Source organism: Engystomops pustulosus, chromosome 6, assembly GCF_040894005.1.
Source record: "Engystomops pustulosus chromosome 6, aEngPut4.maternal, whole genome shotgun sequence".
Taxonomy (NCBI): Eukaryota; Metazoa; Chordata; class Amphibia; order Anura; family Leptodactylidae; genus Engystomops; species Engystomops pustulosus.
In genome coordinates, this window is record NC_092416.1 from 131249951 (window position 1) to 131394129 (window position 144179).

The window sequence follows — 144179 nt, forward strand, 5'->3', positions numbered from 1 at the left end:
CTCCTCTGTTGGGGTTTTTGTGAGGGTAATTCCAATCGTAGTCATTTTTCTTATAATCTGAATGCCATGACAACCTTTGCTCTGACATATGCATATCACTTCCTTTAATTTACAGATGTGTTCTCCCTCGAGAGGGTTGTTGACTCAGGTAATGGGTTGTAAGATATCTGGGCCTTTGATCTTGTGCGCTGCAACTCTAGTAATTAATATCTTCCTCTGGAAATCCAGCGTTATGAGTGCTCAGCCATTATATGTAGTGTACCTGATCTGTAACTTAATTAGTATGACATGTAAAATTACCTTAGGCAAAAATGTGACTCCTCTCCCCCATAGGTATAAATAATAAAAAATAAAAGTTGTGCTAATGTTTTGAAGCTTGACTTTCTTATACTCTGGATATGTTTTCACTCATTTCATCCTAATGTCCACATGGCTATGGTACAGTAAAAAAAAGCAATGATCTATATATTGGGGAAATTACTAATGTATCTAGAACATGCCTGCCATACTTGTACTCACACTGCTTTATTACTGAGAACATCCTGTAAACCATATGCACTTGTGCTTTCTTGTGCGGCTGGCCGGTGGCTCCTGGGCACATTAAAAGGGTCATTGCACCACATAGGTAAGGAATACTTGGTTCTCTGACGCTATGACTGCTGAGGGTTGTCTCACACGTTAGAAGAATAGTTAGTGACTACTGTGCTTCCGTGGGTTTCCTCTGGGTCCTCCGGTTTCCTCCCCCACTTCAAAACATACATAAGAAATTGCATGTTCTCTTCGTGTTCGCGTGGGTTTCCTCCGGGTCCTCCGGTTTCCTCCCACACTTCAACACATACATATAGGTTGATTAGATTGTGAGCCCCATTGGAACTGCATACCTAAAAATACTACAGTGACTTACAGTGGTGCCTCCTTTATTCATTTTCATACTCACAGCTCCCCACAATTTATTACATAACATACCCTCAAATTCTATTATGTTTATACTATCTCCTTGAATTCCATTATAAATAGCACCTCCTATAATTAATTAATTTATAAACAGCACACCAGTTATGCAGAATGCCCTAGTAAGTCGTCTACAGCTTTGCTCTTCCCTGTATTTGTGGCGGTGATCATGGACAGAAATAGACCAAGTCTATCGCAATTTATACTAGTATATACTAGCCCTCTAGTATATAGCCAGCCAGCCCCTGCTCCCAGTATATAGCCAGCCTATGATCCCAATTATATAGCCAACTAGCCCCCTGCCATCAGTATATAGCCAGCCAGCACATGACCCCTAGTATATAGACAGCCAGCCCATATCCCCTAGTATATAGACAGATCCCAGTATATAACCAGCCCATGCCCTCCCTGTATATAGCCACCCAGCTTATGCCCCTTATTATATAGTCAGCAAGCCCGTGCCTCCCAGTATATAGGCAGCCAGCCCCCTGCCCCCCAGTATATACCTAGCCAGCCCATGCCCCCAGTATATAGCCAGACTTCCCATGCCCCCCAGTATATAGCCATCCCTGTTCCCTAGTATATAGCCTGCAACTCATGCCCCCTAATATAAAGCCAGCAGCCCATGCCCCTTAGTATATAGCCAGCAGCCTATTCCCCAGTTTGTAGCCAGCCACCTATCCGAGGTATGCCCAGCCTATAAACAAAAAACAAACTCCGTCTCCAGGTCCCTGCGTGCTGCCATCACACACACCTTGATGTCAGCCACTCGCTGACATCAAATTGCGTGCGCAATTGTGGCGTACACACTATGACAGTGATGGCTAACCTATGGCACTGGTGCCAGAGGTGGCACTCAGAGCCCTTTCTGTGGGCACTCAGGCCATCACCAGAGAGGACTCCAGGTATCTTCCTACAGTCCCAGACAGCCCGGGACTTGCTGTGCACAGAGCTATTTTAAAGTGACAGCTCTACCTGGGACTATTTTCTGCTGTATTGGTGCCTCAGGTGCTGGTATCAATGAAAGCTGTGACAGAGAAGGGAGTATAAATCACAAATTATATTTCTATGTTGGCACTTTGCGATAAATAAGTGGGACTTTGTTGTAGTTTGGGCACTCGGTCTCTAAAAGGTTTGCCATCACTGCACTATGATGTCAGCAAGCCGCTGATGTCATGTGATTGCATTGCGCAGGAACTCATATAAACCACGTTAGGTTTTTTCATCACATTTTTTGTGCTAAAAAACTGAGCTTATGACTGCACACTGTATATGGTAGTTTTTCTTTACCCATAATTAAATCAGTTATATACAGCACCCAATCAAAAAAAATAAAAGCTACTTTCCTTAATGTTCTATCTTTTTTTGATTGATACAGTAGCTGGCTATGTATCATACCAAACTAATTGCTATGAATTCTCCCTATAATGGGTAAGTACCTATTGTAAGGTATAGAGATGAGCGAACATACTCGTCCGAGCTTGATGCTCGTTCGAGCATTAGCGTACTCGAAACTGCTCGTTGCTCGGACGAATACTTCGCCCGCTCGAGAAAATGGCAGCTCCCGCCGTTTTGCTTTTTGGCGGCCAGAAACAGAGCCAATCACAAGCCAGGAGACTCTGCACTCCACCCAGCATGACGTGGTACCCTTACACGTCGATAGCAGTGGTTGGCTGGCCAGATCAGGTGACCCTGGGATAGACTAGCCGCTGCCCGCGCTGCTCGGATCATTCTGTGTCTGGATGCCGCTAGGGAGAGAGATGCTGCTGGTCAGGGAAAGCGTTAGGGTGTTCTATTAGAATAGTGTTAGACAGGAGTGATTCAACAAGAACCCAACAGCCCTTCTTAGGGCTACAATAACGTTATACTTTTTTTTTTTTGTTTGCTTGTGGCTGGGCTTGCTGGCACTAGTAGTGCAGCTAGTACCATATTGTGAGGAATTTGCAGGGGGACTTGCTACCGTTGTGTTTAGCTCTTAGTGACACACATATCCACCTCAAACACCAAAGTGGGAAAATTTATTAGGGGTTTGATTTCAATTAGGCACAGTCTGGCAGTTTCTTTTTATTTTACGTTTATTTTTTCATAACTCAGCGTCATCTCATCAGTGTGCTTTCATACTTGGCTAGAAAATAGCCAAAGGAGAATCCAAACGGCTTACTTACGCCTACAATAGCGTTATATATATTTTATTTCTGGTTGATCTGCTGGTGGCTGTACTTGCTGCAGTGCATATACTAGCCAAATGTCAGGAATTTGGAGTGAGACTTGCGACCGCTGTGTTTAGCGCTTAGTGACGCACATATCCATCGCAAAGACCGAAGTGGGAAAATTTATTAGGGGTTGGATTTCAATTAGGCACAGTCTGGCAGTTTCTTTTTATTTTACGTTTATTTTTTCATAACTCAGCGTCATCTCATCAGTGTGCTTTCATACTTGGCTAGAAAATAGCCAAAGGAGAATCCAAACGGCTTACTTACGCCTACAATAGCGTTATATATATTTTATTTCTGGTTGATCTGCTGGTGGCTGTCCTTGCTGCAGTGCATATACTAGCCAATTGTCAGGAATTTGGAGTGAGACTTGCGACCGCTGTGTTTAGCGCTTAGTGACGCACATATCCATCGCAAAGACCGAAGTGGGAAAATTTATTAGGGGTTGGATTTCAATTAGGCACAGTCTGGCAGTTTCTTTTTATTTTACGTTTATTTTTTCATAACTCAGCGTCATCTCATCAGTGTGCTTTCATACTTGGCTAGAAAATAGCCAAAGGAGAATCCAAACGGCTTACTTACGCCTACAATAGCGTTATATATATTTTATTTCTGGTTGATCTGCTGGTGGCTGTCCTTGCTGCAGTGCATATACTAGCCAATTGTCAGGAATTTGGAGTGAGACTTGCGACCGCTGTGTTTAGCGCTTAGTGACGCACATATCCATCGCAAAGACCGAAGTGGGAAAATTTATTAGGGGTTGGATTTCAATTAGGCACAGTCTGGCAGTTTCTTTTTATTTTACGTTTATTTTTTCATAACTCAGCGTCATCTCATCAGTGTGCTTTCATACTTGGCTAGAAAATAGCCAAAGGAGAATCCAAACGGCTTACTTACGCCTACAATAGCGTTATATATATTTTATTTCTGGTTGATCTGCTGGTGGCTGTCCTTGCTGCAGTGCATATACTAGCCAATTGTCAGGAATTTGGAGTGAGACTTGCGACCGCTGTGTTTAGCGCTTAGTGACGCACATATCCATCGCAAAGACCGAAGTGGGAAAATTTATTAGGGGTTGGATTTCAATTAGGCACAGTCTGGCAGTTTCTTTTTATTTTACGTTTATTTTTTCATAACTCAGCGTCATCTCATCAGTGTGCTTTCATACTTGGCTAGAAAATAGCCAAAGGAGAATCCAAACGGCTTACTTACGCCTACAATAGCGTTATATATATTTTATTTCTGGTTGATCTGCTGGTGGCTGTCCTTGCTGCAGTGCATATACTAGCCAATTGTCAGGAATTTGGAGTGAGACTTGCGACCGCTGTGTTTAGCGCTTAGTGACGCACATATCCATCGCAAAGACCGAAGTGGGAAAATTTATTAGGGGTTGGATTTCAATTAGGCACAGTCTGGCAGTTTCTTTTTATTTTACGTTTATTTTTTCATAACTCAGCGTCATCTCATCAGTGTGCTTTCATACTTGGCTAGAAAATAGCCAAAGGAGAATCCAAACGGCTTACTTACGCCTACAATAGCGTTATATATATTTTATTTCTGGTTGATCTGCTGGTGGCTGTCCTTGCTGCAGTGCATATACTAGCCAATTGTCAGGAATTTGGAGTGAGACTTGCGACCGCTGTGTTTAGCGCTTAGTGACGCACATATCCATCGCAAAGACCGAAGTGGGAAAATTTATTAGGGGTTGGATTTCAATTAGGCACAGTCTGGCAGTTTCTTTTTATTTTACGTTTATTTTTTCATAACTCAGCGTCATCTCATCAGTGTGCTTTCATACTTGGCTAGAAAATAGCCAAAGGAGAATCCAAACGGCTTACTTACGCCTACAATAGCGTTATATATATTTTATTTCTGGTTGATCTGCTGGTGGCTGTCCTTGCTGCAGTGCATATACTAGCCAATTGTCAGGAATTTGGAGTGAGACTTGCGACCGCTGTGTTTAGCGCTTAGTGACGCACATATCCATCGCAAAGACCGAAGTGGGAAAATTTATTAGGGGTTGGATTTCAATTAGGCACAGTCTGGCAGTTTCTTTTTATTTTACGTTTATTTTTTCATAACTCAGCGTCATCTCATCAGTGTGCTTTCATACTTGGCTAGAAAATAGCCAAAGGAGAATCCAAACGGCTTACTTACGCCTACAATAGCGTTATATATATTTTATTTCTGGTTGATCTGCTGGTGGCTGTCCTTGCTGCAGTGCATATACTAGCCAATTGTCAGGAATTTGGAGTGAGACTTGCGACCGCTGTGTTTAGCGCTTAGTGACGCACATATCCATCGCAAAGACCGAAGTGGGAAAATTTATTAGGGGTTGGATTTCAATTAGGCACAGTCTGGCAGTTTCTTTTTATTTTACGTTTATTTTTTCATAACTCAGCGTCATCTCATCAGTGTGCTTTCATACTTGGCTAGAAAATAGCCAAAGGAGAATCCAAATGGCTTACTTACGCCTACAATAGCGTTATATATATTATATTTCTGGTTGATCTGCTGGTGGCTGTCCTTGCTGCAGTGCATATGCTAGCCAATTATCAGGAATTTGGAGTGAGACTTGCGACCGCTGTGTTTAGCGCTTAGTGACGCACATATCCATCGCAAAGACCGAAGTGGGAAAATTTATTAGGGGTTGGATTTCAATTAGGCACAGTCTGGCAGTTTCTTTTTATTTTACGTTTATTTTTTCATAACTCAGCGTCATCTCATCAGTGTGCTTTCATACTTGGCTAGAAAATAGCCAAAGGAGAATCCAAACGGCTTACTTACGCCTACAATAGCGTTATATATATTTTATTTCTGGTTGATCTGCTGGTGGCTGTCCTTGCTGCAGTGCATATACTAGCCAATTGTCAGGAATTTGGAGTGAGACTTGCGACCGCTGTGTTTAGCGCTTAGTGACGCTAGCATAGCAGTGTGCTTTCATACTTGGCTAGAAAATAGCCATAGCAAAAGGGTAGCATTGTTTGGTTTTAAAAACTAAAAAACAGAAAAAAAAACTAAAAAACACAAAAAAACACAAAAAAAAGTTAAAAAAAATTAAAGTTATAACTTTCATTTTCAAAATGTTTAACCAGAGGGCTAGGGGTAGAGGACGAGGGCGGGGACGTGGGCGTCCAACTACTGCAGGGATCAGAGGCCGTGGTCCTGGGCGGGGTGAGACACCACCTGCTGATGAGGGAGCAGGGGAACGCCGCAGAGCTACACTCCCTAGGTTCATGTCTGAAGTTACTGGGACTCGTGGTAGAGCACTGTTGAGGCCAGAACAGTGCGAACAGGTGATGTCGTGGATTGCTGACAATGCTTCGAGCAATTTGTCCACCAGTCAGTCTTCCACGCAGTCCACCCATGTCACCGAAATCGCCACTCCTCCAGCTCCTGCACCTCAGCCTCCTCCCCCCCAGTCTGCCCCCTCCCAGGAAAATTTGGCATTTGAACCGGCATACTCTGAGGAACTGTTTTCTGGACCCTTCCCACAGTCACAAACCACTTGTCCGGTTGCTGCTGAGCAATTTTCCGATGCCCAGGTTTTCCACCAGTCGCAGTCTATGGGTGATGATGACCTTCTTGACGTAGTGGAAGAAGTGTGTAAAGAGGTGTCCGACGATGAGGAGACACGGTTGTCAGACAGTGGTGAAGTTGTTGTCAGGGCAGGAAGTCCGAGGGGGGAGCAGACTGAGGGATCGGAGGATGATGAGGTGACAGACCCAAGCTGGGTTGAGAGGCCGGGTGAACACAGTGCTTCTGAGACGGAGGAGAGTCCTCGACCAGAACAGGTTGGAAGAGGCAGTGGTGGGGCCAGACGGAGAGGCAGGGCCAGAGCAGGTGCATCAGCGCCAAATGTGTCACATAGTGAAGCTCCCGTGGCGAGGGCTCCCGCGGCGAGGGCTAGATTTTCAGAAGTCTGGAGGTTCTTTAAGGAAACACCGGATGACCGACGGACTGTGGTGTGCAACATTTGTCAAACCAGGATCAGCAGGGGTTCCACCACTACTAGCTTAACTACCACCAGTATGCGCAGGCATATGAATGCTAAACACCCCACTCAGTGGCACCAAGCCCGTTCACCTCCGGCCGTGCACACCACTGCTCCTTCCCCTGTTTCAGCTGATAGTCAGCCCCCTGCCCAGGACCCTGGCACAAAAACCCCATCGTCACCTCCACGATCCTCCACAGCATCCACCAGCGTTCAGCTCTCCATACCCCAGACGCTGGAGCGGAAACGGAAATATAGTGCAACCCACCCGCACGCCCAAGCCCTTAATGTCCACATCTCCAGATTGCTTAGCCTGGAGATGCTGCCCTATAGGCTAGTAGAGACCGAGGCCTTTCGCAACCTCATGGCGGCGGCCGTCCCTCGGTATTCGGTCCCCAGCCGCCACTACTTTTCCCGATGTGCCGTCCCAGCCCTGCACCAGCACGTGTCAGACAACATCATCCGTGCCCTGACCAACGCCGTTTCTGACAAGGTCCACCTGACCACGACACGTGGACGAGTGCTGCCGGGCAGGGCCACTATATATCGCTGACGGCACATTGGGTTAACTTGGTGGAGGCTGGGACCGAGTCTGACCCTGCGGTTGGTCATATACTGCCGACGCCGAGGATTGCGGGGCCTACCTCGGTCCAGGTCTTTCAGGCCTACTATGCCTCCTCCTCCTCCCACCCCTCCTCCACCTCCTCCTCCGAACTACCATCCGTGGGCATGCCGCCATCAGTCGGTAGCTCTAGGCACAGCAGCAGTGCCGTCGCTAAGCGACAGCAGGCGGTGCTCAAACTGCTGAGCCTAGGCGATAAAAGGCACACCGCCCAAGAGCTATTACAGGGCATCACGGCGCAGACTGATCTGTGGCTGGCACCGCTGAACCTGAAGCCAGGCATGGTTGTGTGTGACAACGGCCGTAACCTGGTGGCGGCTCTGCAACTCGGCAGACTGACACATGTGCCATGCCTGGCCCATGTGTTAAATCTGATAGTTCAGCGTTTCCTCAAGACATACCCCAATCTGTCTGATTTGCTCACGAAGGTGCGCCGCATCTGTGCGCATTTCAGGAAGTCCAGCACAGATGCTGCCACTCTCAGGGCAGCGCAGCGCCGCCTCCAACTGCCCGCTCACCGACTGTTGTGCGACGTGCCCACGAGGTGGAATTCAACATTAACCATGTTATCCAGAGTTTACCAGCAGCGCAGAGCGATTGTAGACTGCCAGATGTCAACTTCCACCAGAACTGGTAGTCAGGTCAGTCAGCTTCCTCAAGTCTACAATGAGGAGTTGACGTGGATGTCTGATATCTGTCAGGTGCTGAGTAACTTTGAGGAGTCAACACAGATGGTCAGTGGCGATGCCGCCATCATCAGCCTCACCATCCCGCTGCTTGGCCTGTTGAAAAACTCTCTGATCAGCATGAAGTCGGAAGCTTTGAGCTTCCGACGGGGGAAGAAGGGGGAAGAAGATTCCCTTGTTGATAGCCAAAGCACCCTTAGGTCTGTTTCTCAGCGCATATCGGAGGAGGTGGAGGTGGAGGAGGATGAGGAGGAAGAGGAGGAGAATGTTGGCGAGACACAAGAGGGGACCATTGTTGAGTCCTTCACTGTTCAGCGTGTATGGGCAGAAGAAGAGGAGTTGGAGGAGTTGGAGGAGGAGGAAATGGACAGTCATGCCAGTGAGGGGAGTGAATTCTCTGGCGCATATGGCAGATTTCATGCTAGGCTGCCTATCCCGTGACCCTCGCGTTCAAAGAATTTATTCCAGCACCGATTACTGGGTATTCACTCTCCTGGACCCACGGTACAAGCAAAATCTTTCCACTCTCATCCCTGGAGAGGAAAGGAGTGTGAGAATGCATGAATACCAGCAGGCCCTGGTGCACAAGCTGAAACACTATTTCCCTTCTGACAGCGCTAGCGGCAGAGTGCGTAGTTCTGCGGGACAAGTAGCGAGGGAGAGTAGGCGAGCAGGCAGCTTGTCCAGCACTGGCAAGGGTACGCTTTACAAGGCTTTTGCCAGCTTTATGTCACCCCAGCAAGACACTGTCACCTGTCCCCAGTCTCGGCAGAGTAGGGCTGATCTTTACAGAAAGATGGTGAGGGAGTACGTAGCTGACCATACCATCGTCCTAAACGATCACACAGCTCCCTACAACTACTGGGTTTCAAAGCTGGACATGTGGCACGAACTGGCGCTGTACGCCTTGGAGGTTCTTGCCTGCCCTGCCGCTAGCGTCTTGTCCGAGCGGGTTTTCAGTGCAGCTGGTGGCATCATCACCGATAAGCGTACACGCCTGTCGACTGACAGCGCTGACAGGCTGACGCTTATTAAGATGAATAAAGCCTGGATTTCTCATAATTTCCAATCTCCACCAGGTGAAGGAAGCTCAACCTGAATAATTTATCCACTCCTCCTCCTCCTCCTCTTTGTACACTAAAGCAGAGGAAACTGGCTATTTTTTGACAGGGCCCACTGGCTCTAGCTATAGCACTTTATGCATTTAATTTTTCTGGAGGGCCACCTACCCGGTCCTCTGTTTTAAACAATTTTTGGGAGTGCCACATACAGGCACTCAATCTATTTCATTTTTCTGGAGGGCCACCTACCTGCTCCTCTGGTTTGAAAACTTTTTTGGACTGCCACATACAGGCACTCAATCTATTTCATTTTTTTGGAGGGCCACCTACCTGCTCCTCTGGTTTGAAAACTTTTTTGGACTGCCACATACAGGCACTCAATCTATTTCATTTTTCTGGAGGGCCACCTACCTGCTCCTCTGGTTTGAAAACTTTTTTGGACTGCCACATACAGGCACTCAATCTATTTCATTTTTCTGGAGGGCCACCTACCTGCTCCTCTGGTTTGAAAACTTTTTTGGACTGCCACATACAGGCACTATCCAAATTAAATTGTCTCCATAGCAGCCTCCACACGTTGTCTCCATTGCTACCTCCAAAAGTCGTCCATATAGCTGCCTCCACACATCGTCCCCTTATCAAACGAGGTGTGTCAGGCAGAAATTTGGGTTGTTTTCATGGATTCCACATCAAAGTTGTTAACTTTGTCGCCACCCTGCTGTGTTATCCACAAAATATACTGGCAAACTTTTATCATTTACCAATATTATTTCAGCGCTTCTTGCGCATCTGTTTACATTCCCCTCACCTGCCATATCCTAAACTTATAAGAACGCTACTACACTTGATCTTATACAAAAGGTTCTCTTAGAAGTGCTGTTTGGGGAGTAGCCTAGAGACAGGGGCTTGGATTGGCGAAAGCTCGCCTGGCAGCGGAGCGCCAGCTCCATGCGCATCATGCGCTTCTTGCGCATCTGTTTACATTCCCCTCACCCACCATATCCCAAACTTATAAGAACGCTACTACACTTAACTTGGTGCAGTCTGGGACCGAGTCTGACCCTGGGGCTGGTCATATACTGCCGATGCAGAGGATTGCGGGGCCTACCTCGGTCCAGGTCTCAAAGGCCTAGTATACCTCCTCCTTCTTCCACCCCTCCTCCACCTCCTCCTCCTCCAAATTACCATCCGTGGCCATGGCGCCATCAGTCGGTAGCTCTAGGCACAGCAGCAGTGCCATCGCTAAGCGACAGCAGGCGGTGCTCAAACTGCTGAGCCTAGGCGATAAAAGGCACACCGCCCAAGAGCTATTACAGGGCATTCCACATCAAACTTGTTAACTTTGTCGCCACCCTGCTGTGTAATCCACAAAATATACTGGCAAACTTATAAGAACGCTACTACACTTGATCTTATACAAAAGGTTCTTAGAAGTGCTGTTTGGGGAGTAGCCTAGAGACAGGGGCTTGGATTGGCGAAAGCTCGCCTGGCAGCGGAGCGCCAGCTCCATGCCAAGATCCAACTAACATAGTTTTAACTGCAGCACCTTTAATCTACTACTAGTTCACTGCCTCCATACATGGTCCCCTTATCAAACGAGCTGTGTCAGGCAGAATTTTGGGTTGTTTTCATGGCTTCCATGTTAACTTTGTCGCCACCCTGCTGTGTAATTCACAAAATATACTGGCAAACTTTTATCATGTGCCGATATTATTTGAGCGCTTCTTGCTCACCTCCTTTGGTTCCTCTCTGCCACCCATTGGTTTGAAGCCTGAGTCCATTTAGGGTATGTCGCCATGCCACTCTCTAGCCTGCCGCTGCTGCCGCTGCCTCTGCATGCCGTCCCCTATAGTGTCAGGGTCAATTATTGGATGTTTTAGATGCTATCTTGCTTCATTCTGTCACTCTGTCATGGCCATGCTGTTGCCCATAATTTTGGCATAATGGTGCATTTAAGCAGCCTCAGAGGCATCCATGCATGCTGCCCCTGCTGTTTCCTGTCCATTTCCGTGGTGTTTCCATCCTTTTCTGAGGTTCCCAGGTGTTTGGCCAAACTTCCCTGTGCAGAGCCTTGGTCCCCTTGAAAAATGCTCGAGTCTCCCATTGACTTCAATGGGGCTCGTTATTCGAGACGAGCACTCGAGCATCGGGAAAAGTTCGTCTCGAATAACGAGTACCCGAGCATTTTAGTGCTCGCTCATCTCTAGTAAGGTATTATTCTGTTTTCGTTCAATGAAATTTTGTTGGAACTAAAAGCTACTTACCTTCCAGTGATCTACCGGCTGCTTCTTTTAATGGACACATCTCTTTAGGTTCCTTTAAAAGGACACATTTGATGCGATTACAAAATTTAATCCCATGCGTCATAGAAAGGGCTGTTTCCCGATTCTTGATGATGATGACCACTCTACTTGTCCTCTGTCGTTACTTAAGCAGTCACAGGCAGTAGTAGTTGTTACTGGATAGAATTGAAGTTCCTGATTACAGAATGTCAGTAAATGGTATTTGAGATTGTACACACATGTAGGCTAAGTGCAGATTTACTTACCCGGTCCATTCGCGGTCCAGCGGCGCGTTCTCTGCGGTGGATTCGGGTCCGGCCGGGATTCACTAAGGCAGTTCCTCGGAGGTCCACTAGATGTCGCTGCTGCGCTGAAGTCCGCCGAGGCCCACTGGAATGCACTGAAGTTCAGCGGCCTATTCCTGGTGAACGTAAGCGCGAGTCCCGCAACACTTTTTTTAAAAAAATTCCGGTTTTTCCGAATCCGTCGGGTTTTCGTTCGGCCACGCCCCTTGATTTCCGTCGCATGCATGCCAGCACCGATGCGCCACAATCCGATCGCGCGCGCAATACATGGAAAATCGTCGCAAACCGGAAATATTCGGGTAACACGTCGGGAAAATGCGAATCGGGCCCTTAGTAAATGACCCCCCATGTGTGCTTAAAACAGGCCGCAACCAGAGATAAGTTTGTGGATCATTGGAGATGGGTACGCTCTCCTCACCCCTCCCATCCTCTTAGGAGCTGAGCAACCCACTATGACTGTGTACAATGGAAGTCAATAATGCCCAGCTCATGGCCAATTAAAATGGTCGTGAGCACTTATTTCCAAATACAGTGCTTTTTTTCTGTTTGTGTTGATTTATTGTTGCTTATTCTAAATCAAATGAATGCTGCAATAATACAGAGAGCCTTAGGGCACAAATGGCATAAAACTTAGTCCCTTTTTGACTAACATAAAGTAATATTTTTAATCTTCTTTCTAGAGAATAGCTCTTCATATTTCCTCTACTGCTCCAAGTTTTCTTGCTCGATTTTACTGTTTTATTTAGGTTTCAACTGTGTTTAGGATAAAATTTATCTTTAAAAAAATCTACCATCCACATCAAGCATCATAAACCTTATTTATAGATACCACAGAGACTCTGGTAACCTGCTTATATTTATTATCCATGGCCTATTTCCTTTTAAAATCAACAGTTAATTATACTAATGAGGGGGGCAGAGTTACTCTTTACTTGTTACAATGAGCAGAGTAGGTCTTCCCTCACCCTCCCCTTCAGGGGGAAGGTGAGACATGTTCTGCTCATTACCCCCAAATCCCTTCAGGTCATTATCATAATTTTAAAGGTTGATTATAGAAGGAATGGAAAACAAACATAATAAGATTACCACAGTCATGGTGCCTGTAAATACAAGTAGGCGCCCTTTGTTTATCATGCTGGATTTTAAAGGTAGATTTTCTTTAAATTTGCAAAAATGATAACTGTTTGAAAATATATTACTGTTTGCCATAAGCAATGACAATAACAAGTTATCTTTCTGAATGCTCTAGCAATTTCTTTACAGTTATTTCCCTCAACAATATTTTATGGATATTCAGATAATAGGAGCTAATTTAGAGCAATTTCATTTAGAGAGTTCGATGATACCCTGAATTAATTAGTCTTATTATCTTAATTTAATTATAGTAAAATATCTTCCAAAACTGAAAATATGCTAACACATAGGCAAAGAATAGAAAACATCCAGCACTAGTTTTCCATTTGCTCTAAACCTGTAAGATGGTGTTACTTGAAGCATTAAACTAATGGATGCATTTCTAGGATAAGATGTTTATTTACGTGAGGAATACGCCTCCTTTTGGCTAACATATACCTTGTAATCTGCATTTTTTAAGTCCGTTTTTCTTTGGAAAGCTCGTAATTGTCCCTTCGTTAGAAATCTCCTCCTTTATTGCCCCCCCTTGTTCTATAGACTGCTATTCTGAGGTAAATCTTTACAGGCAGCCCCCAGGTTAATTACATGCTAGGTTCTGTAATAATAATAATAATAATAATAATAACAATAATCTTTATTTATCATATCACATCATATACTGTAAGATCTTTACAAATCATAGGGGACATATACAAATAAAATATTATATTGCAGAGTACAAACAGTCATAAGGAACAATAGGAGTGAGAGCTTACAGTCTATGAGGATGAAGGGGGTGACACAAGAGCTTACAGTCTATGAGGATGAGAGGGAAGACACAAGAGCTTACAGTCTATGAGGATGAGAGGGAAGACACAAGAGCTTACAGTCTATGAGGATGAGGGGGAAGACACAAGAGCTTACAGTGTATGAGGATGAGGGGGTGACAGAAAAGTTTACAGTTTATGAGGATGAGGGGGTGACACAAGAGCTTAAAGTCTATGAGGGTGAGAGGGTGACACAAGAGTTTACAGTCTATGAGGATGAAGGGGTGACACAAGAGCTTACAGTCTATGAGGGTGAGGGGGTGACACAAGAGCTTACAGTCTATGAGGGTGAAAGGGGTGACACAAGAGCTTACAGTCTATCAGGATAAAGGGTGACACAAGAGCTTACAGTTTATGAGGATGAAGGGGTGACACAAGAGCTTACAGTCTATCAGGATGAAGGGTGACACAAGAGCTTACAGTCTATGAGGATGAGGGGGTGACACAAGCGCTTACAGTGTATGAGGATGAAGGTGGTGACACAAGAGCTTACAGTCTATGATGATGAAGGGGTGACACATGAGCTTACAGTCTCTAAGGATGAGTGAGTGACACAAGAGCTTACAGTTTATGAGGATGAAGGGGGTGACACAAGAGTTTACAGTCTATGAGGATGAAAGGGGTGACACAAGAGTTTACAGTCTATGAGGATGAAGGGGGTGACACAAGAGCTTACAGTTTATGAGGATGAGGGGGTGATACAAGAGCTTAAAGTCTATGAGGGTGAGAGGGTGACACAAGAGCTTACAGTCTATGAGGATGAGAGGGTGACACAAGAGTTTACAGTCTATGAGGGTGAAGGGGGTGACACGAGAGCTTACAGTTTATGAGGATGAGGGGGTGACACAAGAGCTTACAGTCTATGAGGATGAAGGTGGTGACACAAGAGCTTACAGTCTATGAGGATGAAGGGTGACACAAGAGCTTACAGTCTATGAGGATGAGGGGGTGACACAAGAGCTTACAGTGTATGAAGATGAAGGGGGTGACACAAGAGCTTACAGTCTCTAAGGATGGGGGAGTGACACAAGAGCTTGCAGTCTATGAGGATGAAGGGGGTGACACAAGGGCTTAGAGTCTATGAGGATGAAGGGGGTGACACAAGAGCTTACAGTCTCTGAGGATGAAGGGGGTTACACAAGAGCTTACAGTATATGAGGATGAAGGGGGTGACACAAGAGGTTACAGTCTATGAGGATGAGGAGGTGACACAAGAGCTTACAGTCTATGAGGATGGGGGGGCACCAGAGCTTACTGTCTATGAGGATGAAGGGGGTGACACGAGAGCTTACAGTCTATGAGGATGAAGGGGGTGACACAAGAGGTACGAGAGCCTTTATAATGGTCCAACTTCTACTTTAGAAGGGCATGGAATAAAATAATTTAATAAATAAAATTTCTGCTTGGATAACCGACAGGATGGGTTAATAAAAAGAGATGGTTTGCCTAAAATGATGGGTTTTATAAGCACGTTTGAAACTTTGCAGGTTAAGTATTAGTCTAATATTCCCTCAAAAGCTAGAGCACAATAGATAAAACTCCTTCTTTTATTGATCACATATTAAAATATGAAGAAGTTGATGTCACCATGTATACCGTAGTAGCTGACGTGTTTCTGGCAACATGAAAAATTTTAAGTGCCCTTCAATATAGCATCAACGCGTAAAATAAAAGAAGAAGTTTTTATCTATGGTGCTGGAATTCGCATCTGGCTGTTTTGTGTAAGTTCCTGTGGCTGCAGTCCGGGCAGAATTCATTCTGTGCATCGGAGAAGATCATTATTGGAGGTCAGCTGTTGTCCATGTGTGGAGCCTTTCTGGTGAGCTGTTTTTACTGTACATTTATAGGTCTTATATGTGGTGCAAAGGAAAGGTCAGGCCTGCTGCCTCGGGGTAATTGTGGTCCCACAGACAGAGATCAAGAGGACAGGGTTGGGTCGGTTAATAAATGGTGGAAAGACAAGAAGTTCACCCTTAGAAAGATTAAGTTTCAAGAAGAGAGATGACATGATGGTAGAGACGTGGAAGATGGCACTCAATCCAATTTTGAAAATAAATGCTTTTATTCTTGTACCAATCCACTTTAATACATGTACATGATGTTTCGGTCAAAATGACCTTCCTCAGATGCAGTAGGAAACGGATTGTACTATATAGCGATTCTAAGCCCGGAAGATAGAAGCGGTATCCGCTGCTTCAGACCTTGGCTGTGTGTCAGCCTTGTTCTGGTCTCAGTGTGACCAGAACAAGGCTGACACACAACCAAGGTCTGAAGCGGCGTATACCACTTCTATCTTCCAGGCTTAGGATCCCTATAAACAGGGCTGGCACTATCGGTAGACAAAGGGGGCAATTGCCCAGGGCCACCTGAGAGGGGAAAATCTCTTCTTTCAAATGAATCTTGAATTTTGTTTCTAGGTGCCAGGGATCCAAAGATATTCAGGTTTACACTGAGAATATCAGATGCCATTTTTATATATAAAAATCACTCCAGACGGCAGTTTAACAGTTATTATCTCCTTTTTCCTAACACTTAGAAACACAAATTCATATAGAGATTCATATAAAAGAGGAGACTCTCTTCCTTCATAGGAAAACAAAAGTGAGGTTCTATGTGTCACAGAGCCAGAGATACAGCCCTCTGAAGTGTAGCCCCCTCCATATTCTTAGCCATCAGGCTACAGGGAGAATTTGCAGCACACAGGAGCTGCTGCACCTCACAGATAATGGAAATATTCACTTTATATATTACTACATTTTTTATTTCACACCATCCTCCATTATTTTCACCTATGTTATGATGTTCTCACTCAAATTCTTATGAAGCGCGGAGGGTTCTGTTATTGTGCAGCTAATACAATGGAGCAGATCTAATAGTGACTTTTATTATCTCATTAGCTTGGTTTATGGATATATAGTTATTTATTTGGGTGACCATTGTGTAAGGGAGCAAACAATGATACATCTGTGTGAAGTGCAGTGCAATTTTCTGCAGTTGCCTTTGCTGCATATTTTGGTGAATATATTGGTGTGTGGTATGTATGATCTCCTTACTGTTTTAGGAAAGTATATTTTCTTTATATTAGTATTCTGGATTAGTACATATTTTAGAGGAAATTTTGAATGTTAATTGCCAAATGCATCGCCTGGTTGTCTGCTTTCAAAATGATATAGGTTTTATGGCACCTTTACTGTTTTATTCTGCTTTATTGCTATATTTTGCAGGTTACTGTCTTAAAATTTCTAGTTCAAAAGCAGATATCTAGTTATTACAGTTTTTTGAACTCTACAAATGTCCATCTATTGCATATAGGAAATGTGAAGGTAAATATTTTCTTTTTGGAACAAATTTTTGCCCATCAAAGTCAATTTTTAAGTATTTTTTCTAAAATGTTTCAGTTTGAAACAAAATTGCATGAAGGCGCCTATGTCTATAAACTCTTTGATTTTGAAAATGGAGCAAGTGTCTGCTTTCAAAAAATATCGGTCCCTGTCCCCAATTAGCCTCACAGTCTAATCAACCTACCAGTAATTTTTTGGAGTTTGGGAGGAAACCCACGCAGACACAGAGAGAACATACAAACTCTTTGCAGATGTTGATCAGCGCTGCAAGGCTGTAGTGCTAAACACTGAGCCACCATGCTGCCCATCAATCTCCCTATGATCTATCTCCTATAAAATTCTCCAAAATTACAGTTTGTTTTACCATATTAAAGGGAGCCTCTTTCTGACTGTGACTGGTCATAAAATAGTTTTATTTTGGGGCCACACTTTTAGTTTTGCCCAGTTCCCCACTTTGTCTAGAACCGGCCCAGGCTATATAGTACAATCCATTTCCTACAGCATCTGAGGAAGGTCTTTTTGACTGAAACATCATGTATATGTATTAAAGTGGATTGGTACAAGAATAAAAGTATTTATTTTCAAAATTGGATTGAGTGCCATCTTCCAAATAATTACTTGCATACGGGGTTGGGACCCTATTTTGGCACCATCAAATACTGAAACAGGAGTGCAGTGGAATTTCTACAAGTAATGATGGTAGAGACAATAGAGAGACACTGATATATTGAAGTAAGGCAGGGGTGATATTATTTCCAGAAGTATATAGTTGGGTATCATCAGCATAAACATGATACTAGAAACCAAATTTGCTGATGGTTTGTACTGTAAGTTTGCTTTTAAAGGGGTTGGCCACAAATAAGAAAGTTTACCGGAATAAGTACAATCAGGAGGAACTGATGAGAAGCAGAAGTGTAGTGAATGAACTATGGGGATGTGCACTGACAGGAGGAACGAAGGAAGATTGCATTTGTTTTTGGATTACATCAGTGCTGGAGGAGAGACACTGTTAGGAGATATAGTATATTATCCGTGTATGGGTGAAAGGGTAGAGTGTATTCAGACGACAGACAATCTAGACTTTGAACTAGGAGGGAAGGAGGCATTTGGAGGATTGGACCTAGTTTGGAAAGAGCAGGTATTATGCATTACACTAGGAGAACTGTAGCCTTGAACTCTATGGAGCTTGAGAAGTAGTTGAGAGGAGAAGGACAGGTAGCAGAGCTGGAGCTGTGCATTTTGTTTATACAGTGGATTTTGTACACCAGGAAGACCAGGAAGAGCACCGGAATAAATTGTATGAGGAATGTATTGTAGTTTCTGCAATGATTAATATATTTCGAAATTTGATGGGTACAGTGGAAAACCAATTTAAGTTCAATTTGTATGTAATTCTGAACAGTAACTCCAGCCTAATTTTTATCCTAGTGACAATTGATTTTTTATATTTGAATTGAATTTCAATAAGGCTGAATTTACACTGAGGTATACTCACCCAGCCTAGTGGGCGAGCATATGGGAACGCTCCTCACTCTTCCCCTCTTCATAGGAAATAGTGCCACATGGACGTTCTTCCTGCCAAAGATACAGCATCCTCTACCTCTTTTTGCAGGCACGGAATGGTGAGCAGACATTGTGCTCACCGGCCATAGCGGTCTATGGGGACATGTATATGTTCTCAAATTTGCGGTCAGATACACTGTACATCCCTCTTTCGGTCATGTGAATGCGGCCTAACAATTGATCATTGCAGCCTAGGGCCAATGGTCAGGAATTGACAAGGATCCGGAGAGCTTCCCTGGAGGTCACAGTGCACAGTTTTGTAACTAGTAGTCATTGGTCAGTTTTTCCTTTGTTTTTTAAGTATTGTATTTCAATTATTTTTTAATTGTTTTTCACTGTTAGTCTTAGACTAAAAGAACTTTAACTTTGGACAACCTGACTGCTGAAGCAATAGATTATGATCCTTATGTAGAGGCAGGGTTTATCAGGAATATTGGCAGAGGAGACCTGGAATGCGTGCTTCCACAACAACACATCACCTTATCACTCAGCTGTGTCCCACACAAAAATGTTTTTACCTGTGGGGTGAATTTGGAACTTGTAGGCTCTCTTAAAGGATAACCAAGCATACTGCAGGTCACCAAAACCCTCCTTGGTGTCTATTAGTTTATTAGTGTTGAACTGGGTTTACTTGGAATGACCAGATGATTTTGGGAACCTCCCTTCATGCATATGGGGAAAAAATGGCTAGAAGGTTGGAGGAGTGTTTAAACTGGGGACCCTATGAGGGGGAACTGCTACACTTGTACAGAGCAAGACAGTGTAGTTAAGGAACTGGGAAGAATTATGGTAAATGGGACAGGAAATAGGACGCTGATGCCAGAAGTCTCACTAACAATATGGAAGTTCTTGAACTCTTAACGTTGGAAAGCAAATATAATATTTTGGGTGTTGGTGAGATATGGCTGGACAATAGCTATGACTGGGCTATTAATATAGATGGTTATAATCCCTTTATTTATGATCGTCTGAATAGAAAGCCTCAAGCCCGTCATGCGTATTGACATTGGTGAGTAAAATTAGAATGTGGAGTCCCTATGGGTGGAGATAAGGGGATGAAAAAACTTTTACTAAGGTTTGTTATACGGTACCAATGTATGCCACAGAAAAACTATTGATAAGTCAAAAAGATGCGGTGTGAGGTACTTATTATGGGGACTACCTCAGACTGGGAGGCAGAAACCTGCAGGAACTACATAGGTAGCAGGTTTTTGGCAGTAACGAGACAATTACCTGTCACAACTAGACCGGGACCCAACAAGAGGGGGCACCCCTGGACCTTGTCTTAACCAGCAAACCTGACAGATGTCAAAAGTACAGCTGGAAGGTTACTTTGGTAATAGTGACCACAACATCATTCATTTAGAATTTTCCTTTACTAAAGGGACAACTAGTAGAGGGGCAACTAATACTCTAGACTTCAGGAGGGCACTTCAGCATCTAAGGGAGGACCTTAATGTCCTCAAAAATAAAGCACCCAAAATAAATGTGATATGTTCTGAAATATTCTAAAAAGGTCAAGTGAAAAACACATATCATATAGGAAGAAACATATTTGAAATAGGAATAAAACCAAATGTGGTTAAATTAAGCGGCAAAATAAAATTAATTCTGTAAAAAAACGAATAAAGGCAGCAAAAAGTGAGAAATATTACCAAGGAAAGTAAAATAATCCCAAATTATTTTTCAAATGCATAAATGACAAGAAAATAAAAGCTGAAAGTAGAGTTTTTCCAGCTTCCCAGTACTTGCCATGGAATATTTAATACAGTCAATAGGATGTACAATTTGTAGAAACCAGACCCTTATAGAGCTCTGTACATGGATACATTAAGGGAGGGAGCAAAAAATTGAAAAAAATCTCAAAAATGAAAAAGGGTATCAGCAGGAAGGGGTTAATAAAGTGCTGGTGCTGCAGTCCAGCTGTGGAAACATCAAAATACTTAAATCACAACTCCCTGAAGGCTTGTTCAGTCTTCTAAATGTTTTCAATATTTTAGTTAGTTCTTGTCTTGTTAGAAAATGCTCAGGGCTTTGTATATGAACAAATAATCATTATGAGGTTGGTGCCAGCAGAAAAAGCACAGTAATTGAAAAATTGCTTGAAATGGCCACAGACCAAGGCTTACATATGAGGGAACTGATTGATGACATATTTGGAATGAACACACTGTATTATGATATAGCAATAGTATTATCCTGGTCCCTAAGCCCATTATACTTTGACCATGTCTACAGTATTCAGTGCTGAAGGTCAGAGAGCTATAACAACATCTCATTTAATGCATTTTTACTAGAGATGAGCGAACACTAAAATGCTCGGGTACTCGTTATTCGAGACGAACTTTTCCCGATGCTCGAGTGCTCGTCTCGAATAACGAACCCCATTGAAGTCAATGGGAGACTCGAGCATTTTTCAAGGGGACCAAGGCTCTGCACAGGGAAGCTTGGCCAAACACCTGGGAACCTCAGAAAAGGATGGAAACACCACGGAAATGGACAGGAAACAGCAGGGGCAGCATGCATGGATGCCTCTGAGGCTGCATAATCGCACCATTATGCCAAAATTATGGGCAACAGCATGGCCATGACAGAGTGACAGAATGAAGCTAGATAGCATCTAAAACATCCAATAATTGACCCTGACACTATAGGGGACGGCATGCAGAGGCAGCGGCAGCAGGCTAGAGAGTGTCATGGCGACATACCCTAAATGGACTCAGGCTTCAAACCAATGGGTGGCAGAGAGGAACCAAAGGAGGTGAGCAAGAAGCGCTCAAATAATATCGGTACATGATAAAAGTTTGCCAGTATATTTTGTGGATTACACAGCAGGGTGGCGACAAAGTTAACATGGAAGCCATGAAAACAACCCAAAATTCTGCCTGACACAGCTCGTTTGATAAGGGGACCATGTATGGAGGCAGTGAACTAGTAGTAGATTAAAGGTGCTGCAGTTAAAACTATGTTAGTTGGATCTTGGCATGGAGCTGGCGCTCCGCTGCCAGGCGAGCTTTCGCCAATCCAAGCCCCTGTCTATAGGCTACTCCCCAAACAGCACTTCTAAGAACCTTTTGTATAAGATCAAGTGTAGTAGCGTTCTTATAAGTTTAGGATATGGCGGGTGAGGGGAATGTAAACAGATGCGCAAGAAGCGCTGAAATAATATCCCTAAATGGTAAAAGTTTGCAAGTATATTTTGGGGATTACACAGCAGGGTGGCGACAAAGTTAACAACTTTGATGTGGAATGCCCTGTAATAGCTCTTGGGCGGTGTGCCTTTTATCGCCTAGGCTCAGCAGTTTCAGCACCGCCTGCTGTCGCTTAGCGACGGCACTGCTGCTGTGCCTAGAGCTACCGACTGATGGCGCCATGCCCACGGATGGTAATTCGGAGGAGGAGGAGGTGGAGGAGGGGTGGGAGGAGGTATAGTAGGCCTTTGAGACCTGGACCGAGGTAGGCCCCGCAATTCTCTGCGTCGGCAGTATATGACCAGCCCCAGGGTCAGACTCGGTCCCAGCCTGCACCAAGTTAAGTGTAGTAGCGTTCTTATAAGTTTGGGATATGGCGGGTGAGGGGAATGTAAACAGATGCGCAAGAAGCGCATGATGCGCATGGAGCTGGCGTTCCGCTGCCAGGCGAGCTTTCGCCAATCCAAGCCCCTGTCTCTAGGCTACTCCCCAAACAGCACTTCTAAGAACCTTTTGTATAAGATCAAGTGTAGTAGCGTTCTTATAAGTTTAGGATATGCCGGGTGAGGGGAATGTAAACAGATGCGCAAGAAGCGCTGAAATAATATCCCTAAATGGTAAAAGTTTGCCAGTATATTTTGTGGATAACACAGCAGGGTGGCGACAAAGTTAACAACTTTGATGTGGAATCCATGAAAACAACCCAAATTTCTGCCTGACACACCTCGTTTGATAAAGGGACGATGTATGGAGGCAGCTATATGGACGACTTTTGGAGGTAGCAATGGAGACAACGTGTGGAGGCTGCTATGGAGACAATTTAATTTGGATAGTGCCTGTATGTGGCAGTCCCAAACATTTTTCAAACCAGAGGAGCAGGTAGGTGGCCCTCCAGTAAAATGGGATAGATTGAGTGCCTGTATGTGGCAGTCCCAAAAATGTTTCAAACCAGAGGAGCAGGTAGGTGGCCCTCCAGTAAAATTGAATAGATTGAGTGCCTGTATGTGGCAGTCCCAAAAATTGTTCAAACCAGAGGAGCAGGTAGGTGGCCCTGCAGTAAAATGGAATAGATTGAGTGCCTGTATGTGGCAGTCCCAAAAATTGTTCAAACCAGAGGAGCAGGTAGGTGGCCCTACAGTAAAATGGAATAGATTGAGTGCCTGTATGTGGCAGTCCCAAAAATGTTTCAAACCAGAGGAGCAGGTAGGTGGCCCTCCAGTAAAATGGAATAGATTGAGTGCCTGTATGTGGCAGTCCCAAAAATTGTTCAAACCAGAGGAGCAGGTAGGTGGCCCTGCAGTAAAATGGAATAGATTGAGTGCCTGTATGTGGCAGTCCCAAAAATTGTTCAAACCAGAGGAGCAGGTAGGTGGCCCTCCAGTAAAATGGAATAGATTGAGTGCCTGTATGTGGCAGTCCCAAAAATTTTTTAAAACAGAGGACCGGGTAGGTGGCCCTCCAGAAAAATGGAATAGATTGAGTGCCTGTATGTGGCACTCACAAAAATTGTTTCAAACAGAGGACCGGGTAGGTGGCCCTCCAGAAAAATTAAATGCATGAAGTACTATAGCAAGAGCCAGTGGGCCCTGTCAAAAAATAGCCATTTTCCTCTGCTTTACTGTACAAAGAGGAGGAGAAGGAGGAAAATGAGGAGGAGGAGGAGGAGTGGATCAATTATTCAGGTTGAGCTTCCTTCACCTGGTGGAGATTGGAAATTCTGAGAAATCCAGCCTTTATTCATTTTAATAAGCGTCAGCCTGTCAGCGCTGTCAGTCGACAGGCGTGTACGCTTATCGGTGATGATGCCACCAGCTGCACTGAAAACCCGCTCGGACAAGACGCTAGCGGCAGGGCAGGCAAGAACCTCCAAGGCGTACAGCGCCAGTTCGTGCCACATGTCCAGCTTTGAAACCCAGTAGTTGTAGGGAGCTGTGTGATCATTTAGGACGATGGTATGGTCAGCTACGTACTCCCTCACCATCTTTCTGTAAAGATCAGCCCTACTCTGCCGAGACTGGGGACAGGTGACAGTGTCTTGCTGGGGTGACATAAAGCTGGCAAAAGCCTTGTAAAGCGTACCCTTGCCAGTGCTGGACAAGCTGCCTGCTCGCCTACTCTCCCTCGCTACTTGTCCCGCAGAACTACGCACTCTGCCGCTAGCGCTGTCAGAAGGGAAATACTGTTTCAGCTTGTGCACCAGGGCCTGCTGGTATTCATGCATTCTCACACTCCTTTCCTCTCCAGGGATGAGAGTGGGAAGATTTTGCTTGTACCGTGGGTCCAGGAGAGTGAACACCCAGTAATCGGTGCTGGAATAAATTCTTTGAACGCGAGGGTCACGGGATAGGCAGCCTAGCATGAAATCTGCCATATGCGCCAGAGTACCAACGCGTAAGAATTCACTCCCCTCACTGGCCTGACTGTCCATTTCCTCCTCCTCCAACTCCTCCAACTCCTCTTCTTCTGCCCATACACGCTGAACAGTGAAGGACTCAACAATGGTCCCCTCTTGTGTCTCGCCAACATTCTCCTCCTCTTCCTCCTCATCCTCCTCCACCTCCACCTCCTCCGATATGCGCTGAGAAACAGACCTCAGGGTGCTTTGGCTATCAACAAGGGAATATTCTTCCCCCGTCTCTTGTGACGAGCGCAAAGCTTCCGACTTCATGCTGACCAGAGAGTTTTTCAACAGGCCAAGCAGCGGGATGGTGAGGCTGATGATGGCGGCATCGCCACTGACCATCTGTGTTGACTCCTCAAAGTTACTCAGCACCTGACAGATATCAGACATCCACGTCCACTCCTCATTGTAGACTTGAGGAAGCTGACTGACCTGACTACCAGTTCTGGTGGAAGTTGACATCTGGCAGTCTACAATCGCTCTGCGCTGCTGGTAAACTCTGGATAACATGGTCAGTGTTGAATTCCACCTCGTGGGCACGTCGCACAACAGTCGGTGAGCGGGCAGTTGGAGGCGGCGCTGCGCTGCCCTGAGAGTGGCAGCATCTGGGCTGGACTTCCTGAAATGCGCACAGATGCGGCGCACCTTCGTGAGCAAATCAGACAGATTGGGGTATGTCTTGAGGAAACGCTGCACTATCAGATTTAACACATGGGCCAGGCATGGCACATGTGTCAGTCTGCCGAGTTGCAGAGCCGCCACCAGGTTACGGCCGTTGTCACACACAACCATTCCCGGCTTGAGGTTCAGCGGTGCCAGCCACAGATCAGTCTGCGCCGTGATGCCCTGTAATAGCTCTTGGGCGGTGTGCCTTTTGTCGCCTAGGCTCAGCAGTTTGAGCACCGCCTGCTGTCGCTTAGCGACGGCACTGCTGCTGTGCCTAGAGCTACCGACTGATGGCGCCGTGCCCACGGATGGTAGTTCGGAGGAGGAGGTGGAGGAGGGGTGGGAGGAGGAGGAGGCATAGTAGGCCTGAAACACCTGGACCGAGGTAGGCCCCGCAATCCTCGGCGTCGGCAGTATATGAGCAGCCCCAGGGTCAGACTCGGTCCCAGCCTCCACCAAGTTAACCCAATGTGCCGTCAGCGATATATAGTGGCCCTGCCCGGCAGCACTCGTCCACGTGTCCGTGGTCAGGTGGACCTTGTCAGAAACGGCGTTGGTCAGGGCACGGATGATGTTGTCTGACACGTGCTGGTGCAGGGCTGGGACGGCACATCGGGAAAAGTAGTGGCGGCTGGGGACCGAATACCGAGGGGCGGCCGCCGCCATGAGGTTGCGAAAGGCCTCGGTCTCTACTAGCCTATAGGGCAGCATCTCCAGGCTAAGCAATCTGGAGATGTGCACATTAAGGGCTTGGGCGTGCGGGTGGGTTGCACTATATTTGCGTTTCCGCTCCAGCGTCTGGGGTATGGAGAGCTGAACGCTGGTGGATGCTGTGGAGGATCGTGGAGGCGACGATGGGGTTTTTGTGCCAGGGTCCTGGGCAGGGGGCTGACTAGCAGCTGACACAGGGGAAGGAGCAGTGGTGTGCACGGCCGGAGGTGAACGGGCTTGTTGCCACTGAGTGGGGTGCTTAGCATTCATATGCCTGCGCATACTGGTGGTAGTTAAGCTAGTAGTGGTGGAACCCCTGCTGAGCCTGGTTTGGCAAATGTTGCACACCACAGTCCGTCGGTCATCCGGTGTTTCCTTAAAGAACCTCCACACTTCTGAAGATCTAGCCCTCGCCGCAAGAGCCCTCACCACGGGAGCTTCACTAGTTGACAGTGGCGCTGATGCACCAGCTCTGGCCCTGCCTCTCCGTCTGGCCCCACCACTGCCTCTTCCAACCTGTTCAGGTCGAGGACTCTCCTCCGTCTCAGAAGCACTGTGTTCACCCGGCCTCTCAACCCAGCTTGGGTCTGTCACCTCATCATCCTCCGATCCCTCAGTCTGCTCCCCCCTCGGACTTCCTGCCCTGACAACAACTTCCCCACTGTCTGACAACCGTGTCTCCTCATCGTCGGACACCTCTTTACACACTTCCACTACGTCAAGAAGGTCATCATCACCCACAGACTGTGACTGGTGGAAAACCTGGGCATCGGAAAATTGCTCAGCAGCAACCGGACAAGTGGTTTGTGACTGTGGGAAGGGTCCAGAAAACAGTTCCTCAGAGTATGCCGGTTCAAATGCCAAATTTTCCTGGGAGGGGGCAGACTGGGGGGGAGGAGGCTGAGGTGCAGGAGCTGGAGGAGTGGGGATTTCGGTGACATGGGTGGACTGCGTGGAAGACTGACTGGTGGTGGACAAATTGCTCGAAGCATTGTCAGCAATCCACGACATCACCTGTTCGCACTGTTCTGGCCTCAACAGTGCTCTACCACGAGTCCCAGTAACTTCAGACATGAACCTAGGGAGTGTAGCTCTGCGGCGTTCCCCTGCTCCCTCATCAGCAGGGGGTGTCTCACCCCGCCCAGGACCACGGCCTCTGACCCCTGCAGTAGTTGGACGCCCACGTCCCCGCCCTCGTCCTCTACCCCTAGCCCTCGGGTTAAACATTTTTAAAATGAGAGTTATAACTTTTTTTTTTTTTTTACTTCTTTTTGTTTTTTTTGGTGTTTTTTTGTGTTTTTTTTTTTTTTTGTGTTTTTTGTTTTTTTTGAGTTTTTAAAACCAAACAATCCTATCCTATTGCTATGGCTATTTTCTAGCCAAGTATCAAAGGAAGCACACTACTATGCCAGATGAGATGACACTGAGTTATTGCCTAATAGAAATCCAACCCCTACTGAATTTTGCCACTTCGGCCTTTGCTATGGATATGTGCGCCACTAAGCGCAGAACACAGCGGTCGCAAGTCTCACTACAAATTGCTCAGAATTGGCAAGTACATGCACTGCAGAAACTACAGCCACCAGCAGATCAACCAGAAATCAAATATATAGAACGCTACTGTAGGCTTCAAGAAGCTGTTTGTATTCTCCTATGGCTATTTTCTAGCCAAGTATCAAAGGAAGCACACTACTATGCCAGATGAGATGACACTGAGTTATTGCCTAATAGAAATCCAACCCCTACTGAATTTTGCCACTTCGGCCTTTGCTATGGATATGTGCGCCACTAAGCGCAGAACACAGCGGTCGCAAGTCTCACTACAAATTGCTCAGAATTGGCAAGTACATGCACTGCAGAAACTACAGCCACCAGCAGATCAACCAGAAATCAAATATATAGAACGCTACTGTAGGCTTCAAGAAGCTGTTTGTATTCTCCTATGGCTATTTTCTAGCCAAGTATCAAAGGAAGCACACTACTATGCCAGATGAGATGACACTGAGTTATTGCCTAATAGAAATCCAACCCCTACTGAATTTTGCCACTTCGGCCTTTGCTATGGATATGTGCGCCACTAAGCGCAGAACACAGCGGTCGCAAGTCTCACTACAAATTGCTCAGAATTGGCAAGTACATGCACTGCAGAAACTACAGCCACCAGCAGATCAACCAGAAATCAAATATATAGAACGCTACTGTAGGCTTCAAGAAGCTGTTTGTATTCTCCTATGGCTATTTTCTAGCCAAGTATCAAAGGAAGCACACTACTATGCCAGATGAGATGACACTGAGTTATTGCCTAATAGAAATCCAACCCCTACTGAATTTTGCCACTTCGGCCTTTGCTATGGATATGTGCGCCACTAAGCGCAGAACACAGCGGTCGCAAGTCTCACTACAAATTGCTCAGAATTGGCAAGTACATGCACTGCAGAAACTACAGCCACCAGCAGATCAACCAGAAATCAAATATATAGAACGCTACTGTAGGCTTCAAGAAGCTGTTTGTATTCTCCTATGGCTATTTTCTAGCCAAGTATCAAAGGAAGCACACTACTATGCCAGATGAGATGACACTGAGTTATTGCCTAATAGAAATCCAACCCCTACTGAATTTTGCCACTTCGGCCTTTGCTATGGATATGTGCGCCACTAAGCGCAGAACACAGCGGTCGCAAGTCTCACTACAAATTGCTCAGAATTGGCAAGTACATGCACTGCAGAAACTACAGCCACCAGCAGATCAACCAGAAATCAAATATATAGAACGCTACTGTAGGCTTCAAGAAGCTGTTTGTATTCTCCTATGGCTATTTTCTAGCCAAGTATCAAAGGAAGCACACTACTATGCCAGATGAGATGACACTGAGTTATTGCCTAATAGAAATCCAACCCCTACTGAATTTTCCCACTTCGGCCTTTGCTATGGATATGTGCGCCACTAAGCGCAGAACACAGCGGTCGCAAGTCTCACTACAAATTGCTCAGAATTGGCAAGTACATGCACTGCAGAAACTACAGCCACCAGCAGATCAACCAGAAATCAAATATATAGAACGCTACTGTAGGCTTCAAGAAGCTGTTTGTATTCTCCTATGGCTATTTTCTAGCCAAGTATCAAAGGAAGCACACTACTATGCCAGATGAGATGACACTGAGTTATTGCCTAATAGAAATCCAACCCCTACTGAATTTTCCCACTTCGGTCTTTGCTATGGATATGTGTGCCACTAAGAGCTAAACACAACGGTAGCAAGTCCCCCTGCTAATTCCTCACAAAATGGTAAAAGATGCAAATTAAAATAAAAAAAGTAGAACGTTATTGTAGCCCTAAGAAGGGCTGTTGGGTTCTTTGAGAATCACTCCTGCCTAACAGTAAGCTAATAGAACACCCTAACGCTTTCCCTGACCAGCAGCAGCTCTCTCCCTAGCGGCATCCAGAGACAGAATGATCCGAGCAGCGCGGCCAGCGGCTAGTCTATCCCAGGGTCACCTGATCTGGCCAGCCAACCACTGCTATCGACGTGTAAGGGTACCACGTCATGCTGGGTGGAGTGCAGAGTCTCCTGGCTTGTGATTGGCTCTGTTTCTGGCCGCCAAAAAGCAAAACGGCGGGAGCTGCCATTTTCTCGAGTGTGCGAAGTATTCGTCCGAGTAACGAGCAGTTTCGAGTACCCTAATGCTCGACCGAGCATCAAGCTCGGACGAGCATGTTCGCTCATCTCTAATTTTTACCCAAAGCTGCGGACAGACATCTTATTTTGTACAGGAGATTAAAATATAGGACAAACCCTTTAAATGTCCTTTAACCATTTTTTATGAAAGGGGCTCCCTAATATAAACTGATTACAGCGTGTCCCATTGCTAAAAACCTGGATCTGCTCAATATGTCCCTAAAATAAAAAGACACTGCTTATGGTCACTACAGGGACTTGATTGAGACCCACTCTACTAGTGCAACCACACACGTACTGTGAACTATAGCAAAAGAATTACACCTTTTAAGGTAAATTAATACAGGTGTACCTGGGGGTGTCACACTGCTTTGCTGTTAGATTTCTCCGATGAGCTGTTCCACAGTCCTGCCTCTCTGCTCTGATACAATTTACTTGTATCACTGTTAAGTAATCAGACCTACCTCTGCCATTTGCAGCGCGACCGATTACTGGTTACTCCTTCCAGAAAATTATCTGTTATTTTCAGGGTTTCCTCCCTGTTAACCAGAGGACGCAGCAGCTCTTGTCAAACTACACCTCTGAGATTCTCATCCACACAATCCAGAAAGGCCCTCATTCAAAAACATCACCTTCCCACACCCATGGAGCGCGGTGTTACCCGCTAAAAACTAGTTCTGCTCTGAGTGACTGCCATAGCGTAGACCCAGTATCTGATAAGAAGCTTAGTACAGATTTTCCTCAGAGCAGAGTGTAGGAGGTGGAGAGCTCTAACAACACAAAAGTATGAGGATTCATGCTCAGTATTTTAAGTCCAGTTACAATCCTGGAATAATGCATATATCAGAGTCCTGCTGCTTCCAACAACATACACACAAAGATAGAACTACACAGATTCCAAAGGCAAATACCTAACACTGTCTGTAGTTCTGTATAGTCAAGACCAATGACATATTGATCTGCATATTGTGAGCTTTCCTGGTGATAGGTGCACATCTTCCTCCATGATATGCCACCCGGAGGAAGAAGTTAGGTGGTTTTTAAAATCTAGGCTTGTCAATCTAGGCTTGTAATTCTTGTGTACACACATATTGCTTGAAATAATATTGTCTTATTATGTCCCCCTAAATATCTCTGACCTAAATTCCCAACAGAAAATACAGCAGTAAGAATTGCCAGATGCTATCAGGGACTGAATTCGTTTAGAGTAAGCAGCGTTTGGGGGAGGCACATGGCACATTAATCAAAGTCTAGTGCTGGTCTTTATAGGAAGGACACGGTGTATTTGGATATGTTAATCCCTGTGGTAGCAGGCATTTGATTCTACAGTGGAAATTACACATCAAGGGGGTGAATAATTTTGAAACAGTTTTATTTTATTCACATAAACTCACAATATAGACTCGATTTAAACATTCTTCATTTTTGTGAATATGCTCTTTTGCAGATTGATGTGACTCCATATAGAAAAAGTTAGCCTTTAGAACATAAATGATAAAGAGGCATAACACTATTAGTGATGGCATATTAGCAAACTGGCAATTACGGTGTCAGAGTGTCAGGCAGTGACGGCTGCAGATGATTCTGTGTCTGTTCCACTCCATGCTCAGCATATGCTTCCAGTCCATGATATTCCCAGAGGGGAAGCAATTGAGCTGACATACAGATGTAAATCCAGTAAAGCTCCATATGTTCTTCCACTATAGATCCATTGCTGTAGCGTGGCATTATCTACACAGGAACGTGGACTGACACAACAATGCCCCTCTCATCTTATTACACAGTCCATTCACATCCACACATATACTGTATACAGATAAGCTAGACAGTGAAAAGAATACATATTTATATTCAGTACAGTACAGCTCTGCAGATGTAGCTGAGCTCAAACTGCTCGTAGCTTAAGTGCCCTTATGGTTTTATGTAGAGTTTTCTTAAGTTCTTTCACAAGACTGCAGGGAAATTGACTATGTTGTGTTAAAGCATATAGATGCAGCAAAGTAGGAGAATTCCCATCACAATGTATTTTTGACATACACATAGGATATGTCATAATTACCTGTTAGGTACAGGTCCTGCCCTTGGGACCTGAACTTATACAGAGATCTATTGACCTTTGCCTCAGTCAATGAAAAAGTTCAAAATATTCTTTTCTGTGCATTCATTGATTTGAACCGACATGTGGACAGTCCAATCACCACTAAATTCAAGAAATAGGGTGAAACTGAGGTGTGGGTGCCATCTATGTCAGAAATACCAAAGATGGGATAAGCCGATATGGGATTATAAAAAAATTGGTTACCCATCTTAAGAACTAACGGGGACTGTGTAGATCTCAGTTTATTGTGGCTGATATGCAATACAAAGAACAGTCACTGTACTATATCCAGTATATGGTGGTGTTACATAAATACATTCTCCAGTATTACATAACAGAACTAGAGTGTTTGTTACCTTACCATTATTTAAAGAAATGGAAACACTCCTTAGAAACTAGCTATTCGGTCACAATGGAAAATACCTAAAGGGGTTTTCCCATGGAAGAAAAATCTCAAATCTCAATCCCCTAGTGATGTTAACAGAATAAAGATAATTTTTAACCCTTTACTTCACAATTAGTTCTGTGAGCTGACAATGTGGTTACATTACCAGGAAACAGTTTTATATACACTTTCATTTACCTTCTGAACATTCAACTAGTATCTGACACATAGAAAGAGAGATGAGACTGATCAGAGATGATGAGATCCATGAGATGCTTATTGCACACAATGACAAAACTCTCCTACTTCTCTGCTATTCTACAACACACTAGATCTACTGTACCTTCCTGCTGTGCCTTCCTCCCCCCATAAAGTACTTATCTGTCTGTAACTTGTAGATCTCCTCCTGCTGATGAAGGTAGGATGTCAGTGCCTGTGTATCAGTGAGTGAGCTCAGTCTTGGACAGCAGGGAGTGAGGATAGAGTGCAGGGAGCAGAGAGAGAGAAACTCAGCTCCATAGCTTACACACAAATCCAAGATGTCAGAAGTTACATGGTCGTGTCTAGGGGCAACTAAAATTGTGTACACAAGGACTGATAGAGACAGGTTGGACTTATATCTGTGAAATGCTGTATTTTTGTTAATAACAGTAAATTAGAGAATGCGTTATGTTGTTATCCTGAGTACATTTAAGAAACTTGTCTGCATGGGAATACCCCTTTAAAATGTATCTTATTAATCAATTCATTAAAACAATTTTTAACATAGGTATAAACACCTATATTGCTCTGAAGTGCAGTCCACATGCAGGTTGTATTGATACACTGCCAAAACAGATTACCAGCTAAAGTATAGCTTGTCAGTATATACATATCAGGTACATCTATACACCTTCATCATAAGCCAATACACCAATGCTATATAGTTTAATATGTAGATATTATGTTACATTGCTAAATAACCAGCACAAATGAACATATACATCAAGGAAGTGTTTTATCTGTTTCTGCCCCATAACCTCAGGCAAAGGACACCCTAATGCATGTTTTGCATTGAACATTTCATCAAAGGGTGTGTACATCTCTGTCCCATCCAGTTTAATGAGTCTAAATGACATTACCAAGCGTGGCCACGTTACTCTATATGGCGGTGTGATTGATAGGAAGTAAAGAGCGCAACATTGATCTGTACACTCTTTGTTTCATAATGCAGTACATTCCCTTTAATATGTTAATAATATTATTCTCTGGTACATCTCATTCCTATCCAGTTTAATGAGGCTAAATTACAATACCAAGCATAGCCACAGTGCTCTATATGGCGGTGTGATTGATAGGAAGTAAAGAGGGGGGCAATGATCTGAACACTCTTTTGTCATAATACAGGACATCCCTTTAATATGTTAATAATATTATTCTCTGATTAGATATCATACTGGAGAAAGATACCATGCTACAGAGCTTCACGTGACCTCTAACTGTCCATGACAATCTACCTTCCAGGACCTTAATATTGTATTCATGAATAGTATCATAAAGTTCTGGAAGGTCCAGGACAAGAGTGGCAACTGATATGGTAAAATACATTTTTGAATCAGGGGCTTTACCTTATATTTCAAAAAAGTGGTTCAGAACGTTTAATAGATGTATATTGGTAAGTTACCTAATATCCTGATATAAGTGACCCCTTAAAACATTGCTACGTCTGCAGGTATTATGATGCTGCATTAGTGTAAACATTGTATTTATCTGTCTATTGATCTTCTATTAATCTGTTTAGCATGTAATATTTTTTTCTATATATTTTATCACCAACTGCATCTAATAACTATCAATCAATTGATCTAACATGTATATCTGTTACCCCTAAAGAGGTTGTCTCGGGGGCACCTGAGCCTTGTATTACATTAGTTGGCATTAAACTGAATTGCTGCCAATGTAATGTTACGTTTACCTGCAGGATCTATTATCTAGCTGGCTATTGCTTCCTTACAGAAAATCCCTTGTTTTCCAGATTTGCAGTGATTTGCAGATTTGCGTTTTCTGAAATCCATTTTGTTAGAAAGGTCATCTGCTGTTGGGACCCCAGTCAACGGCTGTAATCTATGAGAAAATTTGGCAACAAATCCTTATTCCCCTGCAGAGTCATCACAGGCAAAATATATAATAATAATATATAATAATTAATATATAAAAAATGAGTAGTAATGCGTGAACACCTATGGCTCTCAAGAAGTCTAGGTGCTTTTTTATTACCATTCTCTCCTCCTAGGTCCAGAGCTGGCACTTCACTGTACCTTTTATTGTTTTAAAAATTGGGTTTTCTCATAGACATGACGCCTTTAGACATTTCAATTTCGAGTGACGAACACAGGTGTCCATTGCCTTCCAATCATCTATATGGCTGAACAAAGATGGTGCATAAGTCACTAATCAATGACTTTCTAGCATGCCAGTATGAAAATAAAGTATATAGCATATGAGTACAGATATAGCAGAGCTGAGTTTGTAATATGGCCAGTTGGGGTGTTAATTAAATGAACATGATGCTAAAATAATCACACATATTCACTACTGCTACATGCAGGACAAGGATGCCTTTACTGTCTTATGGTCTACCTGTAGAAAATGACAAACTCCCCTTTGTTCACTCATATCATGAGTAAGGCAGTAGCTGCTACACATAGACTGCCAGTGGTATATTTGATCCAGCTCCTAGCTGCCGGGTAAGTGGGATGTGTATGTGTGGTGTAGTGGAGGCTGTGGTGTGCAGCACAGTACTTTGCATGTCATTTGTCCCTCCATTCAGAGGCAGGGCTGAGGCACAGAGGAGGCTGAGGCTTGGTGCTGTCTGTGGTGCTGAATCTGCTCTCAGCTACTCCAGACCAGAGCTGCATCTGGAGGCAGCACACTACCTGAGCATCACTTCCCTACCTGAGCATCACTTGGAGCCAGCTCACTTTTCTGCTCCACAGCTCTGCAAGCAAACCAAGGAAATGGTAAAGACTTCTATTATATCCATGCAAAGAACCAATAGATGTAGCAGAGTAGAATGCTTATTCTCTACTTAAGATAAAGTTACACTTTTACCTCTATCTCTATGGAAAACCTGAGAAATGAGATTTTATCAGCTTTGCTCAATAATCAACTCATCTATGCTATAGTGCTACAAAAGCAGCTCTGCTACATCTTTTTAGCTTTTTTTACGACTTTTGCAGTTGCTTTAATACAGTTTGCTTCATTTTAGGACATTATATTAGGTATTATATTGAGATGAATATATTGGGAAACTGGTTATATACATTGCCAATTATGTTTGATGATTTTGTTCAGAAGATTATACAGCAATAACTTTGTGATAGATACAAAGATAGAAAGTGTAGATATTTATGAGCTACATCAATAGATAGACAAATGGATACTGTGAGATATACTAGTATATAGCATAAAGTACTGACAGATGGATTGGTGGATAGATGCACAGATAAAAGTTAATTACATTTCCATGTGTTTTTTTGCATTGAGCTTGTAGCATGTATAGTAGATCTTAGAGAACCACTATATTTCATATATCCATGGACATAAAGAGATGTTTGGGTTTGGCTCCCTGAAAAAAAACTAATCCTAGGTATTTAAAACTGAAAACACTCTAAATCCACAGTTATTACCCCACAGAATTGAAACAAAGGAAATGTATTGAATTTTGAGGGTTCTAAAAGAGGGTGGATAAAAAGGACAACCCCTCATACAATAGACTTTTTTCTAAATGCAATCAGTTCTTACTCCTATAAATAATAATCATCCAAACCAAAAATACCTGATAAAAGGTAATAATAGACTCCAGATTTAGTAATACATGAATAGAATGTTTGAGCTGTTTTACAATTGTAATACATCGATTGTATTTTTGCACAGGTTACCTGGATGTGATCAATGTTTCCTGCTGTTATCTTGCACATCTCCTAAACTCAACCTAATCTCTGTGAAGGACCTTGTACAGTACAGCTATGGATAATTATACTCTATCCCTAGATGAAATGAATGACACCAGGATCAACCAAACTCTGAACAATATGCCACAAAATGCCCTAGAAGTCCAGGTGGTCACCATCTTCCTTGTTCTTCTTATCTGTGGAGTTGGCATAGCTGGAAATATCATGGTAGTGTTGGTAGTCCTAAGAACCAAACACATGATGACTCCAACAAACTGTTACTTAGTCAGCTTGGCCATCGCGGACCTAATAGTCCTACTTGCCGCAGGACTACCCAATATATCAGAGGCAGTTGCCTCTTGGGTTTATGGCTATGTTGGTTGTCTGGTCATTACCTATCTACAGTACCTTGGCATCAACATCTCAGCTTGTTCCATCACTGCCTTTACTGTTGAGAGGTACATAGCTATCTGCCATTCCATTAAAGCTCAGTTTATTTGCACTGTATCCAGAGCTAAGAAGATAATCGGTTTTGTGTGGCTCTTCACCTCCATGTACTGTGTCATGTGGTTTTTTCTAGTGGACATAACAGAGGTCAAGTTCGCAGATGGTGTTCAAGTTAACTGTGGCTACAGGGTGTCCAGAAACTTGTATACCCCTATTTACTTTTTGGACTTTACTATATTCTATGTGATACCACTGGTTCTGGCTACAGTACTTTATGGTTTGATAGCACGGATCTTGTTTATGAACCCATTACCTTCTAACCCTCAGGATCTGAGCAGAATGAGTTCCAAGCATCATGGAAAACCATATAATTCAATTAAGCTTTCATGTAAAGGAAACAAAAATACAATGAGTTCCCGTAAGCAGGTGAGTAGAATATTAATATGCATATTCCATCAAGATGTCCATTTATGCTTTGTAAAATTGGTAGCAGGGAAACTATTGGGTTTGTGTATAAAAATACATTATTGTAGTAACTAATTAAAGTGCAGATGAGGACTATATCTGTTAGCCTGAGCAGTGAGAGTCTACTAAGAACATCTCACTCCAACATGACATTGACTCCAAAGCCCATTGACTCCAATGAGAGACGTGTCACTTTTTTTTTCTCGTGCAAGGAACATGTTGGGAAATTGAGCTCTGTCAATTGAGATAACAACTGATGACTGGAGGTCAAAGTTTGCTAAAAAAAAAGGGACCTTTAAAAGTGAAAAAGTCTTTAGGGTCTACCGCTATTTAGTAAGAGAAATGGAGAAGAACCTACAGACCAATTGTAAGAAAGGAAGACGCCCAGGCTGCTGAATGTGCAACCAGGGAGGAGGGGTACATACCCTCTATGCAGAGAGAACATCTGCCTTATACTATGTTTTCATTTCTGTTGGCAATTTATCTGGATATTTATAATTCATAATAACATTCACATGTGATGTCTCCATCCATTTACATCCGTTCAGAGGGGTATGACCTTATGTGTGTCCCGCACAACAGTATCCACAATGTAGAATAAACATGCGCTCTACCACAACAACAAAAATAATAACCATACAAGGAGCCAAACAAATGTAATCAGAACCAGGCAGGAGGACTGATTACATATTATAGTACAGTCACAGTGATCTATATTCAACAGGAGACAACATCTGCTAGAGACGCTGCACCAGAAACGGCTTTAATAAAAAATACTGAAAGAAATTGTTTTTGCTTTTCATGTCATATACATAAGGATTCTTAAAGGGGTGCAAATTACTTAAGAGGGAGTTGGATGGTCATGGAACATAATTCCCTCACCTACACTTTTTTCATTTGACAGTTTATATTCCCCTCCCCCAACTTCATCTGCCCTGCTCTACAGCTACATTTCTCAACTTTTGACAAATATATTTATCTTCTGGCATGCACTACATTATTTTGTCAGCTATCTCTGTGACCTTCACTTCTTATATCAACAGCTATCTTGCTCAGACTTACAAGGTCCCAGACCAAATGCCCTCCAGTTCCCTTGGATGAAGTGCAATTTTCTATGAACACCACTTATTTGGCCAAAAGCTATCTCAGCCATGATTCTTTACCTGCACCTATTAGGTGACAGCTATCTATCCACTTGTTCAGTTAAAGGGGTATTCTGGGATTGTGAACATCTGATGCAAAAACCCATAATTCTATAAATAAATGCATTCAACAAAGCTCAATGTCACTAGTCACAAAATGGATCTTAAATAGTTTGCTTTTATGATTTACAAAATTTTATTGGCTTTCTAAAGTAGGAGGAGTTAGCTCCAAGATGGCCGCCATTTACAACTAGTCCAAGCATCCCTTTATTTTCAGTAACATCTACTTTCTATTTTGCGCTCAGTGATGATCTAACAGATCGGGGCTCATTTACTAAGGGTTGCACTGCACACTTTTGTCGGACTGTGCACCTTTTTCGAGCAAAAACGGATTGCACAGGTATTTAAGAAGTATGTGCGCTGGGATTGTGGTGCACGCAACCCTTTTGTGACGCAGTTGCGATAGCTCCCTTGTGACACAAATCAGGGGGCGTGCCATTGGACAGTCCGACTGATTCGGAATGAGCGCAGGATTTAACTTTTAAATTGTGTCGCAAGCCCTAAGATGCACCACAAAAAAGATGGTGAACTCTGTCGGACCTGAGCGGCGAAGTGACACATTCATGATTTGAGGTGCACGATCTTAGTGAATCGCCACACCCAGCATTGTAGATGGACAATGCACTTTAAGTGAACTCCGGTGACCCTTGAAGTAACTGTGACCTATTGTCCTGCTTTGTTTGTAATTATAGGGGTTATTTATCATTGTTTATTCTTGAATTTTTTTACATCAAAAAGTCGCATTGAGGTTTTTTGGGAAAGTTTCACAGAGCTATTTCCACCTCTTCATTAATCTGGCGTTAACATAGAACTACTCCTAGGGCAATGCTGTGCAACACCCTGCAAATCCGGATTCATGACTTAATGTCCCATAAAAAGTCTTATATTTACAACAGTCCCCTGCTGCCAATTTAAGACTTTACTCAGCAATTAGAGTAAACGAACATTTATTAAAGGGCCAAAGCCACTTTATTAAGTCTCATGGGCAGCAGAGCTCCAAAACAGAAATAGAACTGTTGCAAGCAGCCCGCCTAATTGGCTACCTCCATAAACCTCTGTTGATAAGGGTTATTAAGTATCTTTTATTTCCACTCTTTTGCCAGGTCCCTAGCACCCATTTATATTTACATTTCTTGCTTCCTCTGTTACCTTTCATCAGTGGACAATATGGAAGTCCCTAACATATTGGACTGTTGGTGGATGGTTGTGTTGGCAAATATTTACCCACAGTAACTGGTCTTGATGCAAACATGAAAAATCTGTTGCTAAGGATGGATTAACTTCTTTCAACTGCAGCTTCCCAAAATTTCAGAGGACACAAATTATGGCATTTGTGGATTTCTTATTTTTAAGGTTTTTTTTAAATGTACTTGAATTAAAGCTTCTCAATGTTGTAGACAGTACAGCCTAATGAACATTTCAAAAGTTCACACCACAATCAAGTTGCAGCTATAAGTATCAGACAGGACTATTCTGAAGTTCTAATCTGTTTGCTAAATTACAATGATGGTAAAATTGGTATAAATTAATCAGCAGCAATGATCAATTTTCAGCATTATAAACTATGAGATAATTATTTGTCAAAACAAGTCTCATCAAAGAAAATTTCCCTAAGAAACAGGAGCTAATGTCCCTAACAGATGTTCACACTAGTGTGTATGTAAGAGAGTTAAACTCTCAGCATGTTAAAAAGATGACAACAAATATAGACCCCAGTTCTGTTCACGTAAGTGGATATCTTTAAAGGTAGCCTGACACCAAAGATCTACCTATTAAGGTAGATCCAGTGGCAGGTTCTTCTAATGTATAGTAGGATAGCCCTATTCAGGGGCGGACTGGGAAAAAAAAGTGGCCCTTGAAATTTTTTTAAAGTGGCCCTATATTTTAGGCGGGGCCAGCCTAGCTGGGCGTGGTCGACACAGGTGGGCGGGGTCAAAAAGTCATTGGTGGAAGATTAGCAAAAAAGCAGTAAGTAAAGATGATTGCCTTAATTAGATACAGGCAGTCCCCGGGTTACATACAAGATAGGTTCTTTAGGTTTGTTCTTAAATTGAATTTGTATGTAAGTCAAAACTGTATATTTTATAATTGTATATCTAGAAAATAAAATTTGGGCCCCAGTGACAATTGTAGTTTCAAAATTTTTTGCAGTAATGGGACAAAGGATTATCAATAAATCTTCATTACAGACACCTTATAGGTGAGCATTGCAGTCTGGGACTATAGTAACATCCAGAGAGCTTCACCAGAGGTCACAGGGGGCAGAGGGGTCCGTCTGTAACTAAGGGTTGTAACTCCCCCCCGCAATATTCTCATAATTTGTACAGTGCCCATCCGTCCCAATGCCCCCCCTGCAATATTCTCATAATTTGTACAGTGCCCATCCGCCCCAATCCCCCCTGCAGTATACTCATAATCTGTACAGTGCCAGTGCCCATCAGTCCCAAGCCCAGGGGCTTTGCTAGCTTTGTAAAAGATTCGGGGCACGGGCCCCAATGTATAACTATCAAATTCTCAGTATTGTACTCTAACCTACAAGCTCTACCCCCATTTTACCCATTTTAGTGCCCCAACAATTAATGGAGTATCCTCATGCACATGTAATCTTTCCACAGGACCAAAGGAAGGCCCTGTACCTATCATGAAATAGAGAGTCCCCACTTTTCCCCTTCTCGCTGTTGTGCAGAATGGAGAGTCTATGGGAGTGCCATAAATACAAGAGTATAGACTGTGATTTTTAGCACTTCCATAGACCCAAATAGGGAACAAATCCCACACCTTAAAGGGGTTTTCTCATGAACAAAAGGTAGTCCCTATCCACAGGTCTATCATGCAAATTTCATGCATAAATCTGTGAGAACATACAGGAAAGAACGCATCATCTACATTACTTTTTCAAAATTATATTCACTTTACTCCTACTGTATTACGCTGCAGATTTTCCACACCGAAATCTGTGTATAAAATCTGCAGGGAATCCGCAATTTGTGCAGATAGCCTTCCTACTGACCCATCTGATCACACCTCTAACACCTGCCGGCCCCACTGCTCGCCCCTTTGCTCACACCTGACCCCTCTCCTAACACCTCCTGAACCATCCCCTCACACCTGACCCATCTGATCACACCTCTAACACCTGCCAGCCCTACTGTTCACCCCTTTGCTCACACCTGACCCCTCCCCTAACATCTTCTGAACCATCCCCTTACACCTGACCCCTCTCCTAACACCACCTGAACACCTCCTGACTAGAGATGAGCGAACACTAAAATGCTCGGGTACTCGTTATTCGAGACGAACTTTTCCCGATGCTCGAGTGCTCGTCTCGAATAACGAACCCCATTGAAGTCAATGGGAGACTCGAGCATTTTTCAAGGGGACCAAGGCTCTGCACAGGGAAGCTTGGCCAAACACCTGGGAACCTCAGAAAAGGATGGAAACACCACGGAAATGGACAGGAAACAGCAGGGGCAGCATGCATGGATGCCTCTGAGGCTGCTTAAACGCACCATTATGCCAAAATTATGGGCAACAGCATGGCCATGACAGAGTGACAGAATGAAGCTAGATAGCATCTAAAACATGCAATAATTGACCCTGACACTATAGGGGACGGCATGCAGAGGCAGCGGCAGCAGGCTAGAGAGTGTCATGGCGACATACCCTAAATGGACTCAGGCTTCAAACCAATGGGTGGCAGAGAGGAACCAAAGGAGGTGAGCAAGAAGTGCTCAAATAATATCGGTACATGATAAAAGTTTGCCAGTATATTTTGTGGATTACACAGCAGGGTGGCGACAAAGTTAACATGGAAGCCATGAAAACAACCCAAAATTCTGCCTGACACAGCTCGTTTGATAAGGGGACCATGTATGGAGGCAGTGAACTAGTAGTAGATTAAAGGTGCTGCAGTTAAAACTATGTTAGTTGGATCTTGGCATGGAGCTGGCGCTCCGCTGCCAGGCGAGCTTTCGCCAATCCAAGCCCCTGTCTCTAGGCTACTCCCCAAACAGCACTTCTAAGAACCTTTTGTATAAGATCAAGTGTAGTAGCGTTCTTATAAGTTTAGGATATGCCGGGTGAGGGGAATGTAAACAGATGCGCAAGAAGCGCATGATGCGCATGGAGCTGGCGCTCCGCTGCCAGGCGAGCTTTCGCAAATCCAAGCCCCTGTCTCTAGGCTACTCCCCAAACAGCACTTTTGTATAAGATCAAGTGTAGTAGCGTTCTTATAAGTTTAGGATATGGCGGGTGAGGGGAATGTAAACAGATGCGCAAGAAGCGCTGAAATAATATCCCTAAATGGTAAAAGTTTGCAAGTATATTTTGTGGATTACACAGCAGGGTGGCGACAAAGTTAACAACTTTGATGTGGAATCCATGAAAACAACCCAAATTTCTGCCTGACACACCTCGTTTGATAAAGGGACGATGTATGGAGGCAGCTATATGGACGACTTTTGGAGGTAGGAATGGAGACAACGTGTGGAGGCTGCTATGGAGACAATTTAATTTGGATAGTGCCTGTATGTGGCAGTCCCAAACATTTTTCAAACCAGAGGAGCAGGTAGGTGGCCCTCCAGTAAAATGGGATAGATTGAGTGCCTGTATGTGGCAGTCCCAAAAATTGTTCAAACCAGAGGAGCAGGTAGGTGGCCCTCCAGTAAAATGGAATAGATTGAGTGCCTGTATGTGGCAGTCCCAAAAATTGTTCAAACCAGAGGAGCAGGTAGGTGGCCCTGCAGTAAAATGGAATAGATTGAGTGCCTGTATGTGGCAGTCCCAAAAATGTTTCAAACCAGAGGAGCAGGTAGGTGGCCCTCCAGTAAAATGGGATAGATTGAGTGCCTGTATGTGGCAGTCCCAAAAATGTTTCAAACCAGAGGAGCAGGTAGGTGGCCCTCCAGTAAAATGGGATAGATTGAGTGCCTGTATGTGGCAGTCCCAAAAATGTTTCAAACCAGAGGAGCAGGTAGGTGGCCCTCCAGTAAAATGGAATAGATTGAGTGCCTGTATGTGGCAGTCCCAAAAATTCTTCAAACCAGAGGAGCAGGTAGGTGGCCCTCCAGTAAAATGGGATAGATTGAGTGCCTGTATGTGGCAGTCCCAAAAATGTTTCAAACCAGAGGAGCAGGTAGGTGGCCCTCCAGTAAAATGGAATAGATTGAGTGCCTGTATGTGGCAGTCCCAAAAATTCTTCAAACCAGAGGAGCAGGTAGGTGGCCCTCCAGTAAAATGGAATAGATTGAGTGCCTGTATGTGGCAGTCCCAAAAATTGTTCAAACCAGAGGACCGGGTAGGTGGCCCTCCAGAAAAATGGAATAGATTGAGTGCCTGTATGTGGCACTCACAAAAATTGTTTCAAACAGAGGACCGGGTAGGTGGCCCTCCAGAAAAATTAAATGCATGAAGTATAGCAAGAGCCAGTGGGCCCTGTCAAAAAATAGCCATTTTCCTCTGCTTTACTGTACAAAGAGGAGGAGAAGGAGGAAAATGAGGAGGAGGAGGAGGAGTGGATCAATTATTCAGGTTGAGCTTCCTTCACCTGGTGGAGATTGGAAATTCTGAGAAATCCAGCCTTTATTCATTTTAATAAGCGTCAGCCTGTCAGCGCTGTCAGTCGACAGGCGTGTACGCTTATCGGTGATGATGCCACCAGCTGCACTGAAAACCCGCTCGGACAAGACGCTAGCGGCAGGGCAGGCAAGAACCTCCAAGGCGTACAGCGCCAGTTCGTGCCACATGTCCAGCTTTGAAACCCAGTAGTTGTAGGGAGCTGTGTGATCATTTAGGACGATGGTATGGTCAGCTACGTACTCCCTCACCATCTTTCTGTAAAGATCAGCCCTACTCTGCCGAGACTGGGGACAGGTGACAGTGTCTTGCTGGGGTGACATAAAGCTGGCAAAAGCCTTGTAAAGCGTACCCTTGCCAGTGCTGGACAAGCTGCCTGCTCGCCTACTCTCCCTCGCTACTTGTCCCGCAGAACTACGCACTCTGCCGCTAGCGCTGTCAGAAGGGAAATACTGTTTCAGCTTGTGCACCAGGGCCTGCTGGTATTCATGCATTCTCACACTCCTTTCCTCTGCAGGGATGAGAGTGGCAAGATTTTGCTTGTACCGTGGGTCCAGGAGAGTGAACACCCAGTAATCGGTGCTGGAATAAATTCTTTGAACGCGAGGGTCACGGGATAGGCAGCCTAGCATGAAATCTGCCATATGCGCCAGAGTACCAACGCGTAAGAATTCACTCCCCTCACTGGCCTGACTGTCCATTTCCTCCTCCTCCAACTCCTCCAACTCCTCTTCTTCTGCCCATACACGCTGAACAGTGAAGGACTCAACAATGGTCCCCTCTTGTGTCTCGCCAACATTCTCCTCCTCTTCCTCCTCATCCTCCTCCACCTCCACCTCCTCCGATATGCGCTGAGAAACAGACCTCAGGGTGCTTTGGCTATCAACAAGGGAATATTCTTCCCCCGTCTCTTGTGACGAGCGCAAAGCTTCCGACTTCATGCTGACCAGAGAGTTTTTCAACAGGCCAAGCAGCGGGATGGTGAGGCTGATGATGGCGGCATCGCCACTGACCATCTGTGTTGACTCCTCAAAGTTACTCAGCACCTGACAGATATCAGACATCCACGTCCACTCCTCATTGTAGACTTGAGGAAGCTGACTGACCTGACTACCAGTTCTGGTGGAAGTTGACATCTGGCAGTCTACAATCGCTCTGCGCTGCTGGTAAACTCTGGATAACATGGTCAGTGTTGAATTCCACCTCGTGGGCACGTCGCACAACAGTCGGTGAGCGGGCAGTTGGAGGCGGCGCTGCGCTGCCCTGAGAGTGGCAGCATCTGGGCTGGACTTCCTGAAATGCGCACAGATGCGGCGCACCTTCGTGAGCAAATCAGACAGATTGGGGTATGTCTTGAGGAAACGCTGCACTATCAGATTTAACACATGGGCCAGGCATGGCACATGTGTCAGTCTGCCGAGTTGCAGAGCCGCCACCAGGTTACGGCCGTTGTCACACACAACCATTCCCGGCTTGAGGTTCAGCGGTGCCAGCCACAGATCAGTCTGCGCCGTGATGCCCTGTAATAGCTCTTGGGCGGTGTGCCTTTTGTCGCCTAGGCTCAGCAGTTTGAGCACCGCCTGCTGTCGCTTAGCGACGGCACTGCTGCTGTGCCTAGAGCTACCGACTGATGGCGCCGTGCCCACGGATGGTAGTTCGGAGGAGGAGGTGGAGGAGGGGTGGGAGGAGGAGGAGGCATAGTAGGCCTGAAACACCTGGACCGAGGTAGGCCCCGCAATCCTCGGCGTCGGCAGTATATGAGCAGCCCCAGGGTCAGTCTCGGTCCCAGCCTCCACCAAGTTAACCCAATGTGCCGTCAGCGATATATAGTGGCCCTGCCCGGCAGCACTCGTCCACGTGTCCGTGGTCAGGTGGACCTTGTCAGAAACGGCGTTGGTCAGGGCACGGATGATGTTGTCTGACACGTGCTGGTGCAGGGCTGGGACGGCACATCGGGAAAAGTAGTGGCGGCTGGGGACCGAATACCGAGGGGCGGCCGCCGCCATGAGGTTGCGAAAGGCCTCGGTCTCTACTAGCCTATAGGGCAGCATCTCCAGGCTAAGCAATCTGGAGATGTGCACATTAAGGGCTTGGGCGTGCGGGTGGGTTGCACTATATTTGCGTTTCCGCTCCAGCGTCTGGGGTATGGAGAGCTGAACGCTGGTGGATGCTGTGGAGGATCGTGGAGGCGACGATGGGGTTTTTGGGCCAGGGTCCTGGGCAGGGGGCTGACTAGCAGCTGACACAGGGGAAGGAGCAGTGGTGTGCACGGCCGGAGGTGAACGGGCTTGTTGCCACTGAGTGGGGTGCTTAGCATTCATATGCCTGCGCATACTGGTGGTAGTTAAGCTAGTAGTGGTGGAACCCCTGCTGAGCCTGGTTTGGCAAATGTTGCACACCACAGTCCGTCGGTCATCCGGTGTTTCCTTAAAGAACCTCCACACTTCTGAAGATCTAGCCCTCGCCGCAAGAGCCCTCACCACGGGAGCTTCACTAGTTGACAGTGGCGCTGATGCACCAGCTCTGGCCCTGCCTCTCCGTCTGGCCCCACCACTGCCTCTTCCAACCTGTTCAGGTCGAGGACTCTCCTCCGTCTCAGAAGCACTGTGTTCACCCGGCCTCTCAACCCAGCTTGGGTCTGTCACCTCATCATCCTCCGATCCCTCAGTCTGCTCCCCCCTCGGACTTCCTGCCCTGACAACAACTTCCCCACTGTCTGACAACCGTGTCTCCTCATCGTCGGACACCTCTTTACACACTTCCACTACGTCAAGAAGGTCATCATCACCCACAGACTGTGACTGGTGGAAAACCTGGGCATCGGAAAATTGCTCAGCAGCAACCGGACAAGTGGTTTGTGACTGTGGGAAGGGTCCAGAAAACAGTTCCTCAGAGTATGCCGGTTCAAATGGCAAATTTTCCTGGGAGGGGGCAGACTGGGGGGGAGGAGGCTGAGGTGCAGGAGCTGGAGGAGTGGGGATTTCGGTGACATGGGTGGACTGCGTGGAAGACTGACTGGTGGTGGACAAATTGCTCGAAGCATTGTCAGCAATCCACGACATCACCTGTTCGCACTGTTCTGGCCTCAACAGTGCTCTACCACGAGTCCCAGTAACTTCAGACATGAACCTAGGGAGTGTAGCTCTGCGGCGTTCCCCTGCTCCCTCATCAGCAGGTGGTGTCTCACCCCGCCCAGGACCACGGCCTCTGACCCCTGCAGTAGTTGGACGCCCACGTCCCCGCCCTCGTCCTCTACCCCTAGCCCTGGGGTTAAACATTTTTAAAATGAGAGTTATAACTTTTTTTTTTTTTTACTTTTTTTTTTTTTTTTTGTGTGTTTTTTTTGTGTTTTTTGTTTTTTTTTGTGTTTTTTGTTTTTTTTTGAGTTTTTAGAACCAAACAATCCTATCCTATTGCTATGGCTATTTTCTAGCCAAGTATCAAAGGAAGCACACTACTATGCCAGATGAGATGACACTGAGTTATTGCCTAATAGAAATCCAACCCCTACTGAATTTTGCCACTTCAGCCTTTGCTATGGATATGTGCGCCACTAAGCGCAGAACACAGCGGTCGCAAGTCTCACTACAAATTGCTCAGAATTGGCAAGTACATGCACTGCAGAAACTACAGCCACCAGCAGATCAACCAGAAATCAAATATATAGAACGCTACTGTAGGCTTCAAGAAGCTATTTGTATTCTCCTATGGCTATTTTCTAGCCAAGTATCAAAGGAAGCACACTACTATGCCAGATGAGATGACACTGAGTTATTGCCTAATAGAAATCCAACCCCTACTGAATTTTCCCACTTCAGCCTTTGCTATGGATATGTGCGCCACTAAGCGCAGAACACAGCGGTCGCAAGTCTCACTACAAATTGCTCAGAATTGGCAAGTACATGCACTGCAGAAACTACAGCCACCAGCAGATCAACCAGAAATCAAATATATAGAACGCTACTGTAGGCTTCAAGAAGCTATTTGTATTCTCCTATGGCTATTTTCTAGCCAAGTATCAAAGGAAGCACACTACTATGCCAGATGAGATGACACTGAGTTATTGCCTAATAGAAATCCAACCCCTACTGAATTTTCCCACTTCAGCCTTTGCTATGGATATGTGCGCCACTAAGCGCAGAACACAGCGGTCGCAAGTCTCACTACAAATTGCTCAGAATTGGCAAGTACATGCACTGCAGAAACTACAGCCACCAGCAGATCAACCAGAAATCAAATATATAGAACGCTACTGTAGGCTTCAAGAAGCTATTTGTATTCTCCTATGGCTATTTTCTAGCCAAGTATCAAAGGAAGCACACTACTATGCCAGATGAGATGACACTGAGTTATTGCCTAATAGAAATCCAACCCCTACTGAATTTTCCCACTTCAGCCTTTGCTATGGATATGTGCGCCACTAAGCGCAGAACACAGCGGTCGCAAGTCTCACTACAAATTGCTCAGAATTGGCAAGTACATGCACTGCAGAAACTACAGCCACCAGCAGATCAACCAGAAATCAAATATATAGAACGCTACTGTAGGCTTCAAGAAGCTATTTGTATTCTCCTATGGCTATTTTCTAGCCAAGTATCAAAGGAAGCACACTACTATGCCAGATGAGATGACACTGAGTTATTGCCTAATAGAAATCCAACCCCTACTGAATTTTGCCACTTCAGCCTTTGCTATGGATATGTGCGCCACTAAGCGCAGAACACAGCGGTCGCAAGTCTCACTACAAATTGCTCAGAATTGGCAAGTACATGCACTGCAGAAACTACAGCCACCAGCAGATCAACCAGAAATCAAATATATAGAACGCTACTGTAGGCTTCAAGAAGCTATTTGTATTCTCCTATGGCTATTTTCTAGCCAAGTATCAAAGGAAGCACACTACTATGCCAGATGAGATGACACTGAGTTATTGCCTAATAGAAATCCAACCCCTACTGAATTTTCCCACTTCGGTCTTTGCTATGGATATGTGTGCCACTAAGAGCTAAACACAACGGTAGCAAGTCCCCCTGCTAATTCCTCACAAAATGGTAAAAGATGCAAATTAAAATAAAAAAAGTAGAACGTTATTGTAGCCCTAAGAAGGGCTGTTGGGTTCTTTGAGAATCACTCCTGCCTAACAGTAAGCTAATAGAACACCCTAACGCTTTCCCTGACCAGCAGCAGCTCTCTCCCTAGCGGCATCCAGAGACAGAATGATCCGAGCAGCGCGGCCAGCGGCTAGTCTATCCCAGGGTCACCTGATCTGGCCAGCCAACCACTGCTATCGACGTGTAAGGGTACCACGTCATGCTGGGTGGAGTGCAGAGTCTCCTGGCTTGTGATTGGCTCTGTTTCTGGCCGCCAAAAAGCAAAACGGCGGGAGCTGCCATTTTCTCGAGCGGGCAAAGTATTCGTCCGAGCAACGAGCAGTTTCGAGTACCCTAATGCTCGACCGAGCATCAAGCTCGGACGAGCATGTTCGCTCATCTCTACTCCTGACCCATTTGAACCCTCTTTGGTTTTACCTTTCCAGGTGTCACTCATGTGCTGGCCCTGGCGCTCCCCGGCACCATCCTTTACGCCAGTGTCCTACAGAGTGGTGCACACAGGCAACGCTCTGCCTATTTAAGGCACCAATGTAATTTATTTTTCAAGTAGCGAGGACCTCATGGCAGATACATTGCAAGACACTATAACTGTTACCACCCCAGTTAGCGGCAGAATATTACCATCAAGAGCTATTGATCCTATTTATTTTAAGGGGCACCCCAGCCCACCACATTCCACTCATTCCATGTGCTGCTATAATTTAATAAACTACACTGGGAAAAGTCACAGGGGTTCCATCTCAAAAGAGAAGACAATTTCATTTATTTAGGTATTATAGTGGGCAATCTTCACACCTTTTGGTGGATGTCCATGTTCTCCTTTTACATGTGTGTGATGCTGAACATGCATCTGACCCATCATGAATAGAATATGAGAGATGTGGAAATCAGTGTTTAGAATGCTGCCTAATTCTTTTATTCAAAAAACTTTTATAGAACAGGTCATATTAATGTTGTGCTAGTGCTCCATAGACATTTTCAACACATGGAGGACCACCACATAGAACAACCATTAAACTGTTAGTCACCCAGAGGTTTTATGGACAACATATACACTATCATTCAGTCTTTTTAGACTTATACACTTATTTCCAGATGCCCATCCAACCATTGATATGGGTTGATTGATAGTGGTTATGACAATAATAGGGCAGATTTACCTACCCAGGTTTTCGTTTGGTCATGCCCCCCAATTTCTGTTGCGTGCATGGTGGTGCCGATGCGCCACAATCCGATCACATGCGCCAAAAACCCGGGGCAATGCAGGAAAAATCGGCGCAAATTGGAAATATTCGGGTAAACGCGAATCGGGCCCTTAGTAAATGACCCCCAATGTCTGCATGACCCCCTCCATCTACCAGCAGGACAAGGTTGTCCTGTTGAAAGTTGTATTTGGCTGTACTGATGTCTTGTGTAAATTTGATTGGATATGTAGGGTAAAATACATTTTGTATTCTGGAATAACTGGCCCTATTTGAATCTGAATTTTTTTTGTGGTTCTCATATTTGGTGAACTGAAGTTTTAGGTTTTGAAATTGTTTAAAGGGCTGACAGTAGGGAATAGACAAGTGTTAAACGGGGATAATCCGAGAATGTTTCTACTATCTGTCATACTGTGAACGTAGGCTGAATGAAGTATAGGGTTTTGTTTCTGGGCAGACTGCCAGGCACAACACTTATTTGATATAGTGCACACATTAGAAGCTTATTCCTGGATCTCTTTGTGTACTACAGCCAGAGAATACAGTAACAGATAAAACAATCCTCTTCCAGAGTAAGATTCTCTTAAAAGAAAAATTTTTCAATCTTGGGCTCATATAGTCAAATAGTAGAATACATATATATGAATATGCTACACCCAGCGTGGTTTTGATAAAGCATATTCCGTCTGAGAATGTGGTCCCCTTTTGTTAATAAGATACTTTTCCAGTGTCAGTGACCCTTTTCTAAGGTACATTTTGCTGACTTACATTAAATATGGCAACATTATTATACTAAAAGGGAAATTACCATAAGTATAAAAACAAAATCCCCATTTAACACAATCAATTATCTGCTTACAAAACATTATAGAACTTACATTATATCCCTGCAGGTGATTCATTTGGGCACTGAAAAGTAAAAAAAAATCTTAGACATCCCCTTTAACAATTGTTTTTATTAACTAACCAAGAGATTTGAAAGATAATTTCAAATTTCAATCCCATAAGGGTATTTTTTAACCCCTTGCTTAATTTTACTTTACAGTTTTATTGCTATTTTATCTCCCATCACTCAGTGAAGGTAAGTGTAAGATTCCAGAATGTGGGCGGGGACTCTCTAACCAGACACATTGGGGCTCATTTACTTACCCACTCCTGTTGCGTTCCACCGGTTCATTCTCCGATGAGGATTTGGATTTTCCGGCGAGCTCGTGCGTCCAACTTCCTGCAGGCGACACACTTCGTCTTTAAATTCCGCGTTTTTTCCGATTCCTGTTGGGTGAAAGCCGGCGCTATTGCGTGCGCCAAAATTCGGTGCAAAACGGAAAAATTCGGGAAATCCGACAAAAGTGCGGACGTGGAGCCCTTAGTAAATGAACCCCATTATGATCACTGTAGTGCTATGAGATACAGTGTGCTGAAAATATGGTTATATTACCAGGGTAGATGTTTATATACACTTTCATTTACCTTCTGAACATTGTACCAGTATCTGACACATAGAAAGAGAGATGAGACAGATCAGAGATGAGATGATGAGATCCATGAGATGCATATAACACACGACACCCCCAGCTCCATCTCTGGTCTATCACAACACGCTATCAGATTTGATGTGCCTCGTTGCCTGCAGTTTGTAGCTCTCCTCAGCTGTGATGTGTTGTTTGCCGGCAGGAAGTCAGTGTGTGTATCAGCGTGAGCTCCTCCTGGAATGCAGGGGTGGGGGCTAGAGGCATGGAGCTTAACTCCCCAGCATCAGGCAAGATGTCTGCCGACCCTAAAGTCAGAAGATCCAGGGCAGCTGAAATTGTGTACAACAGGACTGATAGAGACAGGCTGCGAAATGCTGTAATTTTGTTAATAACAGTGATTTAGAGAATGCGCTATGTTGTTATATTTTGTTATTTCTTCATGAGGATACAACTTTAAGTGACATGAGTTACAATCAAAGCATTAAAGTTCTGCTTTGGAAAAACCACAACCCCAACAGGAATGTCCAATTCTGGTTTTGGTGTAAATTTATTTAGATCATTTGGGCTAAGATCTATATTTACTACTGGATCTGTATTTACTTAGGTAGTTTGGGTTGGTGTCTATATTTATTTATTTTGAGGGTCTGCTCATCTAGTCTGTTCTGGAATGGGTAATTTCAATGTATGGTCTGGGTTCACAATTAATTTAGGAGCTCGGTCTAGTGTCTAGTCACAAGAAACCTTGTGCCATAAGATTTTCTAGAGAGAAAGATTTTTTAATCATCCCTTACTTTAATTTCTCCTACAGAGGGCTGCAGGAAAAACACTCTACAAATTCTAGATGATCTGAACCTTCTGGACATGCCACATCTAGACCAATTGTAGTAAGGCAATGTCCTCAGTTCATGTCTTTTGCTGATAAAGATGTCTGTCCTAAGTGGCAGATAAGTGACTTTGTCATCATTTTCTTAGAAAACAGACCTGGTATTAGTGACTTGTGGTAAGCGCCTTCACAAACCTGATTATAGTAGAATAATCTATTCTTGTGCATTGATGGTTTCTGAGGAAATTATGATAACGCGTAATTTCCTGTGTCACTGGGTAATGCTCATGTCTGCCAAACTCTGCATGATAAATCTGTTTCTTAGAAAGCTGGGTGTCAAGCTATAAACTGTTTACCCTTAACTCTTGGGGGAATTTATTAAGACTCACTTTTTAAACATCAGTCATACAATTTTCCCCTGGAATGGCCTCCGGGATCTAAGGGGCTCCATCCTCTTAGTAGATCCGGAAGTAATCTCTGCCAGGTTGGACCTGTTTAGACCAGGTCTTACCTGGTGGAGATTTTAGTTAAATTCTTCACCAATTTTCCTGTAGAGACTATAATAAAAAAATCTTTATAAATATGCTGCTGTATTCCTTAGCGCTTTACAAATCATGGGGAAAATACACAAATAAAATAAAACCTTACAGAATAAAAACATAGTCAAATAAAACAATATGAGTGAGGACTCTGCTCACAAGAGCTTACAATCTATAAGAGCAAAGGGAAATTTATATAATAAATAGTATATAGCAGGCCAGAGCATTCAGACCCCTGCCCTTCCCTCACCCCATCACACACAAAGTGGCGCGCAGTGCGGAAAAAGACAGGAAACTGGCAGGCATTGGGCTTTAGGAATTTCTCCCACTATATTATTATACTACATAGAAAATATTTTTAGTACAGACCCTTTCTTACACACAAATACCCCAAGATTATAAAGACAACCTGAAAAAATTAACTGTTGGTTGGTTTACTTTACAACATAGTGTCACCCAGCATCTCTAATCTCCTGGTGGAAAAAAAACTATCTAATAAATAGGCAACATGCCCCCTCCCCCTTCCTCATAGCTGTTTGGAAAGAATAATTACAGCTGCATTTTGAAAGAATGGATTTTATATACAGTTATTATAACTTATCTGAAAAAACAGCAGGGTGGATATATGTTCATTCTTGCCAGTTTTTGGGTGGAGAAGACATGTGTATAGCCCAATTACCACCAGTTTTAGTGGATTCCCACTTGGGCGTAACGGGCAGCGAGGCAGACGGGGTGGCAGGCGGGGACATAAACGTTTTGGCTCGTTGTGTTTACTACAGTCTTCACCAAAAAAAAGCTGATAAAAACTATAGCTAATGATTAATCCCCCCCCCCCTCACATCCACATATACTAAGAGGCGGAGCCTTATTAAAATACCCATGCCAGGGGAGGTGGCATTCAGTCTAAATATATTCCCGCTAGTGTGTTTTTCAAGATGTAAATGACACATTTTACAGTAGCTCTGCTATATAGCAGTGATGGCAAACCTTTAAGAGACCAAGTGCCCAAATTACAACCAAGACCCACTTATTTATTGCAAGGTGCCAACACAGAAATTTAATTTGTGATTCAGCACGATAATCCCATATCCGCACCCTGAGGACAGAAAATTGAAGAAATGTGGATGATCATTGTAGTTTCCCTCCAGGGTCCCATAAGCAGGAAGAATTGTCAGGGCCGGAGCAGGAGCTACAATGATAATCCAGATCTGTCCACACCTTCCCACGCCTCCAGTAGTCCCAGGTAGCACTGTCACTTTAAAATAGCTCTGTGCACAGCAAGTCCTGGGCTGTCTGGGACTGCAGGAAGATACCTGGAGTACTCTCTGGTGATCGCCTGGGTGCCCACAGAAAGGGATTTTAGTGGCACCTCTGGCACCCGTGCCATAGGTTCGCCACCACTGCTCTTTAGTAACAAGACTAATACAGTCACTTATATAGAAGACTTGAATCAGAACTGCATTGTAATATTTGCCTCTCTGGACAAGCTGGATGACTGATATTTTACAAATGCACTTTAAATTCCTTCCTCCCACAATTTCTATATACAAGCAAAAGGTTTCATAGATTTGAGGAATTCTGTGCTTTTTCTATGGCAGCCGGCTATTATTTAGAAATGCCAGCACTGCAGGGGACACTAAAAGATCTATCTGCAATTTTTCAAGAAAAAACATAAATCATCTGACATTTTAAGAGCAGCTGGAAAGTGTAGCTGTCATCACAAAATAACATTTCTGTCCTTCAGCAGAATACACAAAGCGGATGTTGTGTTCCCTGCTTAACCCACCTTGCAGTGTTGTAACCAAACACTTCACTGTCACAGGGATTGAACTGAATGCACTGCATCCATTACACTGCGCAGAGACATTAGTCTTTGTCATGTAAGGGGAGTTATACTTTATATACTAAGGGGAGGTATCTTCACACTTGAACAACATCTATAGTTTACATATAGATATGATTTTCAAAAACATTTATACATTTTATTCTGGTTTGTATTAAAACATATTTACCAGATTGAAAAACATTTAAACTTTTTATTCTGGTCTGGATTAAAATATGACCAGATTAAAAAAAAAATTCAGCAAAAATTTGCATAAAAGTTGGAAACCATTCTTTACTTTTTCCTGTGCCTTCTTTGGATTTGAAAATTTACACTTCATGAATCTGTTTACTACAACTGGATTGACGTGATAAATCTGGAGTATGTTTTCTGAAATTGTGGGCTTGCTCGCTACGACAAAACGTTGCAAATTTGGTGCAATTGGAAGATGCAAACATTTTGAGACATTTTGAAGACGGGAAACTGATGTAGCTATAATGATAAACCCCGTTGACTTATTCACTCATCACTATTGGAACCAGTTAACTTCAGATTAGTAATAAGGACAAGTCAGATACAACATTATATAGATGAATGTCACGGCTTATCCTTTCTCTGCCATGTTAATGCCCTTATGCTCCTGTAACTGATTACACTGTTGGCAAATCGCTATGTACACATGCCAATAAGAGATAATAATGGCTATGCATTCTCATTGGTCACATGATGTCCTATATGCTGCAAGGAGCTTCCGGAGCACTATATTCTTTCATTGTGTACCATGTCTTCCTAACAGATAAGAGAGTTACTGATAGACAAGACATCTGTTTTACGACCTGTACATTTAATACTTGTAAACCACCTGTATGAAAGCTGCTATGGGTAATATATTAGCTTTAGAAACTGACTGATAGATCCTCGATGAGTGGAGGTCATTAAAAGAATATTCTAGGACTGGGCTGAATGGGACTGAGCTGCAATAAGGTTATGTGATGAATGAACATGATATCAATGGTCTGTGAAATGGAAACGACGTGCAATTTAATTAAATGGATGAAAATACATTATCTATTTTTCACAACTAGAATACCCCTTTTTTGTTGATTTACTAGTATGGTTAGTAAACCAGGATTTTCATATGAATGTGTTCTTATGGGGTAGTTATAGCAGGGGAGTACTAGGATGGCACTATGTTTGTAATTACATTGAGTGGCTCTGTCATTGAGAGTTTTATAACTTGAGTTATAAATAAAGGTGTACTATTTAGTCATTCTTAACAGGGATATTGGATTGACACTGGTAATCGTCAGGTCTGAGATGTATTTAACTGCAGTAGTTATTAATGCAACATCAACATGAACATCAGTCAATGACTATGAGCTATAAGCAGTGTGGAGGTAAGCAAGTATTCCTTCTAAGTGAACAGGTTTTGATAAAAGACCAGCAAAGGAATAAAAAGATAAACACGTGGCAACATCACAGTATCTATGGCCTAGGTATAAAAAGATCTTTGGAGAGATCCTTGTACTGCCCGTTCAGGTATTTGTACATTGTAATGAGGTTTTATACCACACTTAATAAAAAGTTCACTATTCTGTGTTAATAAAGACTTTAAAACCCCAGTGTGTGTAGAGACTTTTCAGCTGTTGCATCAAAGGTTTAAATGATATTTATATTTAGCTAGTGCAAAACCTGAATTTGATTTCATGCAGTATGTCAGGCTGGGTAGTGGACCCACTAGACCACTGTGGACGATGACGTAAGCCAAGACAAGCCAAGCTGGTGTCTGCCAAGGCGAAGTACGCAGACACAGAATCATAGTCAGGGACAGGCAGGAGGCCTTGTGACTTGCATTTATTAGGAAGTTATCTGCGATTGATTCACTTGAATGTGGGTGGACACAAATAATCTACCTTAAATGCCGTATCTTTCTCGCTTACTGCTCTCCTTACAAGACTAGTTAGCCACATTGGATTTTTCTTGTTTCTCTTATGCTTTTTCCAATATGTTATGTGTTTCTCACAGACCTTCTTTAGAATATTTATAAAAATGTCCCATTTTTTGGGGTGCTTTTGTTTTGGTGTAAGAGTCTTAGACATAGACCATCTATGGCATAAAGATCCTGTTAAACCATCTTACATCCCTGGTACCCCCATCGTATGCAGCAATAATGGTCACTGTCAGGAGGACGTCATGGCACTAGCCCATATTGTCTTTCCAAGATGATGGTGGCCATGTGGTTCAGGACAGGACTGATGGGTTGCATCTTCATGTTACAGTAGGAACCTTGCATTAAGAAGAGCAAACCGTTTAGGTGGGGAGCTTTCTGGAGAAAGCAACCCCAACTCTTTTTTTTCTCTTCTTCCAGGATTGCACAGCTGCTGATGAATCTTCTTTCTATTTGCACAATATTATGTAACCACAATTAAGAAGCTCCTAGCACAAACCACATCATGTGATTCGAGGCTTAGACTGAATCTCATGAATAAATTGTGTTTGTTTAGAGACAGCTGTTCTTACACTTTTATCACAGGTTCCTCAATGTTGTGCTGTAAAATAATAAGCAGATTGTATAATTTGAGCCTTTCTTGCCTTTGTTCTACTCTATGAAACTGATGTACAATTTTATACCTATAGGGACATCTCTTTTTGGTAAACAAAGGTAGGAATTCAATCCATGGTTTTCCCAGTACATGAAAGGTACTAAAAGGCACTTCTACTCTTTTGGAAATGCAGTGTCTGGTATTGCAGCTCCATATACATACATATTGATTTATGGGACTAATGTACAATGCATGCACAGCTCATTGTCAAGATTTCTTCTGTTCTGGAAACAATACTCCTAATATTCTTCATCGCTAGTCGTGTTTGTTTTACAATAGGCAATGTCCTTTGATAGGATGACAGACAAAATTGCCAGAAAAACCCTGCTTATTTGGTAACAGCCCCCTCCATCCACAAACCTGTATGTTGTTATTCACCTGCTGCTAGATTTACTACAAAGTGGATGGAGCCCAAAGCAAATGTCTCCATCCACGATGATGCTCCTCTACTGACGTACAATTCCAGTACCTCAGAATGACCACTACAGAGTAGTTGAAAATATCTACTTATAGCTCCATCCATTGGCAGCAGTTACCTATCTGATTGGTGTGAGCCTTCCCTGGTCAGGTATTAATGGCTGGAAGATGGGCAAACTAAATAAGGGTAGAGACTAGAGATGAGCGAGCACTAAAATGCTCGGGTGCTCGTTACTCGAGCCGAACATTTCCAGATGTTCGAGTGCTCGTTTCGAGTAACGAGCCCCATTGAAGTCAATGGGAGACTCGAGCATTTTTCAAAGGGACCATGGTTCGGGAATAAAATGTGTTAATTAATTTAAAAAGAATGTCTTCTGATAAGTTAGCAGATGTATGCAAACATCTGCAATCTATTCTTCACTGTTCCGCGCGTATATTATCTCCCGACAAGTTAGCAGATGTGAAGAACAGTGAAGAATAGAATAAAAACAGTGAACACAGGATCATTTAAGTGAAAAACACAGTGAAGAATAGATTGCAGATGTTCGGCACATCTGCTTACTTGTCGGGAGATACGCTGTCTCCGTGCCCCGCTGTCTCCATGCCCCGCTGTCTCCGTGCCCCGCTGTCTCCGTGCCCCACTGTCTCCGTGCCCCGCTGTCTCTGTGCCCCGCTGTCTCCGTGCCCAGCTGTTTCCGTGCCCAGCTGTTTCCGTGCCCCGCTCTCTCCGTGCCCCGCTCTCTCCGTGCCCCGCTCTCTCCGTGCCCCGCTGTCTCCGTGCCCAGCTGTTTCCGTGCCCCGCTGTCTTTGTGCCCAGCTGTTTCCGTGCCCAGCTCTCTCCGTGCCCCGCTCTCTCCGTGCCCCGCTCTCTCCGTGCCCCGCTCTCTCCGTGCCCCGCTGTCTCTGTGCCCCGCTGTCTCCGTGCCCAGCTGTTTCCGTGCCCCGCTGTCTCCGTGCCCAGCTGTTTCCGTGCCCAGCTCTCTCCGTGCCCCGCTCTCTCCGTGCCCCGCTCTCTCCGTGCCCCGCTCTCTCCGTGCCCCGCTGTCTCTGTGCCCCGCTGTCTCCGTGCCCAGCTGTTTCCGTGCCCCGCTGTCTCCGTGCCCAGCTGTTTCCGTGCCCAGCTCTCTCCGTGCCCCGCTCTCTCCGTGCCCCGCTCTCTCCGTGCCCCGCTCTCTCCGTGCCCCGCTCTCTCCGTGCCCAGCTGTCTCCGTGCCCCGCTCTCTCCGTGCCCCGCTCTCTCCGTGCCCCGCTGTCTCCGTGCCCCGATGTCTCCGTGCCCCGCTGTCTCTGTGCCCCGCTGTCTCCGTGCCCCGCTGTCTCTGTGCCCCGCTGTCTCTGTGCCCCGCTGTCTCCGTGCCCCGATGTCTCCGTGCCCCGATGTCTCCGTGCTGCTCCGTGCCGCTGCCTGATGTCTCCGTGCTGCCGCTGCCCCATGTCTTCGTGCTGCTCCCCGGTGTCTCTGTGCTGCTCCCCGGTGTCTCTGTGCTGCTCCTCGTTGTCTCTGTCCTGCTCACCGTGTTTTGCAATGTGTTCTTCACACATATATATTGTTCTTCACATACTATTTTGTTCGCACGGTTCCGCGCGTATCTTCCGACAAGTAAGCAGATGTGCCGAACATCTGTAATCTATTCTTCACTGTGTTCTTTACTGTGTTTTTCACTTAAATGATCCTGTGTTCACTGTGGTCACTGTTTTTATTCTATTCTTCATTGTTCTTCACTGTGTTTTTTTAATTAAATGCTCGATCTCGAGCAGGGGAAATACTCGTCCGAGCAACGAGCCGTCTCGAGTACCTTAATGCTCGAACGAGCATCAAGCTCGGACGAGCATGTTCGCTCATCTCTAGTAGAGACCCCTTTAAACCACTGTTATTATTGACAGGGCCTAGATGTGTACCCTCTCTGCAATCAGTCCATCAATGCTCGTAAGATGGAACCTCTAAAGACAAGACGATTGATTGTCCATAGTGGACAACTCTTCTAAAGTTTAACTCTTTTGCACCTCAGGTATATTAGTGTTCTTCGACTTTGAGTGTTAAAAGGGTTTTATGGGATATAGATATTGAGGGCAAAAGCTAGGTCATCAGTGTCAGATCAATAGGAGACTGACTCTTCATGACCACTTGTTCCTGCCTGGCTCCAGCTGGCTAGGACAATCAAATCTTTACCCATAAAAGTAAAGTAAATGTGTGTACCTTACCACGCACACATAAGACATTGGTCTGCAGTTTATTATAAGCCTGAGTTAATGTACATTAGAGCAGGAAGTTTAGATCATGACTTTAACCTTATTATGACCCATGGTAATATAGAGTTAAAGGGAAACCCCTCCTTATTTCATTGAAACCCATCAAAGTGATTCTGGCATACAGAATTCAATTTCAGTTTGACATAATTTTTCATTTTCAACATAATCACATTAATTGCTTTGAAGCCAAAATTGCTAAGCATACGTCAACACATTTTATTAAGGGAATCGTGCGGAAACATATTATAGAGCTTACAGGTAGGCACGCAATCCTGCAGTTAAGATGTGACAGGCGCCATATCTTAGCACACAGAACTGAATCTAATGGAAAACTACAGCTCCCAGCATGTGTGGCAGTCCTATATTTTAAAATGAAGAGCTTGAGTCCTCGTGGATGCCTGTGTATTAACAGACATGCGTGCATAGTGCTCATTTACACTGCCAGTCAAATGGTCCCAGAGGTAGATTAAAAATACTATTGGGTCGCAGGTTTTGTAAAGATTGTTTAAAAGTTTTTAAATACATAGATCCCACACTCTAACATGTCCACTAAAATTCACAGGCAAAATTAATAAACTAACAACTGACCACTTGCCCCTAATGTGTTGCCACTGGCCTCTATTTAGCGGGCTTGGTTCATTGAGATGTGTACTGAATTGCAGTGTACATGATGACCATGGTCTCACAAAAAAGGTAAGTGAGTGAATACAGGACTAATCAGGCTTGCAGCATAAGCATAAGTTCTTCTGTATGATGACTTCTCCCAGTTGCAGAACTGATGATTTATTGTTGCAGACCTTTTAACTTAGATGTCTTTAACTCCTTGAAAAACATCTCCACACTGCGCTCCTGAAAATACCACAGTTACTTTCAGTACAGGGTCACCTATTTAACAACTATGTCAAATTTTTTGCTTCCAAAACAAAAAATTCAGAATAAAATGTCATGGGGCACTGTGGCTGTCATTATTATTTTGGAGGCACTGTGGGACACTGTGGCTAGAACTATACCTGGGTGGAGGGCACTGTGGCTCGCACTGTAGCTGACATTATTCCTGGGGGAGCACTGTGGCTGGCATTATTCTTGATGGGGGGGCACTGTGACTCGCACTGTATCTGGCATTATTTTTTGGGGGAGCACTGAAGCTTGCATTATTTCTGGGGGAGCACTGTGGCTGATATTAGTGAAACAATGGCTGCACGTTGTAGCTGGGATTATTCCTAGGGGGATCACTATGTGACACTATTGCTGGCATTATTCTTGGGGGGATCATTGTAGCTGGCATTAATCCAGGGGGAGAGCACTGTTGTGCACACTGTAGCTGGCATTATTGCAGTGTGCCCCTCAAGGAATAATGGCATCCCCTGTACCTCCAGGAATAATGCCAGCTTCAGGGTGCCCAATAGTGCCACCCCAGGAATAATGCCAACCACAGAGCCACATACCCCTCTCAGGATTTAGAAACCAAACTCAAGGACCATCACAGATAAGTACAAAACACTTGCCAGGGTCACTGGCCATCTAATCCACATGTCCACTTACTCTCTCTTAGGAGCTAGAACAAGGAATGAGAAGCATAAAACGGTCTTACCAGTGGTTGAGTCGTGTATAGGCGCAGGAGCACAGTCAGGGAGATGTAGTAGGGGACCCCAGGTCAGGAACAGATGACGTGCACACGGACAGTGGTCCCTAAGGTTGATAAAGTGCCCACGTAGGGACCAACCTTAGGGACCACTGTCCGTGTGCACATCGCAGAGACAAAGAGTTGAGGAAGCATCAGTCTCGACTTTGGATCTATCTTTAGATAATTTTTTATTTCCCCTGATGACGGACCCTGGACACTCCATTTTCTAGAAACGCGTCGGGAACAAGCTAGGGCTTACTAGGGATAACCCAGAGTGTAGGGTTACCTTGGGACTGCCCTTGTAAGGGCAGGAGTCACTTCTGTGGGTACAGGGAGAGACAGCAACAGGGACTTCTAGGTGCAGTGCTGTCATCTGTTCCTGACCTGGGGTTCCCTACTACATCTACCTGACTGTGCTCCTGCGCTTACACAACCCAGCCACTGGTAAGACTGTTTTATGCTTCTCCTTCTTTGTTCTAGCTCCTAAGAGAGAGTAAGTGGACATGTGGATTAGATGGCCAGTGACCCTGGCAAGTGTTTCGTACCTGTGATGGTCCTTGAGTTTGGTTTTTAGGACATATTAAACTGAGTTTAATAAAAGATTTTATTAATCATTATTGTTTTCACTCTGTGCTTTGTTGCCTCCCAGGATTTAGCCAGCTATGGTGCCCCACACTGAAACCTTAGGCATAATGCAAGCCACAGTGCTCCACAGTATTTCTCCCCCAGAAATAATGCCAGCCACAGTGCCCCCTGCAGAATAATGCCAGCCAGAGTACTGCCCCCCACCAAGAATAAAGCAAGCCACAGAGCCCGACAGTTCCCGAGAACACAAGATGACAGCTTAGTCTAGTGAGGGAAGCTAGACAATTAGGCACTGCCTAGCAACCAGGCCGAGGGACGCAACGCATGCGCAATGAGAGTGGAGATGCGCCTAGACCCGACCGTAAGAGGGAGAGGGCTCACCGTGCAAGCTATAGAATGGCTTGAGCTGACTTCATCATGGGGAGAGAGATGGAGAGAAAGGATGTGGGAGGTGGTGGAAGGAAGGGGTGGAGTTGCAATGGTTTGCAATGAGCCTCCAGTGTATCATTATTTGGGTAATCCTCTGCAGGGCCCTTTAATTATATTATCCCATTTCCCAGTGTATGCTTTCATTTATTTTTTTCCAAAACATGTATGTGAATATAAGATTATATCTGAAGATAATATCTGATTATAACAGTTGTAATGAGGTTGTTTTAATCACCCACATGCAACCGGGTAAATTCCTAATTGGCTTGTTGAGATAAAATGCACAGGAATCAGTACATATTACATATAATAATTACATATTAACAAGTGTTTTTGGATATGAATGTGACGTACAACAGCACATCTAAAACTGATAGCTGTCATAGATAGTGACAAGTGAATAAAGTAGAAAAATTCTCTGCTAATTTATTTTTTATCTGATTGAATGCGGAGAGAGGTTTTACTCGCTGTGGACACATTCATTAACAGCGGTAACTTTTCCACTCTACCCACATTTCCCAAGAGTCTGAAGACCTAATAGCCTTCCCACAAACAAAACAAGCAAGACCCACATACAAGATTGGCACCCCTATAGAAATAAGATCTTTTTTTTGTTTGTTTTTTAGTAAATGTCAGGATTAGAATAAAAGTATAGTAAAAATGTCTTTAAATGATAACAATATAGCATCTTATAAAGCACAGAATAATAATCATAATAATTACCGTATATGAATAGTAACAACAATAACAGTTATAGTTTGTTAACTGTAATAGCAATAATTATAATAATAATTCAACAACAGAATAACAACATCAATGTTAATCGTGGTTGATGTAGAATAAAAATTAGCTTCTTCCATAATAACTTTATTAATATCCACAAGAATTTGCGCATTCCGCCACTGAAAACATTCTTCTACACAGAAAATACTCCAGAAAAATAAGGCAAGTCACCTTTTTCCCCCACAAAAAAATCAACTGCAGTCTCCCAATGACATTAATAGGTGGCAGATTTTGACCTTGACAGTTCTATTTCTCCCTTAGTGTTTTTTTTTTTATTTTTAATGTTGTAAATATTAGTTTTATCATTTACTCATCATTATGTGTTATAATTTTGCATTGTCCAAAAAGCAGTATTGTTAAAGGTAATAAAAAGCACATGGCCACCAACTTTTTATAAAACAGTAGTTCGAATGTAATATAACTCATTAATATATACTATTATTAGCTATTAAAATACTAATATTAACTTCTGCTGAATTCCATCTTGCTAATACTGACAGATGCTCACTGTGGTGTCAGATTATATAAAAGCTCTATGCAGAGGGAAGAGGTGACAGTGAGTCACAGCTGCTAGGTCTACAGATGGAGACTGCTGAAAATGGAGATAACAAGTCACATAATGTCCAGGAAAGTCATTCCTCGTGTTTGCTTACTGGACTACTACTTTATGCGGTGAAAGGGGAAAAGTGATATCACTGTAATTGTATTAATTCAGCGGATAAATATCATGTTATATATGTTGTACCGGTGGCGTAACTAGGAGAGGCAGGGTTACAATCATATACATTTATATGCTTATATACATATAGCATATACACACATATGCACAAATACAAATTAACATATATGTATATAGAATATACACAGCATATATAGAATACATACACTACTTTATACACCATTACAGCATATACACACACTTACAGAATAAACACACTACACAAACACACATATAGCATATACACATATACACATCAACGTATACAGGCATACAGCATATACACACACATACAGTATATACACACACAACACATACACAAGCACAAATACAGCATATACACACCCAATACCCAAGATGACAGGGCCCCTTGACACTGTGGGCCTCATAGCAGTTGCCATGGCTGCTACCACTGTAGTTACACCCATGTGTTGTACAGCAAAGAGTGTAAGGAAGTGGTTAAACAACCATACATCTACATTCATTGCACCATATCAGTGAATGCACTTATATCCCCAGTCATTTCCCTTCAAGGATTTTATTAAAAATCAAGCTTGAAGAGTGAATTCTGATGGAAGTAATACTCCACTGACTCATCTATACTGAAAGACAGGAAGAACACACTATAATTGCATCCAATGGTCCTCCCCCCCCCTCCCTCTCCCAGATCAACCCATCTCCCCCTGCTCACAGCACAGTTGCAGACATTAGCTGCTAGGATAACAGATGTGTGAAATGCTTGGTACCAGAATTGACTACATAGCCCACCTTCTGCCAATGCTTCATAAATTATCCATGTGATAAGGAAATGAATATTAATATCTTTTCGCTGGTAAAGCAGTTATCAAAGCTCAGAGAAAGTTTAACTTCAAAGCTCAAGTGACATATAGTTTTGTGTAGGAGATTTCTTGTTAATGGTTCCGTTGTCTGATGGGCAGGAAACATATGTTACTGGATATATTCATTATATGGTGACTTGCAGGTAGCTATGGATGAATGTTTACTGTATATCCCAAAGGTCCCCCCATCTTTGACTGCCTCGTGTGCTCTAGAGGTGGGTCATGTCATGTGAGGACGGGAGACACTGAACAGTCTTTCTCTCATGGCTAAATATTTCATGCACAGCGCATGGTTTTCCCTGTTGGGGGTCACAGTCTACGGAATGAATCACTTTCTGAAACATTCCTTCACATATTACAACTGACCTCTAATGATCACAGCAGCAAAACCACCGGTGGTCCGCCACTTTTTGGGGGTACCTTAGAACATAAAGAATGGGGCACATTAACTGAGGGCTTTGCGCCTGTTTTCTGACGGACACATTCTTTAGGGTGTAAACTGCTTGCACAGGTATTTAAGAAGTATCAGAGCCACGATTGTGGCACCATGCGACACAGATTAGGGGGCGTTCCGGTGCTCAGTCGGACCATGCGTCTGATTTCAAATGCAAAGTATGTTGCATGCCTTATGTCGGGCCAGTGCAGGGAAGCCCCAATATGTAAAAAGTACACATATTCTTTAAAGGAAATCTGTCATCAAAATCAAGCATGATAAATCAGGGACACTCATAAATTTAGGCACCTCTTTCTTCTAAAATCAATTCTCAAAATTATGCTTATGAGCCAGAATGACTCTGGGGGCTGTTACCAGAGCACCTCTGTACTACAGATTCGCAGCATGTTACAGTGTCCAGGAGCACATCCTTCCTCTGCTGCAGTGATATTAGGCAGAGGAAGGGGGAAATCCTGAGTGGACAGGCAGAGACAGTGTAACAGCCTGTGAATCTGAAGCACAGAGTGGCTCTGGTAATGCCCCCCCCAGAGCCCTTCAGGGCCATTAGCATAATTTTATAAGTTGATTTTAAGGAAGGATCCAAGGATTAGAATATAAGAAGATTACCACAGTCACGGGGCTTGGATCTATGAATAAGGGTCTCTGATTTATTATGCTTGATTTTGATGGTAAATTTCCTTTAAGGTAGTATTGAGAGTAAAATGTGTTTAGTGTTGTAGTTTTGCCTTGGCTATACCTTTTTCCTGCAAACTTTTTATTTTCCTGCTATATTCTATGACTAAGCGTCATCTGCTAACTTGGCAATTATATTGCAGAATTAGAATAAAAATGATATGTTTACATTGATGATTCACCGCCTTGGGTGGCCGCAGGGTCACATATTATTTTGGCCAGCTCAGTTAGAGCACAAACGTTTCATTTGCCTGGCGGTTAGTATTTATCTGGTAATTAATATAATTTATGTTTTAGCAGTCTTAAGCTGTCGACTATTTCTTCGGACTCCCTTCTGTTTAAATCCTTAAGTGGACGTTTGTTGTATTCTGTTCTGGGCCCGCCTGCTGTTTTCATTACACTTGGCAAAGAGAAAAATTGTTTAATCTGAGAATTTCAATAAAGTGGTGTTATCTATTAGCCAACCATGCTGCTCCATTACAATAAACATAAGAAGCTGTGTGGCTAGCTGGTCTTCTTCCACAAGACAGATACATTGGATCAGTCATTTTCTTCCACTGTATAAGGGACAGCCATGGTCCGTTTCTGAATCATGGACCAGTAGTTTCCTGTTCCACAGACTGACTGCAATGGAAAGGACAGGACTCTGAGAAATATAGTTATACATCATGCAAACAGATGGATGTGGCTGTTCCACAGGGAAGCAGGGAATATGTGTATCATAGATCACTATGATGCAAGGACTCCTATCCTGGACACTGTGGTTGCTCTATGGAACAGGACACTGCACAGTCTATGATAAATGGACTGACCACAGCAGAAGAAGACTTTATTAGCAGTCATCTCCACTGCAGCAGCCACAATGGGGGTCCATGTAATATAGTACGGGTAAGGTTCTCTTGGGACAGTTATAGTCACCCCCTCTTGATGTCACCAATAAGCCGTAAAACGGCGCATGGCCAGAGGTTGTCCCCATGAGGCAACCACTATAAATACATTTTACTTTCCTTTATCTGTGTAGCTTGACCTTCAAGAAACCCACTGATCATCAGATGATAGACTGAATGGGACTTGAAAAGGAACACATTCTGATAAATAATGGTAGACTACCAATGTTATACTCCTAGTAACCTGCATGAAATCTTCACACTGAGGATCTTGACGTGGAAAAAATAGGCTGTTTCAGATTTTTTCCACTAGTCTCTTCCAATTCTCATTATCATAATTAGGGCACACTCACACAAACGTAATGGGGATCAATATCAGGCCACACCATTTGAGGCTAAATATCTGTCCCCATTGACGCCTATGGCACCCTATCACGGTGTGGTGAGCGATAATTAGGACATGTGAAATGGCACCGGACCTGCACTGCTCTACGGAGAGTAGAGGGGTGAGCAACACTCATCCCTTCTTCTCTCATGTCATGAGGTTCCTGTGAATTTACCTTTATAGTGATCACAAGATAGACATAAAAATAGATAGATAGATAGATAGATACAAAGGAAAAAGATAGATAGATACATAGATAGAAGATAGATATATAGATAGGTAGATAGATAGATAGATAGATAGATAGATAGATAGATAGAAAGGAAAAAGATAGATAGATAGATAGATAGATAGATAGATAGATAGATAGATAGATAGATAGATAAAGCATTGACCAACAGGGATATTCTCATGTAGTCATTCCTATTTGATTTAACTGCTAGTATTTATATATACTACATTTCTTCAGTGGCATGTTATTAAAAACCATACCTGTTTGAAGATAATTTCCCATAAATGTATCCATGTTGTCACTTAGAAGCTGCACTTTGGCAGCAGTGGCCAGCCATACCTTACTGCCTGACCACCTGAGTTCATTACTACCGGACGGCTGTGGGATATGCAGTCACTCCCGGCCATTTCATATGCAAAAATAATTCTTTTCTTTAGTGGTCATATCAAGGGACAGCTATCTTCTGTCTCTGATGCACCAAATGACTATATATATGGTATATTAACTTTATACGGGTAAATTTTTTAATAACATCCAACTCCAACTTTTTTTCAGCTGGCCCCCCCCTTGTTTTTTTACAGACCTTCATCTAAATAATAATAATTCCAAATATGACATTCTAAATAATTCTAATATTCTAAATATGAATTATGAATTCACCATTACATTACTACGTGACGATTACTTTATTTCTTTTACATAACAAGTAACATAACATGTAAATATCTCCCTGCGTAATGTTACCCAAACAAGCAAGGTACAATACAGGTATACCTATATGGTATATAATTACCCGCTGGTGAACTGTATAGGTGCTTCCATCAGGCAGAGCATAATGAGAGTTATATCTTCACAACAGCTGCCCATATAGGTAAAAGCTTTTCTTGAAGTTGAACCATAATTTAATGTTCTATTCTGCTATACAGGATAGTCTTCATTCCATGATGTGAATGAGCAGCTTGGCAATAAGTTACTGTAACAGCTCTATAAATAGATTGTATCCTATCCCCAGATCCAGAAATCCCACACCTGTGATTTTCCAATTAGGTTTTAAAGCGGTTACTCTGGGAAGTGGCAGCACCATGACTGCCCACAGACTGCAGGATCATTCCTATTCATGATCAGACAAGCTGGGACAGGGGCCTCAGCCAGAGAACTTTCTGGAAGACAAAATACTAAGTTCAACCCTGTGTCTATCAATTAAAAATCTTGATCACTATGCAAGGATTTCTTCAAACATATTCATATATACATGAAGGATTCTATCCAGAAGAATGCATTCTGGGCTCATTTTCTATGGGCGTCAGCTTATCACAAACTCTTTTGTATACCCAAGTCAATTGTGAGGCTATATTTCCAAATAATATTATAACTGAACTGAATAGCTAGAAACTGAAAAATTGTACAGAAGAATAACTGCACATTCCTGGAGAACAATGTGAATGACTGATAAAGGCATAATTAAACAATGCCAGACATTATTCTACAAAGTACTGATACATGCAATGTACTTGGTCTTTCACACATGGTTTCTTTATTTTGATTGGATTATTGCTAAATAATGACACAGTGGAATATGTTGTTATTGTTGTCTACGGTTATATTTCCCTCTAAGGACCAAATATTTTTCTTTTAAGACCCAATATGTAAAACCATCGAATTCAAAGAGGGTGAAAACCATTTTTCTGTCTATCTATAAATCTATAAACATATAAAAGTTCTTTAGCGGCACTGCATCAGACAAAAATTGTGGTGGGTGCACGCTCCACAGGACCTATAAATCTATAAATCCATCTATCTTTCTTTTTAAGACTCTAAAATTTCCACAAGACAAGAAAATGCTGAAAGGCTGATGTTGTTCAGTGCATGTAAATGCATCATTAAAATCCTATTATTCTCTATGAAAAGACCATGCCATTACTAACCAGATCAATAAAACGTCCCCCTTTCCTGAAGAGCTTGAATTTCTGCATTGTTCAGGCATGATGTTCACTAACTGGACATTAATATGCCATAGAAAATAACTAACTAATCAGGATTAATTTTACATTATGGACAGTTCATTAGTTTTATTGTTTTACGCTTTTGTATAGCAATTGTACAAACACAAAGTCATTCATTTTCATTTGCTAATATGTAGAATAAGAGTGGCCCCATAAGTGATACAATCAAATGGGGAATTAGGGAAGATTCACTATGGAACAGTCCATATGGAAGGAGAAGGCTTACACTTCATTCAGATATCAGTAAAGAGGACCTATATGTAAAGCAGGATCTCCCCTGCAGTTTATTTCTTACCATGAAGGGTGTACTTCAGTATTTCATGTATGAGCCTGGATGACTACACAGGCAGGAAGTTGCTTGTTACCTTAGTTCTGGACCTTGATATAAGCAAAAGCCCACATGCTTCCTCAGTTTTTCCATAGCAATAGCCCTCACTGGTAGTATATTGAGGTGTATTGCTCCTAATTAGAGAAAAGGAAATCTATTTGCTGGGCCGATTTGGTATGAATTTGCTACTTTTTAGGCACCATATCAAATCTGTCCGATGGATGCTCCATCCAAGAGCGTATGGATTGGGGGGAGATGGGGCAGACCAATGAAAATAAAATAAAGGAGCTAAGAGCTTTACATGTGTGATCTCCAGAAGAATCAGATCAGAAACAGACGCTTTTGAAAAATTGGGCAAAGCTTTTACGAATTAAATCATTAACGATTTGCTCATCCTTACTCCTTGTAGCCATGAATTTTGGAAATGCTCCTATAGTCTGTAGTAAGTAATTTGTATAGGAACATAAACTTCTTAAATGTCCATGTGAAATTGAAGATATAAGTATGTGCAATACAGCCTGAAAGAAGTCTAAGCGTTTTCTATTATGGCTCCATACAATTAAAAGTGGCTCAGATTTCTATGGAGAGTTTGGGGATGAGGAGCGCCACTTCTCCCCTCCCTTCCGCAGACAACCTCTTCTGAACTGTACTGGTACTGCTTAGATAAGTCAGATCCTTGAAAGCAGGATATACTCTTGCTAGTGTCTCTCAACTCCGCAGGCATGATCCTGATTAGAAGAACTACGCTATCAACACAGAATTCCCCTTTATTGTCTTTTATTGTCTCCACTCTTATCTGGATTCTATTACCACAGAATTCCCCTATATTGTCTTTTATTGTCTCCACTCTTGAGGTCTTGTCCTGATTCTATTTCCACAGAATTCCCCTATATTGTCTTTTATTGTCTCCGCTCTTATCTGGATTCTATTACCACAGATTCCCCTATATTGTCTTTTATTGTCTCCACTCTTATCTGGATTCTATTACCACAGAATTCCCCTATATTGTCTTTTATTGTCTCCACTCTTATCTGGATTCTATTACCACAGAATTCCCCTATATTGTCTTTTATTGTCTCCACTCTTGAGGTCTTGTCCTGATTCTATTTCCACAGAATTCCCCTATACAGGCGGTCCCCTACTTAAGGACACCCGACTTACAGACAACTCATAGTTACAGACGGACCCCTCTGCCCACTGTGACCTCTGGTGAAGCTCTCTGGATGCTTTAAAATAGTCCCAGATTGCAATAATCAGCTTAAAATTGTCTGCAATGAAGCTTTATTGATAATTCTTGGTCCTATTACAGCAAAAAAATTTGAAACTCCAATTGTCACTGGGGCAAAAAAAAAAAATTGTCGGGAACTACAATGATAAAATATACAGTTTCGACTTACATACAAATTCAACTTAAGAACAAACCTACAGTCCCTATCTTGTATGTAACCCGGGGACTGCCTGTATTGTCTTTTCAACCAGGAAACTTTAATAGATACATGAGCAAATACTTACAAGGAAATTGTAAGGACATGACTTGTTCTTGCTAGTGCTTCATATGGGAAAATATGTTTTATATACTGAATATGATATGCATGAAGTCGTTTTTGCTCAAGAACCATTAGATATGCATGTAAATCTATACGCAGACACTCTAATTTAATCCAATTCATATATCACTGTAGGGGCATCCGGGTAGATGAAAAGCAATTGCATGCCCCTGGCTTTTGTTAGAATTTATTGATTCCCATCATGAAGAAAAGCAATTCATCACTCATACGAACTAGTGGAATGAAGCCCATGGAAAAGCAAAATGCTGTGGGGGATGGAAACCTGTCAGCACGGTGAGGTATCACGAGGTATTCCACAACAACAGTAATTATTAATGGCAACTGTCTTTCACATGAGGTTCTGCAGGGGCTAAACATTTAGCACTAGCTTCAACTCCATTCATTGCTCTCACTCTGGACATGATTATTGATGAACTGCAATACCTTGGGATCGCCAGAAGAAATGATCTAGAGAATATCTTTAATCTACTTTGGACTGCGTTCTACAGTACAGCCCACATTTACTAAGGGCCGTGCACCAGTTTTCTTTCAGACTTTGCACATTCTTTTCAGTGCAAACTGCTTGCACATGTATTTAAGAAGTGTCTGTGCCACATTTGTGTTGCAGGTGACACTTTTATGCTGCAGCTGCACTATTCTTTATACGTCACAAATTGCTGCACTGAAATGGCCGTTCCAGGGCTCAGTCGGACCATGCGCCATATTTAACATACTGGGGGTCATTTACTAAGGGCCCGAATCACGTTCTTACGTTGGGTTACACGAATTTGACCTTTTTGCGCCGTCTTTCCCTGAATTGCCCCGGGATTTTGGTGCACGCGAAAACTGTGTCGCTTGACACGCGCTTACCTGCGCCTGGCTTGGTGAATTTAAGTGAACTCTGACGGAATTCAGAAGGACACATTTAATCGGCAATCACCAAATTGTATCGGACAAGACCTCTAAAAACTAAGAAGATGGCTTTATACCTGCAACCTTACTATATGGTGTTTTGTTCTACTTAAAGAGGATATTGATCATTTGTCCTAGAATATTTAAATCTGTAAGAAATTACATTGTTCAGCGCTGAAAATAGGGAATTTATCAGCCATTTATCAGAGGGCAAAAGGCCCTCTGAAAGTAGATGGTTGATGGTGGAAAAGTAAAACCTCATAAAGATACTAATGGGTCAGAAAGATGTCTTTTAAAATAAAGAATTGTATAATATGTTGTAAATGGTGGCAATGTAGAACCTTTTTTCTGATGGTGTGGGATGGGTGATATCTCTCATAAAATTATGGTTGTGTATACAACTATCCATGTTCACCATGAACAGGTAGAACATTGGGGCACATTTACTAAAAATGTGTGAGACTGCACTAAAAGTGTCCCTGCTCGTGTATAATGCTGGATGCGCCAGATTCATTAAGAATGTGCGCAATAAATCATGCATCTGACGCTTCCCTACACTGGCCCGAGTTCACCAATTTTTTTGTGGTGCATCTTTAACATAGGGTGTGCAAAACAATTTGCATGTTAAAACAGATGCATGGTCGGACTGAGTGCCAGAACACCCCCTAATTTGTGTTGCATGGTGGCTAGTGCAGCTGCGCCACAAAAGGGTCTTGTGTAACACATTTGTGGTGCAGACACTTCTTAAATACCTGTGCAAGCAGTTTACACTTAAAAGAATGTGCAAAGTCCATCAGAAAACTGGCACAAAGCCCTTAGTAAATGTGCCCCATTGTGTTAATAGAAAGGGTATGAATAAAATGGGGCACATTTACTAAGAATGTGGGAAACTGCGCTAAAAAGTGCTCTGCCCGCGTATAATGCTAGGTGCGACACATTAAGAATGTGCGCCAGAAATCATGAATCTGACGCTTCACTGCACTGGCCCAACAGAGTTCAGCAACTTTTTTGTGGTGCTCCTTTAACATAGGTGGTGCGACAGACTTTGCATGATAGATCTGGTCATGATCCGACTGAGCGCTGCATTGCCCCCTAGTTTGTGTCGCATGGTGGCTAGTGCAGCTGCGCCACAAAAGGGTTGTGTGTGACACAATAGTGGCACGGACACTTCTTAAATACCTGTGAAAGCAGTACACCCCTCAAATTTTTGTACTGGTTTTAATAATAATAATAATAATAAACAGTTTGCATAATAATAATTTGTATAAATACTTTTAGATGGGCAATTAAATGGAAGATTTTTTGGTATATTGGCAATACCCATTTTATAATTTTTGGGATTGACGAGGCGAGTCCTCATAACCAAGTAAGCTACTACAGTAACTGAAACTCCCTTTTGGTTTAAAGGCAGTAGAAAAGATCTGTATTTAAATTGGTCGAGACCTAATTACGACGGAGAAATGAATTTTAAAGAGCATGCCTTCTAAAGAAAGCTGGTTAATTGACTACAAGGCAAAGCGCAATCTGGATCCAATTAAGTGGAAATATGATTAAGATTAAGATTCAACTATTCATGTTCTCAATAGAGTAGACAGTAGCCCTATTTGAAAGTAATTTGGTGTAAAATGTGTACATTAGAAGAGCTTTCACATTTACACAACATTATACAATTAGTCAAACTGATTACATTTGCAATCTTATCAGTCTGAAAAAAATGATAAATTGCAAAGTAATAATCTTTATGAAGATCCAACAAAAGCACATCATCATGTATACAGAGAAATACTTGTAATTCAGCATGTGATTACATAGCAGAGGCTACCCATTCAACATTGTGGTTCGGACATTACAGTTTAGCTTCAGTCCTATGTCCACACAAGCCAATTGACTCTTCATACCGTCCTCTATATCAGGGATCGGGAACCTTTTTGGCTGAGAAAGCCATGAATGCCGCATATTTTAAAGTGTAATTCTGTGGGAGCCATACAATTTGATCATGCCCTCTAGTAGATAGGTAGCCACAGCACATGCCCTACCGCTGCTCTATATGATTTGAGAAGAACTGGGTTAAGTATTGATATTTTCATTAAAAGCCAAAATGACCTGATGAAGCTGATAGGCCCCAGTGCGAAGTCTGTGCCAGGCCCCCGACTATAATGTATGGTATGTATGTAATAGTCTTCTCATATGGGACACTACAAGGTCCCCCTAAACCTCTTGGGCCCAGGTGCGATTGCAACCTCTGCAGCCCATAAAGTTACACCTCTGATGACCAGCTGCGTTGTGAACATATAGCAGACCATGTGAATGCAGTGGTCTGCAATTGGTCAACAGTATGTGGGTTAAAGTGTAGTTCAACACATTGATAGCCAGTGTGGCCTTACAACTACACAATTATATCGGAATCCAAACTATTCAGGGGGCAGCATATTACAGATATGTATAAGATAAATCCATATCAAGGTATAAATTAAAAAATCTAAATAATTTTTAAAAATCCACCAGAAGCCGTCAGGACTAGGAAGTTCTAGGTCCTGCTGGTTGGGGTCATGTGACAGGGTCTTATACTTTCCCTGGTAAAGTTTAGTATGCATAGACAACCCATGTAAAGGGAACTTGTCAGGATGCTTTGGGACACTAAATCAACTACAGGTCCATGGACAATTAGTGTGGTGTCCCAAATCATCATGTATCATATTATTCAAATCAGGACATAGCAAATGTTGCTGCATATTGCGGTAACACCAGTTGTCTGTGCTGGCACTGATCGTGGGCGTTAACCATTTAAATGACTCCAGCCAAACGCACATTCATGCAGGCTGCCATCTTGGATTCTATCATTACCCCCCATTGAGGTTCTTTGGATGGTGGCAATCGGATGCTATTACAGCTGGGAGCATATATTGAACTCCCAGGCATGAAACTCATTCTGATCACTAGCGAAATTACCATACTGTTTAATACTGCAGTATTGTTGTAAATGGTAGAAGCAATCAGATCCCCTTGGATTAAAGTACCCCTGGGGTTAGTAAAAATTAATAATAAAAATCTAAATGTTTAAATACCCCCTTTCCCTAGAACTGATATAAAAATTAATAATCTAAAAAGTATGTTAGGTATTCCTGTGTCCCAAAAGTCCTGATCTTTTAAAAAATAAAAACTCCATTACAGGAGTGGACCCTGTAATGGAAAATTGCGCCTCCAAAAAGGCACTTTTTCACTTTTTCCTCCAATTTCACCACATTTGGAATCTTTTTCCAGTTTCCCAGTAGACAACATGGAATATTAAATACCATCACTGGAAAGTGCGATTAAAAATGTCTGGATTATTGAAGGTAGGGAGCAAAACACAAAAATGAAAAAGGGCCAAGTTGAGAGGTTTAGTACTAGTTAAGTAACGCAATGTGTTTAATAAATGACCAAACTCCTGATGGAAATGTATTTTTATTCTGTCCATTTAGCCATTCGCCCTAAAAGGAAAATGTGCACATTTTCCTCTTGGTGTTAGACTTTCTTTATAGTAGGCAGACAATGAAGGTCATTGATATTCCACTCCAGTAGCATACTTCATATTCTGTACTCGTCTCCTATTTTCATCTCTTTTTTTTTGGCGTTTCCTTTGCAAATTAGCTTTTTGATATTCCGTAGGAGGAGCTTCTTAAAGAAAAACTAACAGCACTGAGAGAGCCAGAATTCTTGCTCATTGGTAGGGGATCAAAAACATATTTTATGCAGTAAAATGCTATTTAATTATTTAAAAATCATACAATGTGATTTTTATGGGTTTTTTAGATTTTGTCTCTCACAGTTGAAGTGTATCTACAATAAAATTACAGACCTCTTTTTGTAGGCCTGAGATCAAATACGTATTTCCCCCAAGGTATATTTCAGTGTATGGCGGTACATGTCCTATAGTTCCACATTGTGAACCCATAGCCATGTCATGATACCTTGATAAACTCTTGCCTTCCTCTCCCTAACCTGGACAAGAATATTTCTATTTTATGACATCAAATAAATTATAGATTTTTGTGTAGGTTTGCAAAATGAACACAGGCACATGACCAGGAATTGCAACTTTTTCACCTCTTATGCAACCTCTATGCCAGTGATGGTGAACCTTTTAGTAGCCAAGTGCCCAAAAAGACACCCAAAACCCCCCTTATTTATTGCGAGGTCCCAACCAAAAATTAAAGCAGTAACTTACTGCTCCCTGTTCTTCAACAATCATATTGGCCTCCTGAGGACAGCAACACAGTAGTAAGATGGAACATTTGCATCATTTTAGCTTCTTTCCAGTGTCCCTCTGTAGACCTGTATGGGCCAGCAGGAGGTCCTCAAAAGATAATCCGGCCCTGTCTATTCATTCTCCCTCTTCCTACAGTCCCAAGTAGCAAAGTAAGTATGTTACTGAAATGCAGCATCTTTTAGGTTGCTTGGAAGATTCTTCGAGTCCTGTCTGGTGTGCTGGGGCGATGGCCCGGGTGCCCACAGAAGGCTCTGAGTGCCACCTCTGGCACCCTTGCCATAGGTTCGCCACCACTGCTCTATGCCAACTGGAGTCCCAGGTCGCAGAGTAGGCCAACACAGCACCAGCACAACAGCTGTTGTGCACAATTTTAAGCCAAGCAGTGCCTGGTGTAAAATTGCCTGGCTGTGTGGTCAGGCTCTGGATACATCAAGCCTTTTGGATGAATTCAGTAGGGGCCAAAGGGGAAGGGGGAACTTCGAACACTGAGGGTGGGGGAACATCAAGAACTAGTGCACGGATGTGTCCCCCAAATGTACATGTTTATAGATGTGTATAAACTCTTATAGATTCTAATAAAGATTAGACCGAGAAATATTAGAACTAGCCTGCAATGATTTTGTACACCTTTATCCCTAATATGCTTTAAGACCTGATCATTTTTTTAAATATATCCACGTGAGGTATCTATTTTTCTTATTTCTATTCACCTTAGTCATGATTAAATAGTTGAGCATGCCATTGTGACATAATCAATAAGAAAGCCCTGGACAATGTATAACGTATAACATTTAAGGTAAATCAATACGCAACCTAATTGTGTTGCTGCTAATTATGAAATAAAGGGGTATTCTCAAAGTGCTTGGCTTTTTCTATAACCCCAATAGACATTGAATGAATCCTCGTGTACAATCACAATAGAAAGATATTCCATATAAAATATTCTGTGCTGTGAATCACTCTAGATGATCATAACTGGTTTACTTCTGTACATGATCTTCTGCTCATTGTGTTATAGAATTGAATATTAGTTTCTGTAAACGGTAATAACACGTAGAATTGTTATCAGATACAAGTCTCATCAGAGCAGATTGAATGTATAAAAATAAATGCATGTTACAATAGAAAAACAATAGGAATCCAGTAGGAAATTTTCAAAAACATTCAATTGCAGATGCTATTTTCCATACAATTCATATGATGGCTAAAAATGACCATCGCTCTTGTTTTTGGACAAAGAATGTAGAACAACATTACAGAAACCTTTGCTTGTCTGACTACCATCCTGTACTTCACTGTTGCTGCCTTCCCAGCTGTTAGTGACATCCATTATCAGATCCTTAGCTGGTCCAATATTTTTACGTACAGTTTTACATACAGGAATCTGCCTAATTTCCATTGTCTACATCCAGACTGCCCGATGCATCAGTTACCCCATTTTCACTGATTTACTCTCATGTAAACCCTTTATCCAGAGATACTACCATTTAACAGGGTAGAGATGTCTTATTTTTAGAGACACACCGGAAGAACAATCGCAGTCATGGCCATGACCGAGCCTGGGGATGTAAGGGGCCTGCAGTCTGACAAAGGAAGATAATCAATTGTAAGACATGCATACAATTGATTATGAGAGGGCACAGAAAGAGGCATGTCTGTGTGCTCTGCCTGTGCACACTGTGTGACATCATACACAGGGAGAGCGCACAAAAGTATCTCTGCCCGCACTGCTGTATGGGACACCATGGGAAGAAAAGGAGGCTGGAGTGGGGAAGGAAAGTACTGAGTTTTATTTTTTTTCAACAAGGGGCCCTGTGGCTGCTAATTGGAAACTTATTATTGAGTAGAGGTGGCTGCTGAACATTTTATTGAGTGGAGGCTGCTGCTGGACATTACATTGAGTGAAGGCTTCTGCTGGACATCTTATTTATGAGGGTAGTTGCAAGACAGTATCTTAATAAGGAAGTCCGCAGCTAGACACTACATATAAGGTGAATGAGTATGGTGCTGTATATATATGTAGGTGTAGCATATATGTCTATTTTCAAGTGTAATGTGCATGACGGGATTGGCTATGTAAATTTAGTTATATAGGGGCCCAATCCAAAATTCACATCGGGCCCACTAGTGTCTTGCTATGCATATGCAACCAAGTAAATCAAAGTGAAATTGCTGGAAGGAAGGAAGGAAGCGGTGCCAAAGGTGTAATTGTGCTTTGTTATTACTGCGTGAGACCATTATTCTATCAACCATCAAAAGTAACTAATGTGAACAAATAACGTGAGATCTTCAGACAGACAAATAAAAGGTAACTCAATCAGGGCTGTGTCCTTACTTTAAGCTTTAGAAGAAGATAATGAATCATCTCTACTACACTACTTCATGCACAGTCTAGTTACAATATATGCAAAAATAATTCTGCTGCCGACTTAAATGTTTTTCCACAGACAAAGGACTTAGAACATGACTCCTCAGCTTTCATTATAATATGGCGGTTATTAAGCTCTTCCTAAGCACATAGTGAACAACGTGAAATGTAAGCAAACAGCCAGACACTCATAAAAGTCTCAGTAAGATGAAAAGTTTTCACAGCAGTCCATAAATAATGGCAGATGTTTAGCTCTAAAATTCATTGTTGGGAGATTCTGTGTAAATATCAGGCTCTTACGTGACTTGGCTCTGGCAGGAAGGTGCCAACATTTTCTTGGCTGCAAGACACCTCAAGGGTCTCTCTAGTTGAAGACGTGCACATACATACAATAGTGGGTACTGGACTCGTATATCTAAAAATAACTCAACCCTCTCATTGTAACTGAAAGGGGTAAAACTGCCTGAGATGATCCATAAAATGGGTCTTCTGAAAAAAGCACACACATATATATATATATACATACAGGGTTACAGAATTGGATAGTGCTATATAAATAGATTATATAAAAGATTACTAATATGAATAGATTATTATTATTAGGGCTGGATTAATTACTTTTTTTTAATAAAGTAAATTCTTAATAAAGTAAAAATACCGGTAATAGTTCTACAGACTTTTTCCAAGAAGAATGCTGCCAAAGAACTTTTACACACCTCAGCTGCTGCAGTAGCTCTTTATACACACCACAGCTGCTGCAGAACTTATTCATGCACACCTCAGCTGGTAAAACCTCTTTATATACACTATAGCTGCCACAAAACCTTTACAAAAACACCTGAGCTGCAACAGGACCATTTCATACAAACCTGAGCTGCCACAAGATCACTAGATACACACCTCAGCTGCCACAGAATCTCTTCATACACAACTCAGCTGCTCCTATTTTCAGTTATGTCCAGACCTACAAAGCTCCACTGCCTTTACTATATATACTTGTGTAGGACTGTGCAGTACAGTCGGAACTGACAGGAATCTGAAGGAGCCTAATAGAGAGATGTGCTGCTGGCAGATCTCTGTCCTTCAATGGACCCCCAGATTCCAATTGATGCCACCAACACTTTGGTGTTCCTCTGTACACACCACAGTCCATATTTGATGACAGTGGGGTTAAACACCCAGGATCGGAGCTCTTTCAATCCTGGGTGTAAGAACTAGTGCTCAGCTGTGATAACACAGCCACATCTGTGAATAAAGAGATTAGAAAGAGATTAGAACAAGAGTGTCTCTCTTTGGAGGACCTACCTTGTCCTGCACTACACACATAACCCATTTATTCTAAGGGGCATTGTAACATACTTAAAGGAACACTCCAACCAAAGCTAAGTTTCTCATGTTCCATGCGTCTGTCCTTGTACTTTTCCTTGCTCCTTCAATCGGTCCATATCACATTGGCATCGGTTGCTTAGCAGACATGTAAATCGGCCTCCGGTAACATACTTTCTGTACTTGAGTTTTTGGTGATCAATGTGTCACCCATCACAGGCATTCAATCTTTCTGTATTATAAAGGGAACAAAAACTTTTTCAGTAATAATAATTATAAAGGCTAATTTCACAGAGTTCTTAATAGAAATTTGCACCTCAGAATCCCTGACTATATAATTTTGATATCAAGATCATAGAGAGGGCTGATATTGGTCATGGGAATCTGTGCGGGGATAGGATTGATAGAAAATGCAAGACTAAGTCATTGTAGAAGCAGAATCAGCACTGCAAGACATGTAGTTATGTGGTTTCATTGGACTTTTGCATTAAACTACCCTTCTGTGGTACTATAAAAAAATGAAACAAGTTCTGACACTCCCCAAATACTTACCCCAAAAGAATAGAGCTTATTGTTAAAAGAGCTTGTAGCTCATCATGAGATTTCATGGAACCCACTTTACAAAGAAGTGGATATAAATGGACAATAAAGAAGGGGAGCAAATTACATATTTCCCATTTAGTCATTATGGATATTGTCATCTTGGATTGAAAACAAATCCAGGACTGCTTATTGAGCTGTTTATGTCACCATCCTCTGACCTGGCGCTTGGGGTAATCTGCATGATCAGCTAGTAGGCTCATTGACTTTATTTCTTAAGGTATGTCATGTGACACTAGATCAATAGTTAATATCTTACAGTATTATACCAATCCTACTGACTAACTGGGTGAAGAGAGTTTTGTCTGCAATCATAATGGACTTACCTTTCGATATTGACATTTGTGCCTCAGAAGCTAATTATGTTAAGCCTTATTAATTATAGCTTCAAAGGTCATCGTTACAGTAAAAAATTTTGATTTTCTTGTTTATTATTGGGGAAATTGGTTATGCAGTTGTTTTATTTTCCAATACTGATTAGATTTGCATCTTAAATGAAAGTTAATGGCCGCCTGAAATCCACTAGTAGTGAATAGAGATAAAAAGCTCATTAATTAATTATACATTAGAGGTAATTATAGGTTTGTATTCTTAATTAAATAAAACAGTCAATGTTGATGATTATCTCTTAGTGCAGCTTGTTTGCTGAAGGTTAGGAATGTCAGCAGTAATACCCTAAAGCCTTCCTTCCAAAAGTATAGCAGGAGCCGAGGTACCAGTTATAGTAGACACCTCACAAATTTTTTTTCTGTTTTTCTATATTTCTGAGGTGTATGATGTAACTGTAGCACAAGTAATTTTTTTTATTGTACATGTAAATTACCTGTTTCCTTCTAATGTAATTTTTTACATTTATTTCTAGGACAGGTTTAAGGGAGCTATATAGGGTAATGTGGGGCATTGACCCTCACCATTTTTAAGGAGTATTTTCAGCTGAGGAAGAGTATGAAATTTTCAGTAACACAAACATATAACTCCTAGTCATATATAGTGTTAATAGACATCTATTTAGGGTGGTTTCACATTGTTGTTTTTTTCACATTAGTCATTTCTCACTGAACCCATTTTGGCTTATGGACACATACAGATTGGTTTTCTCTTCCTGGCTTCAGTGATTTATCACTGATGACTTAGTGAACCATTCTTTTAATGGGCTTTGTAGAATGTCATGTGACCTGAGCTGCAGTCACCTGACTTTCTATTTAAGCCCTGAGGGGAGGAGGAGGCGGCACTGCTTAGAGGTGTAAGTGCACTGCGATTCTGCAAAGGATATTTTTCAGCCCACACTTAAACAAGAAAATCACCAAGCATATCTATATGCTTGGGGTTTTTTGGGGGAACAAATTAACCTCTACAAGCATCATACAACCTCTAGACCCAGTCAAGGGTCATTATCTACTAGTGGTTTAGTATCTGCCCTATATCAGCTCCATTACAAACCTCAGTAAAAGAAAATCAGACTTGGTCCTATGCTCCCAGTGCCTGTGTCAGAGTTTGGGATGCGTGGATCCACTGAACCACCGCGGGAGGTGGTACTAGCCGACACCTGGGACCGGAGTCTAAGTGGCACCTAGTCTTCACCAGAGCCCGCCACAAAGCGGGTTGGCCTTGCTGCGGCAGGATACCACCAGGTCGTTCCACAGGTGGGACTAGCCCGTGGTGGCAGCCGAGGTTGAGGTACCTTAGGAGGAGACAGTCTCGTGGGTTAGATCTAGGCACTAGGTCAGGGCAGGCAGCAGAGATGCAACGTCAAGGTCCAATCCGGGGTCAGCAACGGGAGGTCCAGGCAGATGGGATCGGGAACACAGGTACACGGGACACAGGAACTCAGGAGCAGGAACACACAAGAGCAGGATACACAGAAACACACAGGAACGCTAGAGACACAGGAACGCAGGAGAATCGCGAGGGAGCTTTTTCTAAGGCTGTGAGGCACAAAAATCCACCAGGGTGTGATAGGAGAGGCAGGTTTAAATAGCCTTCTGGGAAAATGGGCAGCCACAATTAATGGTGCGCTGGCCCTTTAATTTCCTGAAGCCACCTCACGCGCGCCCAAGGACACCAGGACGCGCACACATGGAGCGAGACCGAGACTTAGGAGCGGGGACTGGTGAGAGGCTCTGGCACTGCACCTGTGGTGAGCGAGGGGCACGGGTGAGCCTGCGACCCACGATATGGACTGTGCTGTAGTGAATTTAGAGAAACCAAAGAATTACACTTTATTTTCAATGTGCATGCTCTAGGCTGGACATTTACAGGAAATCCAAGGAGTACTTCCTTGACTTCATTACAGCACAGCAAAGCAGCATAGGCGCTAAGAGCACCAATGATGAGTCCGAAGTCTGGATAGATTGCTGGTAACATACAAGCAGGGCAGTAGATAACTTGCAAGAATCCCTTTGTAAGAAGATTAACTTCATACGAGTTATGTCATGGACCTTTAGAATGAACAACATTCTAGTTCTTCTTTATTCCTAGGCCTTGGTGCTTGCCATATACAGTACAAGTAACAAGTGTATTTGCTACTATGACTGGTAAACCACTGGCTGCTTGTGGTCTTTTATATAGTTTATACATTTACTTATTTATTGTATAAAACTATGTGTTACCATTTAATTTCAGCTGATCCAGTAGTTCTGACTGGTGTATCTAATGTAGTGTAGTGAACGTAAAGAAAATCTACCATCAAAATCAAGCATGGATAAACCAGGGACACTTACTCATAGATCTGAGCACTTGTATTTGTTACCCATGGCTTCCTTCCTTCTAAAATAAGTTTATAAAATTACACCAATGAGTCTGTGGATGCCCCAAGAGTGAACTTTACAGTATGCTGTAAATGCGTTAACCCTAATTAAATATCCGATTTGTTAATGTCTCCCTACTGGTGGCTATAGGCTAACAAAATTTCATCGGATCCTTTTCCCTACAAATTCCCTACGTAGTCATAGAGTTAAATGGGTAAGAAGAAATTATATTTGTTTTGTGGCCAATAGAATAATAATTAAAAATTCTACTAGAACAGGGGCAAGTAAAATAACTACAGGCCGATCTTCCTCTTTGCACTCCCCTTCCAGAAGCACCTGAGTGAAGTTGGCCCCCCCACCTTGTTCAAATCAAGCAAAATTTCTGTCAAATGTTTGTGCTACGTTTGTGCTGGTTTGTGCAGCAGAAATTTTCGTTTGTGCCGCTATCGTTTTTAAGATTTTAATGAAAGCTTCCAGAGGTCATCAGAGGTCAACCAGCCCCCCCACATTGCCCAAATGAAACAAAACTGGGACCGAACAATTCTGCTACGTTTGTGCTGATTTGTGCTGCTCAAACTTTTGTTTGTGCTGCTTTTGTTTTGAATAAATGAACAAAAAATTAAAACAAAACAAACAAACAAAAGTTCAAGCAGTCCCCCCACATTAACCGAATCAAACAAAACTGGTGTCAAACGTTAGTGCTACGTTTGTGCTGGTTTGTGCAGCAAAAATTTTCATTTGTGCCGCTATCATTTTTAATATATTTATACTTTTTTGCAAAGGTCATTAGAGTTCATTTCTTCCAAAGTACAATGTGTTTGCTATCTCCCCCTGGTGATCAAATCAGGGAAGTGTCACTAGGTTTGTTTTTTACCAGTTCATCCTAAACACCTTGAACACCTGAACATACCTTAAAAATTATAGCGGCACAAACGAAAATTTTTGCTGCACAAACTAGCACAAACATAGCACTAACGTTTGACACCAGTTTTGTTTGATTTGGTTAATGTGGGGGGGCTGCTTGAACTTTTGAACTTTAATTTTTTGTTCATATATTCAAAACAAAAGCAGCACAAACAAAAATTTGCGCAGCACAAACCAGCACAAACGTAGCAGAATTGTTCGGCACCAGTTTTGTTTGATTTGGGCAATGTGGGGGGGCTGGTTGACCTCTGATGACCTCTGGAAACATTCATTAAAATCTCAAAAACGATAGCGGCACAAACAAAAATTTCTGCTGCACAAACCAGCACAAACGTAGCACAAACGTTTGACACCATTTTTGTTTGATTTGAACAAGGTGGGGGGGCCAACTTCACTCAGGTTCCAGAAGCCCCCTAATGTAAACCAATGTTAGCCATGTATCGCTCCCCCTAGTGGTAGCCACAGGAATCCAGGTAGCTTTCACTTTGCCCTATGTGCATACATGGGATTTAGAGTTATTCAGCATTTAATACCTTTTCGGCTTTTGTTGCCATTCATTAATGTAAATTTCACTTCTAGGGCTGAAGTTCATCTACTATGATGGATTCCCTTGAATGCTAGGCTCTTTTACCCATTGTGATCTACAGGGATTCTGACATTTAGCAATGTGCTAAAAAGCTATAATTGTTCATTCTCTGTGACATTATAGCCACTATCTTTCTTTTGATAAAAGACTCTCCCTGTCCATATTGGTCTAAAAATAAGCCATTTCACTAGAGACTTTTAAAAGCCCACTCTCCACAAGTCGTGACTTACAATTTCTCAAGTCCGTGTATTTTCAAGACAGCAGCAGATGTCGGTGTATTAATGTAATTATCAGTAGAATGTAGTAACAAGCACAACACTCATACCTATGAATACAAGGCTCTGGCCTCTAAACTGGGTCAGAGAACATAGAAGGAGTAGGAGGAAAGATGTCAGCAGACTTATCACCACCAGCGCAGGAGACAAGCAGTGTACCATCTTCTCTAATTTTACTTCAAAATATGTAGGAATTAGTTAAAAGAGGGCAGCAAGAAAACTATTAACTGTGTACATGTTGATATATGGAAATTACACCATATGAAGACCATGAAATCATATGGGAAACCTATGTATTTATGCCTTACAGCAGCAGGTAGTGGCACCATGGGTGGTAGTATAGAATAAAATCATATAACAATGGGCATCCTAAAAGAAGGAAAGACAAGCCATCCTGTGATAAACAAGAAGTTGGGACCCACTTCGGAAAATTCAAGTATTTCTTACTAAAACTATGAAATACTTACTGCTAAAGAGGGAAATAAAACCTTATTACCTTTGCTGTTTTGAGTCCTAATGGTGTTCCAGACAGAGGGACACATTTACTAAGGGCTTTGCGCCAGTTTTCTGTCGGACTATGTACGTTCTTTTAGGTGTAAACGGCTTGCACAGGTATTTAAAAAGTGTTTGCACCACAAATGTGCCGCACGCAACCGTTTTGTGGTGTAGCTGCACTAGGCAACTTGCAACACAAATTAGGGGGCGTTCCGATGCTCAGTCCAACCGTGCGCCTGATTTAACATGCAAAGTCTGTTGCACGCCCTATGTTAACCACCCCTATGCACCACAAAAAAGTCGTTGAACTCTGTTGGGCCAGTGTAGGGATCTGGCCTGTATCTGTGCCTATATTTCATCTAAAGTAACCTCATGCAGTATGTAAGATAATCTATTCACTTTATTACATGGATGATTTGGCTGGTCTAGAGGTTGTACATTTATGTGATTACTGTAATGAGTGTAGTAAGTCATGCACGACTTATGCTAGAGGTGGACTGTAGGAGGAATAAAATCTGGCATCAGTGTCACAGTCTAAAATGTTCAACTTTTATTATTACTTGTACGTAAATGGACCAGTGTTTTGGTTTAAGTGTCTGATTGTCACCTACTCCACAATGGGCCGGTCTAATGTAGATCACCAGTGATTGCTAACATAGGAATCTCCAGCTGAGAGGGTTCCAGAGATAGTCCAGTGAGGCTGACTATGGTAGATCTTGCTTTGCAGGAACTAAAGGCTAGTAAAAATTTGAAAAGTGCATCAGGATTTAAAGGGGCTCTGCCAACATTACAAGTTATCCCCTAACACAGGATAACAGATAACATAATGTTTGGTGAGATAACTTGTAATGTTGGGACAACTAAGTAACAGTATACTTCTGGGCGAGTAACTTAAAGAAAATCTACCAACAAAATTAGGCATGATAAACCAAGGCACTTACTCACAGACATTTAATGTAATGAGCCAGTTAGGCTCTAGGGGTGTTACAAGAACCCCTCCATGCTGTAGCTTCACAGGCTGTTACACTGTCTTCCACTTCCCCTCTGCTTCCTTAGCACTTCCCCTTCCCTCTGCCTGATGTAATCTCACTGCAGCAGAGTGCTCATTGCCCACAGCAACAGTCTGAGAATTTTCAGCATTGAGGGGCTCAAGTAACAACCCCAGAGCCCTTCATGCGCATTACCAACATTTTATAACTTGTTATTCCGGGATTGCGGGTGCCGAACCTGCCAAATTCAGTACGGACCCGAATTTGACAATTTGGGTTCGCTCATCATTAGTGATGACATTGTATTCACATTTCCACCAAGCACCAAGGTTGCAAGTAATTTCCAAAAACAGGCAGGGGAACATTATAGATCATTTAGTTTGGATCACTTTTCGTCACTGTAGGACTACAATGGCTATATGCTCTATGATTTGCTCCAATATCTTTTAGTCTGTACACTTGGGCTCAGATCTGTTTTCTTAAAGGGCTTCTTAAAGGGGTTTGAAAGAAAGTTCTAAATTTTGAATCCCCTACTGATGCTCACTGAATAAAGATCATTTTAAACATTTTTTAGCTGTTTAACAATGTCCTTGGTACAGCTTGATCTACACTTTCATTTAGCTTCTGAATATTCACTTGTATCTAACACAAAGAACAAGAAAGATGAGACAGATCAGAGATGATGAAATCCATTAGATGCTTATTACACACAATGACACTCTCAGCGTTGCTATATCTCAGCTGTAACAAACACAGTCAGCTCTACTATATCTCAGCTATAACACACACAGTCAGCTCTGCTATACCTACTTTCCCTTATTTAAAGATCTTATCTTATGTTATCTGTAGCTTGTAGAGCAAGTCTTTGTAAGCTGTTTGGCAGCAGGAAGTGTTTGTGAGCATCTGAGCTTGTCCCTGTAGCGTGGGGCAGGGTGCACTGCATCGTGCAGACAGAGAAGCTATTCATGAGAAGAATTTTTCCTGCCCGACTATAGAACATTTATGGTCGGTTTTTTAGCTAATGAAAATATATACACCGGGACTGATAAAGACAGGATGGAATTATATCTGTTAAAGGATGTATTTTTGTAACTTTGTTTTGTTTTCATTGGAATATCCCTTTAAGCTGTTCTTGTGAAGAAAATTAGTCTTAACTCTTTTTTGCACTAAAATAGATTTATAGTTCATTATTTTTACATATCACAATTTACTTTATCTTTATATTTTTGGTGACAAGGAGTTTATGAACTGTTTGTCATTTTTGACATTTTCGGAAATAAATAAAACACATAGAAGTCATACACATAGCCATAGTCCTCAACAAAGTATTTGTTTGACTTCTTCTATTTTGGATAGGCTTAACACAACACTATCATGACTGTTAGATTTCTCTTTCTGTGTGCTGTCTCCTATGTTGTCTATAATACTTTAGGATAGCATCACATGGGTAGCTAGATACTGTACTATCTCTACCTAGAGTGTGGCAGTGTATCCAACACTTGTAGGTAAGTTCAAATATTCTTTTATTTTTAGATCATATTAAAACACAATGGTACAGTCTAGTACGACCTACATGTTTCAAACCTCTTTGGTTCTTGATTGTGGACCATAGTTTAAAAATAGAAGCATATTTTAACTTATCTAATCATGTACAACTCCTTTAACTTAACTCCTCATATTTTGCCTGTTATTTTTACCTGATTACTATCATATTTTTGCTTTATCAGGTCACCAAGATGCTGGCAGTGGTGGTGATATTGTTTGCCCTCCTCTGGATGCCGTACCGTACCTTGGTAGTTGTGAATTCTTTCATGGATCCACCGTACCTCAATGTTTGGTTCCTCCTTTTCTGCAGAATGTGCATCTACCTGAACAGCGCCATTAACCCCATCATCTACAACCTGATGTCACAAAAGTTTCGGGCTGCCTTTAAGAATCTTTGCAAATGTGAACCAAAAAGGACGGAAAAAGCTGCAAAATACAATGTTCCAGTCTACTACAGCGTCATGAAAGACAGTTCCCATGACAGTCCTGATCATGATCTCACAGTCCAGGAGGATATCAATGGGTTTCCATCTAAAAAGGTCAACTTTCCGGAGAAGTGCATAAATACAAGCACAACCTACAGTGTTGCATGATTTCTCTACTTTCATTGTACACTTTAGTATTTTTATTGTCATGTATTGAAACTGCGTTGTGCCGGTTGTTGTTACGCCATTCAGTGACACATAACGATGTTCACCATATGTACTCTGCCAACTCATTCCACAAAGTGATTCCAAGTCATTGATGATTAGTAACACTATTTTAGTCTAGGGCTATAGGATTTGAAGAGCAAGAAGCACCCGGGCCCTAGTACCTGAGTGTCCTCCTTCTGTAACATAAAAAGACCCAAGGGGCGTTCCCATAATAACAAATAAATGTTATTGTTTGTGTTATGAAAATTAATACTGAAAATATATTGGAAAACTTTTTATCATACAAACAATAAAATTTATTTACTTAATAGGGAACACCCCTTTCAGTGTAGCAGTTTATTTTATTACAGCAATGCTTCACAAACCTTTTTCTTTATGACCTAAACCCACATTTTAGAGAAAATGCGAACTGCACAAACTAAGATGTTTATGATAAAGTAAATTAAGAATAATCAAAAAAAAAAAAGGAATTAGCAATATTTCATTCTGATTCTCTACTTAAAGGGAACCTGTCATCAGGATTTCGCATTTCCACCTATTGATAGGTACCCATAGCTTTTCTAATACTAATTGCTTATCTGCTTTTGAAGTTAACATTAATTGTTCCACTCACTTTTAAAACTTGATAAACATACAACTGGTCCCCTGCCAGCAAACTGGATCAAATCACAGAGTAATCATCATTATCTTATCTCTGCTGAAACAACTTTTCTTTCTGCTCCCTCCTCTGCCTCACCTCATGCATACATGAGCTGACTCTGTGCTGCAAACAAATCTAAGCCAGCTTTACTTTCATCAGTTTTTAAAAGTCAGTGGAATAACCAAAGTGAGAAACAGTTTTAAAAAGACTAAAGGAACCTGTGATTATGAAAATGTTAAACCCTGATGACAGGTTCGCTTTAAAGGGGTTGAGCTGAATTAACTTTTTTGAATTCTGGGCTCCAGGGGGTATGAACACGGCAAACAGTGTACATATACCTCTCTCCACCAAATATGGGCCAGCAGTGACAAGCAGAGTCACTCTTCACTGTAGTAGAAAAAATGAGGTACTGTAATTCCATACAACCCCTTTAAGACATTTTTTAACTTGGTACTCTCAAAAATATGCTCATTATTTATCCTTATATTATGTAGAATTGTATTATACATAATTGTTTTATTGGGAATTCTCCTAATTCATAGGGATTCTCCTACAGACTGACTAACTCCAAATACTGGATAGAGAATACAGGTATGTTGCCTACAGGTTTTCTCACCTGTATCTTAATACTTTTAGACACAGTGTTTTCTCAGCAACCTTTCAACCAGCAGACATGGGGCAGACATTGAGGGAGATTTATAAAAACTGGCTGAGGAAAAGTAGAACATACTGTAGATTCATACCAAACATAAGTTTTCCCATTGTAGTAATATAAATCTGTAACACAGACATACGTACGGCCCCATAGAAACCTATAGTGCCCGCCCACCATACCATACAATCGCTTGGAAAAAGAAACAGCATGCTATATCTTCTGCGGTAAGTACTGCTGGGTACCAGGCGTCCCTATGGAGAGGTGAGGGGGGAGCAGCGCTCATCCTTCCACCTCTCCAGCCAAACATGTGCTACGCCCTGGTCCCGGCCCTTGCTTGGCACACGTTCGTGTGCATGTAGCCATAGACAGTACAGTGCATTATAGGTTATCTGGACAGTTCTTACAGGTGTCACTCAATGTGATTGCATTGTAAATAACTTGTAAATAAATCTTTGACCTTCTAAAATATATAAATATATTGTAACTTTAATACTCTGTTTGTGTATGAAGTGATGTGTATGATATGTAAATCCATTAACTGTTATAATCAGAGACGCAACGTGAACCTTCTGGGCCTGGTGCAACATCTGTACCAGGCTTGTAGTATTAGTTTCAAATGAGGAAAGGACAGCATATGGGCCTCATACAACACAAGGGCCCAGGAGCAATCACAACCGTTCTCTCTCTCCAAATAAAAATGAAAATTATCCATCTAAATTGGTGAAGCTCTACCAGCGGGCATTTACCAGCTGCAGAGGTGGGAAGATCGGAACTTTAAGCTTGGGTCCAGGTTTCAGGTGCCTCCTGCATGACCCAGACATATTGTCAGATTGGTCACCGTGCAGACAATCCAGCAAGATGATGCCCCTTGCTACTAGCCATGGCTGTGATTAGTCAGGGATACGCTCATCTCTAACCTGCTATCCAGACAAAGGATCATGGGACCAAATACATGTCTTGATCTTTGTGGCAGAATTAAAAGGGTATTCTCATCTAGGAATTTAATTTAATTCATCAGACATATTTATATATATATATATTTCTTCAATTGATGTCATTAAAAAATGTACCTTGGATACGACCACCACTGTCATGTGTGAGCATGTGTGGCAGCTGCTGGATGAGTGTAGGGCTGGTCATATCCAAGGATAGGTAACTCATTTCTAAGGGACGATATGGCTACATTTGTGGGAAATTATATTCATTCGGGTACTTTGTTTTCAATAACACACAATTGAAGAAATGTAGATTAATAGTAGATTTATTAAAGGGAACCTGTCACCAGGGACCTCATTTTCACAAAAGACAGGTTACAGAAGCCCATTACAGCTGCATTGCAAAGAAGGCTTGCTGCTTTCTCTAAGCATTTGCATTACAATATAATTGTGTGTTATAACTTACCTGGCACCCTGACAGAATTCTCTGTGTAGTCCAGGGGTTGGTTCAGATGCATTTCAGAAAACAACATGTGACTTGTCTGTGCTGTAGAATGCTGAGCTCTTGGCTCCCACCTTTGTGCTCCTGTACAGCTCCTCCCTCCTGCTCTTTCACAGAACTCACAGCCTGGTGTTCTGACATCAGTGGGGGAGTGAGGGTCTGTACGGGAGCACAAAGGTGGGGGCCAAGAGCTGACAAGTCTGCAGCAGAGACAAGTCACATGTTGTTTTTTGAAATGCATCCAAACCAAAGCCCAACCCATGGGACTTCACAGATGATTTTATTAAGTGTCAAGGTAAGTTATAACACACACCTATATTGTTATGCAAATGCTTAGAGAAAGCAGAAAGGCATATTAACAATGCAGCTGTAATGGGCTTTTGAAACCTGTCTTTAGTGAAAATGAGGTCCCTAGTGACAGGTTCCCTTTAAATTAAATGTGAATGTGCAGATATGAATGCCCCTTTTATTGAAAGACAACATATGAGTATACAAAACCAAATAAAATAGGGATTACACATGTCAGTTGGAGGCTGATGTTTATAGGAATTGCCAGAATCTGGACCTGGTTGTTTCTAAGAACAGCATGAAAGGTTCTAATTTCTAGCTATGATGTAAGTAAAGTAAAGTAAAGTAACAGTAAGTTATTATTTTTGATTTTTTCTATGGAACCTTGTGGCAGTTTCCTACTATGTTGCTAACGATGGAATGGCAGTTTGTGGATGATGTAATAGAATCAGCGACACTCCCATATCTTACTTATTTGTAGCTCAGGTGCTTGCAACTGTCAATCCTTGATGGAGGGACCCGAAGAAAACCACAAAAAGTAAAAAACAAACAAAAACAAAACAAACTAAAGTGACAAGTAGCTACTAAACAATGTTAGTCAATACTGTGTGACTGAATAAAGTAATTGAGTCACTGAATTAATGAAGATTTTCCGTTTTACACCCTGAAGAACCTCTATTCTTGGTGTATTCTTGGTATTTTCTCCTTCTGTTATATATCTACTTTAGATAAAGTGCAATATGGCTGATGCATTTAAGTGTCTACTTTGGATGGTGACTACAATGGAGTCTACTCTTGATGGTGTCTATTCTACGTGGTCTCCACTCTGTATGAGGACTTTGTCAGATAGCGCCTACCCTAATTGTTGTCAACTTTGGCAGTGTATATTTTGGAGGTTTTGTATTCTGGATATAGTTCCAATTGCATAAAAAGCTGACTTTGGTTCTACAACACTGTTACGCTGTTACGCAATTTCATACATGTGACTCAAGGGAGTGTATGAAAATTTCACAAATCGATAATCAAGTTCCTTATTTATATCAATTAATATATCAAATTTTGTAAATAAATAGAAGATATTGTAAACTAAGTGCAAATGTGATAATTCATTACATGCAACTGATGGTACATAACAAGAGAACAAGAAATTAAGGGGTACTACAAAATGGTAATAAAGTGCAAATAAATATTTCTACGAATTATTGACTGAACAGTTGCCCTCTATCTTTGGGTTATGGGTACCTTTTAGAAATACTCCAATTACACAAATAGAAGTGGCTGTCAAGATCCAGGTGACGGCTGCCAGATACAGATGACAACATTACAGCTCTTCCATTCTTTCTTGCTACACTGAACACTGATATAAACAGGGATATTTCTAGTGGAAGGGAATATAGAAGATGTCAAGATAGTAAAAGAGACCTGCGTACCTGTATGTAACCACTGGATGCCCTGAAGGGGACTCAAAAGATCCTTAAAATTCTGCAATGGGGGTACCTACTGTATAAGCAGCCATTATAGGCACAACAGGAGAATTACCACATGAATTAGAAAGTATCTGGGTCATTGCTTTATGGGGTACAAAGTTATTCTGTTGTCCGAAGGGGTATAGAGGTTGGTTGGTTCCTTTGCTTGACATGAATATGGCAGATGGTGGGTCATGATATAAGTTTATCCCCTGGAAGCAGTAGACCATCTTTATAGGATAGAGCTTGCACTGATATTGGTTCTATTTTGTACTATTTTGAGTCCGGTGCAGCAGAATACTTTTAATTTAGATCTCGGGAAGTCCGGAAGGCATCTGGCCAGTATACCACTCCATACTTCATGGAGACAGCACAACCTAATATCCTGTGCTGTAACAAGCTCCTTATTCGCTCCTTGCTGCTGAGCGGCTCTGTTGATCTGCTGCTTTGAAGCAGAAGACAGAAGTACATTTGTGACAGATAATAACAGCAAGACAAAATTTAATCAGACTCCAGCAGATGACAAAATTGCAGAAATTACTTACAATTTAAACAGCAACTTGCTCATTTTTTACACTTCATATCCTCCTTTTGATATTAAGATGAATTAGTTAATGTTATTCCTTTTGCGACAACTACGGTATATCTACAGAACCTGACAGTAAGAGATTGGAGGAAAATGATTCAGTTACTTTATACCTTCTACAGGGTCTACGGTGATTAGGGCTCTGAGATGCTCTCATTGGTCTCCTACACACAGTTCAATAGTAAAGATCTATTACAGGCGGTCCCCTACTTAAGGACACCCGACTTACAGACAACCCATAGTTACAGACGGACCCCTCTGCCCACTGTGACCTCTGGTGAAGCTCTCTGGACGCTTTAAAATAGTAGCAGATTGCAATAATCAGCTTAAAATTGTCTGCAATGAAGCTTTATTGATAATCCTTGGTCCTATTACAGCAAAAAAATTTGAAACTCCAATTGTCACTGGGGCAAAAAAAAAAAATTGTCGGGAACTACAATGATAAAATATACAGTTTCGACTTACATACAAATTCAACTTAAGAACAAACCTACAGTCCCTATCTTGTATGTAACCCGGGGACTGCCTGTATTTGCAACTTCCATCAAGACAAATGGACTTTCAGCTTTTTCTCATCTTACAGTGCTGATTATTAGAAATTAGTAAGTATATCAAAAATCAAATTCAAAAATTTTTTCCAAAATATTAAATTCAATCCAAATTATTAAGTCATAATAACACTATTTTAAAGTGCTGTAGGAATGTATGTTCCATCATTTTATGTTGCTGCTATATCCAGAACTAGCTCTTTGTATTGGTATGCCCCAATAGTCACTGAGCCCCCAGTAGCCAATAGCCATGGTGTCCCTAGTGGCCAACAGTCATGGAGTCCCTAGAAGCCAATAGTCACAGTGCCACCAGTAACCAATAGATATGATGCCCCCAGTAGACAATAGTCACTGAGCCCCCAGTAGCCAACGTCATGGTTTCCCTAGTAGTCAATAGTGACAGTGCAACTATTAACCAATAGACATGGTGCCCCCAGTGGCAAATAGTCACAGAGTCCCCAGTAGCCAATAGTTAAAGTGCCCCCAGTATTCAAACTCATGTGTTACACAAATGCCATGGTAGTATTTCAAACTGTTTTAAATAAAATTTGTTTTAAATCAAATTATGTGTATTGCGACCCTAAATAAACCAGGAAAGGTTGAGATATTACATAGGGATTACACAAAGCCCCAACAGCTTATTTTTAATTAAATTAATGGTATAGTGACCACCCCTTTCCAAATAAAAAAAAAACAGAAAAGTGCCAGATATTATGTATGAATTAAGCACAGGCCATCAGCAGCAGCAGTGAACAGGGTTTAAAGGAAACCTACCACCCAAAAGTGGTAGGTTTATACACATATACATGGGACCAGCTCAGGGTGAGCTGGTGCCGGAGCATATTTTTGTTAGGGGAACAAAGCCCCTAACGCAGAATTATAAGTGATATTAACTTATAACTCGGCGCACCACACTTGGACACGGTGCACCATGCGCGCGCCCGTGCGTGCGCCGGATTCTAAAGTGCTGGAGAGCCAGTGACGTCACCGAGCTCTCCGGCACACGCGTGCCTGCACAACTTAGTACGGCCTGCTTCAACGTGACGTCACTGGCTCACCAGCACTTTAGAATCCGGCGCACGTGCCCAAGTGTGGTGCGCCGAGTTATAAGTTAATATAACTTATAATTCTGCGATAGGGGCTTTGTTCCCCTAACAAAAATATGCTCTGGCACCAGCTCACCATGAGCTGGTGCCATGTATATGTGTATAAACCTACCACTTTTGAGTGGTAGGTTTCCTTTAAGGGGTGCCATTGATGGTGCCATGGGTAGATGGAGAATGAAAGAGAAAGATGATAGAATGAATTCAAGGAGCTTCAAAAATTCTGACCAGTGGACAAGCCTGCATCATGCTGGAGCTGTAGTCATAGTTTCTCCAATTATAAAGGTTGGAAATGTAGGAGAAAGAGCCAGGGGCACTTCTATGGTGTAATACCCTTTGTCAATAGTAGGATGATAAAAAAAAAAAATAACCGCTTACCTGGCGGAGTTGTGCTGGCAGGCACAACTCTGTGATGCACGTGTGGTATAATAATGGCGTTCCTGTGCTGCCACGCTCTGAAGATACGATCCTTTCTCCGGGGTGGCAGGGATCTATCTTGTAGCTAAGTCTCCAATGGATGTGTGTAGCAATGTTGAGTGTTTGAATGGCGCTAGGACGACCCAATGTAGTATTTTTCAGGATCTTTTAATTTTATAATATAACAATAAAGGTTCCGAACAAGGCGTTTCGCGCTCGGGCCGAGCGCTTCTTCTGGTTCATCTGGTTTGGAACCTTTATTGTTATTTTTATAGATTTTTATTTATTTACTACTGCGTTGCTAATTTTATAAAATTAAAAGATCCTGAAAAATACTACATTGGGTCGTCCTAGCACCATTCAAATGCTCAACATTGCTACACACATCCATTGGAGACAATTATAAAGGTTGGCTTCTGCCTACTTTCTGCACCTTCCATTTAGGTACAGTACATATTTATTACTTTATATTTGTGCGTGTGTTTATATGTAAATGTACATGTCTACATGCTTATATCTATGGAAAATGTAAGTCAAAGTATGCCTGCATTTGTATATGTGTAAGATGTGCTACTGTTTATGTTTCACTGTGTATGTAAGTAAAATGTATATGCTTATATGCACACGTTCATACATGGCACACTTCTATGTAGTCATTTTGGTCAGGGCACTGTATCTATATAGTATATTTTGTTACTGTGTAGTATGTACTATGATGGATTTGGCTTTTGTAGCTATGTAGTAATCTTAGTTCTGATTATAGATTCAAGTAGTAGGGCATTGTTCTGGAATTGTATCTCTGTAGTATGCTGGGTTCTGGTGCCATATCTATGTAGTTATGTTTGCTGAGGTACATCTGGTTTTAAGATATTGGAAGAGATTCTAGCATGAGAGAAAAGCTGGTCAAGAACAAAATCATCCTGAAGATTTGAGATTTTCCTATAAGAAAATGGTTAGATTTAGAGTGCTACTAGATTTGGAATGATGTGCTACATGATCTGCTGTTTTTCCAATCAAATCTGACATAACTGCTAATATATAAACCCTATTCTATTACATTTAAAGCTCATCACTTTCTTGGAGGTACTTGGAGATAAATGGAACACATTGGAGGTATTCACTCCAAATGGTGGTAGTTTGAACCCTTTGCACCAAAGCCAAGAGAACTCAACCCTTATGGAAGTTACAATGACACCTGGACAACCTAATGGGGCACATTTACTTACCCGGTCCAGTCGCGATCCCGCACTGCGTTGTCCGACGTGGATTCGGGTTCTGCTGGGATTCACTAAGGTCGTGTGCCCGATATCCAGTAGGTGTCGCTGCTGCACCGAGGTCCGTTGGAGTTCACCTGCTTCTTCCTGGTGCATGTGAGTGCTTGATCTTGCGACACATTTAGGTTTTTAAATTCCACGTTTTTTCCGAATCCGTCGGGGTGTCCGAAGACCACGCCCCCCATTTCTGTCACGTGAAAGCCGGCGTGATTGCGCCTCAATTCGATCGCGTGCGCCAAAATTCTGGCGGAATTTGGCGCAAAACGGAAAAAATCAGGAAACCCGACGAAAATGTGGCCGCAAAGTTTCAATAAAACCAAAGCTTGCAAGTACAGGGCCTGATAACAACTGGTAATCCACAGGCCTGGAAATGAATGTAGAATCAGCAGTTGTAGACTCCATAGATCTTCATCGCCTGCTTGATGATTAGAAGCCAAGCTATTAATCGCTCATGTCACATTGGGTCTGAGGGCTTCCTAATTCTGCTGTATCAGGATTGTGCAAAAATAAATATGCAACTGAACGAATCCATGAATAATTATCCTGATTAATATACAGACAGCCCAAGATTCATAATTGGCTCCTTCATCAAAGTCTTCACCGAACTCTTTAATATGGTAATACAATCTATTCTGTGCTAACCATCATTGATTGGTCATAAGGAGCATTTCAAAGCTGTACTATGGGTAATAACTAGACAAGGGATTGCATGGAATCCCTGCATGTTCAAGTCTAATGTGTGTATTTTAATATGCCAAGGACTTTTCCTTGGACTTTTCCTTTGTGGCCAAAGCTTATATAAGCACAGTCTTAATACTATTAAATATCATAGTATATAAGGTTGGGAAAAGACGCAAGTCCATCAGGTCCAACGTTTAAGAATTAAATAAATGTTTTTTCCCCATAACCTGTGATATTTTTTCTATCCAGAAAGGCATCCAGGCCTCTCTTGAACATGTACAACATAACAACCTCCTGCGGCAGAGAGTTCCATAGTCTCACTGCTCTTACAGTAAAGAATTCCTGTGTTTGGTGATGGTAGAATAACCTCTCCTCTAGGCGTAGAGGATGCCCCCTTGTCCTGGTCACAGGCCTAGGTATAAAAAGATCTTTGGAGAGATCCTTGTACTGTCCGTTCAGGTATTTGTACATTGTTATAAGGTCTCCCCTCAGCCGTCTTTTTTCTAAACTGAATAACCACTATCTTTAGCATAATCTAGATTTATAAATCTTCAATTGCTTTTCTAGCAAACAGATTAAAGGGGTGTTCCCATGTTAGCAAATAAATGTTATTCATAGTATATAAGGCTGGAAGGAGACTCAAGTCCATCAAGTCCAACCTTCAAGAATTAAATAAATGTTTTATCCCCATAACCCGTGATATTTTTTCTCTCCAGAAAGTCATCCAGGCCTCTCTTGAACGTGTACATAGAGTCGGCCATATTGTTTGTATCATAAAAAGATTTTAATTTATCAGGGGATTTATCAGAAGCACGAATTTGAGATCAAAACTGTTGAGAGCTGAGCTTTCATTTTCCCACAGCAGTTTAAAAAATAAAAGTTGAGCTCTGATTGATTGTCATGAACAACAAGAGAGCTTTGCTCTCAGACACTTCAGATAAATCTGCAACAACTCCAACAACTCCACCAGGGCAGATAGTGTATGGGGCAGATGTTGACCAGGAGATGAGTAGCTATCTTGGTTACAGCCTAGCCGCAGATGTCAGGGTAAGATACTTCTACCATCTGACTAGTGGCAGGGTGTAAGAAAAGGGGGCTGTGTGGTAACAAGGTTTTCCCTGGGGAAATGTATCCGCCATGGTGGCAGGGAGACTTTCATACACAGATGCATTAAGCGCCAGGGTATTATAAATTTACGCCTAGGTCTCAACCTCTGGAAACTTCTTGGTGTTTGCCAATAGAACAGTCTGCAGTACCACAGGTAGTTACAGGTTTGCAACATTATAGATAAACAGAACAGAATATCCTTCCCATTAGGAAGGGGGAATATCTCCTGGACAGAAAATGATTGGGTGGTGGAGGGGGATATCCTGAACAGTATATCATTAGCAAGGGAGAAGGGTGGGGAATATCCTGGTCAGCATATTCTTAGGAGAGGGTGGAAGAATATCATGGGGAGGATATCATTAGGAAGGGGGGTTCATGGACTGTAAATCATTTGCCAGGGAAAAGGGGGGATATTATTGGCAAGGGGGGGGGGTATCCTGGACAGTATATCATTAGGAAGGGAGGGGGAACTCCTGGACAGCATATCATAAGGAAGGGCGAGGGAACTCCAGGAGAGAATATTATTGGGGGAAGAGCTCCTGTATAGTATATTAAAAGGAGGGAGGGGGATTGGCTCCTGGGCAGTATATTATAAGGGGGGTCTCCTGGACCAAAGAATATTAGAAGACTGCTGTACAACTGGAGGCTGCTAGACAGAATATTTAGAACTAGAAGGACTGGTATATTACATATTTATTAATGGGACACTTCTGACTACATACATATTGCTGAGTGGGTAGCTCTGCTTTTTTAATTAATGATGGGGTGAAGGTGTGTAGTAATTTTTTGGTGCTATATAGTTGCAGTATATTCCCTGCAGGTATATATTTATGTATGTGGTATATTAATTACTGCAAATATTATTAGTATTCTACAGGTATGAGGGTATTGTTGTGTGGATATATATTTATGTGAACCTACAACTGGGTCTTGTTACACCACTGGTTATATGAATATTAAAAAATTCTCTGTCTTGTGATGACTGGACTATAAAATTAATACAAACTCCTGCCGGCTCTGTGAAACTGGTTAACAGTTGTGAGCGTGTTTATTCTGGCACAGGACGATGAGTAAATCCTCTTGCTGGGAGATACTGTGTCTGAATTTATGGAGCAGAACACAGAGGTCTGACAACATCTGTAGTAGGAGAACATTCAAGCCTCGAAGCCTCCACAGTGGGATGAATGTGTTATAAGAATGAGATGAAAAAATTAGTTTAAACACACATTGTGCTATAGTAATACAAGAGTTGACTAAGAGATGGTTAAAGCAATGAAACTTCTTTCTTAGGCCCTATTCACACATGCATATAGGCTTTCCATTACACTCTCCGTTTAGGAAGAATATAGTGGAAAGTGAAAAAGAAGACCTTATGTTCACCTTCTGTTCCCCATAGATTAAAGGAAGTACCATAATTTTCCATAACGCATCCGTTATTCAAAGTGGAAAGGAAGACACCGGCTGCCGCCCTACGGAATGTGTAATGTAATCTGTGTAACACAAGTGTGAACTAAGCCCAATGCACTACTATATCCTGTTGTTGCAGAGTGCCCACATAAATGATGACATTTCTCATCAATTTATGAAGAAGGATGTCCAGGAAAAACACACAGGTCGGATTTATCAAGATCATTGTGCACCAGGCGTTGATGTTGACTCTGTCCACTCAGGTCGCATTGGATATATTAATAGGCTCAGACCTTTAAGTATATTGCTCACTCCCAGCATTACACCCTAATTATTTCAATTAATAGGCTGTTAACCTAACACACAATAATCCCAGGTCCTCCAGACCAAGAGAGAGCACCTCTGTAGTCATTTGTGTAATAGATAATGATACTGACCAATGAAGTTCTATAGGAGAACTTAGAATTCCCTTATGGGATATTTGAATATTGATTTATTATATCAGTCAACACCTTTAACCCCACAATCCCCTTCAGTATAATAAAACTTAATAACATCCATTAATCATACACTTTACGCAGAGTAATGTACATTCCTATATAGGATAACATATGGGTTGTGCTTTGAGCATTTATTAACATTTCATATACATGTCACCAACATAAGATTATCACTGAGGTTATTGATCTGTAATGTAATGAAAAAGCTGCCTAAGATGTGCTTATTCATACATCTTAATTGAAGGAAAGCAGTCATCATCAATATATATCATGCCGCACATATTCATTAACAGTGGATCATGTCCTCAGGAGAGGAATTTTATTACATAAAATTTTATTTTATGTAATAGCAAATTCACTTTCTCTAGCAACATCTATAAGTTTTGGTGCGTTAGGATGGCAAGGAACGCACTCCTCCACTATGATAGTTACCATCCTTATTATATCAAGAAGACAATTCATACAACTGAGGAGAATCAATGATAAAGATAATACAGGCAGAGGATTTGCAAGTACACCTAGATCTAATACACATTGATCTAGACAAGATAGGTTCATATTTTGCTTTGATTTTTCTCCATTGGCCAATGTTATAAGGACAGCCATAAACAAAAATTGGCACATATCACAAAATCACTTTGGCCAATCAGTATTGGAAAAACCCCTGACAATTTTCAGGAGAGGCAGAACAATAAAAACTGAGTGAGTGATTAGTGTGATGCAGAAGAAAGATAAGAAAAATTGGTTGCAATGAAGCGCCCCGACAGGAAATCATCATTGTGGCAATTGTACCTTTCAGGTCCAATTCCTCAGGACCAAATTTTTTTAATTTGGAGACCAAAAGGTCCAGGTCAAGCAATGTCTTGCATGCAGATATGAGCTCGTAGTAAATTTAATAAACCCAGTAGTTACATTCAGAGAGAATCAGAGGTCAATTAGGACAGGAGTAGGGGCTATTAGGCTGAAAGACCATGTAAGACTATTTCATAATGCAGATCCAGGCATTTTGAGTTTCACAGCAATTAAGTTTCTGGATCACTCCCCATCCCAAAGCCATATTCGTTTGATAAGCTGGAATCAAGATTTACTGAACTACCAAGAAGTGCCATTCCATGTTTCTCTATTCTGATGTTATAGTACTCCAATAAAATCTGAACTTTGAGAATAGAGCGCCACCCGATGGATTGAGTCTTAAAGGAAACCTGTCACCAGGGACCTCATTATCACTAAGGACAGGTTGCAGAAGCTTATTACACCTGCAGTGCAAATATGCCTTTCTGCCTTCTCTAAGCATTTGCATTACAATCTACAGGCAGTCCCCGGGTTACATACAAGATAGGGACTGTAGGTTTGTTCTTAAATTGAATTTGTATGTAAGTCGGAACTGTATATTTTATCATTGTAATCCCAGCCAGAACTTTTTTGGTCTCTTTGACAATTGGATTTTAAAAATGTTGGGTTGTCATAAGAATCAATATTAACAATAAAGCTTCATTACAGACGCCTGTGATATCTGTTATAGCTGTTTATTGTAGCCTAGGACTAAAGTACAGTAAATTATCAATATCCAGTGGTCCGTTTGTAACTAGGGGTCGTATGTAAGTCGAGTGTTCTTAAGTAGGGGACCACCTGTAATTGTGTGTTATAACTTACCTTGCATCCTGACAAAATCCTTTTTTCACAACGTTGATCCGTCTGATCCCTGGATATGGCTGTCTACCACTACGCGCACACAGTACATACAGCATACAGTACAGTACAGCAGCCTCTCCCTCCATATTTCTTGCACACACCACCCACTGGAGACCTGCCAGGCTGTGGGACAGCCCTCCGCTCCCCGTACCAAGCACCGTGACTTCAGCATGCCCTGGGCCCCAATTGCCAGCCACTCTAGTATTCTGGGCCCTGGCTGCCTCCAGGTCCCAAGAAAAGGCTAGGCCCTGGTGGAGGATGTTGCACATGTAATATGCTCGAGAAAGGTTCCTAATCTTTATGATGTGTGCTTAGGGTCATTGTCTTGACCCAGACTCCAGATATCTCTGTACTTGGCTGTATTCATAGTTTCTTCAATTGCAACCAGTTGTCCTGTTCCTGTAGCTGAAAAACACCCCCATAGCATGATGCTGCCACCAACATGTGTCACTGTTGGGATTGTATTTGGCAGGTGATGGGCTTTCTCCATACATACTGCTTAAAATTAACCCAAAAATTCGATCTTTATCTAATTTACCAGAGAAACTTATTATTCAGTCTGGGAGTCCTTTATGTGTTTTTTGCAAAATGCAGGTTTTCATATGTCTTGCACTGAGAAGAGGGAAACTCTGCCATAAACCCCCGACTTGTGGAAGGCAGCAGTGTTAGTTGACTTTGTGGAACTTTCTCCCATCTCCCTACTGCTTCCCCAGAGCTCAGCCCCCGTTAACCTGGTGTTTTTTATTTACCTCTCTCACCAAGGCTCCACTCCCATAATTGTTTAGTTGGGCTGGCCAGCCAGGTCGAGGAAGAGTTGTGGTCATCCCAAACGTCTTCCATTTAAGGATTATGGAGGCCACTGTGGTCTTAGGAATCTTGCGTAGTGTAGAAATTATTTTGTAAATTTGGCTAGATCTGTGCCAATTCTGTCTCTGAGCTCCTTGGGCAGTTCCTTATACTTCATGATTCTCATGTACTCTGAAATGCACAATGAGCTGTGAAATCTTATATCGACAGCTCTGTACCTTTCCTATTAAAGTCCAATTAGTTTAATTAAACACTGCCGGACTGCAATAAAGGAGTTGAATCCTCTCAATGATCAAAAAGACATGTGAGTTAAATATGAGTGTCACAGCAAAGTTTCTAAATACTTATAGCCATGTGATATTTTAGTTTTTCTTGTTAAGTAAATTAGCAAAATATCTACATTTTATTTATTTTTTTTCTGTCAAGATGGACTGCAGAGTGTACATTAACCCTTACCAATGGGTGACGTAATAGTACGTTATATGTCGGCGAACGCTGTATGGAAAGGGGTCACGGGCTCACAGGCATATTGCAGAAAACACCCACTGGTAGCACCCGTGGTTGGTTCTGGCACTGATTTTGGGTGTTAACTATGTAAATGCCTCCGGCAAAGTTACTGGAGGCATTTATATCCCTGTAGTATGGCAGTATATGGTAGTAAATCACTGTGGCAGTATATGGCAGTAAATCATTGTAGTATGGTACTATATGGTAGGATCAAAAAATTTCAAATCACCCCCCCCCCCTTTCCTAGAACTGATAAAAATATAAATAAACAGTGAAAATCATAAACATGTTAGGTATCGCGGTGTCTCAAAAAGTCAGATCTATCAAAATATAATAACCTTTTTTTCAGCGTTTAACCCAGTAACAGAAAACAGCGCTCCCAAAGTCGAAAATGACAAAAATTTAATAATTAAAATAAATTCAACCGACCCAAAAAATAAAGTAGACATGGCCTTTGGGATGCACAGTAAAAGCTGTGAAATCCAAGCCCACAAAAAATGGCGCAAATGCATTTTTCACCAATTTCACAGCATTTGGTGTTTTTTTCCTACTTCACAGTATAAGGCATGGAATATTAAATACTGTCACTATGAAGTGCAATTTGTGATGCAGGAAACAAGGCCTCACACAGCTCTTTACATGGAAAATTTAAAAAGTTAGAGATTTTTGAAGGTGGGAAGTAAAAAATGGAAATGCAACAACAAAAAAGGATCTTGTTAATGAGCAAAAAAAAAAAGGAACTTTTTGATCTTACCCATTTAAGTTCATACCACTTTTAGGAAGCATTATCACTGCTTATTGGTATATATGTGTTTCACTTGGTTTTAGCTTTAGATGTCCTGTACATAACACAGGACACAAAAAGCAGCTTTGTTGTCTGCTCTTTTTTGGTTTTGTGTCTTATGTGTGCAAGGCGGCAATGACAGGTGAAGATACTGCCTGAGCCACAAATTTGGGTAGGAATAGGACCTGCTCTGAGTTTTGCGGTTCAGGCAGGTGGCTCATACATTGGGCCGTACACCAGCACTGTATGTATGAGAACATACAAATACACAGGCTACAAGCAATGTTCATGTGCATGAGGCCTTATATGAATGTGATATGTCTGTTTGTAACTATTATTTATGCAAACTTCCTGGGTGCTTTGTATAGTGGCATTATTATGGTATTTACCATATGGCATATGGTAAATAATTACTAAATAATTTTAAAGGGGGGCACTATAGTTGTGTCCATCTAGAGCTCCAAAACACCTTTTTCTCCTTTCTTCCCACATTCAAAAAATAGGCAGAATTGGCCAAGTTCAGTGTCAGTGAGGCAAGACAGCTTTTTTTTTTTTTTAAGTCATCTTTATTTGATTTTTTACCATTTTTTAGAAAACCTTAAACGCCCCCTTTAGGGGTATCATTTTCGTTCTTAACATAAGAGCATGTTTTAGAACCCTACTTTTATTAACATTGTTCGTTTATCATTGCATCATTACAGCATTCTTCACCCTCCCCCCCCCCCCTCCCTGAGATGCAACTGGCTTCCATATAGTTCATTTACTAATTAATTTTCACCATATAATGCACTTATTTCCTCTCTTGAGAAGATCCTGTTAACTATGGGGCCCCAGACTAGCAACCACTTCACCCTGTTGTTCTTTTTATATTCACTATTCTTTCCAACCCATTGGAAGTACATAAATTCTTTCCATTTCCTTTTCACTTGTAGCATTGTTGGTAGGTGTGTGGATATCCATTCTGCCAGTAATATTTTTTTTACCGCCAATATCAGCAAGTCTACCAGTTCTTCTTTCTGCCTATTTGGTCTTCCCTCGTGGTATTGAAAAATACATCTCCACACATTCATCTCCACTTCTTCCCCCAAAACATACTCAATAAGCTGGTGTGTTGACCTCCATAAATTCTTTACTGCCTGGCAGTACCATAGGCAGTGTATAAGGTTCGCTTTTGGTTTCCCACACTTCGGGCATTCTTCTCTATAATCTAGGAATGTATTTTGAAATGGCTTATCAAATGCCCAGTAGGCTCTTAACAGTATCTTCCACTGCATCTCTCTCAAGTTTTCAGACGTGGTAACTTTCTGTGTTTTTCTCCACCCCTTCAGGAGTCTCATGCCTACTTCTTGCTCTGTTAACTCAGTTCTTATCTCTTCCTTCCACTTTCTTGCTGATCTTCTTTCAAAAACATCTACTCCTCTCTGTGTGATAGCTTTTCTAATACTGGCTATTGATGGATTCCCCTCCCTTTCCTTTATAAAGGCCACAAAGTGTATCTGATTCATTCTCCCTAGCCACCACATATCTTCTTTCTTTCCAATTACATGTACTAACTGATGATAGCTCAGAAACTGAGATTCTCCTAAGCCAAACTCTCCTCTTAGCTGATCGAATGTTTTTAATCTTCTCTCCTCCCTATCTACTATATCTGCTACTTTCAATATTCCCTTCTTCTCCCATTCCCTGATCCATGCTTTGGGTCCTTCCCATTTTTCCATTTCTAATACTTCCCGGATACTTAAAAACTCAGATTTCTCTACTGGCAAACCAAATCTTCTCCTTAATATCTTCCACACCAAGGCAAGACAGCTTAACATGGATTTGCCCAATAGTTATGCGGTGTGCTTCTTTATATGACAAAATCTCTGGAAAAGATTTACACATCGTAACAATTTTTGCTAATTTTTTTCATGACATGAGAGACTTTAACTTGTTAGGATAGTTTTATTAATTAAATATTTTTTTCTTTATATAATTTGTCAATAATTGACTACAAATCTGAAAAAATAAGCTTTTTAAGCTTTTTTTTTGTCATTTTACCAATTAAAGTTTTTTCAATAAGTACAGGCGGTCCCCTACTTAAGGACACCCGACTTACAGACAACCCATAGTTACAGACGGACCCCTCTGCCCCATGTGACCTCTGGTAAAGCTCTCTGGATGCTTTACTATAGTCCCAGACTGCAATGATCAGCTGTAAGATGTCTGTAATGAAGCTTTATTGATAATTCTTGGTCCAATTACACCAAAAATTTTGAAACTCCAATTGTCACTGGGGCAAAAGAAAAAAAATTGTCTAGAACTTCCATTATAAAATATACAGTTTCGACTTACATACAAATTCAACTTAAGAACAAACCTCCAGACCCTATCTTGTATGTAACCCGGGGACTGCCTGTAGTAACTTTTACCAAAATATGCTGTAAATATGAACAGCATTATTCCATCACCCTATCCCAGGTTCAGCTACAGATGCAGAGGGTGCAAGTACTTCTGCAAAGTGAAAGTCTCCTGCAGCTTCTTCTATATTCTACCTTCAGATGACAGCCTGAAGGGGGGCGCTCTTCAAACGCTTATATCTCCTGAACCCTTGCACATAGAAACATAATTCTTTATCATATTAAACAGGAGAGTCTCTCTTTAATATGGTATATGGATGCTTAACAGAACCAGAGACATCCACTCTTAAAGTTACAATTGGGAATAGAAAGCTGTACATAAAAATCATTTTTTTAGTAAAACTTTCGATATCTATGGTTGTTTTAAGTATTCATATCCATACCCAATATGACACAAAATTGTCTTTCTAACTGCCATGGTTCAGGAGATATAGTTTTTTGAAGTTGGCCACTGCCATGACGTTTGTAAGCATTTTTCTGCACAGGGCATGTGCAAATACGAAGTATATAGCCATATGGCAGTTGTCAGGGTGGTCTCCAGGTTTCAGTAGGCCCCTGGGTGACAGAGCCTCAGTGGGCCCTTTTGAAAGGCCGCATTAAAAAATCATAAATTAAAAGTCTCTTGTTCCCTAAAATATTCCCTAATTTATGATACCCAAAAGCCCCCTCATGGTTATTTTATATAAAGCCCCCCCTCACCACCTCTGGATTCCTTATGTACAGCCTTATGTGGGCCCCTCCAGCAGCCACTTGCCTAGGTATGACCAGTGCTGGCGCTGGCCCTGGGAGTTGTGAAGTGGTTATCTCCGCAAAGTGTACCTGCAGCTATATGGGGCTTATCCAGCAATAAAGATAAGTTAAGCATAATGGAGGGGTAGCAAACGGTTAATGGGTTGAAACCCTGATGTGGAAGGTATAGCAGAGTTAGAGCTTCTTCTTGACTGTAGATCCTTATTTATTCTCCCACTGGCATCAGCAGGGGCATATCAGGAAAAGAAGATCTGCAGGATGTAATGTTTGCGTCTTATCTGCCAGGTCAAATCAATCTGGAACCTCCAGTTCTGGGAGCTGTCTATTATAGCTGCAGGATGTTGTATTATTCTGCTTGCAGACAATAAGAAGTTTCAAGATAAGTGCTGTTACAGAAAAGATACAAGTAGACTTCTCTCTACAGAAACACAGCAGATTTGAGAGAGCAAAAATGTCATAAAAATTGAAGTGGTATTTCAGGTAAAGTCTGATAAATTATATTTAACCCATGAGTGATGTATTTTTAGTGTTGAAAGCTCTTTAGCTCTCCTGTACTAGACCAAGACTACCATTTATCAGGTGAATTGAAAAAAAAAGTTTTTCATCTTTTACACAATTTTTAAGCTTTGTGTACATCTAATTTAAGACTAATGTCTGCAATATTTTACTTTGTTTCAATTAAAGTAGCAGATTTACAATAGGTACAGAAAGTGTTCAGACCCCTTTCAATTTTTCACTTTTTGTTTTATTGCAGCCAGTTGGTAATATCAAAAAAGTTTGTCATGTACACTCTACACCCCATCTTGACAGAAAAACTGAAATATCATATGTTCATTAGTATTTATACCCTTTGTTGTGACACTCACATTTGACTCACATGCTGATCCTCCTTGAGATGGTTCTGCTCCTGTGTTTATTTAAACTAATTGGATATGATTAGGAAAGGAACACACCTTGTCTATATAAGACCTCACAGCTCACAGTGCATTTCAGAGCACATGAGAATCATGAGGTCTAAGTAACTGCCCAAGGACCACAGAGACAGAATTGTGACAAGGAAAGTATCTGGCAAGATAACAAAAGAATTTCTGCAGCACTCAAGGTTCCTTAGAGCACAGTGGCAGGGGTGAACCAAGCCTGTCTGCTGCCTGAGGCGAGCCATAGAAAGACGCCCCCACCCCCATATATGTAATCTATTAGATACAGCTTAGAAAATAGATATAGCGTGCCGCCATGTAGTATAAAATGCATATAGCGTGCCGCCATGTAGTATACAATGCATATAGCTTGCCGCCATGTAGAATAAAATAGATACAGCATGCCGCCATGTAGTATAAAATGCATACAGCATGCCTCCATGTGATATAAAATGCATACAGCGTGCCGCCATGTAGTATACAATGCACACAGCGTGCCGCCATGTCTTATAAAATGCATACAGCGTGCCGCCATGTAGTATAAAATGCATACACAGTACCACCATGTAGTTTAAAAAGCATACAGCGAACCGCCATGTAATATTAAATGCATACAGTGTGCCGCCATGTAGTATAAAATGCATACAGCGTTCCGCCATGTAGTATAAAAGGCATACAGCGTGCCGCCATGTAGTATAAAATGCATACAGCGTGCCGCCATGTAGTATAAAATGCATACAGCGTGCCGCCATGTAGTATAAAATGCATACACAGTACCGCCATGTAGTTTAAAAAGCATACAGCGAACCGCCATGTAGCATAAAATGCATACAGTGTACCACCATGTAGTATACAGTGTACCGCCATGTAGTATAAAATGCATACAGCATACCGCCGTGTAGTGTAATACTAAAAGTTGCTATTATTTCAGGGCTTCTACACCACTTACATGGTGCAGAAACCCCAATAAATATCACCAATACTGCATAAACATACAGCATATACACACACACACACACATACTGAGTATACATACAGCAAATATACACAGACACACAATATACAGAATATATATATATTTATATATTACACACACATCTATACATACAAACATACACATAAAGACATACATACTCACTTATACATACATGTACATTTATACATACACATCTATATATACTTATATATACATATACATAAAAGTTACCTTACTTTTTTCTGTTTTTATTGTCCTGGCCTTGTCCGCCGGCACGGGTGGGCGGTTGGTGGGGTGGGCGACCGGAGCCTGGACCGGAGCCGTGGGGACTAGAGCCTGGACCGGAGCTGGGGGGACCAGAGCCTGGAATGGAGCCGGGGTTGCAGCCCGCGCCGGGAGTGGAGGGGAGTGTGCGGGGGCAGAGAGGGGGACAGGTGGGGCTGCGGTTATGGGGTTGTGCAGGGCGGGTGGGCAGATACATGTGCCGATCGGCGGGAGGGTAATGTCACGAGGAAGTGCCAGCCGGCCGGCGCAGGATGTGCTGGGAGGCAGGACGTCACAGAGAAGTGCCGGGGGTGGGCAGTACGTTATGTGGAAGTATCGGCCGGTAATGTGCCGGAGGTCGGGCGGAGGATGTGGCAGGAGGCGGGACGTTATGGGGAAGTGCCGGCGAACAGGTACATGTGTCAGGGAGTGGGCGGGGGATGTGCCGGCAGGCGGAGGATGTGCCGCCTAGTGGGGCGTCATGGGGAAGTGCCAGCAAGCAGGTACATGTGCCAGGCGGTGGGCGGGTAATGTACCAGCCGTCGGGCAGGAAGATGTGCTAGCGGGTTGGAGCATGTGGCGGAGGAGTGCCGCCTGAGGCGAGATTCTCAACTCGCCTCATGGCAGGTGCACCCCTGCACAGTGGCCTCCATAATCTTTAAGTGGAAGAATTTTGGGATGACCACAACCCTTCCTTGACCTGGCTGTCCAGCCAAACTAAGCAATCTTGGGAGAAGAGTAGAGATGAGCGAACATGCTCGTCCGAGCTTGATGCTCGGTCGAGCATTAGGGTACTCGAAACTGCTCGTTGCTCGGACGAATACTTTGCCCGCTCGAGAAAATGGCAGCTCCCGCCGTTTTGCTTTTTGGCGGCCAGAAACAGAGCCAATCACAAGCCAGGAGACTCTGCACTCCACCCAGCATGACGTGGTACCCTTACACGTCGATAGCAGTGGTTGGCTGGCCAGATCAGGTGACCCTGGGATAGACTAGCCGCTGGCCGCGCTGCTCGGATCATTCTGTCTCTGGATGCCGCTAGGGAGAGAGCTGCTGCTGGTCAGGGAAAGCGTTAGGGTGTTCTATTAGCTTACTGTTAGGCAGGAGTGATTCTCAAAGAACCCAACAGCCCTTCTTAGGGCTACAATAACGTTCTACTTTTTTTATTTTAATTTGCATCTTTTACCATTTTGTGAGGAATTAGCAGGGGGACTTGCTACCGTTGTGTTTAGCTCTTAGTGGCACACATATCCATAGCAAAGACCGAAGTGGGAAAATTCAGTAGGGGTTGGATTTCTATTAGGCAATAACTCAGTGTCATCTCATCTGGCATAGTAGTGTGCTTCCTTTGATACTTGGCTAGAAAATAGCCATAGGAGAATACAAATAGCTTCTTGAAGCCTACAGTAGCGTTCTATATATTTGATTTCTGGTTGATCTGCTGGTGGCTGTAGTTTCTGCAGTGCATGTACTTGCCAATTCTGAGCAATTTGTAGTGAGACTTGCGACCGCTGTGTTCTGCGCTTAGTGGCGCACATATCCATAGCAAAGGCTGAAGTGGGAAAATTCAGTAGGGGTTGGATTTCTATTAGGCAATAACTCAGTGTCATCTCATCTGGCATAGTAGTGTGCTTCCTTTGATACTTGGCTAGAAAATAGCCATAGGAGAATACAAATAGCTTCTTGAAGCCTACAGTAGCGTTCTATATATTTGATTTCTGGTTGATCTGCTGGTGGCTGTAGTTTCTGCAGTGCATGTACTTGCCAATTCTGAGCAATTTGTAGTGAGACTTGCGACCGCTGTGTTCTGCGCTTAGTGGCGCACATATCCATAGCAAAGGCTGAAGTGGGAAAATTCAGTAGGGGTTGGATTTCTATTAGGCAATAACTCAGTGTCATCTCATCTGGCATAGTAGTGTGCTTCCTTTGATACTTGGCTAGAAAATAGCCATAGGAGAATACAAATAGCTTCTTGAAGCCTACAGTAGCGTTCTATATATTTGATTTCTGGTTGATCTGCTGGTGGCTGTAGTTTCTGCAGTGCATGTACTTGCCAATTCTGATCAATTTGTAGTGAGACTTGCGACCGCTGTGTTCTGCGCTTAGTGGCGCACATATCCATAGCAAAGGCTGAAGTGGCAAAATTCAGTAGGGGTTGGATTTCTATTAGGCAATAACTCAGTGTCATCTCATCTGGCATAGTAGTGTGCTTCCTTTGATACTTGGCTAGAAAATAGCCATAGCAATAGGATAGGATTGTTTGGTTCTAAAAACTCAAAAAAAAACAAAAAACACAAAAAAAAACAAAAAACACAAAAAAAACACACAAAAAAAAAAAAAAAAAGTAAAAAAAAAAAAAAAGTTATAACTCTCATTTTAAAAATGTTTAACCCCAGGGCTAGGGGTAGAGGACGAGGGCGGGGACGTGGGCGTCCAACTACTGCAGGGGTCAGAGGCCGTGGTCCTGGGCGGGGTGAGACACCACCTGCTGATGAGGGAGCAGGGGAACGCCGCAGAGCTACACTCCCTAGGTTCATGTCTGAAGTTACTGGGACTCGTGGTAGAGCACTGTTGAGGCCAGAACAGTGCGAACAGGTGATGTCGTGGATTGCTGACAATGCTTCGAGCAATTTGTCCACCACCAGTCAGTCTTCCACGCAGTCCACCCATGTCACCGAAATCCCCACTCCTCCAGCTCCTGCACCTCAGCCTCCTCCCCCCCAGTCTGCCCCCTCCCAGGAAAATTTGCCATTTGAACCGGCATACTCTGAGGAACTGTTTTCTGGACCCTTCCCACAGTCACAAACCACTTGTCCGGTTGCTGCTGAGCAATTTTCCGATGCCCAGGTTTTCCACCAGTCACAGTCTGTGGGTGATGATGACCTTCTTGACGTAGTGGAAGTGTGTAAAGAGGTGTCCGACGATGAGGAGACACGGTTGTCAGACAGTGGGGAAGTTGTTGTCAGGGCAGGAAGTCCGAGGGGGGAGCAGACTGAGGGATCGGAGGATGATGAGGTGACAGACCCAAGCTGGGTTGAGAGGCCGGGTGAACACAGTGCTTCTGAGACGGAGGAGAGTCCTCGACCTGAACAGGTTGGAAGAGGCAGTGGTGGGGCCAGACGGAGAGGCAGGGCCAGAGCTGGTGCATCAGCGCCACTGTCAACTAGTGAAGCTCCCGTGGTGAGGGCTCTTGCGGCGAGGGCTAGATCTTCAGAAGTGTGGAGGTTCTTTAAGGAAACACCGGATGACCGACGGACTGTGGTGTGCAACATTTGCCAAACCAGGCTCAGCAGGGGTTCCACCACTACTAGCTTAACTACCACCAGTATGCGCAGGCATATGAATGCTAAGCACCCCACTCAGTGGCAACAAGCCCGTTCACCTCCGGCCGTGCACACCACTGCTCCTTCCCCTGTGTCAGCTGCTAGTCAGCCCCCTGCCCAGGACCCTGGCCCAAAAACCCCATCGTCGCCTCCACGATCCTCCACAGCATCCACCAGCGTTCAGCTCTCCATACCCCAGACGCTGGAGCGGAAACGCAAATATAGTGCAACCCACCCGCACGCCCAAGCCCTTAATGTGCACATCTCCAGATTGCTTAGCCTGGAGATGCTGCCCTATAGGCTAGTAGAGACCGAGGCCTTTCGCAACCTCATGGCGGCGGCCGCCCCTCGGTATTCGGTCCCCAGCCGCCACTACTTTTCCCGATGTGCCGTCCCAGCCCTGCACCAGCACGTGTCAGACAACATCATCCGTGCCCTGACCAACGCCGTTTCTGACAAGGTCCACCTGACCACGGACACGTGGACGAGTGCTGCCGGGCAGGGCCACTATATATCGCTGACGGCACATTGGGTTAACTTGGTGGAGGCTGGGACCGAGACTGACCCTGGGGCTGCTCATATACTGCCGACGCCGAGGATTGCGGGGCCTACCTCGGTCCAGGTGTTTCAGGCCTACTATGCCTCCTCCTCCTCCCACCCCTCCTCCACCTCCTCCTCCGAACTACCATCCGTGGGCACGGCGCCATCAGTCGGTAGCTCTAGGCACAGCAGCAGTGCCGTCGCTAAGCGACAGCAGGCGGTGCTCAAACTGCTGAGCCTAGGCGACAAAAGGCACACCGCCCAAGAGCTATTACAGGGCATCACGGCGCAGACTGATCTGTGGCTGGCACCGCTGAACCTCAAGCCGGGAATGGTTGTGTGTGACAACGGCCGTAACCTGGTGGCGGCTCTGCAACTCGGCAGACTGACACATGTGCCATGCCTGGCCCATGTGTTAAATCTGATAGTGCAGCGTTTCCTCAAGACATACCCCAATCTGTCTGATTTGCTCACGAAGGTGCGCCGCATCTGTGCGCATTTCAGGAAGTCCAGCCCAGATGCTGCCACTCTCAGGGCAGCGCAGCGCCGCCTCCAACTGCCCGCTCACCGACTGTTGTGCGACGTGCCCACGAGGTGGAATTCAACACTGACCATGTTATCCAGAGTTTACCAGCAGCGCAGAGCGATTGTAGACTGCCAGATGTCAACTTCCACCAGAACTGGTAGTCAGGTCAGTCAGCTTCCTCAAGTCTACAATGAGGAGTGGACGTGGATGTCTGATATCTGTCAGGTGCTGAGTAACTTTGAGGAGTCAACACAGATGGTCAGTGGCGATGCCGCCATCATCAGCCTCACCATCCCGCTGCTTGGCCTGTTGAAAAACTCTCTGGTCAGCATGAAGTCGGAAGCTTTGCGCTCGTCACAAGAGACGGGGGAAGAATATTCCCTTGTTGATAGCCAAAGCACCCTGAGGTCTGTTTCTCAGCGCATATCGGAGGAGGTGGAGGTGGAGGAGGATGAGGAGGAAGAGGAGGAGAATGTTGGCGAGACACAAGAGGGGACCATTGTTGAGTCCTTCACTGTTCAGCGTGTATGGGCAGAAGAAGAGGAGTTGGAGGAGTTGGAGGAGGAGGAAATGGACAGTCAGGCCAGTGAGGGGAGTGAATTCTTACGCGTTGGTACTCTGGCGCATATGGCAGATTTCATGCTAGGCTGCCTATCCCGTGACCCTCGCGTTCAAAGAATTTATTCCAGCACCGATTACTGGGTGTTCACTCTCCTGGACCCACGGTACAAGCAAAATCTTGCCACTCTCATCCCTGCAGAGGAAAGGAGTGTGAGAATGCATGAATACCAGCAGGCCCTGGTGCACAAGCTGAAACAGTATTTCCCTTCTGACAGCGCTAGCGGCAGAGTGCGTAGTTCTGCGGGACAAGTAGCGAGGGAGAGTAGGCGAGCAGGCAGCTTGTCCAGCACTGGCAAGGGTACGCTTTACAAGGCTTTTGCCAGCTTTATGTCACCCCAGCAAGACACTGTCACCTGTCCCCAGTCTCGGCAGAGTAGGGCTGATCTTTACAGAAAGATGGTGAGGGAGTACGTAGCTGACCATACCATCGTCCTAAATGATCACACAGCTCCCTACAACTACTGGGTTTCAAAGCTGGACATGTGGCACGAACTGGCGCTGTACGCCTTGGAGGTTCTTGCCTGCCCTGCCGCTAGCGTCTTGTCCGAGCGGGTTTTCAGTGCAGCTGGTGGCATCATCACCGATAAGCGTACACGCCTGTCGACTGACAGCGCTGACAGGCTGACGCTTATTAAAATGAATAAAGGCTGGATTTCTCAGAATTTCCAATCTCCACCAGGTGAAGGAAGCTCAACCTGAATAATTGATCCACTCCTCCTCCTCCTCCTCATTTTCCTCCTTCTCCTCCTCTTTGTACAGTAAAGCAGAGGAAAATGGCTATTTTTTGACAGGGCCCACTGGCTCTTGCTATACTTCATGCATTTAATTTTTCTGGAGGGCCACCTACCCGGTCCTCTGTTTGAAACAATTTTTGTGAGTGCCACATACAGGCACTCAATCTATTCCATTTTTCTGGAGGGCCACCTACCCGGTCCTCTGGTTTGAACAATTTTTGGGACTGCCACATACAGGCACTCAATCTATTCCATTTTACTGGAGGGCCACCTACCTGCTCCTCTGGTTTGAAGAATTTTTGGGACTGCCACATACAGGCACTCAATCTATTCCATTTTACTGGAGGGCCACCTACCTGCTCCTCTGGTTTGAAACATTTTTGGGACTGCCACATACAGGCACTCAATCTATCCCATTTTACTGGAGGGCCACCTACCTGCTCCTCTGGTTTGAAGAATTTTTGGGACTGCCACATACAGGCACTCAATCTATTCCATTTTACTGGAGGGCCACCTACCTGCTCCTCTGGTTTGAAACATTTTTGGGACTGCCACATACAGGCACTCAATCTATCCCATTTTACTGGAGGGCCACCTACCTGCTCCTCTGGTTTGAAACATTTTTGGGACTGCCACATACAGGCACTCAATCTATCCCATTTTACTGGAGGGCCACCTACCTGCTCCTCTGGTTTGAAACATTTTTGGGACTGCCACATACAGGCACTCAATCTATTCCATTTTACTGCAGGGCCACCTACCTGCTCCTCTGGTTTGAACAATTTTTGGGACTGCCACATACAGGCACTCAATCTATTCCATTTTACTGGAGGGCCACCTACCTGCTCCTCTGGTTTGAACAATTTTTGGGACTGCCACATACAGGCACTCAATCTATCCCATTTTACTGGAGGGCCACCTACCTGCTCCTCTGGTTTGAAAAATGTTTGGGACTGCCACATACAGGCACTATCCAAATTAAATTGTCTCCATAGCAGCCTCCACACGTTGTCTCCATTCCTACCTCCAAAAGTCGTCCATATAGCTGCCTCCATACATCGTCCCTTTATCAAACGAGGTGTGTCAGGCAGAAATTTGGGTTGTTTTCATGGATTCCACATCAAAGTTGTTAACTTTGTCGCCACCCTGCTGTGTAATCCACAAAATATACTTGCAAACTTTTACCATTTAGGGATATTATTTCAGCGCTTCTTGCGCATCTGTTTACATTCCCCTCACCCGCCATATCCTAAACTTATAAGAACGCTACTACACTTGATCTTATACAAAAGTGCTGTTTGGGGAGTAGCCTAGAGACAGGGGCTTGGATTTGCGAAAGCTCGCCTGGCAGCGGAGCGCCAGCTCCATGCGCATCATGCGCTTCTTGCGCATCTGTTTACATTCCCCTCACCCGGCATATCCTAAACTTATAAGAACGCTACTACACTTGATCTTATACAAAAGGTTCTTAGAAGTGCTGTTTGGGGAGTAGCCTAGAGACAGGGGCTTGGATTGGCGAAAGCTCGCCTGGCAGCGGAGCGCCAGCTCCATGCCAAGATCCAACTAACATAGTTTTAACTGCAGCACCTTTAATCTACTACTAGTTCACTGCCTCCATACATGGTCCCCTTATCAAACGAGCTGTGTCAGGCAGAATTTTGGGTTGTTTTCATGGCTTCCATGTTAACTTTGTCGCCACCCTGCTGTGTAATCCACAAAATATACTGGCAAACTTTTATCATGTACCGATATTATTTGAGCACTTCTTGCTCACCTCCTTTGGTTCCTCTCTGCCACCCATTGGTTTGAAGCCTGAGTCCATTTAGGGTATGTCGCCATGACACTCTCTAGCCTGCTGCCGCTGCCTCTGCATGCCGTCCCCTATAGTGTCAGGGTCAATTATTGCATGTTTTAGATGCTATCTAGCTTCATTCTGTCACTCTGTCATGGCCATGCTGTTGCCCATAATTTTGGCATAATGGTGCGTTTAAGCAGCCTCAGAGGCATCCATGCATGCTGCCCCTGCTGTTTCCTGTCCATTTCCGTGGTGTTTCCATCCTTTTCTGAGGTTCCCAGGTGTTTGGCCAAGCTTCCCTGTGCAGAGCCTTGGTCCCCTTGAAAAATGCTCGAGTCTCCCATTGACTTCAATGGGGTTCGTTATTCGAGACGAGCACTCGAGCATCGGGAAAAGTTCGTCTCGAATAACGAGTACCCGAGCATTTTAGTGTTCGCTCATCTCTAGAGAAGAGCCTTGGTGAGAGAGTTAAACAAGAACCCCAGAGATGCCGTAAGGAGGTGGGACAAAGTTCCACAAAGACAACTATCACTGCAACCCTGTACCAGGGGCTTTATGGCAGAGCATGCTGTCCTTAGTTCAAGACATATGAAAGCCTGCAAACAGTTTGCAAAAAACACTTGAAGGAATCCCAGACTGAGAAACAACATTCTCCAGTCTGATGAGACAAAGATTTAACTTTTTGGTGTTAATTGATTTTGTATTACGCTTTACTAAGAACGTTAGGGAAGGGGCAACCAACACTCTAAACTTCAGGAGGGCAAACTTTCAGCAACTAAGGGAAGACCTTAAAGGCATAGACTGGGATAATGTTCTCAAAGACAAAAGCCCCCCCAAAAAATGGGACTTTTTCTCATATATTCCGAAAAAAAGTCCTGTGAGAAACATATACCTTATGGGAAAAAGCATAAGAGGAACAAGAAAAAGCCTATGTGGCTAACTAGTCTTGTAAGGAAAGCAATAAGCGAGAAAGATAAGGCGTTTAAGGTGCTAAAACTTGAAGGTAGCGATGAGGCATTACAGGATTATAGAGAGAAAAATAAATCCTGTACAAAGAAGATAAAGGCCGCAAAAATAGACTGAGAGAAATATTGCCAGGGAGAACAAAAATAATCCCAAATTATTTTTCAAGTATATAAATGATAAGAAACTAAAAACAGAGAGTGTGGGTCCCCTTAGAAATAACATGGGGGTCATGGTGGAAGGAGATGAGGAAAGGGCCTATCTACTGAATGTCGCCTTCTCAACTGTCTTTACCCAGGAAAATCCCCTGGTGGAAGACACAATGAGCAATAAGGTAAATTCTTTTTGGAATGTCAACAGTTCAACCCAGGAAGAGGTATGGCGCCACATCGCAAGCACTAAGATAGATAAATCACCAGGGCCAGATGGCATACACCCCCGGGTTCTGCATAAACTATGTACCGTGATAGACAGACCGTTATTTTTAATATTTGACGATTCACTGAGGACTGGTTATGTTCCACAGGACTGGAGCATAGCAAATGTGGTACCAATATACAAAAAAGGATCAAATAGCGATCCTGGAAACTACAGACCCGTGACTGCTGTGTTGGGGAAAATATTTGAGTGGTTTGTTAGAGATGCTATCCTGGAGTATCTCACTGCATAACCTTATAACCCAGCGTCAGCATGGGTTTATGAGAGATCGGTCCTGTCAGACTAATCTGATTGGTTTCTACGAGGAGGTAAGTTCAAAACTGGATCTGGGGGACGCTGTGGATGTTGTATATCTGGACTTTTCAAAGGCATTTGACACCGTGCCACATAAAAGGTTGGTATATAAAATTAGACTGCTGGGAATAGGAGAAAATCTGTGTATTTGGGTAAGTAATTGGCTTAGTGATGGTGGTCATTAATGGCACATTCTCAGATTGGGTTGACATTACCAGTGGAGTGCCACAGGAGTCAGTATTGGGGCCACTTCTTTTTAATATTTTTATTAATGACCTTGTAGTGGGTTTACACAAGTTTCAATATTTGCAGATGATACTAAGCTGTCTAAAGTAATAAATACTGAGGTCGATAGTTTTGCATTACAGAGGGATTTGTGGAAGCTTGAGGAGTGGGCAGAGAAATGGTTGATGAGGTTTAATGTAGATAAATGTAAAGTTATGCACTTGGGCCATGGAAACATAAAGTATAATTATGTTCTAAATGGTCAATTACTTAGTAAAACTGGAGCTAAAAAGGACTTGGGGGTATTGGTGGATTGTAAACTTAATTTTAGTGACCAGAGCCAGGCGGCTGCTGCTAAAGCAAATAAAATTATGGGATGTATCAAGAGAGGAATAGATTCTCATGATAAAGACATAATTTTGCCCTTATACAAATCCCTGGTCAGACCACACATGGAATATTGTGTAAAGTTTTGGGCACCAGTGTATAAAAAGGATATAGTAGAGCTGGAACGGGTGCAGAGGAGAGCAACCAGGATTATTAGGGGAATGGGGGGATTAGAATACACTTACAGATTACAAAATTTGGGATTATTCAGTTTAGAAAAAAGACGACTGAGGGGAAACCTCATTACAATGTACAAATACCTGAATGGACAGTACAAGGATCTCTCCAAAGATCTTTTTATACCTAGGCCTGTGACTAAGACAAGGGGGCATCCTCTTCGCCTAGAGGAGAGGCGATTTTACCATCAACATAGACAAAGGTTCTTTACTGTACGAGCCTTTCTGGAGAGAAAAAATATCACGGGTTATGGGGATAAAACATTTATTTAATTCTTAAAGGTTGGACTTGATGGACTTGCGTCTTTTTCCAGCCTTATATACTATGATACTATGAATTCTAAGAGATATGTGAGGAGAAATCTAGGCACTGCTCATCACCTGCCAAATACAATGACAATTATTTTTCCCTTTATACCACCTCCACATCAGGGGGGCATGAAGGGGGACATGGCCGCTGGGGGAGTGGGACGGTGTGGGGACAGAACGGTGCACTTTTAGAAAGCAACTGTTCATACGTGGACCTGACTTCGAAATAAATGATGTGCAGTTGACCAGCAGGTACATTCAGAAACCAGAGCCTCTTCATGTATCCGGCTGTGTCCAGATGGGCGGCGGAGCTATTAATAACCATGAAGTGTTTATATCTGGGTGGATTTGCAAGTAGTCCTTACTAGTTTTGCTGTTCTACTAGAGAACTGTGGAGTGGAGTTACACATATTTTATGCACTGCATACATTTTTTTACCACATCTGCATTAACTTGATAAATCTGTATTCAGCTGATAAAGACCTACATGCAATCATACTCCACACCATGTACCTTAGGAATAAAGGGTCCTCCACTTTATACTGTAGTGGTTAAGTATTGGATTGACCGTAAGCGCTTCCAGAATTGCTAATTGACATAATCTGACTGGGAACTCAAACACTGAGTGGTCATGTTACCATTATTTAACAGGCCTATTTTTTGACTTTTTGTTTATGCTTTTTAGCAGAATCCTAACAGAGCCTCTTAAGGCTACATTCACATCTTGTTTTATGGATATGTTTGTGGAAAAAATTATGTATCCAACTATATGTGCATACAGGTGGATATGTCCTAGCCCACTATTGTAAGGAAACATTAGGAATCTGTCTGACATATCCTTACAGCGGAGGGCTGAAAACATGATGTGGACATGGTCTAAGAATGCAATGTAGTCAAATGCAGCACAGCTTTAGTATTCCTAAGTAGCGTTGGTTCCGAAACAAAATTTTTGTCACATAAATTATAAAATAAATTATCATCAGATAACAAGCTGAAGATTCCTATAAATCTAGAGTACAATAAATTCCCTGCTGCCAGAAAGAGTGGAGCTTTCATCCTAATCTCACTAGTCAAGGCTGCAAGACATTCCCCTCAAAGGAACAATGAGAAAATCCTCATAAGCTTCTTCACAGTATAAGAGCTTCCAAACAGATTCTTATCAAATATCGCTGCTTACAATAAGGTACAGATACAATCAGATAACTTATTATGGCTTCTCCGGCAATATTCTGGCTTTCAGATTCAGGCTTTCTCTGACCCACATGTCACCATGAGCTACATTTACTAAAGTCTACGCTGGAAAACCGGCAGAGACTATAGCAAAAAAACTCCGCCAGTTCCGGTCTGGTCTAAAGTTCAGAACTGGCAGAACTTGCGCCCTGGAGCCTCTTAGTGAATATAGGCGCATGAGCAGCAGTTTTAAGACTGGTGTTATAAACATCTTGATGAATCTCCACCAATGAATCTGTTCCCCTTCACATGACTTTTAAAATAAATACATACATTTCCCATGACATAGGAATTGTGCCATTGTAATATTATTTAATTGTACTTTTCCTCCAATATTCCTCCTGGAGATTTTTGGATACATTAGAAACTGGGCTTTTCTATTTTACATAAAGGTGAAGAGTGTCCATACTTTGCTTGACAGAGCTACATTCAGGACCCTTTCAGTCCATTTTGCTTTTAAAGTCTTTTAAACCCATCATTGTAAATTTTCATATAGTTTGAAACAAAACAATAATTCAAATGGGTTTTCCTTTACTTGAATATTGTTAACCTCTTTCACGAAACCCTAATCATTGTTCATCCAGATACAATGCCTTTAGGTTGTTTCCAATACTGCAGCTCAGTACAATTTACTTGTATTTATCATATGTATGGAATGGAAAAGCAATAAAAAGGGAATTAATTTAGCTGATTGACATACAAATCCTACTGGATTAAGATTCATTCTCATGAAGACACAAATCAAGGATAGTCCAGAAAAATTTTAGGAAATTTGTTTTGCAGAATACATTAGGAATAGTAAAGCCTATGTGAGGCCAATTATTTATAATATCGTTTTGGAATTTTCAAAGTAATTTGGGAAAGTGTAAGGGATGACGGTGATCCTTTTAGATAAGTAGGATAAGGAAAGCGCTAGGAGCAGCAGGGAGGAGTTAGTTTTGTATGCTAGTGCCACAATTTAGTGATCATTGACTTACTCATTATGTAAACAATATAGACAAGTCTGAGATTAGATTAAATTATTGATGCTGGCTCTTAGTAAATCGATGGAAACACCATGTGCTATTTTTGTCAATTGAAAAACACATAGAGACAAGTATTTTCAGTTTCAGAAAGAATGGCTGTTTGTAAATGGGAACAGTTTATCAAGGTACAGTACTTCTCTGTTTGCAGTATTTTATAAGGGGATAAAGACTATTCCTGAGCAAAGCGATCCCATAAAGCGTAACTACAATTTCTTAAAGGACATCTACCACCAGGATGAAGGATTGTAAACCAAGCACACTGACATGCTGGTGTATGTCCCCTCTGGCAGGACCCGCTCTTCTTTAATCTTCTTATGCCCTGATTTTTACAAAAAAATTAATTTAAAATGATGTGAATGACCTGAGGGGCTCTGGGCTTATCGGTGTTAATGAGCATGGAGCCCCTCTGGCTCATTAGCATAATTTAAAACCCTTTTTTTCTTAAAAACAAGGGTTTAAGAAGGTTAAAGAAAAGTGGATCCTGTCAGAAGGGGCACACACCAGTATGTCAGTGCGCTTGGTTTACAATCCTTCATCCTAGTCATAGTGGTCCTTTAATAATTTTTACCAAATTATCATTTGTATATTTAGCAAAGCAGTACCCCATTAATTAAATTAGCAGGGCAGCCCCCACCAATCTATATGTAGTCAGCAGTGTCCCCAGTAATTAATATGTAGCATAGCATTCCCTTTTATTTAATTTAGTTAATACACTGTTCAGCAGCCCGCAGTTATAAATATTCCATCTATCAGCCTCCATTTGTGCAGCAGTCTTCTTTTATTATTTGGTCCAGGAGCCCCCTTATAGTATACCATTCAGGAGGCCCCCGATCCATATAATATACAGTGCAGGAACCCCCCTACTTCTAGTGCCTATCCCACCTCTTATATTATACTGTCCAGGAGACAATATTCCCTGCCCCCTCTTATAATATACCAGGAGCCATTATCCCCCCTTATTACATACAAGTAGCCATTATTATCCCCCCACCCCTTTTTACCAACCATGAACCATTTATTTTATTTATTTAACCCCCCTCCTCCTTCATATTTCACGACAATAGCCATTTTTCCTCATACTCCTTTATTATAAAGAAGAAGTAAATATTCAAACCCCCTCCCCTTACTATATACCAGGAGCGGGATGGAGAAACAAAATATACTCACCTCATTCGCTCCATTGACAGTGGCGCAGATACACCATTTCATGTGCTCGTGTTGAAAAGAGTGATAGAGCAGGAATTATCATTGTGTATCTGTGTTTTAATCTGTGACACAAAGCTATCACCAGCATATTGTCCATGCCGGTTGCTAGGAAGATATGACATCCATGGCTCAGACTCTTCATTTCCATGGGCCTGGTCACGGTTGCACCCCCTGCAACTGCAATCATTACGCCCCTGCATTCCCCACATGATTCATGTACAGTTACTTTTGTCATTTAGGTACAGCTGCTAAATTAATTCATTTACAGCCCACCTAATTCACTTACATATAGTTTCTGGCCTGCAAGTGGATGAGGAGCCCTCGTTTCTATTTTACTAGATGCAAACCTGATAAACCTCTCCCTACCTCAGGTACAGTCATGGCCATAAGTTTTGAGAACAATACAATTTGCATATACTCCAGAATGTTATAAAGAGTGATCAGCTTAACAGCAATTAATTGCAAAGTCAATATTTACCTAGAAAATGAACTTTTTCCCCCAATACACATTTCAACTTCATTGCAGGCCTGCCTTAAAAGGAGCAGCTAACATCGTTTCAGTGATTGCTCCATTAACACAGGTGTGGGTGTTGATGAGGACAGGGCTGGAGATCAATCTGTCATGATTAAGCAAGGCCCCTTCCACACTTGCGTTTTTCGTTAACCATGGTTATCTCTAGAGATGAGCAAGCACCAAAATGCTCTAGTGCTCGTTATTCGAGTCAAATGTTTTTCGATGCTCGAATGCTCATTTCGAATAACGAGCCCCATTGAAGTCAATGGGAGACTCGAGCATTTTTCAAGGGAACCAAGGCTCTGCACAGGGAAGCTTGGCCAAAAACCTGGGAACCTCAGAAAAGGATGGAAACACCACGGAAATGGACAGGAAACAGCAGGGGCAGCATGCATGGATGCCTCTGAGGCTGCTTAATCGCACCATTATGCCAAAATTATGGGCAACAGCATGGCGATGACACTAATGTGAACAAAAAAACATATTAGATTACACCACACGTGACGTACAGTACGCTTCACCGGCAGAGAGAATGGGGATTGGGATTTCTGGAGACTAGCTTGCTAAACAGTAGCAGGCAGAATAAGATAGATGAAATTGCATTTGCACCACTGACAGCACACAAAAGAATTTTGTGTTGTGACTTTCACTTTCACTTTTGAAAAATAAATATATAAATAAATAAATTGGCAGACTGTGCCTAATTCAATCAAACCCCCAATAAATTTTGGCCCTAACAAGGGCTGTTGGGTTCTTGTAGAATCACTCCTGCCTAATAGTAATCTACAAGAACACCCTAACGCTATCCCTGACCAGCAGCAGCTCTATCCCTAACGGCATCCAGGCAGAGAATGATCCGAGCTGTAGGCTAGTATATTCCAGGGTCACCTGATCAGGCCAGCCAACCAATGCTATTGACATGTAAGTGTACCACGTGATGCTGGGTATACTGCAAAGTCTCCTGTCTTGTGATTGGCTCTGTTTCTGGCCGCCAAAAATCAAAACGGTGGGTGATGCCATTTTCTCGAGCTGGCGAAATATTAGTCCGAGCAACAAGCAGTTGCAAGTACGCTAATGCTCGAACGAGTATGTTTGCTCATCTCTAAATAGCAACATCATTTTGTTACAGGCTTGATTTTTACATAGTTCAAATAAAAGTTAAAAGAATTGTAATGTATGAGGAGTAAAATCCCCATATACTGCCATACTGTAGTATGGCAGCATATGGTAGGATCTTACAGACACCATAGGGTTAAAGTACCCTAGGGAGTCTGAAAAATAGTAAAAATAAAAAAAAGTTAGAAAAAAAAATATAATAAAAAAACCTAAAAACTCAAATCACCCCCCTTTCCCTAAAACTGATATAAATTTAAAATAAACAGTAAAAATCATAAACACCTTAGGTATTGCCCAATGCCCAATCTATCAAAATATGATAATGGTTTTTCACTGCGTTACACCCTGTAACGGAAAATAGCGCCCAAAGTGAAAAATGCACTTTTTTGCCATTTAAAAAAAATTGGAAAATTCTATAAAAAGTGATCAAAAGGTCGCACAGTCCTAAAAACGATAACATTGTAAATGTCATCAAAATCTGCAAAAGACTACACCACCAACAGCTCCGTATACCAAAGTATATAAAAGTTATTAGCGCCAGAAGATGGCAAAATCCCCCCCAAAATTTTTGTACAGCTTTTAATTTTTTTAAATGTATGAAAACATTATAGAACCTATAAAAATTTGGTATCCCCGTAATCATACCGACCCAAACAATAAAGGAGACATGTCATTTGGGGCGTACGGTGAAATCTGTAAAATCCAAGCCCACAAGAATACGGCACAAATGCGTTTTTTTTTTACCAATTTCACTGCATTTGGAATTCTTTTTCCGCTTCCCAGTACATGGCATGGAATATCAAATACCTCCATTTTGAAGTGTAATTTGTTACGCAGAAAATAAGCCATCACACAGCTCTGTACATGGAAAGAAAAAAGTTATAGATTTTTGAAGGTGGGGAATAAAAAAAAGCAAAACGCAAAAACGAAAAACAGCTGCGGTATTAAGGGGTTAATAGTTGCACATTGGCTGTCAAAAGGATATCTATAAGAAGCAATCTGTTAGCAGGGTGGCAAGGCGGCGCTGGATGACAGACAGGACAGGGAAACCTAAGCTGAGACCCCCAGAGGTTGTCACCTACCTACTTCCTTCATGTGCCATGAAGGTGGCACAGGGCAACCACAAGGATAATCCCTCCCTCAGCCACTGTGCTGACACAGAACAAAACAAATAGCACAGAAGAATCACGAGTGGACCGAGTCACAACAAGATAGCTGGTACAGTACCAGAATACACAATAGATAAGCAATAGGACAAGCAGAGGGGAAACAGAGCTGAGGTATAACCTATTACGAGCAGATCTAATAGGAGTGGACAGGTATATAAGGGAACTCCCAGACACACCTCCTGTAGCAGAGGGGAGGAGTTGTCCATCATACCTGTAACCCTTTGCTATACAAGCCTAATCTAGAGGGAGCCGGGTGTGGCTAGATTAACAAAAGACTAGACCAAAGTTCACACAGGATACCCACACAGACATTAACGACTTCTTAGCCGCGTTCTGCGGACAAAGGATGATACCAGCGCGGATATTGCAAAATTTCTATTAAATTCAAGTGTGAAACATAAATTGCACTGATTGAAATTGAGATACTTCATAAAGGAAGTCATACAAATGACCTTACCCTGCCAAATTACCACACAGTCATCAATATAACTGTCTTATCATCTGACATTTTTACTATATGGCAGTGATGGCAAACCTTTTAGCGGACGAGTGCCAATTCTGCAACCCCAAAGCCCCCCATCTATCATCAGGTGCCAACCAAAAATTAAAGCAGTAACTTATTGCTCCCTGTTTTTTCAACTTTCAATCATATTGGCCCCCTGAGGTGGTAACGTAGTAGAAAGAAAAATGGAAAATTTGCATCATTTTAGCTTCTTTCCAGTGTCCCCCTGTACACAGAGAATCATGGGGCCAGTAGGAAGTCCTCCAAAGATAATTTGGCCCTGTCTACTCATTCTCCTATTCCTTCTTGCTTGGAACTGCAAGAAGATTCTTTGAATGCTGTCTGGTGCGCTGGGGTGATGGCCCGGGTGCCCACAGAAAGGGCTCTGAGTGCCACCTCTGGCACCCGTGCCGTAGGTTCGCCACCACTGCTATATGGGTTTTAATCTTAATCAAATAGGACTTCTTCCACCATGCCATATAGATGTTGGCGAGAGAGGAAAAAGACTTTGTGCCCATTGGGCAATCCTGAAGTTGAACACAAAAAATAATATCAAAAAGGAAAGAAAAAAGTGTTTAAGGTTAAGTACTTTTATGATGTATTAATTTAGTTGGTTGTTGTAATTGCTATAATTCCATAGATGGTAGGTGACTGCTTCGAGAACACTACATACAATACACATGTACAAAGATGTCACTTCCACTTCCACAGACATAAAGGTGTTCCTGCACTGGAGGGGATATGGACTTTCCCATATCACATAGACCTGCTTGTTATTAGTTGCTTTAGGGATTTAGTGTTTTCTCTACTGTACCATGTAATAGGTTGTGTTCCCAAGTGCTCTGTCATAGTCCAGCACTGGAAATCTCCATTGGTTCCCACTTTAGATGATCTGATCAGGGAGATTGAGCTGACCTTCACTATAATTCTTTATTAACCTGACCTATATTTATAAGTCAACCTTAGCTTGCCTGATGTGTGATTCCAATATCTGCTAAATCAATTCTTCTATTTGTTTGTATTTTATTTGTTTACAAACAAGAAAAAACTTAATAAATAGATTCATACAAAGGGAAAAAATATCCCAAGGGCGCTTTCGCACTATGCGTTGCGTCGTGTTTTTGATGTGTTTTGGACACATTCCAAAGGCTTCAGCCTTGAACACACGCTTAAGTAACATAGCATTTTAGCAAATGCAATGGAAACGTTACCTCAGCATCTGATCCAGACTGAAGCCTTTGGAATGCATCAAAAACGCATAAAAAAACTCCAGCGCAATGCATCGTGTGAACATGCCCTCAAACCTATAACTTTTCATGCACAGAGCTGTATAAGGTGTTGTTTTTTGTGAGGCAACCTATCATTTTCATTGATATCATTTTGGGTATTTTGACTCCCAAATTCTTTGGTGAAAAAGATGCAATTCAGACATTTGAATTTTTTTTCAGTTGTCCTCTACAGAAAGGAGGAGGTTTTATATTTTTGAAAGAAAAAAAATTAATTAACCCCAGACAACGTTTGATTTTCCTATAACGTGTTGAAATGGTGAACCTCTTTCTATATTTACATACCGTACTTTGCCTTTTCTGAAAAGGCTTCATTTAAAACATAGACAATTACTCACACTTTGATTGCATTCCTCGTTTTCTTGTAGACAATGCATATTCTGCCTGTCTGGGTAGGGATGATTGCTGTGTATGAGAACTTTAGAATGGCTTTACACATGTAATGAGAAGAAATGTACTTGGTACTCAGCCTGTGGAGCCTCATTTAACCACTTACTCTCTCAACAGAATGAGACAAGCCAATAATAATCTGCTTTACAATTTCAGGGTCCTGTGGTGTAAACCTCTTACAAAGAAGCCAGTCACCTGGAGAGTAATGATTTACTCTTTCCCTACTGAACATCCTGCAGAGTTGTGATTAGCCTTTCCCTGTCAGATACCGAGACATGTACGGCAATGATAACCTCTGTTCTTGGTAGGTTGGCACATCACAGGAATAGGTGTTCTCCCGGAGTTACAAAATGTCACTATGAGGAACAGATATGGTCACTACTGATATTCCTGCCAAACACATAAAGATGGAGTAAACAAATGGGTGGGCACACTTCTTTGAATACTAATTATTTTGAATATAAGTGGTATTCTAGCAGAAAAGGGGTCTAATGTTTTCCACTCAAATTTGTGGTCTTCAAAAGGACCAAGGAAGCGGGGACCCAGCTTATAGCTACGTATCTTCAGCCAGACATATCTGGAAGATAACCACACTTTGTCACCTGGAGAATCAGCCTTGGTGAGATCAGTGGCTCGGAGGAGAAACTGGCAGGTTTGTTCCCAAATGGATTTGAGGTCCTGCACCAGAGCCTCTACCGCAGGGACATCGGAGGAAGTGGGCAGCAGAAGAGGGATTCATCCATTCAGTCAATCTCAAAGAATGTCCCCAAGACAGAATCCTCTTCCGGAGAGCAGGTCTGACATACGATTTGCCGGGAGGTAGCTGCTGAAGATCCACCAGAGCTGCAACAACGAGTTGTTCAGGAGAGATGATATGCCGAGGAACTGGCTCCTCTCCAATGACATCCGAAGCATGGGACAGGGCATCAGCGTTGAAATTCTTCTCCACAGGACAGAAGTGGATTAACAGGTTGAAGCGTCAGAAGAACGACGACCAACGGGTTTGCCTGGGATTTAGGTACTGGACTGTATGGAGGTACAGTAGGTTCTTGTGTTCTGTGTAAACACAAACCGAATAGAGAGCTCCCTCCGTTAGATACCGCCACTCCTCCAGAGCAAGTTTGATGGCTAACAGTTCTCTGCCACCAATAGAGTAATTTCTCTCTGCGGAAGAAAAAGTCCTGGAAAAGAAACCGCATGTGAGAGTTCGGCCCTTAGGCTCTTTCTGGGTGAGCACTGCTCCAGCTCCTGGGTGAGCTAACGCTCAAGATGAAAGGGTCCCTCTGTGTCAGGCCAAGTGAGAACTGAAGCTGAGGCGAAGGCGGATTTAGAACTGGAGAAGGCCTTTCAGCCACAGAGGACCAGGCACGGGGATTAGCACCTTTCTTGGTAAGTGCCACAATGGGAGACACCAGAGTGGAAAAATGTGGAATAAACTGCCGACAATAGTTTGCAATACCTAAGAACCTTTGTATAGCTCGTAGATCTGGGGATTTGGGTGTGGCCACTGAAGAACTGCAGACAGTTTAGCACAATCCATCTGGAGGCCTCTGTCAGAGATTATGTAGCCAAGGAATGGTAGGCTGCATTGGTGAAACTGACTTTTTTCAAGCTTGGTGTAGGGATGATTAGCCCGTAGCTGGCCAAGAACTTGACGTACATGTGATTGATGGTTCTCGAGGTCTGGAGAATACACCAAGATGTCATCCAGGTAGACCACGACACACATATATAGAAGGTCCCTGAAAATATCATTCACAAACTCCTGAAAGACAGCCGGCGCATTACAGAGTCCAAATGACATCACTAAGTATTCAAAATGTCCATCACAGGTGTTAAATGTTGTCTTCCATTCGTCTTCTTTGTGGATCCAGACGAGTTTGTAGGCCCCACAAAGGTCTAGCTTGGAGAACACTTTGGAACCACGCAGATAGTCAAAGAGCTCTTTAGTCAACGGCAAGGGGAGGCGGTTTTTAACCGTAACCTTGTTGAGGCCACGATAGTCTATGCAGGTGCACAGAGAGCCATCCTTCTTGGTGATAAAAAAGAACCATGCACCAGCCGGAGAGGAGGACTTGTGTATGAAGCCTTTTTGCAGGTTCTCTTTGATGTACTCTGACATGGCAGCCATCTCAGGAATAGAGAGAGGGTAGACACGACCTCTAAGAGGTGAGATTCCAGGCAGCAGGTCCACTGGGCAATCATAGGGACGATGCGGTGGCAAAGTCTATGCCTGTTTTTTGGAAAAAAGTCCCAGTAGCCTGCTGGCAGACCCTCCAGAGACTTGAAAGACATGGAAGAAGTCAGGACAGGTAGAGGTGTCACCATGCAGCGTGAGTGGCATTCTGATCCCCAACACAGGACCTCCCCAGTCTTCCAGTTGAGGATTGGGGCGTAAAGTTGCAGCCATGGAAGATCCAAGAGAAGAGATGAAGTGGAGCGTGGCAGGACATAGAAGAACAATCTTTCTTTGTGAAGAGCTCTGACTTGAAGAGAGATAGGCTCAGTGCGGTACCAGACCGGATTGGACAAGACTTCTCGAGAGGAACCACCGAAATGTGATGCTGGTAGACCAGAGCGGCATCCACAAAGTTCCCCACAGGACCACAGTCCAAGAAAGCAGAAACTTGCACAACTGCTACAACTCCTTCCTCTGCTATAAAGATCTTATTTGTCTATAAAGGTGAGCAATGGGAGGGGTGCCTAACAATGAAGTAAGAGTGTGTATAAATTAGGAGTCAGGAGACGCTCAGCTGATGGGACCCTGAGCAGCTCCGGCTCATTTGAATATTTTTATAAGCTTTTTTTTTTGGCAATGAAGGAGGCTCCAGAGGGAGCTAAAAAGGCACAGTAATCCCCAGCAGGAAACGAGAGTGCGTAATCGGACAGTCTTCCAACAAGAAAATGGTGGTAGATGTCCTTTAAATGCCACTATTTAGCTAACACATGGTGGCACATTTACTTACCCAGTCCCTGTGCGATTCCCGAGGTGCGTTGTCTGATGAGGTTGAGGTCTACCACGATTCAACAAGATTGTGCGTCCGTGATCCGGCGTGTGTCGCATCCACGCTCAGTTCCACCGGAGTTTACCTTCTTCTTCCCAGTGTATGTGAGTGCATGTCTTACACAATTTAAATTTTAAATTCCACGCTTAGTCCAAATCAGTTGGGTTGTCCGACGGCCACGTCCACCGATTAGTGTTGCATGAAAGTCTGAAACGGAAATAGTCGGGAGAACTGACGGAAATGTGGTCCGCGGACCCTTAGTAAATGTGCCCCATGGACTACCTTTACCATACTACCAATAGTTATTTCCTCACAAGACAATAAGATAAGGAGAATTATAATAAGAGAGAGCAATTGTGCATAAAATAGGGTACACCCCCTCATTTTGAAATAGTCTCTGGGTATAATACAACAGCACCCTATATGTGTCACCCAATTTTAAAGTGAAAAATCACACTAAAAACACTCTGGAGAAGTTACTTTATTTTAATAGATATCTAATACAAGCAATATTTTATTAACTCTCATACCTCTTCCCCTCTTTCTCATCTCAGTCTATTATACATCATATTGTGTTAGGAAAACTAAAGATGCCCCCAGAAACTATTACATATTGCTTTAAGTCTCACAGTTTTCCTATGCCACAATCAATTGTACTATACATTTTCCTTTCAAAGATTTACCCTCAGACTCTTCCAAAACAAGAATTAGCCATTTTCTTCCTCTATTCGGCAAGAAAATCAGTCCTGTGGCATCATCAAATTGTGGATTCCCAAATCAAAGGGGATTTGGTATATGATATCTAAAGGAAATAAAAGGAAATAAGTCAATAGCTATATAAGAAAAGAAAGGCAATGCCTTTTTGTGATATCTATTTTGGGTCCTCATTTCTAGCCTCCTCCTTACTTTGAGAAAAAAAAGTTCGGCATTTCTCCTGCGGGAGATCATTTTAATGTTATTGCGGAAGAGAAATATTTAAGATGCCAGCTTACAGCCCTCAGGGATGAATAAAAAATGTGATTTGTAACCTTTTCACTCTCTTGATAAGAAGTAAACATCCCTTTTATGATAATTATATGCAAGGGTAGAATAAATTGTGATGATAAAAATTTCTTTCTTTATTATTTAGAAAGGGAATTGTAAAATTAACAGCAAAAGAGAGAAAGCTGGATGGTCATGTTGGCGAAGTCCCATAAGAAACCAAGTGGAACCATAATTATAATGTATACATCTACAGCCAATAGCAGAACCTAATGAAGATGATTGATTCCATAAGGAATAGGAAGGTCAATTTCCCACTTTGGTTCTCCACACCTCTCACGCTGTTCCTACAATATTTTCTGTGTCCAATGATGTCTCGGACAAAGATGATCATAATTGACATATTAAAGCTATACAGAGTTTTGAAGTCAGTATCAGAAGAAAAGTTGGTGGAACCAGAATATACAAAGGTAAGGAATATAAACTGGTCAATGATATCAGCAAACAGGAAGAGGCTTGGCAGCAGTCATGGGTGAGCAATATCTGCTGCATTGCTAATTGCTAGGAAAAAGAGGAAAGTAAAATTATATGGGGTTTCCTTGTACTACCGATTGGCCTCCGTGGCTCTTAGTGGTGTCACTTGTTCTATGCTGACCTAGCCCTGTGAGGTTATACACAATTAAGGCAACCCATCCTTATCTTCAGTTTTTCTTCAGCAATTCTTTTCCACTCACACTTACAATTAAAGTTTCCAGTTCACCTGCTGCAGCTTCTCTTCGCTTTCTATTTTTCATATATTTTTGCATTATTCATAGAATATAATTAACAGGAACATAAGCAACTTGTTAGTTATTCAATTTACCTTCTGGAACATTTGAATAGAAGTAACATTTAGCAGAAAAGGATTCTGGAACAGATCATTTTAATTATGTCTGTTTGATTTTGTTCTAATGATATTTCCACCTAAATAACAACTTCTCCAGTTTGAATAATCTTTACACTTTCTTGTAGTCAGTTAGGCCAATTCGCATTAAAAAATCAATTTATTAGAATTTTGTGCATTTTATGCAGCAGCCCTTTTCCATTTCAGTATTTTCGATTTTTGCATTTTCGGCTCTGGTGAAAGCATCTTTAATTTTTGCATCTTCAGCTCTGGTGAAAACCTGGTGTCACTTAGACTCCGGTCCCAGGTGTTGGCTTGTGTCCTCGTCCGCGGTGGTTCATAGGATCCACTATCTCCAAGCCTGACAGGTAGATGACCTTTAAAGTAGCTTTGGCCCTTGATAAATCTTCTGGCACTGTCTTATGCTATGTGGGTTGTTTGCGTCAGTCGCATAAAAATTTGCAGAAGAACATCAAAAGTCGCAGAACATGAGTCTGGTGGACTGGTGTTAATTTGCACCAAAACGTGCACCTTAATGGAAAGTAAAAAATCTAGAATTCAGTCCTATTGTTAAAGGGGTATTCTCGTCTGGGCATTCACATTCCATTTCATTAATCTGCCATATATAAACATTTCTTCAGTTGGATATTATTAAAAAAAATGTTCCTGTGTGAAGATAATTTCTCATAAATGTAGTCATGTTGTCCCTTAGAAACGAGATGGCTTCCTCAGATATGACCACCTCACATTTTGGCAGCAGTGGCCAGACATGCGCTATTGAGCCCTGCCTGACCTCTTGGATTCAGCGTTCAGTACCACAAGACGGCTGTGGGACATGCAGTAACTGCTGGACAATTCATATACAAAAACTTTTTGTTTATTTGTGCAATCCCTCCAGCAGAGGTGGCTGTATCCAGGGACAGTCTTGTTTCTAGGGGACCATAAGACTACATTTATGGAAAATTATCTTCACACTGGAACATTTTTTTTAAGAACTTCTAATTGAAGAAATGTTTATATATGGCAGATTAATGAAACTGAATGTGAATGCCCAGACAAGAATACCCCTTTAACGCGTTTTTTAACACATGCGTAAACGGTTTGTCAGTGATTGGGTTTTGTAAATGCAAATGTTGACAATAATGTCATTAGGTAAATTTCCTATCCTCAGATGCATTTCAAAATGTAATGTAAACGACACCAAAACGCAACAAATTTTGAACGTGGCTTGAGGAGTGACACATGGAATGCGGCATGTAGCCCATGTCCTGTATACATCTGTGTGTAATGGCTCTTGAAGAGCTGACTTCAGAACTCCAGCATTCTTGACTCACTGTCGCAGATTTACTTACCCGGTCCTGTCGCGATCCCGCCGTGCGTTGGCCGACGTGGATACGGGTCTGCTGCGATTCACTAAGGTCGTATGTCCAATTTCCTGCATCCCTTGCTTCCGCGCCAAGGTCCGTCAGAGTTCACCTTCTTCTTCCCGGAGCTTGTAAGTGCGTGTCTTGCGACACAATTCTAAATGTTAAATCCTGCGCGTTGTCCGAATTCGTCAGGTTGTCCGATGGCCCGCCCCCCCATCTCGATGCGCCAAAATCTGATCGCGTACGCCAAAATCCCAGGGCAATTCCGCGCAAAATGTAAATTGTCGGGAAACCCAACGAAAATGCGCTCTGTGGACCCTTAGTAAATGAGCCCAACTGTACTTGATTAGCCAGTAAACTCACTGACTTTAACCCCTAGAGAATCTCTGGGGTATTGTCAGGAGGAAGATGAAAGACACCAGACCCAATAATCTAGACAAGCTGAAGGCTGCTACCAAAATAACCTGGGCTTACATAACACCTCTGCAGCGCCATCAGCTGATCGCCTCCATACCATGCCGCATTGATACAGTCATTCATGCAAAAGGAGCCCCGACCAAGTATTAACATAACATTGACATTAACATAAATATACACATGACAAAGTTCACTGTTTGTAATGACTATATAATATATGAGTTTCACTTTTTGAATTGAATTACTGAAAAAATAAACTATTTGCTGATATTCTAATTTATTGAGATGTATTTTTTGCTTTGTTTTTATGCCTTTTAAATCTTTCAAAAAACAAATTTGCTGTTTCAACACATTCAATTTTTTTGTGTGGCAAAATGGAAAAAAAATGTAGATTTGAGTGCATATATTTTGTATTATATTGGCAATATGCTGTATGTGCCTCAGGCAGGTTATATTGTAGATTGTGCCTTAAAGAGATTGCTGCCCATGATGACATAATGGTGGTGACAATACCATCTTATATGGCGATGCACCGCTGCCATACTACTACGGCTTAAGGTGTAAGTAAAAAATAAAAAGGGTACGTCCTCCCTTTCACTACTTACTGCCTCCTAGTTCCAGCATCACAGTGGTCTTCAGTTTTGCAGCACTGCCGGCTGGGCCAGAAGTGCCAGGTGTCACAGGACTTTCAGCCTATGTCACCAGGCACTGCTGAATCACCCTATAAAAGTTAAACATAAGGTAATGAATGATTAATTAATCCATTATATTTTGATCCTTGTTACTAACTACCATCCAAACTTTGTTTCATTGCGCCTGATTTGTTCCCCATGTTTATGGATGATGGTACGTACCGCAACCTCAGGATCAACCTGAAACAGTCTGTTATGGTAAGGAAAGCATGGAAAAGTCTCATAGACTACATCCCACTCTTTTGTAAATTCCATATAGCATATATTGCAAGTTTGTAGTCTATTAAGTTGGAAAAGGAATATGCAAATGAAATATGCAAATTTTGCTGGATGAGAAAAGGGAAATTATTCCTCTAGAGCTGCTCTAAAGACTTATTTGTTGTTTGTTTTTGTCTTTTATTTGCAGCACTCCAAAGACAACTTTTTTTTAATTTTTCTGTTTTCACAGATATGTGATGGCTCATTTAACATTAAATATTCCATGCAATGTACTTGGAAGTACATTCCAAATTCAGTACAATTAACAAAAGTAGGGATCAGGTCTCGTTGGTCAAGATGTTATAGATGTGGGTCAGAAGTTGGGTGTTTGTTTTCTTCTGGAAGAGACCTATTTCTTTAACTATTTTCCCAACGTAATAAACTGTGCTTTACTGTGTCACAGTTTATTACGTTGGGATAATAGTTAAAGAAGTAGGTCTCTTCCAGAAGAAAACAAACACCCAACTTCTGACCCACATCTATAACATCTTGACCAGCGAGACCTGATCCCTACTCTATACTAATGAGGTGTAACGACAGGTCCATTCCCTTTGGAGGGAGCATTCATGTACAAACTGCTGTGGTGTTTCTTTTTTAAAAAAAAAATCATATGAGTTTAATGTTCCTTCTATTCAGAATACAAATTTAAGACTTAAAGTGATTTATTAGAATTTGTAAATATTGCCTTAACAATATTGAAACCACTAAGTAATAATTAGATCCAAACAAAAGGGCAATACCAAGTTGTTAAATCCCATTATAATTCATGCCTGAGAAGAAGGTTGTTAATCTGAATCCTCTGGTCTTACAGAACAAGGAGCTTACAGAAAGAACTCATATTAGTTGCTAAGGAAAATGATATGATTATTAAATTCATGGGCACTTTTCATGTATCAAAGACAAACATATGGCAGCCAGTAGAAAAAATTTTACCCTTACTTTTTTATAGATTCCTGTAGCTGGGACTGGTATTGTTCAGTCAATGTTGTCTTTTGTTGCCAAGAAGATTTGTATTTTATGGTCTTCAAACAACCTTTTTTGCTCTAAGAAAAATGCAAAACAACCCTCTTTTTTAAAGTTGGCCCCTTATTAAAAATAGTCACCTTTACCTTCATCTTGGGACCCTTATTACAACCTGCAACCATCATTTTAATTTTCACTTGCTTGTTAGAAATGTCACATTTTCAGTGCCATTGGTGCAACTGTCTTTACAATCCTTCCTTAATAATTACTTCATTATAATCCTCACTTCCATAATCCAACTCTCACATCCTTGTTACATACGTCACTTCCTTATTACAATCCTCAAATCCTTATTCTAACACTCCCATCAATGTAACAAGCCTCAGATCTACATCACTGCCGGTATTACATAGCTTACAATGGTCTATCTATATCTGCAGCAGCCATAGCAACTTCTATGCCTTCAAAGGTTTCAGAGAGGTTGAGCAGCCCTTACTAGTTTGGAAACAAACCTGAGGTATGAAGGATGCACATTATTTCTGTATGTAGCACTGCCTCTGCCATCCTTACATCAAGTACCAATTTCCAGGAGGCACTGTGTACAAGAACTCATAGGCCACTGACATACCATGATGTGTGTTTCAGCCTGAAATGTTAATACTTATCTGGAGGGGATCCCAACACAATTTTGCTTTGGGTCTCAGCAAAGTTTCTACGTAATTGGTTGTACAAGACGAATCTTAAAATATCTATAGATAGGCAGCACCCAACAGCACCCCCTCAACCCATCCCCACCTTTCCCACACTATATAGATATCCAGCACACTGCCCCAGCACATAAAAAATAAACTCACCTTCTGGCGCGCCTTGTAGCTCATCTTCTATCTTCAGCAGTAACATGTGTGCGCACTGGCCAATTGCATGTAGCTGGATCACGCAAAAGCTTAAAATGTAAGAGGAGATGCGAGGATTGCCGGTAGATGAGAAGTTAGATTATTATATTTTTTATGGGGTAGAAGGCAGCTGATGGCTCCCCCAATTTCTTCCACCTGGTTGCGACCGGGCCGTCTCCCGACCCGCCCAATGGAAGACACGGGCTTGACAACCCTAACATCTTTTTAAAAACTTCTGCTTTCTCATTACAACCCTCACATTCCAACTCTTTCATACTCGACTTAAAATTCTAACATCTGCATTACAAGTCCATTTTCTTCATTCTATAATCCAGTGGCAGTCAGGGGGTCATTTACTAAGGGCCTGAATTGCGTTTTTACGGCGGGTTACCCGAATATTTCCGATTTGCGCTGATTTGCCCTGAATTGCCCCGGGTTTTTGGCACACGTGATCAGATTGTGGTGCATCGTCGCCGGCGTACACGTGACTGAAATCAAGGGCGTGGGCGAATGAAAACCCGATGGATTCTGAGAAACCGCTGCATTAAAAAAAAAAAAAGTGTCGCTGGACACGCGCTTACCTGCACCCAGCAATGGATCGTGAACTCCGGCAGACCTCGGCGGACTTCATCGCAGCAGCGACACCTGGTGGACATCGGAGGAACTGCCTTAGTGAATCGCCGGAAGACCCGAATCCACCGCAGAGAACGCACCACTGGTTCGCGAATGGACCGGGTAAGTAAATCTGCCCCAGTGTCTGCAAAAAAAAAAAAAAATCACACGTGGGTTTTCTGACTCATCAGTTAAAAAAACAGATGTTTCAACTGTTTTTTTTTTTAATTTGCCAACCCGTAGACTTTTTTTGCTTCCGTGATCGGCATCAGTGAAAAAAATAGGACATGTTTGATCATTTTTTCAAGGACAACTAATCAGTGAAAATATGAAAATACAAGCCAATGTGAAAACACCCACAGAAATCAATAGCTTTTTGAGACATCCGTGGAAATCACTGAACCTCAGAAATGAAATACAACGCCAATGTGAAAGAGGCATAACTCTTATTTATTTAGTAGAAATCCTCATTTATACTCTACAACTTCTCATTAGAGCCACATCCATGTCGCAACTATTACATTCTCATTACGATTCCCATTCTATCTTTTCTCGAATGCCTATAGCTGAAGTGATTTAATTGATCCAGTCTACCACTTATTGATGGAGTCTCCATCAGGGTTTCGAATGACAATATAATCCTTTCATGATGCTAACAAGAATAAACAAAGTCCTGCGTAGATGAATGGAGATAAAGATTCAATAAAAATAATTTGTGATTGCAAATGGGTAAATTGAACCTGTGGGACTCTTCTCTATTAAGACAATGTTGATCTAGTAACTATCATTTGCTGATTCACATCAGCTACTTTTGCCGTACAAATGAATAGCTACAGTGGGTCCGGAAAATTTTCAGAGCCACTTAAATTTTTCACTCTTTGTTTCATTGCAGCCAATTGGTAAGATAGAGCAGTTCCTTTTTTGCTCATTAATGCACAATGTGCATACCATCTTGACAGAAAAAAAACAGAAGTGTAGATATTTGTGATAATTTATTAAGCAAAAAAATGGAAATATCACATTTTCATAAGCATTCAGACCGTTTGCTCAGTATTGGGTAGAAGCACCTTTTGAGCTAGTACAGTCATGAGTCTTCCTGGGAATTATGTTTTTTCCAACTGGATTTGGGGTTCCTCTGCAATTGATGGAGGCCATTTTCAAGTCTCTCCAGAGATGTTCAATTGGGTTTAGGTCCGGGCTCTGGCTGGGCCAGTCAAGAATGGTCACAGAGTTGTTCTGAAGCCACTGCTTTGTTATTTTAGCTGTGTGCTTAGGGTCTTTGTCTTGTTGGGAGGTGAACTTTCGGTTCAGTCTGAGGTCCAGAGCACTCAAGAAGAGGTTTTCATCCAGGATATCTCTATACTTGGCTGCATTCATCTTTCCTTGAACTGCAACCAGTCGTCCTGTCCCTGCAGCTGAAAAAAAAAACAGCTTTCACTGGCTAAGGTGAGCTGGCTGTTAAAATTATGGCCGCCTCGCTGAGCCGGGGAGAAGCAGGGCCACCTCATGGTTGCTTACATGCTATAGATTTCAGCTCCTGTACTCTCCATCCATCATGGCATGTGATGGTAGATGCATCGCTTGCAATGAGTGATGACTCATCTGCCTATGCCATGTCAAATACTGCTGAGGCCTATGGCCAGCGCAAGCGGACACATGATGTCACCATGCATTGCCTACGTTACATCTCCTGCAAAGAAGAAGGTGACAAGAGAGGAAGAGGGTAAGGTAAGTATGTTATTATTGCTATAATTTTTTTTCCACTACTGGCTACTGTGCAGAGGCACATTGTTTACTGGGGCAGGCACCTTGATTAATGGCTGCTAGGGGATGGCACTATGACTACTGTTTTCTGGCACTGCGACTACTTGCTACAGGGGGCAGGCATTTTGGATATAGTGGGTCAGTCAATGTGGCTAGTCAGGACAAGCACTGTGGCTACTGGAGAAGGAACTGTGAATACTAGGGGCTAGCTCTGTGACTACTGGAGGCAAGCAATGTGACTACTGGAGGCAATTATTGTGGGGAAAGCAATGTGACTACTAAGTAGTTGGGGCAGGCATTGCGAATACTGGCTACCGGAGGTAAGCATTGTGACTTTTTGCTACTAGGGTAAGCCCTGTGACTTTTGGCAACTGGTGGCAGGCACTATGACTACTGGATACTTAAAACAAGCACTTTGACTATTGGCTATTGGTGGCAAGCACTGTGACTACTGACTACTGGGGCAAGCACTGTGACTGTTGGCAGCTCGAAGCAGTCACAGCGTATATGTACTACTGGGGCTGGTACTGTGATTACAGGCTACTGTGTGGAGGCAATATGATTATTGGCTACTGTGTGGGGGCAACAGGGGCTCACCTACCATGAGGGAATTTGAGACAATCGCTTCAGGCGGTGCCCATTGGTGGACACATGGGAGCGGCATCTTGTCGCAAGTAATGGAGGCAGACAGTCACTTGAACTTCATAACTCTAATCATGGCACATCTGGGCTGCAAGGAAAAGGGGGCGGCACCATCACAGCCACTGTCCGAGGTGGGGTTCAGAACAGCATAGTCAGATTATATCAGAACTGGCATGTGCAGTAGAGGCACGAGGCTAAGTGTAAATCTGCCTGCTGAGATGCAATTTCACTGATCAGAGAACCATAGAATCATCCCAGGACATGCTGTTTGTCAGGATCGCTGAGGGAAGCAAGTCCTGAGCTTATTCATCTGTAGGCAAAAAGAGGAGCTGCTGTTGCTGCCTTTAAGATTCACAATGGGAAGACTCCACAGTGTCCTGCTGCATTGAGCTGCACACACAACCAGGGAATCTGACCCCATGAGGCTCAGCAGCGGCAGGTCTATGACGTCTAATCATGCTATATACAGTCCCCTCACCCCTGTCACAAGCTACCCCTCCCCTCTCCTATACACTAAAGACAGTAATAAGGTAAATGGTGCTGTGTGCCTGTATATGTTTGCATACCTCCCAACATTTGTGAAAACGAAAGAGGGACAAAATGGCGGCACGCGTAGCCGCCTCATTGGGATTTGAACCCAGAACCTGCAGTGTCCATGTACAATAATAACACAGCGCCTCAACCAACTGAGCTATAGCCTCTGTGATTAACAAGGTGGAGAATTTTGGTAACTAAGAACTATGACTATATACTTGGTATATAGGGAGGGATCTTCTCAGATTATTGTAATTATTGAGACTATTATTATTATGGAGATTATTATTATTATTGAGATGATTATTATTATTTTTACCATTATTAATAATCATCTCCATAATAATAAAAATAATAAAATTTATAATAATAATAATAATAATAGTCTCAATAATTACAATAATAACCTCTGAGAAGATCCCTCTCTATATATCAGTGCATTAGTCTGTATCACAGTGTAACACTGGCAGATAACATGTCTTAGTTACCAGAAATCCTCAGCTCTGTATCACTGGGCTTATAGCTCAGTTAGTTAAGGCTTCTGTCTATGGTGCACAAGGTCCCAGGTTCGAATCTCAGCCTGGCCAAAACTTTATTTAATTTAATTATATAAAGAGCTTGTGTCTGGGGAATCCCTGGAGACCATATATGGACAGATACTGATCTGAACCTGATGACGTGGTCCCTGCTCTCTCTGCTAAGCCGACACTTCTCTGAAAAGGATTCCCTCCCGATGTCTGCTCTGGGGAAACCTAGGAGATGCAGTGACCATATATGGACAGATGCTGATCTGAGCCTGATGACGTGGTCCCTGCTCTCTCCGCTAAGCCCGACACTTCTCTGAAAAGGATTCCCTCCCGATGTCTGTAGCAGCCATTCTGTACTGTGAGTTAAGGCTTTCAAAGTATTTACTATGCGGACACAGCGCCGGGACACAGCGGGACCTGGGGGGAACATCCGTGACAATCTCATAGCTGCCCATGACGCGGGGCAGAGGTACGAAAAACGGGAAAGTCCCGTCAAAATCGGGACGGTTGGGAGCTATGTGTTTGCTAAAATGTCTGTCTGTCTATATTTTTATCTCTCTATAAGCATGTTTGTTACAGTATGTGTCTATATATGTATGTGTCCATCTATGGGTGACTGTATATGGCCATGTAGGACAATGAGTATGGCCATGTGTATGTAGCACTGTGTGTAGGTTTACAAAAATCTGTGTTATTAAGCATGTTTCCATTTAAAAATAAAGTAGAATGCTCTACCTCATGTAGCAGAGCAGAGATGTCCACCTCAGCTCTACTACATCTGTCTACAATAGTAATCTGTAGCGGGGCTGAGCTGGACAGATGTAGCATAGATGAGGTTACAAATTAGCTTATTGGGTCCGATTTATGATTATTGGGGAATGTGCAGGGTTCCCCGGATTGTTGAAAGAATCTGGCACTCCCTGCACTCGCCTATAGCGCTTAAACGGAGTGCACAGGTTTTTTTCTGATGCACAATCAGCATGGAACCCCCCTTTAGGTGCAGCGTTTTGTGTCGCAGCAGACACAATGAGGCTCATTTACTAAAGGTCCACGGAGCACATTTTCATCGAGTTCCCGTCGATTTCCGTTTTGCACCGAATTGCCCTGGGATTATGGCACACGTAATCAGATTTTGGCACATTGGCGCCGGGATGCACGCATCAGAAAGTGGAGGCGGGCCGTGAGACAACCCAACGGATTTGGACAGCGCACAAGATTTAACATTTAGAATTGTGATGCAAGACACGCACTTACAAGCACCGTAAAGAAGCAGGTGAACTCAGGCGGACCTCGGCGCGGAAGCATATGTGGTTACAAAATTTGGGGGGAGAGGGACGTTTTTCTACAGTTCACCTCAGGCAGCAGAGAGGCTAGGTTCACCCCTGTGGGGCAATATGTCTTGGCTACTGTGTGGGGGCACTTTGACTGTATTATTAACTGGGGGCTCCATAACTATATTGACTACTGTGTGGGTGCACCTTCCTTATATTACCTGATGTGAGGGCACTGTTGCTATGTTGAATAGTGTGTTGGGGCACTAAAACTGTTGGCTTATGTGTGGAGGCACTG

At 42.5% G+C, this 144179-nt stretch overlaps 1 protein-coding gene across 1 annotated transcript; it reads left to right on the top strand.

Annotated features, from left to right (window-relative positions):
• The first annotated feature begins 34897 nt into the window (after positions 1-34897).
• LOC140064292 (thyrotropin-releasing hormone receptor-like) lies at positions 34898-93295 on the top strand. The gene is made up of 3 exons (XM_072111031.1): positions 34898-35086; positions 36003-36892; positions 88631-93295. Exons 2-3 carry the CDS (start codon positions 36095-36097, stop codon positions 89039-89041), a joined length of 1209 nt encoding a protein of 402 aa, XP_071967132.1. The 5' UTR covers positions 34898-35086; positions 36003-36094; the 3' UTR covers positions 89042-93295.
• The last annotated feature ends 50884 nt before the right edge of the window (positions 93296-144179 follow it).

Bases quoted from the DNA above. Each gene is read 5' to 3' on its own strand.
- LOC140064292 (XM_072111031.1), top strand. From the start codon at position 36,095: ATGGATAATTATACTCTATCCCTAGATGAAATGAATGACACCAGGATC. The intron at 36,893-88,630 runs GTGAGTAGAATA...TTGCTTTATCAG, and splicing joins CAATGAGTTCCCGTAAGCAG to GTCACCAAGATGCTGGCAGT.